Raw genomic sequence first — 144179 nt, forward strand, 5'->3', positions numbered from 1 at the left:
CATTATATTTTTAATGTATTATTACTTGACAATACAGTAAAAGTCCAAAATTCCAGACTGATTGGGGATAGTTGGTGTGGATTTTTGGATTTTTCAGATTCTCGGGCAGTATTTTTAAAATTCTAATTTAAGGAGGAATAAAGAAAGAAATGAACAGGTCAGTTTTGATAGTTTATTCATTAGCAAATACAGCAGGTTTCATTTATCAAAATGAGTAGTTTTAAAGAAAAATAAAGTCAACACTTGCAAGGCTGAACACATTCCAATTCCAGTGCCCCTTTTTTTCACAACAAAAGAGACTTTTGTTTAAAAATGAACATTTCAAAAGAAAAATACACTATCCAAATGAATTTTGTTGTGATAAGATAATGAAGCATGGCCGCTCATTGCTGCTGTGCATCTGTGGCACTTATGTGTGCACACAAAAGCCCCGCTAAATTTTAAATACTTTAAAATGTTTTGAAAAGTTTGGATTCTCGAGTGATCTGAAGTTCTGGTATCTGGAATTTTGGACTTTTACTGAAAAAGAAACCTTGAACCTTGAAGGATAATGGACAGATGGGGAGGTGGAGGCAATTGATGGGCTGATGGCAGAAAGAGAAAAGGCAAGGGGAGAACAAGGTCAGATAGAGGGAGAGGAGTCATAAAGGGTAGGGTTGGAGACAGTTGGAGGGGAGTGTGATGCAGAGAAGGTGAGAATGGAGATAACTATGTGCAGGGGGGGGGGTGGTTGAAGGATAGGACAGATTGGACTAAAGGGAACACAAGGGGAGGGGATGCAAATCTGTTAGTGGGAGAGGATTGAACCTGATGGAGATAATGGGTGGACGGGAAGGGGAAGGTAATGGAAATAGTGAAGGGGTGGGGGTGGGGGTGGGAGTGGGAGAGACAGATATTACAGAAGTGGATCAGAAGAGACAGGGGAATCTACCTGAAAGTGGAAATTTAATTTGTTTGCAACTGTCATTCACCCCTCCCCTAATGGCTTCCATTCCATCCCCCCAGGTGTCTTCGGCTTCATCCCTCCACATCACCATCTCCCCCCCCTCTCTATCACCAAACAACTGCCCACCTCGCCCCACCTGCCCGTTATCCATCAACCCTCCCCACCTGTCCATCACCCCTGGCTCCAACCCACCTGTCCATCATCCCTCGCCTCTCCCCACCTATCTGTCATCCATTGTCCTACCCCACCTGATCGTCATCCCTTGCCTGTCCGTCAATGCCCCTCCCACACGTCCGTCATTCTTTGCCCCATCCCACCTGTCTGTCAACGCCCCTCTCCACCTGTAGCCGTGGTGCCCCCTCCATCATTGCCGGGAAGTTCTGCGCGGCTTGCCGTCGTCCCTGGCAACACGGCGACCCTGCACTGCGCAGGCGCGAGCACTGACGTTCTCCAAGGATCCGGGTGCGATGACGTCGCTCGGCGCGCGCGTTCCCGCGGACGGTTGGTGTGTGCGCGTCGGTCGTTGGTCAGTGGGGACGCGGGGTGGGGAAGCAGGATGTGGGAGGCACGGGGACAGTGGGGGGGGGGGGAAGCAGGATGTGGGAGGCACGGGGACAGTGGGGGGGGGGGGAAAGCAGGATGTGGGAGGCACGGGACAGGGCTGGGGGGGAAGGTGAGGGGCACGGGACAGGGCGGGGGGGAGGGTGAGGGGCACGGGACAGGGCGGGGGGGAGGGTGAGGGGCACGGGACAGGGCGGGGGGGAGGGTGAGGGGCACGGGACAGGGCGGGGGGGAGGGTGAGGGGCACGGGACAGGGCGGGGGGGAGGGTGAGGGGCATGGGACAGGACGGGGGGAGGGTCAAGGGCACGGGACAGGCGGGGGTGGGGGAAGAAGTGTAGGGAACAGGCCGGGGGTATTGGGGAGGGACATTGGAGGGGTTCAGGGTCAGGCTGAGGGATCGGGGGATTGTGAGGGGCAGGGGACAGGCCGGGGGGGATGGGAGAGTGGTGTAGAGAGCAGGCCAAGGGCAGTCGAGATGGGGGAGGGGGGGGCAGGAGCAGGGGCAAGCTAGTGGGGGGGGGGAAGGATGTGAAGGGCAGTCTGACGGGGTGGCGAGAGGTAGATCAATTGCCCCCTCCCCCTTCCTGGGCTTCAAACCAGATTGAGACGCCTAAGATGACCTCCGCTGGGCTGATTGATGAGGGTGCTGCTAGATCAATTGGGGGGTGGGGGGGAAGAGAGATTGATAGAGGGGACACTGGGGACTGATGTGGGGTGGGGGCGGGGGGAGAGAGAGACCCTAATGAAGGGACTGTTAGTGGTTGCAAGGCTGAACACATTCCAATTCCAGTGCCCCTTTTTAAAATCAAGCTATTTTGACAATGCTGTGTTACAGAAAAAAAAATATGGCTGAAGGCCCCTCCAACATATCTGGCCCCATTCCACCAGATCCGACGCTGTTCCCAGATTTTTACCGGCATCCAGTCTCAGGTGATTGATTATTGTGTGTGTTTTTTCAGATGAATTGCTCTGAAATGAAAACCCCTGTCAACTGCCCGTCAAGAAGGAGAAATATTTGGAGGTCACATTCTATATCCCAGGAATTGCATTGCAATACAGAAAGTGAAAAGAGTATGAAAGAGACAAAAATTAAGTGGTTATCTTGATGATAAACACTCAACAAAGCAGACGACAGTTGACAATTAAGTAAGAGAAATAGTTAATAGATCTCAAGACATAGCAGCAGAAATGGGTCCTTCAGCCCATCGAGCCTGCCTTGCCATTCAATCAAGAGCTGATCTATTTCTTTGCTGACCCCAGTGCTCAGCCTTCTCCCCATAACCTTTGATGTCCTGGCTAATCAAGAACCTATCAATCACACAATGATCTAGCCTTCCCAACTGCCTGTGACAACAAATTCCACAGATTCACCACCCTCTGGATGAAGAAATTCCTACGCATCTCTTCGAAGCGGACACCCTTTAATCATTAAGTTGTGCCCACTTGTCCTTGACTCTCCCACCATGGGAAACAACCTTTCTACATCTACTCTGTCCACGCCTTTCAACATTCAAAATGTTTCAGAGATCCAGCATTGCATTTGCCTTCTTCGCCGCCATCTCAGCCTGCAAGTTTACTTTCAGGCTATTCTGCACGAGGACTCCAGGTTCCTTGGCACCTGGCTATTTTTATTTTACTCCACATTTAAAAAAATAGCTTGTCTGTTTATTTTTTCTACTGTATTACATGACTACACTTTCTGACGTATTTCATTTGCCACTTTGCCCATTCTCCTAATCACTTTGTTTTATTAATTAATTAGATTCACCTAATCTAAGTTTCTAAGTTCTTTTGCAGCCTCCGTGTTTCCTCTACACTACTCCTCCATCTACCTTTGTATTGTCTGCAAACTTGGTCACAAAGCCATTCATTCCATAATCCAAATCATTAATATACAACATAAAAAAGCAGTCGCCCTAACACCGCCACCCGTGGAATACCACTAGCAACTGACAGCCAATTAGAATATGATCCCTGTATTCCAATAGTTTGCTTCCTGCCAATTAACCAGTGCTCTACCCACGCTAGTATGTTTCCAGTTATAGGACTCTTGCTAAGTCGCCTTATGCAGACCCCTGTCAAATGCCTATTAACCATATAACCGTTTATAGCACGGAAACAGGCCATGTCGGCCCTTCAAGTCCGTACCGGTTCACTTGAACAGCTCCAAACAGTTGGTCCTTCAGATCCTCATGTTTTTATGCTGAGGTTAAAAAAAAACAGATTCTTAGAATTGAACAAGTTTAGACAGATCCCTTGCAGGCAATTTACCACGTACCATGGAGGACTGGTTGTTTCGGTCTGGTGCTGCGCACCGGAAGAAGATGCCGACTTTATCCACAGACACTGGGCTTACTTGTTCCCACCCATTCACCCGCACCAAAAGTTGATGAATCTTCAACTCGTGGGTATGTCTGTGTCTATGGAAAATCCTAAATCGTTCATCAGAAGTCTATCTTATTATTTTGGAAATGGATTGATTGATTGGTTATTATTGAGACCAGCTTTGGCTCAAAATGCCACCAATTCTTTTTCTCCCACTGATGCTGAGGGTCTCCAGCAGATTGTGTTTACCATTAGATTATATTAATTGGAATTGTGAAACTGAATATTTATGACTCAAAACTGTGAAACTTCTATATGACCTGGTTTATTAATAAAGCAATTGTGATAGTTTAATTATCATTCTCAATGGGACTTTCTGAGTGGATCCCATTGATTTGTGGATGTCATTAGAAGATCTCAGAAAATGATTGTAATTGATTATCATTTAGCTATCCTATGGTGGACATATTACTTGAGGAAGTAGCAAGAGATCACCGTGATTTCTTGGGGAAGGTGATGAGACATTCCAGAATTTTGTTGTCTTAACATTTTAAAATGCTCATGACCTTGTGGCAGTCCAAGGTGCTGTGTGATTTATCAGGGTTAGTGTAGCCGTAAGCACGATGCCAGTGACCTGGTTTGGAATCTGGCGCTGTCTGTAAGGAGTTTGTGTGTTCTTCCTGTGTCTGAGTGGGTTTCCTCCAGGCACTCCAGTTTCCTCCCACCCTTCAAAACGTAAAAAATTAAAGTATCACCTGTGGACTAATCTGTGAGATATCTTTACTCAAGATGATAATTTGGCTGCATAATGATCTTAATGTATGTGCCAGCGAATGATGTAGTCAGGTTTTGCTTAGTCATTTCCCAATGACTTCTAATGGAATGGATTACCTCACCACAGAGATTTCCACAGTTGAATGACAATTTACTGCTTTCTTTATTGGTGTCTGTTTAATTTTTCATTCCCTCTTTTTCTACCTGCAGCTCGGGGAAGATTAGAAGGAAATAGCCTAAAGCTGGACTTTCTATCGGGACCACTAGCTCCGGATCCCACTTTGTACCCATCGTGCTACAGCGCCCGTCCGTCTCAGCCAGCTCCTCGGATACGGTCAAATGCCAGAGAGATCCTGGAGAGAGGACAGAAGGGCTGCATGGGTGTGTTGTTGCAGCTGGAAGGCGTGTCACTGCACAGGGAATTGTCACCAAAAAGTAAATCAATTATTTGCTGCTTAGTATTAACTGGGAGTTATATTGTGAACAGCTGTGTATCCATTTGTGTTGGGTCTGAGCAGCCTAATTGATATTGAGGGATATCTCCATGAATTCAAATGCAAATTACCAAAACAAAATAATTTAGTACAGATATTGTGATATACTTGGATTTTGGTGCTCTGCTGCTTGGAGGTCTCGATAGCTATTTTTCAATGTTTTCAGATGACTGGATCCCATTCTCTGCTGACATGTCTGTATGGTCTCATGCACTGCCAGACTGAGACCACATGCAAATTGGAGGAACAACTCCTCTTCCATCCAGGCGCCCTCAAACAAGATGGCATTAACCTCGACTTCCCCGGTTTCCATTAAACTTCCCTCCCATTCTTCTTCCCCCTGTCGCCTTTCCCCAGCTCGCTCTCCCTCTCCCTTCTGTCTCCTTTCACAGAGCAAAAAGCAATTCTCACCTCTCCTCTTATATCCAATTAACTTTTTATTGGTCTGGACTCCTCCCCCAGGCATGCTTGGTCTCTTTATTCTTGCGCCTTCCTGTTCTTTGCTTATTTGTTGAAGAAGGGCTCAGGCCCAAAATGTCAGTAATAGTTCTGTACCTCCTATGGATGCTGTGAGACCAGCTGCATTCCTCCAGCATTTCTCCAACTTTCTGAATTGGTCAGTCTGGGACAGCTCTTGCTGTTTCCAGAAGCGGTTGGGTGTGGCCATCAAGCTGTTTTGGCCGATGTATATGACTACTATCCCAGACATTCGCTCATTGATCTGCAGTCATTGGCCTCTTATATGGAAAAGTTTGCATAAATCCTAGTGATGGATAGATTACTTCAGTAAGCCAGTATTGTAAAAATCAGGAGGTCTCTTGGCAGCTCTTGTTTGCTACAAGATTTGTGTTCCTCTTAACAATCCAGTCATTGGGGGGGAATCAGAGAAGATGAGCAATAGGTTCTTGGGAGTTACTATCTTGAAGGATCTTTCCTGGACCCACCACACCAATGGCGTGAAGAAAGCACGTTAGCACCTCTACTTCCTCAGGAATTTGCAGAGGTTTGGTATGTCACCAGAACAAATTTCTGGCAAATTTCTACAGAGGTGTGATGGAAAGTGTGCTGATCGGCTGCATCATGGTCTGGTATGGGAACACCAATACCTCTGAGCATAAATCCCTCCAAAACGTAGTGGACACAGCTGTTATTGATTGGGTTAATAACATTATGATAAAATATGCCTTTACAAGGCATAGATTGTGGGGATTTAGTATAGGGTTACTTTTCAAACTGACATCTCAGTAACACTTCACAAACATATATTAACATTTCACGAAATACATCTCATTTAAAATGCAAGAGCTATGCCTAAGGTGGAGCCTACAAGTCTACAGTGACTTAGCAGTGACAATGGAAAGGACTTCACAAGTAGGTTTAATTGGACTGATGTAATGGAATGAATGGATGATTGTTTTAAAGGAACAGATGTCCAGGCTCTGAAAATGATTCCAGTGCCAGCGATCCAAGACTGGTTGAAGTTTACTGTTCCAAAAGGGATCATGTGGTTTTGCAAACAGGGAGAGGGGGAAAAAAACATGTGATTCTAGAGAGAGAGAGAAAAAAAAGGGGACAGTCAGATTTGCACCAGAGTTGGTGCTGGAGACTCCAAGAGTGGCACTCCTCCTATGAGACCCCATTTGAAGATGGGTATTGAGTTGTGAGTTCAGCCTACTTTCAACTCTTGTAGTCAATTACGAGGAAATGGCTGGTTAATGTATTTCTCCTGGAATAGGGGGAAAAGAAGAACTCTGTGGTAACCTGGAAGAAGAGGAGAACCCAAGAGGGGCCAACTTTCTTCAGCAAGACACTGAAGTGGCTGATTGAAGGAGATTGTGTGTGTGTGTCCAACAAACAATGAATATCTCTCTCTAAAACCAACAAAAACCTTCCTTTGTGGTAACAATTTAAGTTAAAGCACCAGAGTCTGGTGAATTCTGTGCACAGTATGAAAATTGCCTGATCCCAGTGAACTTGGAGAAGTGAAAAATTAGTGATTGGACAGTGAAACAAAGAACTTTCCTGAACACATACATATTACATCATGTCCACTTAGAATTAGAAGGGGGTTAAGTTCATAGTAATAAGTTAAAGATTGATCTTATTATTATGTTTGAAGCAAATGAAGAGCATTGTCTTGGTGAATTTCTGTTGCTGCTGTGTTTTGGAGTTCTCTGGGCTCATAACACAGCCCAGGACATCACTGGCAAAACCCTGCCCACTACTGAGTACATCTATAGAGAACGCTGTCGTCAGAGGGCAGCAGCAATCATCAAAGACCTACACCACCCAGCACATGCTCTGTTCTCGCTGTTGCCATCAGGAAAGTGGTCTCGGTGTCACAAGACTTATACCACCAGGTTCAGGAACAGCTGCTACCCCTTCACCATCAGACTCCTCAACAATAAACTCAGAGATTCATTTAAGGACTCTTAATTGTGCACTTCATTGATTTTCTATATTCTCTCTGTATTCCACAGTCATTTTGTTTACATTTGTTATCTGTTTACAGTTCTTTATTTGTTTACATGTTTACACTGTGAACAGTTTATTTTTTTGTACTACCAATTAGCGGTAATTCTGCTGCACCCGCAGGAAAAAAGAATCTCAGGGTTGTATGTATGCACTCCGACTATAAATCTGAACAGGGATTTTGTTTCTTGCTAGGGAAGGAGTCGAAGGATCATGAAAAGGAGAATGTGAGGCGAATGCGTGAGATACAGAAAAAATGCAGGGAGAAAGACCAAGAACGTGAACTCAATGGTCCCAAACCCGTGAAAGCACTGTGGAAGTCCCAGAAATACGAAACCGTGCCTTCAAAAGTGATGGCTCGCCTACAGGTAGAGACTCGGGATGAAAGACAGTGACTGACAGTCGGTCGTTTGTAGATCTCCTGAATGAACACACACTAAGTCATACAAAGCGGAGCAGAGTAAATGACTGGTGTTGCTGTCTCAATGTGGGAGGTATTCTGGATATTTTAAAAATGCATTTTTAAAATTGTGAACCGATGTATTGGGGGAGGAGGGAGAGACAGAGAAACTTGCAACGTTGGGCAGTGTCACCTTGCCCATCAGTTCTCCATTTCCTAATTTGTCTGATAGGATAAGAGTGCCACAAACTAGAGCATTTCTGAGTAATGGTCTAGTTTCTTAAACAATTACATGAGAGATTTCTGAAATTCTTGACTATATGCCAGTAACCACAGGGGTAAATTGCAGTCTTGAAGATTTTCCCAAAATGAAACTGGTCTCTTTCCCATTTTTGATGTCTTTTTATCTTCAGGAGAGCTCACCCCCCACGCCTCTGGATAAGCAGTGCTACCTTAAAGCACATTCGCGCTGTGGGACTGGGGTGGGTCCAAAAAGATCTTCCTCAACAATCCCAACAAAGTCGGAGATCTGTACTGAAGCAGCAGAGGATGCTAACATAGATGTGAGTGCAGCATTGGACACAATTCACTGAGTACAGTTAAAACCCCCATATCCAGCACCTATGGGGGTTAGTAAATGCCGGATAAGTAAATTTTCTGGAGAGAACTTGCCGGCTTGAGATTGTGTGTTTGGTAAATTGACTGACAGGGCTGCCATTTTAAAAATTTCATATTTTTTACATTTTTATTTTCTGCAATTTATTTTGCTGGTTGAGGCTGCCACTTGCTTGATACGGGGATTTTACTGTATTTTAAATGCATATTTTCTACTGTGTGTGACAAATAAATTATCGTTCCTTATCATAATTTACCAATATACTTGTCTTTATTGCAGATTCGAGTGAAAGGTTTTAATATAGATTTCATTAGGCACAACGCACAGAATGCATGGAAGATGCCAGTGCGGCGCTCCAAATCGTTACAGTCCCTTGCAGACGTGCTGGACAGGAAAGAAAAAGATCAGCAGGAGTACATAATCAAAAATAAAGGACAGCTGCCACAGTAGTAAGCATGGATTATTGTGACTCATCACAAGATATAGGAATTGAAGTAGGCCCATTGTCCCATTGAATTTGCTCCACCATTATAATTATTAGCTGCTCCATCCTCCCGCTCAGCCCCACTCTCTACCTTTCTCCCTGTAACCCTTCATGCCCTAACTAATCAAATACCTGTCAATCTCTGCCTTAAATACACCCGACAACCTCACTTCCACAGACACCTGAGGCAATAAGTTCCACAGACTCATTATCCTCTGGCTAAAGAAATTTTTCCACGTCTCTATTTTAAATTGGCACCCTTTTATCCTGAAGTTGTGCCCTTTTCCTAGACTCCCCTACCATGGGAAACAACCTTGTCACATCTACTCTGTCCAGGCCTTTCAGCTTTATCCTTCAGGCCTTGTCCTTTTCCCTTTTTCTCTTCTGTCCTGATTTATGGTGAGCTAGAAATAAACGGATGGCATACCAGGTAGAAATTATCCTCTCACCCCAACCTTCAAACTCAATCCCTGGCATAACTTTTCATATATTTCTATGGACCAATGCTGCTCTGACCATAGGGCTGTGCTATGATCGATCGTGCTTGCTCCTGGCAATTCCTTATCTGTAACTGCATTTACAGTTCTATGGCTAACCAGCTGGGTGAAGTACATGATGAATGTGACCAGGCTCAGCTTTCAGACCCGTGGGCCTTTGCTGCATCACCTCTATCAAATAATACTGGACAACAAAGATTTTGCTTCCTGAAAACTTTTGGGTTTATTTTGGGCAAAAATCACCTTAAAAATTTTCATATCACAAACTGTTTTTTAGATATCTCCTATTTTGTGATTTCCTGTCATATTTTAAGTCTATTAATATATTGCTCATGAAGCAAGCTGGTTTGGTCAGTCCAAGCAGGCCTGGGCATGCACTCAGTGCAGGTGGTGTGCAAATGTTGTCTTAGCCCTGGGGACTCTTAGTCAGGATAGATGCAGACAGGCTATAAAAGCAGCTCACATATACAGATGCTGTGCATTACATTGAATGCATATGCTCTTCAGGCAATAGCATAGTGAGTGTATTTAACAACAGCATTTATTGTCTTCAGGAAGATTCTGTTACATTGGTGGCAAGTAACAGAATTCAATTGTTAATTTAATGTTTCTCTAACTTCCTATGTGATACAGCAAATATGAAATTATTTTTGAGTTCAGCTTGAAGTTGTCTATCATAATCCCAAATTTTTTCTCAGGAAGCAAACCTTTCGAAAAACATTTATTGTCCAGTGTAATCAGATAATTAAAAAAAGTGAATTTACTCAGAATTGATTAAAAAATCACAAGACAAAATAAATAAAAGGAAACCACTCTCATGTATAGATCTTTTTACTCATAGTATATGCCTGTCAATATCTGGACACATTCCCAATGAAATGTGACAGGGTAGGTCCCTGAGATTGAATCCAGTAGTGTTTTTTCACCTGGCATCTAAACTTCAGTTGTTCTCTCTGACTTCTGTATTTCAATGCACTGGGGTAGAAGGCAGAGAGGAGCTGACTGGTGAGGAGGACATTGTTGGTGGTTATACATTTTGTCACAATTTCCTAGTTTGCTTCAATTCCCACTCTGTATTGTGCTCTTCCTCCATTCTCTCAACATTGAAATCAACATTCCTTGTAAGGCTGCTTCCCACATCTCATTTCCAGAACTGCATCATCGCGCTGTCCTCTTCCTTCTAATGTCTGGAAGGTTTTAAAACTCAGCTTTGGTGTCACTCACTCACAAGCTGCTGATAAATCTTGTTCTCACCGTCTTGGATAATAATGCTTAAACGTAAAGCTCAGCCCCAATTGACCAGCATTTCAAGCTAAGTTTAAAAGTCAGCACATACTTGGCACATCCAAATTGTTGAATTAAGATGCTTATGACTTTTCTTTCTTTTTTGTTTAAAATATAAATATTTCATTTTGTTAGCTTCTCATTGAAAACATCTGATAAATATTTTAATTGTTTCCAGCTTAATTGAACGGCGAAATCAATGGAGGAAAGAAGCAGAAGAACGACAGAAAAATACCCCTGACCCTAGCATGCCTCCTGGCCACACGAGGATGCCAGAGAATGAAAGGCTGGAAACACTCAATTCCCTTCAACAAAGTATGTGTCTTGCGCTCTCCCTGCTATGGTGTGTGGTGTTTCAATCTTTCACAAGCCAAGGATTTTTTAAAAAAAATTGTTAATTATTGTGGCTTTTTAAAAATTTATTTCAAATGATCTCCATTTAGATGGATGGAATTCTGATAACCATATAGCAATTACAGCACAGAAACAGGCCATTTTGGCCCTTCTAGTCTGCACAGAACCAAGTCCTCTCCTCTAGTCCCACCTACCTGCGCCTTGCCCATAGCCCTCCATTCCCCTCCCATCCATATACCTATTCAATTTTTTGACAAAGTGGACTCTGCCGCCACTACTTCTCCCAGAAGCTCTTTCTACACAGCCACCACTCTCTGAGTAAAGAAGTTCCCCCTCATGTTACTTCTAAACTTTTTCCCCTTGACTCTTAACTCATGACCTCTTGTTTCAATCTCTCCTACTCTCAATGGAAAAGGCCTATCCACATCAACTCTATCTATCTCTCTCATAATCTTAAATACCTCTATCAAATCCCCTCTCAACCTTCTACGCTCCAAAGAATAAAGACCTAATTTGTTCAATCTTTCTTTGAAATCTAGATTCTGAAACCCAGGTAACATTTTCATAAATCTCTGCAATCTCTCTACCTTGTTGATATCCTTCCTATAATTCGATGACCAGACTGCACAAATTTGGCCTCACCAATGCCTTGAACAGTCTCAACATCACTTCCCAATTCCTGTATTCTAAGCTTTGATTTATAAAGGCCAGCATGCTAAAAGCTTTCTTCACCACCCTATTTACATGAGATTCTACCTTCAGGGAACGATACACTCCTAGATCTTTCTGCTCCACTGCATTCTCCAATGCTCTCCCATTTACTATGTCTTGATTCTTCCTACCAAAATGATGCACTTCACACTTATCAGGATTAAAGTCCATCTGCCATCTTTCAGCCCACCCCTGCTATCTGACACTTATGGGGATTAGTAGATACTGGATGAGTATATTTTCAGGTTGCTTGAGATTGCTTGTTAGTGAACTAACGGTGAGGTGTGCCAATTTTAAACGCGTATTTTTTACCTATTTATTTTACTCTTTTTTTCACTGGTTGCTTGAATTCTGGATTACTATATTAATTGACATTCAAATTTGTGAACTTGCTCTCCTACAATCCTTCAGAGCTGTGACATTCATATAAATTGTAGGGAATCAGGCTTTTTCCCCTTTCTGAGTGCAGATCACATGGATGGAAATGGTGTAGGGTCTGTTGAATGTTGCCAGCTTGGACCTGGGATACGTTATCGGAAATGTGGGCATGATATCCAGATCTGATTGTAATTATAACGTGCCTGGCTGTGAATGCACAATCCCGTTTACCCAAGTCCAGGTATCATGAAACATGTAGCATCCCACTCTGAAATTTTATTTGGAGATTCCTGGGAAAAGCTGATGATTAAATGGTTAAATGAACACCTCTAATTATTGGGAGAATAACAATTTCTCCTGTACTGGCTTCACCTCTTACTGAAGTAAAACACCAAAGTCTGCAGACACCATGAATGAAGTGAAAACACAAAGCTGGAGAATAGTAAAGATAATCAATGTTTTAAAGTAGGCAGGCGCCCGGTTCAGGTGTCCCATACTCTTGAGGAAACAGACACATTCTGTACAGATGATTTTCAGGCTAAACAGTGCTAGTGAGTGCAAGCTTTAAACAAATAAGTAAAGTTGTTTGGAAGTTACTGTAAAAGCAGGATTGATTGTGCTGAGTACTTATCGAAACATACAAGTTATTTTATCTAAAATGTAACTGCCTGTGGAGTTGTGTTTTATATTTCTATTCCATTTTGAGGTTTTCAATGGAAATTTCCACGTAGTAGAAAGAGGCAGGGTGGATGGAAGAGGTTTGGATTGAATGTAATTCAGCTTGTGTTGCTAAAAGAGGAACAGAGTGACATTTAGAGAAGCTTTATCATGACTTTTGAAACAGGTGACAAGATGTGGGACAGAATAATTTTTCAAAACTCTGTTTTCTAGGCAATGAAATATCTATCCTTATCAAATCAACACTTGTGTTGCTGTTCAGTTTTCTTTTGGTTTTTGGTGAAATTAATGAGAGCCTTTTCAGATGAGGACTGCCCAGAGTAATTCCCGAAATTTCAAAGGACTGCTCTTGGGAAAGATGTGGTCTTCAGGAATGGCATTTTTGGATTTAACAGGTCTAAATACGCATTCAAAAAGTAAGTGCTATCAATGTTGTCTCAGACAAAAGCAGAAAATAAAAATGTACATTAGAGAGCATGTGAAGAGAAAAACAGTTGATGTTTTGGCCTAATAACCTTTATTTATCATTCATACCATGCTGGCATGGTAAAGGCAAGAAGCCTGACCTGAATATTAACTCTCTTTTTCTGTTCCTAGCTGGTGTGAGGTGTTTCTAGTATTTCCTGTTTTATTTAACTTGAACTACACATTCACCTTGTTTTAATCTGCTTTGTGCCAACCCCTACCCTTAGCCCAAAAACAGCTGACCAAACAATTGCTGATGTTTCCTGTACAAGTGGATACGATTGGTTTGCAGAAGAAACGGACAGACGTGGAGAAGAAGTTGACAGAGATAGAAGAGGCTATCAAAATCTTTTCACGCCCCAAAGTTTTCATCAAAATCAACGACTGAGCAGCTCTGTGAGGTAAATTCTAGCTTGGAGCAACATTGGTTTGTGTTTATTGTTTGGAATAACATTTTTGAACGATGTGGTTCTGATATAGAAGAGAGAAAAAAGAATTGTGAGAGATATTTTGTTAGAAGTGTGTAGAATGAGAATTTGATTGTTATGAAATTAGATGTTTTTCGGCAGTATCACAGTGCAAAAGTTTCTATAAACTATATTTCAAAATAAATAAAAATAATGCAAAAAAATGACAAGATAAGGTAATGTTTGTTCATTCAAGGATCTGCTGACAGTAGAAGCTGTCCTTGTGCCACTGGGTGTTCATCTTCAGGCTCCTATACCCTTTTCCCAATGGTAAAATGAAAAGGGCATGGCTGGGGTGGTGGGGTCCTTGAGGATAGAGGCTGCTTTCTTAAGACACCACCTCTTGTAGATGTTGTCAGTGGAGTGATGACTAGTGCCCATGATGTCACAGGCCAAGTTAACAACCCTCTGGAGGTTTTTCTTGTCTTGATCGTTGGCACTTCTATACTAGACAGAGAAGTAACCAGCCGGAATGCTCTCCTCTGTGCACCTGTAGACATTTTAAAGAGTTTTCGGTGACATACCGAATCTCCTCAAACATCTCTCAAAGTATAGCCTCTGGCGAAATTCAAGATTCCTTTTTATTATCACATAATAATACGTAAAAATGTAATACACATGATGTACTTCAACTTTTGTCTGCCGTAAAGCAATCAAAGAGTTGCCAGGAGCATTACCTGGCACTCCTAATAATGAGATGGAAAGGTAAAATACAGTCAGAATCTGTAGAAAACTTGTTCATCTCTTAATTAGAATTAGAGATGTTTATGGAAGATGAAATAGAACCTATTTTAAATTTAAATGAATCTTTTAAATTCTCTGATTTATTTGTTGATGTTCTTTTACATTGCAGGCTTTTAGCTGAGACATTGTTGGGCACCAGGATCCTATTTGGCGGCGAGCACATCTTTGTTTCTGAGTCTGCTGGTAACATTGTGCATATATGTGTAAATAATGTCACAATATTTTAATAACAAATAATAAAATGTTAGATTTGTAATATCAATGTCATTAAAGATATTTTTGAAGCAAAGGATGCTTTCATTTTTTTAAAATCTAGAAAATGTAATTAAGGTAAAAATTCGGATCTTCACAACATTCATAAGGAGGCTAGGTCAGGGTTACAGAGTCCTACCGCACTGGCAGCTTCTGGGTTTTCTCCCTCCCTGTCATCTGCCTTCTGTTATGAAGTGCAACAAACGTTATGGTTATAGAATGCCACAGTAGAGCAGTGATGTTTCTGCCGAGACCTCACCATAGTTGGTTATCCATATTTTAGATGAGAAGTTCAAACATTGAAAGCTATTACAAGTCATCAGGTTGCACAAGAACAATTTGACGAAACAATGTTCTCCGGTCCATGGTGCAAGACACACAACCAGGCATAACACACATACAGACATACAATACATATGCAGGACAAGTACACCTTATACTCATCCTCCTTCCTAGTGTTTGCTCACAGGCCATCAAGGCCAGGTCTCCATTTATTTTGATGCCTGGCAACCCTTGCCATTAGCACTATTTTGCTTAAATACCCTGGTGCCCCCCTCTCCCCCTGCAGTTACCCTCATGCCGACTCTGAACACAAGGGAAGTGGGTGTTGGGATTGGGAGATGGTGAATGTTCTCCAAATAACATTAGGATATTTGATCGCATTTGATGAGCTCTGGCACCTGAAAAATTAGCACTGTACTCCTGGCAGTGCAAGAGACCATGGATAGACACGTCAGCAAGGGAAGGGGACGGGGAATTGAAATGGGTGGCCACTGGGAGATCCACGCTATTTGCGGTGGACAGAGCCAAGGTGCTCAACCAAGTGATCTCTCTGTGCCCATTCTCTCCCATGTAGAGAAGACTACATGGGTTAGGATGGACTAGAAGGGCCGAATGGCCTGTTTCGATGCTGTTATGCTCTGTGGACGCGGCGAGGCCTGCTGAGTTCCTCCAGCATTGCTGTATGCCTTTCCCACAACTAGAGTGCCTGCACACTCTAGTATTTAACTCCTCTCCCCTCTGGTCCCGCACACGCATAGCTCAACGCGGTCCGTGTCACAGGCCGTGACGTCACAGTGAAACAGGTGACAAGATGCGCGTGCGGAGTGCGCGTGCGCGGCGGTTTAAATGCCCCGCTGACGGTGGTGGCGCGCATGTGCGGCCTGCCATTGTCCCGCTGGAGCCTGGGCCGAGGAGGAGGAGGCTACTTGGGAGTGTGTGAGGTTTTCCGCTCTGCTGCCGCCATGAGCAAGAGGAAAGCACCGCAGGAAACGCTGAACGAGGGCATCACCGACTTCCTGATCGGTAACGGAGGAAGAGAGAGGGGGGAGGGAGAGGCGCGTCCCTTTTACACTGTCGGCAGTGTCAGGCCTCCAGCTGGTCCTCCCAACCTCCCTGCCTGTCACCATCTGCATCAGCATCTCTACCCAGTCCTGGTGCCATAAGGGAGCCCCTGGGCCCCACAGTACGGTCCAATTTAAAGCCTTAATTCTAAAGCTAGTGTCCATAACCCTGAGACGAAATCCTTGGCACCATTAATGGGATCCAACCTTAACCCTTCACACCTCAAGCCCAAAACATTGGTTCTGTATCTTTATCTTTGCTGTATAGAGGACATTGCTTGATCTGCTGAGTTTCTACTGTAGCAGAATATTTGGAGATGTTTTTGGGAGATAAATTGGGACAAGTAGGGTCGATGACATACATGCACACACTTTAAAGCAGATCTTATTTGAAAGTACTGGAGATTTCATATCCACAGTACTTCTCAGAAACCGTGCAGAATGCCTATGGATTTCACAAATGGGTGTTAATTGAATTGAAGTCATGAATGAATGGACTATTGTCTTTGGAGCCACAGAAAGCAGACCGGCTGTCTACTATACCTTTCTGCAAGACTTTTGACAAGATTGCTCAGAGCAATTCTGGGCTTTCTGGCAGTTTGTGTCTCAGAGAGAGAGAGAGGGAGACAGAAGGGAGTCTTTGACTGTGTGTGACACAGAAAGCTGTAAAAATCCAGAGTGGCGAATGGCTGGAAGAGCTATCTGTCTGGTTTCTCTTAAAAACCTGTAGTGGCCTGAAAGAAAGAGGTTATCATCTGGAGAACCCTGATGGGGCAGGTTTCATCCGCAAGACACTGAGGTGACTGATGGAAGTACATCAGTGGTGGATATCCTGGAACAACACATCTCTCTCTCTGAAAACCAACAAGAACCTTCCTGAGCAGAAACCATTGACCTTTTGAGCACCAAAGCCTGGTGATCTTTTTTATTTATTTATTTAATTTTTTTATTTTTCACACTGTAAATCACATTAGCCATGATATACACTATTTCTTTTTCACACATATACAGTGACTTTTTCTCCCCCCCCCCTTTCCTCCCAAACCACCCCCCCACCCCCCCCTCTCATCCATTTTAGGTATACAATCTAGGTTGCATTAAGCCAGTTAGACAATGTTGTCATTCAACAAAATTACCCCAGAAATTCTACTGAGTCCATTCTTTTCTTTCCTTCTCCTTCCATCAACTTAGGTAATGTTTGTCCCCGGTAGGTTTTCGCTATTGTATATTTTATTTTTTTTTTATTTTTTTTTTTTAAATTTTTTTATTTTTCACACCATAAATCACAATAGCCATGATATACACTTTTTCTTTTCCACACATTTACAGTGACTTTTTCTCCCTCCCTCCTCCCAAGCCACCCCCCCACCCCCCCCCCTCTCATCCATTTTAGGTATACAATCTAGGTTGCATTAATTCAGTTAGACAATGTTGTCATTCAACAAAAATACACCAGAAATTCTACTGAGTCCATTCTTTTCTTTTCTTCTCCTTCCATCAACTTAGGTAATGTTTGTTCCCGGTAGGTTTTCGCTATTGTATTTAATGTAAGGCTCCCATACTTGTTCGAATATTTCAATATTATTTCTTAAACTATATGTTATTTTTTCTAATGGAATACATTTATTCATTTCTATATACCATTGTTGTATTTTCAAATTATCTTCCATTTTCCAGGTTGACATAATACATTTTTTTGCTACGGCTAGGGGCTATTGTATTTAATGTAAGGCTCCTATACTTGTTCGAATATTTCAATATTATTTCTTAACCAATATGTTATTTTTTCTAATGGAATACATTTATTCATTTAAATTTGGTAGTTTCTTCCTTTTAATTTGGTTATGTATTCCATTAATATTTAAAGACATATAGTTCAGCGTAGCCCTTTTATATTTTGTTTATCTTCTCTTTCCGTTTTTCCATCATTACTTTTCCTCCTTTTCCATTTCTGTTTTCTTATTTTCAACTCTTTATAAGACAACATTCCTACAACATCTAACATTTTCCTTATTCTCCTATTTCTATCTTATTTATCCCCAATCTCCCCTTCACCTCCTGAGTTGTCCTTTAAAGCCTGGTGATCTTTATGAATGTTAAATTCTGTGCACAATATAAGAATTGCCTGCACCAGTGAACTTGGAGGAATGAGAAGTGAGATTGGACTGTGAACCAAAGAACCATACACTTTTCTGAACACACATTACATACACGCTTAGAATTAGAAGGGGGTTAAGTAAGTCAATAGAGATAAGTTAAAGTTAGATTCTGTTTTCATGTTTAAAGATAATTAAAAACAACTTTTGTTTAAGTAACTATTTGTCATGGTGAATATCTATTGCTGCTGGGTTTTGGGGTCCTTTTGGCAGAAATGGATACGTTAGGATAAAGTTTTGGGGATAGATTTACAGGAAGAAAGAAAAGTAATACTATTCAATATTAATATGCTTCTTTGAAAAATTATTTCAATTAAATTCCACACCTGTATTAATCCAGCCATTTATCCATACACAAATATATATCTGATTTCCATGTCACTGCTATACATTTTCTTGCTAATCCAATTTTCTCAAATTCTTTTTGAAACTAATTAAATTTCATTTTGGTCATTCCTAATGTAAGATAAGCAGAGGATCTTGAGGGAATTTAACTCCTGTCACCTGTTCTAAAAATGCTCCCAGAGCATGGTTTTAATTTAAAACATGACCAAATGGAATATAAAGAAAGTACCTGTCTCTTGATCACACCTAAAAGATTTATCTGATAAATCTGATTTCAACCAATGTAATTTCTTTGGTGTAAGGTATAAATGATGTAAAAAAAATTGTTGGACTAATCTGTATCTAACATTTATTGTATTTGTCATACTATCAGAGATCTGACCCATTTTTCTCCCCAATATTATTTGTCCATTTCTCATCTCTGCCTATTCCTTGTTTTCGTATTCCTTTTTGCAATAATGCACATATAGCTGAAATGAATTTTTCAACAGATTCATTACCAATCAAAATTTCTATTTTAACATTGTTGGACCTAATTTATCACATAAAAATGCCTTTATTTGATAATAACAAAATATTGTATTATTCAGTATTGAGTATTTTTTTAATTGATCAAATGTCATTAGAACCCTTCTCCATTAACAATGGCGTGAAGCAAGGCTGTGTTCTCGCACCAACCCTCTTTTCAATCTTCTTCAGCATGATGCTGAACCAAGCCATGAAAGACCCCAACAATGAAGACGCTGTTTACATCCGGTACCGCACGGATGGCAGTCTCTTCAATCTGAGGCGCCTGCAAGCTCACACCAAGACACAAGAGAAACTTGTCCGTGAACTACTCTTTGCAGATGATGCCGCTTTAGTTGCCCATTCAGAGCCAGCTCTTCAGCGCTTGACGTCCTGCTTTGCGGAAACTGCCAAAATGTTTGGCCTGGAAGTCAGCCTGAAGAAAACTGAGGTCCTCCATCAGCCAGCTCCCCACCATGACTACCAGCCCCCCCACATCTTCATCGGGCACACAAAACTCAAAACGGTCAACCAGTTTACCTATCTCGGCTGCACCATTTCATCAGATGCAAGGATCGACAATGAGATAGACAACAGACTCGCCAAGGCAAATAGCGCCTTTGGAAGACTACACAAAAGAGTCTGGAAAAACAACCAACTGAAAAACCTCACAAAGATAAGCGTATACAGAGCCGTTGTCATACCCACACTCCTGTTCGGCTCCGAATCATGGGTCCTCTACCGGCACCACCTACGGCTCCTAGAACGCTTCCACCAGCGTTGTCTCCGCTCCATCCTCAACATCCATTGGAGCGCTTACACCCCTAACGTCGAAGTACTCGAGATGGCAGAGGTCGACAGCATCGAGTCCACGCTGCTGAAGATCCAGCTGCGCTGGATGGGTCACGTCTCCAGAATGGAGGACCATCGCCTTCCCAAGATCGTATTATATGGCGAGCTCTCCACTGGCCACCGTGACAGAGGTGCACCAAAGAATAGGTACAAGGACTGCCTAAAGAAATCTCTTGGTGCCTGCCACATTGACCACCGCCAGTGGGCTGATAACGCCTCAAACCGTGCATCTTGGCGCCTCACAGTTTGGCGGGCAGAAACCTCCTTTGAAGAAGACCGCAGAGCCCACCTCACTGACAAAAGGCAAAGGAGGAAAAACCCAACACCCAACCCCAACCAACCAATTTTCCCTTGCAACCGCTGCAATCGTGTCTGCCTGTCCCGCATCGGACTTGTCAGCCACAAACGAGCCTGCAGCTGACGTGGACTTTTTTACCCCCTCCATAAATCTTCGTCCGCGAAGCCAAGCCAAAGAAAAAGAAGAAATGTCATTAAATTTACCTCTTGAAAACCATCCATTATTTTCTTAATTCCTTTGGTTGACCAAATATCAAACATTCATTATAAATAGTATATTCTATTCAGAATGCTTGTGAAACATTAGGGCTTTTCTCTTTGCATCAAAGAAGGATGAGAAGAGACTTAATAGAGGCCATCAAGGTATAATTAGGGTGGACAGCCAGCGCCTTTTTTCAGGGCAGGGGTAACAAACACCAGATGATATTGTGTTCAGTTCTGGTCCCTTCATAATAGCAAGGATGTGGAAGCTATGGAAAGGGTACAGAGGAGATTTCCCAGGAAGTTTTCTGGATTGGAAAATAAGTGATGAGGCAAGGTTGACAGAGCTTTCTAGAGCGAAGAAGGATGAGAGTCACTTAAGATATTGAGAGGCATAGATAAGGTGTACAGCTGGTGCCTTTTTCCCAGGGTAGAAATAGCAGATACCAAAGGACCTCTGTCCAAAGTGAAGGGAGGAACATTTAGGGGAAACATCAGGGATAAGTTTTTTTTTACACAGAGGGTTGTGGGTGCCTGCAATGACTTTAAGAGTGACTTAGACAGGTACATGGATGAATGAAAAATAGAGGATTATGAGGCAGGGACGGTTTCATTTTTTTTAATAGGAATATATAGGTAAGCACAACATTGAGGGCTGAAGGGCCTGTACTGTACTGTGCTGTAGTATCCTATGTTCTGAACAGAACCTCTTCAGGGGAGGCTATGGACTCTGCGAGACCTTCTGAGTTCCTCCAGGAATTCTGTGTGTTTACTCTGTTCAGAATGTTTGTGTAGAAACAATAATGAATAGCAATTACTGTGCTTAAAATTAAATGCATGTATTCTCTTGAGCAGAATGTTATCAAAATTTGTATAGATTTGGAGGTAAATTTTGCATTCTGGTATTTTCCTGGAGACTATTAAGTCTATTAAATACAGTTTAGCCTTTTTATAGATGAGAGGGATCTTATTCATTAAGTCTATTACAAAGCAAGAGAAGCATATCCAAGTTCCTGGCATAAAATTAATAAATGAGAAACTGAGAATTTTTAGTCTTGGAAGTGAATAAGCGCACCTTATAAAACATACCAAACACTAAACAGTGTTCATGTGAAAATAGGAAATGGGAGTTTAAATTAGTAAAGGGAATATTTTTGATGGTTTCAAGAAAAAAAAACTATCTCTGAGGAAATGTACTCCTTGGAATGATTAGAATTGTGAAGGTAAAAGTTTAGATTTTTAAAAACTTAATTAAAATTGTGTTATTACCATTTTGGTGGGTTACGTGGTTAAATTTAAATTTAGAATTGCAGCACGGTAACAGGCCCTTCTGGCCCTGGGGTCTATGCTGCCAAAATTCCCCAATTAAACTACAATCCCGTATATTTTGAAAGGAAACCCACGCAGACACAAGGAGAATGTACAAATTCCTTCCAGTGCCCGATTCGATACCAGGTTGCTGGCGCTGCAGTAGTGCTGCACGAACCACTACATTAACCATGCTGCTCTATATATTGAACATTCCTTTCAAAAGCTTCTGTGCACATTGGGAATAAACTTATGGTTCTTTTATTTGCAGAACTGGCTAACTTTGAGAGGAATGTGAATCGAGCAATGCACAAGTACAATGCTTACAGGTAAATCCAAAAATAAGTAGAATTGAAGTTTGTAAGATCCCAGTTAACAGTTACACTTTCAGCCCAGGCCATCTGACAAAATATTGGCCTACTCAATAAATCTGAGCTCACCACCCACTCCTCCCATTGGATCCTGGATTCTTACCACTTGTGATGTTCTCAACCAAAATTTTTAGTTCTGACCTGGATTCAAGCATTGGCTCTCAATGTGGACTATGCGATTGAGTTTGCTCCAAGCTTGGATTTGACATTTTATCAGGTTTTCAGGTTGTAAATAGAAATGCTTTTTAAAATTGTTAAGATTGTTCTATTTGAGACTTCTCAGCAAAAGAAAAAGGATGAAATATTTTTAATAAATATTTTTCATGGGTTTTCTGTTCTATAGATGCTTTCACAAAATAGGCATGTTCAGTGCTTCATTTTATTCTCTTGTGGCAGGAAAGCAGCTTCAGTCATTGCAAAATATCCAACAAAGATCAAGAGTGGCGCAGAAGCTAAAAAACTGGTGAGCATTTTTGTTTTTAAAACATTATTATAATTTATGAAAATGTTGTAAAACTAAATTTATTTTGCCCAATTTTTGCATCATTTAAATGATCTTAAGTGGATTAAAATGACAGGTAAGCTAAACAGAAGTGTTGTGCGATATGGAATGCATTAATTTGTATTTCCAATGCTCTTAGGAAGGAGTTGGTGACAGGATTGCCAAGAAGATTGATGAGTTTCTGGCGACAGGAAAGTTGCAAAAATTGGAAAAGGTAAAGCATGGATTTTTAATTAATTAATTCAATTATATTAATCAGTAAAACATAAAAATCTGCAGACACCGTGGTTGAAGTAAAAACACACAAAGCAGGTCTTTATATAGAAAAGGTAAAAATACATTATCGACGTTTCGGGCTTGAGCCCTTCATCAGGTATGGAAAAATGCCAGCAGACATCTGAGCAAACGAGTAAGAGGGGGTGGTGTGGTCGCAAAGGCTAGAGGTGATGTGGAGAAGGGAGGGAAGTGACAGCAGCATTCAAGAGGAGGAGGGATGGCTGGTTGAAGGGAGGGAGGAGAACTGGAAAGGGACAGGGGGAAGAGGAGAGCGGGTTAGCAGAAACCAGAAAAGTTGATGTTAATGCCATCTGGCTGGAGAGGGCCCAGATGGAAAATCAGGTGTCGTTCCTCCAATTTGCATGTGGTCTTGGTAGGATAGTATATAAGGCCATGGACAAACATGTGTGTATGGGAGTGTGATACATAACTGAAATGGTTGGGAGGTCCCTGGCACTGTTGCGGACGGAGTAAAGGTGCTCAGCAAAGTCAAGCGATCTCCCAATCGGTGTCCAGTCTTTCTGATGTAGAGAAGGCCACAAAGGGTCCGGTGGCTTCACACGATTAATTCGTCCCAATTTTTACTCACATGAATTCATGTTAAGCGATTAATAGAATCAATGGGAATAATCAGAATGAATCTCCATCCTTTCAGATCATCCATCAAGGCTTGTACGCTGTTAAAAGTTGTTTTTAAAACACATTTTTATAATGCCAAAACTGTTAAGGTTAATCAAAATAATTATGATATTTTTATTGATTTCATAACTAAACTATTGCTTGGAAAAATATTGTCCAAAGTTGACTGCACAGATTTTGATTTTATTTATCATTATGCAATTTCCTATAGATACCGATTGCTTTTTCTAAATTGTTGCGGACTTCCATGTGAGGATCGACATTTAGATAAAAATCCTTGGCGGCTTCAACAAGTTCAAATTTCAATTTTGAAAAATTTCTGGAAATTTTGCAGTAGCATTTTTATCAACGCTGGCAGCTTCCCCTGTAATTCTTGTGCTGTATAATCTTGTGCGATGTTTGAAGTGGTCAAACCAACCTAAACTTGCAGCAAAAGTTTCTGTATACCCTTAAAATTTATTTTCTTTAAGCATTGAAAAGATGTTTAAAGCTTTGGTTTGAATGTTTTTTTGAACAAAATGGTATTCGCTTTTGGTTACAATCTTCAATCCAAAGATGAAGTAGCTGATCTATTTGAAACATTAATGGACTTCTGTTTTGAGTAATTTGCAAGTTTAGAGAAACTGATTTCACTTTACCTTGTTCTTTATATTCGTGCTTCTTACTTAAAATTGTGCGTACCGTTGACTCATTGTAGTCCAGATCGTGTCCGATTTTTCACGTTGCTGGCACCATCGTCATGTCATTTAATAACTTCAAGTTTTTATTCTCAAGTAATTGCTTTTCTTTTCCTTTTAATATCACTGTCGGATTCTTTTCCACATTTTCTTTTATCCATATTTAATAGGGGGCAAACATGGAGTCTGACTGCCATTTGTGCATATTTTATTTAGGGCCATTCACACAATCTACTTGTAACTTGAGTTTTCCAGAAATTTCCAGAACGATCTTGAGGTACTGAATAATTATATGTGAGAAACAGGAAATAGTCATGGTAACTGAATGACACGTTGATTGAAGTAGTGTATAGTGGGGTTTGCCTGTACATGTTAGTTGTAATTAATTTCCTTTTCATAAGTGTGCTGTGCCTGTGGGTGGATGGGTATTGTGTGTTTAATCCTTGCATTCTTAGGTGTGTGAAAATTGAGCAGTGATTTATTTGCACCCGATGTGTAGCCATTTGAGTATTATCCTGGGTTAGTCTGTGAGTGTGTGCCCTTTTTTGAGTTCCCCTGTGCATAAATAAAGATCTCTGTTTGTTGATTAATATAATTGATTCCCTTTGTACCCATCAAACCTATTCTGGACACAGCAGTTACATGAGGTGAAAAGAAACAAAGCTTTTACATAAATGTGCTGTAGCCCATGGGAGTGGGGTGGGGTGGGGGGGGGGGTGGAGAAACGCAGTGGTGGGCGTGCTTAGGTTGAGAATGGCTGCTTTAAATCATGGTGCAGCCATGGATGATGCCATTTTGGACTTTCTCAAAAATGTCAGCACGTTGGAAGTAGAGGAATTGGAAGGCATTTGTTGGATAAATGGATGAGGATGAAGGAAGGAGAGGGTTATATTGTTGGTAGGGTGAGGAACAGAAGGAAGAGAACAAAATGAATCGTATATTCTGTTATGGACCAGAAACGCTGACTGAATGGCCTGTTTCTGTGTATTTGGTACTGCTTTTTCATGTTTTCATTATTACACTGAAACTCTGCTTGCATTCCAGATTCGTCAAGACGATACCAGTTCATCTATCAACTTTTTAACAAGAGTGACTGGAATAGGGTAAGTTCTGAAGACATGACCATCTATCAAAGTGGAACTTCTGTTACTTGGCAAAATGAAGAGGGTTCTTTGTATCCCAATCATTTGGGTTGTGTGATGCCTCCAGTATTATTTAATCACAAATTAAGGCAGCACGGTTGATGTAATGGTTAGTGCAACACCTTTGCAGCGCCAGCGATTGGGACTGGACCTGGGTTTGAATCTGGCGCTGTCTTTAAGGAGTTTATATGTTCTCCTCATGTCTGTGTGGGTTTTCTCTGGGGGCTCCAGTATCCCCCTACCCTTCAAAAATGTGTAGGTTGTAAATTGGGCGGCATGGACTGCCTTGTTACAGTGCTGTATGTCTAAATTTAAATTAATTTTTTTAAAAATGAATCCACAAAGGCCTAGAGATGAAAAGTTGGCAAAGCTGGTACAAAGAACAGGAAATGAAATGTACTGCTTTATTTGTTAGCAAAGAAAATGAAAATGAGGCAATATATCAGAAGAGATCTGAAGCAGAAAATCACAGGGGGTGTTCAATGAAAAGTATGCTGTTTCTATTTTCTGAGTTGATCCTTGGTGAGTAAGAATCCCTTAGCAATATGGACAGATATTCTATGGGTTTCCTCCAGGTGCTCTAGCTTCCTTCCACCTTTCAGGACCAATGTGGGTCAGTAGGTGAATTGACCACTGTAAGCTGCGCCCATTGTGGGGGTGAGTGGGAATGTGGGGATAGTCGAACAAAATGTGGTGGATTAATGAGGGTTCAATGTAAAAGAGTGTCTGATGGCTGGTGTAGTAGGTGAAGAGGCCTATTCCTGCTTTTGCATGACTCAGAATGATTGGCTCATTGGGCAACAGCAAGGAAGGAGTCAAGTTTTTGCCATCTGATTGGACAAGTACAACCTGTCGAAACAGCATTCTCCATTCCTCAGTGCAAGACACACAGACACAGCACACACATGCAAACAATACATATGCAGGACAAGTATTTATTTTATACAGAAATAAATATTGTTTCATGAATATGAGAGTCTCGGGTGGTTAGTGTGAGCTGCTCCTTTGGTCGTTCAGTGTTCTCACTGCCCTTAGGAAGAAGCTGTTCCTCAGCATGAGGGTGCTAACTCTGATACTCCTGTATCTCTTTTTGATGGGTGCAGCTGAAAGATGCTGTGTGCGGGGTGGAAGGGGACCTCAATGATTTTGCGCACCCTCTTCAGTCAATGATCCTGGTAGATCAAGTCGGAGGGGGAGGGGGCGGGGCGGGGGAAGGGAAACTCCAGTGATTTTCTCTGCCACTCTTATGGTCCTGTGGATTGATCTCCAATTTATTTCTCTGCAGCAAGCATAACACACTGTGATGCAGCTGGCCTGGAGCTTGATAAAGCTCCTATGGAAGGTTGACATAATGGTGGCCAGTAGCCTTGCCCGCTTCAGTCTTCTCAGGAAGTGCCATCGCTGTTGCGCCTTCCTGACAAGTGAGGAGATGTTGAAGTGTCCACAATAGGTCAATAGTTAAGTGAACTCCAAGGAACTTGGTGCTCTCTACTGCAGAATTGATGATGTGTGGCGGAGGGTGGTTGTTCCTGGTCCACCTAAAGGAGGTAGAAAGGCAAATGTTGCCTCTCTGGAGTTGAATAAAGAGGTGCCATGTGAACGGGAGTGGAATTCAGAAGAATGTCACACATCTTGCTGGCATTTACTGCAATGCACAAAAGTGCTGGAGAAATTCAGCAAGTCATGAAGGGAATATTCCCATTGGAATCCTGAAAGGGGAGGAGAGCGAAAAATGGCATTGTGGAGGATATCCCATTAAATAGGCAGAAGGTGAGCTCTACCTTTGTTTGGGGTAGAAGTAATGGGAATGCAGTAAATGAAATGAGCGGGGCTGAGAATCAGTCATATGGTGGAGGGAAAACTGCCCACATGACAATAAATATTGGATAATGGCTTGTCAGAACTGATGAAATACAGATGGAAAAACAGCAATAATGGTCTGGTCCTTTCGAGAATAGAACAGCAATGGCAGTATTACAGTCCTTGTGCTAGGAATGAGGACTGACTGCTAGTCAAGAAAGAGAAATGTTAGAAATGGAATTAAACAAGAAGACAGCAGACACTGTGGTCAAGTGCAAGGCAGGTCATACAGCACCTGCAGATTTTCTCTAGCGCATTTGTGTATTACAAAATTAGAAATGGATCAGGTGAGAAAGTGAGAGCAAGGTGGAAAGTGGCAGCAAAGGTGTCGGAATCTTGTAATTATGTATGAGAGTGGGAGGCAGTACTGAAACAATCACTGGGGGTTTACAAATTGGGTTGTGACATGAATTTAACCTGACAATTGGCAGGTTTTTTACCCATATACAGACCAATTAGTGGGTAAAATTGAAAAAAAAACTGCACAGGTAAGCAAGCCACCTCGGAGGTGGATTTCCAACCCGTGTACACGCACCATGTAGCTGCAGTCAATTTGTAAGGGCCAGAGTGGTTCTAGCAGCTTGGGGGATTATGGGAAAGAAGGACAGCCATTGCTCCTGCCTCCATTCCACTCCCCCCCCCACCCGCCGCTGGCACCAACAGCATTCTCCCTCCACCATACCCCCCACCCCCACCAGCCCTGACAGTGTTCCAGCTCCGTCTCCGCCCTGATTCCGCGCCCTTTTGGAGGCCAACAAAGGGAACGGGGGATTCCTTGCAGGGCCTCCAGCAACGCGGTGAGTGTGTGACATGCCACTCGCTGTGTCACCGAAGGGGCGGGAGCACCTTTAAATTGCCTGGTCGCTGTTCAACCAGGCAATTTAGGGCCCAGTGTGTAAGGGGCTGCAGGGGCCCTCTACACTGTTAGGATACACAGGTCCCAAGCAGCCCCAGTTTGTATATCACTACTAATGAACCAGAAAAGAAGGCAAGGAAATGAGCTGAACTGAAACAAAGAATGTTCCACATATCACACAAAGTGCTGAGTGTAGCCTGTGTTTGCATGTTCCCATGTGTGTGAGAGCAGGGAATGGCTCAGATAGAGGTGCCAAGGCAGAAATTCCAAGGTGCACATGGACAAATCTTTGAAAGCTGTAAGATAAAATGTGTATGGAATATTCAGCTTTTTCAGAAGATTTGGTTTACTTTTAATGCTTCTGACCATTGAATAAAAAGTTCATAGCTTATGAGGAATGAACTTAAAGTCAACCAATTCTTTAATAGGTAGCTTGTTAGATCACAGCTGGAAGGTTAAGGAGGATTTCAAAGCCTTGGACAAGGTTTTTTTTTAAAAAAATTATTTTTCACACTGTGAACCATATCAATCAAAATACATACAAACATTTCCCTCTTAAATATAGAGTGTAATTTTCTCCCCTTTCCCCCCTACCTTCCCTCCCTCCTTCCCACCTCCCTCCAAACCCATTAAACGTTCAACATATACAATACATTAAACCCATTAAACAATGTCATCACACAATGAAAATAAGCAAGAAAATTATGTCATCCACTTTTACACACTGGATCAAGTCATTTTGTCTTCTTATCATTTTAAGGGGTGGAGGTCTGAGGCAAGCCCTCTCTGTTGTGTTCCATGTACCAAATTTGTTCAAATAATGTGACTTTATTTTTTAAATTAAATGTTATTTATTCCAATGGAATATATTTATTAATTTCTATGTACCATTGCTGTATTCTCAGGCTATCTTCTAATTTTCAGGTTGACATAATACATTTTTTTGCTACAGCTAAGGCTATCATAATAAATCTTTTTTGTGCTTCATCCAAATCGAGGCCAAGTTCTTTACTTCTTATATTACTTAGAAGAAAGATCTCTGGATTTTTTGGTATGTTGCTTTTTGTGATTTTATTTAATACCTGATTTAGATCTTCCCAAAACTTTTCCACTTTCTCACATGACCAAATTACATGTCCTGTTGTTCCCATTTCCTTCTTACAATGAAAACATCTATCTGATAATGTTGGATTCAATTTTTTTAAATTTTTGGGGCGTGCAACCAATTATATTGTATCATGCATAACCTTGTGTTTATTATATTCTTCATAGTTCCAGAACATACCTTTTCCCATATTTCATTTTTTATCTTAATGTTTAAATCTTTTTCCCACTTTTGTTTGGGTTTATAGCTTATTTCATCATTTTCCTTCTCTTGCAGCTTGATGTACATATTCGTTATAAATCTTTTTATTATCGTTGTTTCTGTAATCACATATTCAAAGCTGCTTCCTTCTGGTAACCTCAGTTTGCTTCCAAATTTGTCCTTTAAGTAGGCTTTCAGTTGGTGGTATGCAAACATTGTACCATGAGTTATTCCATATTTGTACTTCATTTGTTCAAATGATAATAAATTATATCACAAAAAACAATTTTCTATTCTTTTAATTGCTTTTCTCTCCCATTCTCTAAAGGAAAGGTTATCTATTGATTTTACGTCAATAATAATTTTGGTAGTTGTTAATTTGTTTTTTTTCCTTTCTTTGTGAATCTTCTTCCATATATTGAGTAAATGATGCAGTACTGGTGAACTTTTATTTTGCACCAGCTTTTCATCGCACTTATAAAGTATATGTTCTGGTACCTTCTCCCTTATTTTATCTAGCTCTATCTTAGTCCAATCTGGTTTTTCCCTTGTCTGATAAAAATCTGATAAATACCTTAATTGTGCTACCCTATAATAATTTTTAAAGTTTGGAAACTGCCAACCACCTTGTTTGTACCACTCTGTTAATTTATCTAACGCTATCCTCAGCTTCCCCCCTTTCCATAAGAATTTCCTTATTATTCTCTTTAGTTCATTAAAGAATTTCTCTGTTAAGGGAATTGGTAACGATTGAAATAGGTATTGTACTCTTGGGAAGACATTCATTTTAATGCAATTTACCCTCCTTATCAATGTTAGTGGCATTCTTTCTAATGTTCTAAGTCTTCTTGTAATTTCTTCATTAATGGCTGATAATTTAGTTTGTACAGGTGGCTTAAATTATTATCTAGTCTAATACCTAGGTATCGGATTGCTTGTGTTTGCCATTTAAATGGTGATTCTTTTTTAAATTCTGTATAATCTGCATGACTTATTGGCGTCAATTCACTTTTATTTGCGTTGATCTTGTACCCCGATATTTCTCCATATTCCTTCAATTTCTTATGTAGTTCTTTTATTGATATTTCTGGTTCTCTTAAGTATACTATAATGTCATCTGCAAATAAAATGATTTTATACTCCTTCTCTTTTATTTTTATCCCTTTTATTTTATTTTCTGTTCTTATCAGTTCTGCCAATGGTTCTATTGCTAAAGCGAACAGTGAAGGAGATAGTGGACATCCCTGCCTAGTTGACCTACTTAATTTAAATTGTTTTGATACATATCCATTTACTGTCACCTTCGCCAATGGTCCATTATATAATGCTTTAATCCAATTAATATATTTTTCTGGTAGGTTGTACCTCTGTAATACTTTGAATAAATAATTCCATTCTACCCTGTCAAAGGCTTTTTACAGCCACTGTTGGTATCTTATTTCCTTGAACTGCATGAATTAAATTAATGAACTTACAGACATTATCCGCTGTTCGTCTTTTCTTAATAAATCCAGTTTGATCTTGTTTTATTATTTTTGGTTCACAGTCGGCCAATCTGTTTGCTAATAATTTTGCTATTATCTTATAATCTGAATTAAGTAGAGATATTGGTCTGTATGATGCTGGTGTTAATGGATCCTTCCCCATCTTTGGTATTACTGTAATTATTGCTTTCTTACATGAATCTGGCAAGTTTTGTGTTTCTTCTATCTGGTTCATTACTTCCAGGAGAGGAGGAATTAATAACTCTTTAAATGTTTTATAGAATTCTATTGGGAATCCATCCTCTCCAGGCATTTTATTGTTCGCAGCTTTTTTAATATATCTTGTATATTTCAAATGGTTTTATCAGTTTGTTTTGCTCCACTTCTTGCAATTTTGGCAGTTCAATTTTAGCTAAAAACTCATCTATTTTGTCTTCTTTCCCCTCATTCTCAGTTTGGTATAATTGTTCATAAAATTCCTTAAAGTTCTCATTAATCTCCATTGGATTATATGTAATTTGTTTGTCCTTTTTCCTTGATGCCAATACAGTTGTTTTAGCTTGTACCTTGGGCAAGGTTTGAGGAGGTTTACCAAGATGAAATTAGAAGAGGTTGAACCTGAAAATTTTGTTTGAAAAATGAAGAACAATGAAAGTCGAGTCAAATAGTTCTTCTGACGTGTGAATCAGTATCTTGATGAAATATATTTAAAATAACAGGCAAAAGAGAGTAAAAGGGAAATGAGGTGAAATATTTGGTGCCTGGATACCTTCCCAGGGCTAGTGATGGAGGCTGAAACAATGGGAGCTTTTAAGAGACTCTTAGACAGGCACATGGATGAAAGAAAAATAAAGGGTTACAAGGTAGGGAGGGTTTGGTTATTTTGGTAGGAATATATATGTTGGCACCACATCGGGGGCCTATGTTAGAAGGTACTGGAGCCGGTCATGCGCACTAATTCATGTTGCCATTTTGCAGACCTGCTGCAGCGAGAAAGTTTGTGGAGGAAGGAATCAAGACTTTGGATGGTATGATTTTTAAACCCATTTATTCTTATTGCTAAAATAGTAGGTAATAATTTTGTAAAATAATTCATAAAAAATGCTACCAATAAATAAGGATATAAAAACCTATCTACAATCCATGCTGTCAGAATCATATCATATTTTAATATTCTGTTACTGAATAACATTTCTGTAGTGAAAAGCAAAAATCTGCAGATGCTGGAGATTAACAATAGAAAATGCTGGAAATGTGCAAAGCAGCAGGCATCGGGAGAGAAAAACAGACTTCAAGTTTCATCTCCTTCTTGCCAATAAAGCATTTATGTACCTTGAAGTCTAAGTGGTGATTAATGATTTGAAATGTAATTTTTTTTAAAAATGTAGATCTGAGGGAAAATGAACATATACTCAATTATCATCAGCGGATTGGCCTGAAGTAAGTGCTTTTGTGGTAAAGTTTTCATAATTTGCAGCATGGAATTGAACATTAATGGCGTAAGATTTGGGGCAACAGGGAAGAAACATGAAAGTCTGCAGATGATGTGTTTGTACAGGTGCACAATCCCTTTATTTGGACATCTAAAATCTGGAAAGCTCCAAAAACCGTTATTTTTTTTTCTGTGCTGGTACAGCGGAGGGAGAGAGAGACGGCAGCATGACTAGGTTGGGTGGGGGCAGAGACAGCAGTGCGATTCGGGTGGGCGAGGGGGGGGAGAGATGGCGGCGTGACGAGGTTGGGTGGGGGAGAGACAGCAGCGCGACTTGGGTGGGCAAGGGGGGGAGAGAGATGGCAGCGCAACTCAGGCGGGTTGGGGGGGACTTTTGTTCTGAAATCTGGAAAAATCTGAAATTTGGAACACACTGTCCCCTGAGGGTTCCATATAAAGGATTGTGTACCTGTGGTAAAAACACCCAGAAATGCTGGAGGAACTCAGCTGGTCTCGCAGTATTCATAGGAGGTATATATCACCGACGTTTCAAGAAATAAGCAAAGAGCAGGAAGGCATCAGAATAAAGACTGAAGACTGGCCAGTGAGACCAGACCAACTAAAGGTTTTAATAGGATATGATAAGAGGAGAAGTGAGGATTGATTTTTGGCTCCAAGATGCACCGTGAATTTGAGGTTGGGGTGGAAGTTGGCAGCAAAGTGGATGACGTCGACAAGCTCCTTGTGGATGCATGAGGCAGCACAAAAGTGTAATGGAGGAAGAGTTGATGGACCTTGCCAGTGTAGGCTTGTAGCATGGATTGCTCCATGTAGCCAACTGAAGGCCAGGCATAGTTGGGGAGTGTGAGGAACTGTTTGCTTGCTTTATGTTATTGAAATGTCTACAAATATAATATAACAAAATGAATCCAAAATGAAAATGCTTCAAATGCTGGAACATTAAAATGAAACATAAATGCTGGAAATACTTGGGAATCAGGCAATAGAATAAAGGCCTTTCATCTCAGCTGGGAAAATTGGGGGTAAAATGTTTTAAAATGTAATGAAAGGTGGGTTGAGTTTGGCAGAAGGGTACAGAGAAGAAGTGAAAATCCCCGATGGGGTTTACCTCCTGAATTTTTTTGTTCATTGCTGAAGCCTTTTTGCCACATAATCTCTGTTGCTATAACCTTGTAATGCACAGTATTTGTGTCAAAATGATCTCCACATGATTTTACAAAATTAACACTTTCAGAAAATGGACAGGTGGGTATATAGTCTCTTAAATCTGGAGATATAGACTGAAGGGCATCTTTGTAATCATAGCCTTGCGACTAATTCGAAGAGCATGTTGCTTGAAGAAAGGTTGAGTGAGCTTGGGCTTTTTTTTTGGAGTGATAGAGGATGAGAGGTGACTAAATGGAGGTGTATAGGATTATGAGAGGCAAGGATAGGTGGACAAGCCACTCCTTTCTTCCAGGGTGGCAATAGCCAGTACCAGAGGACATCTGTTTCAGGTGTTTGGGGAGGGAAAGTTTAAAGAGATATCAGAGTTAGGTCTTTTACATAGAAAGTGGTGGTAGATACCTGGAATGCATTTCTGGAGTTCGTGGTGGAGACTGATATAATTGCAGCATTTAGAAGACTCTTGGATAGGCACGTAGATGTAAGAAAAATGGAAAGTTATGTGCTGTGAGGGAGAGATTAGTTGATGTGGAGTAGGTTTATCTAGGTCAGCACGACATTGTGGGCTGAAGGTTCCCTACTATGCTTTACTGTTCTATGTTCTAATTTTTAAAGTTTTGCCTTTTCCATTATAGGAGCAGGAAGGTCAAAGTTTTATTGGATTTCAGTATTCAGCTGACCATCTTGTTTTGCTCCTTGGTTAATATGCAAATGTTGGATAGTTCTTCTTTCATTCTGTTCATTTTTAATGCCATCCTGTTATTTACATTAACCACATAAATGTAAGACCCGTGCATTTTATCTGAATATTTAATGAATAGACATTTCCCTTAATAAAAGAATTTGCTTGAAAATGAATGTTTGCTCAGTTGTTTTATTTATCTCTGTAGATATTTTGAAGATTTTGAAAAGCGAATTCCTCGGGCAGAAATGCTGAAACTGCAGGTAAGGCCAGCTTAAATCGCACCTGGCCCTAATGCAGGGGTCTCTCCCTGAAATGCCAAATTTTGCTTGGCTTCCAAAGATGCTGACTGACCCGCTGTGTTTGTCTAGCAGCTTTCTTCTATCTTTAAACTGCATCTGATGATTCAGTAAAGTCTTCTTGTGAAGCTTGTGCATTTGACAAGCATCAGGCTCGGATAATATTGTGTAACTGTGGATCCTATTGGATAGAAAATATTTCCACAGATCCCAGCTGCTTTCTTTTGTATACCCCTCATTCAGCTGATAAATGCTAATGCATCTCTCTTATTTTCTCAAGACTATCTATAAAACTCCAAACTTCAAACCTTGGAATTATTCTAGTAAACCTCCATGCTTTTACAAAAGTGTGGTGCTTAGAAATTGATATCCCTAATTGGTTTTGAACAAATGTTTTTGTATCATTTTAGCATTATTTACCAACTTGTGCTTTGTGCCTTTGATAATAAAGTCCAAGATCCCATATTTCATGAGTGAATGTCAATGTGATATGTCATCTTCATAGAATTGTAGACCAATCATCCCTTTTAAAATCTACCCTTAAAATTCTAGTAGTTGCTCCTCCCTATAAATCTTGCTAAAAATTATCTGCTATCACGTCAAATTTATGTCTTGAATTTCCTGTGGGAAGTGGTGTAGCTAGTAGAGCCTCTGCCTGTCAGTATCGAAGACCCACGTTCAATTCTGACCTTGGGTGGTGTCTGCGTGAAGTTTGCATGTTTTCCCTGTGACCAGTGAGTTTCTTCTAGGTTCTCTTGGGGGGGGGGGGGGGGGAAATGCTATGTAGTGTGTAGTGGGAGATTCCTTGTACAAAGAATTAGAGGGGACCCAAGTCCTGGATGTATGTTTTATCTCTCTTGGGAGGGAATATTCACGATTATGTTGATATGATCTGAAGTATTGTCCAAGCAAGCTGTCTAAAATAAGCTTTTTGTCCGTTACTTGTACTTCCTCTGAGGTGATTGCAGTTAACAGCTTCTTAAAAATATCTGCGATCCTCGGGTCTGCGCCCAAGATGGTGGTGCCTGTGGTCAGCAGCAGCCACAAGGGGTTGCAGACTCCAGGAAAGGAAGGAGTGGCACAGGGTACCAGAAAACAGGGAGAACCCCCACCCTCCATATGAGGAAAAGCAGAGGACATGACTCATAGTCCCGTGATCATGGCGGCAGATCAGTGAGGAGCTCTGCAGCTGAAAGACCCACACGTGCGGCAGCGGGCTGCTGGTGACTGAAGGCGAGGAACCCACAGAGGATGCGGGTGCGGACTGCTGGAGACTGGCTCAAAACTGGCTAAAGGGGTGCCAGGTATCGGAACTGGGATGTGAGAGGGCACTGAAGGATTCCTGTTTGTATTGGAGGATCAGATCTGCAGCTCAGGTTGCCGTTGGTTTGGACTGCACTCTATGTGGCTACAGGAGTGCTGGAGGCCAATTTACGGACACTCAGTGACTCGGGGGAGAACCCTCTTTTGCTTCTTTCTCTGACTGTAAGAGGCACTTCAGGCAGTTTCTGCCGATGGCGAATCTGTCTGCGTTACAGCAGGCAAAAGCAATTTCGTGTTATTACCATGGCGATAAATTGAATCTTTACAGCAGGCAAAAGCAATTTTGTGTTATTACCATGGCGATAAATTGAATCTTATTAAAATCATGGCTTCATCTTCATTTCTTTAATTGCTCTTTCAACTAATATTCCATCATGTTCTATATGCCTCAAAATTCTCTTTCCCCACAGCAAATGTTTGTGAAGCATATTCCAATAGCCTGTTCTGTGCTTTTCATTGGTTCACTTGAATGCACTATGAACTGTCAATTGTCCATTGATTAAGGAATTTTGTACCCTCTCTCTACTTTCCCTTATTGGTGTTGGTGAAAATGGAGATAGTGTGAGAGCCATGAGCCTTCCTTGTCATTTAGCAAGGTGATGGCTTGATCAGCTTGCTAAATGACAAGGAAGGGTACAAAATTCCTTTATCAATGGACAATTGACAGTTCATAGTGCATTCAGAATATATCCATTCACTAACATCTACTATCTTTAGGTAGAGTATTGCCAATTCACCAACCTCTAAATCATGTCTCATTGTCACAGTCCTGAATGGCCAACTGCATATTCTACTCCTAGTTTTCGTCATTCATCCAAAGTATTTAATCTCTTTCAGAATTTTCACCAAAGCCTTGTTTTTCAGCTTGTTACAGCTCTCATAGGGTAATGATGACGTTGAATTTTATTGCTTTAGAGTTGTAGTGAATTGAAGATCTGGCATAGATCACACCCAGAGCTGTGACTTATCTCATGAATTATAATTATTTTTGTCACCCTCTACTCTTTAGGCTATAGTTCTGTCGGAGGTGGAAAAACTAGATCCTAAATACGTTGCCACCGTTTGTGGCAGTTTCCGACGAGGTTGGTGCATTCTTCATTTAGCATTATCAATAAAAACAAATGAGATACTTGCTCTTGTGGCTATTGTTGCGTGAAAGATGGTATATGAATCGTAAAAATGTCAGCCCAAAACCAGAGGTCGTCTTGTAAGCCAAGTGTAAAATCCGAACCTTAACAGCGAAGTCTTGGTGTTTTTCCCCTTCCTGCCAAGTATAAAATCCGAATCTCAACACCGAAGTCTCAGCGCTCCCCTGTGGGGTCCATCTGCCCAATTCGACTGCCATCGGCTCTGTACAGCCTTTGAAAGGCTTGTTAAAGGTGCCGACGATGGTTTATTTTAAAATATGGTAATAAAATTGAACCTTGACTGGGTAATTTACTTTTAAAATATTGTGACTGCATCACTTCCTTCCAGTGGTAAGTGCCAGATCTGGAGAAATTTTATACAGGAAGTGTAGCTCAAAACCTACATTTTAACGGGAAATTCTGGGGGTGGGAACATCTTATACCCCAGCATGTGCGGTAATCCAAGATTCCCTTTTGATTATTTAACTACTTTCTCACCTCCTCGAAAGATCACTGGAAATGTCACCTATTCTTTTTATGTTGTCTGTGTTAAAGTTAAGAGTCTGAAATGGAAGTTACTAAAAGTGGAATGGCTTCACAATAAATATTTCAACCATTTCTAATAAGGAAGTCACTTTTTAGCAAAACTAACTCGATTTCGACAGTAAAAGAAGTTTGGATAGGTACATGGGTGTGTATGGAGGGCTATGATACAAGTGTAGGTCCGTGGAACTAAGCAGAATAATAGTTTGGCAGAGATTAGAAGGGCTGGAGCAATGTTTTGGTGCTCTAGAGCTCTATGACTCTAAATCCCAAGTACTTGCTACAATTAAAAAAAAAGGCATGCTTTCTTTTATCTTTGTTGCCAGTCAAGTTTATTCTATGATCTTTGGTGATTTCCCTGAACACCACTGACTGTCTCATATTTAATTTTTTTTCTGATTCCCTTGCAATCCATGCCACTTATTTGTCACTAACCAGCCTATTGATATGGTGTTTCCTTTATATATATGACTATTCCCTTGTCGTTCAGTATGGCTCTAGGTTTTAAGTCATCTGTACACTTGGAACATGCTCTGCAAATTCAAATCATTGATATAAAGCAAAATTATGGTCCTAGTACCAACCTCTGGGGAATTCTATATACTTCCACCAATCTCAAAAGCAAGTTTGCTATATTTGATTCATCAAGAAAATAGGAGAATGAGTTAAGAACTGTGAATATTGGTAAATTGACAGAAATGTTTCCGACCTTGAGTGTGCAAGTTGAAGATAAAATTAAAGATTTAAATTAAAAAACCCCTACATATTTGCAGTGAACATTATTCAGGGCGAGCGCAGAATGGGACTGGGTGAGTGCTGACTGTGATCAATCATGGGACTTAAAGAGTTAGGAACATTATTGGAAATGTAATGCCACTAGTTTTATTGTCTTTGTTCATTTGTGAACAAAGAAAATAACTTTCATATTAGGAAAATTTGTGATATTTTCCTATCCATTAAAAAGAAAATTGTTTAAATACTATGAAATTTAGAAATGTTAACCAGTATGGATGAGAAGAATGATTCCTTGTGTTTCTTTTCTCCTTTTGTCTTCAGGTGCTGAGTCCAGTGGTGATATGGATATTCTTTTGACTCATCCAGACTATACTTCAGAATCTTTAAAAAGAGTAAGTTTTAATTACCTCTTCTTCTTTGGCTTGGCTTCGTGGACGAAGATTTATGGAGGGGTCAGCTGCAGGCTCGTTTGTGGCTGACAAGTCCGATGCGGGACAGGCAGACATGGTTGTAGCGGTTGCAGGGGAAAATTGGTTGGTTGGGGTTTTTCCTCCTTTGTCTTTTGTCAGTGAGGTGGGCTCTGCGGTCTTCTTCAAAGGAGGTTGCTGCCCGCCGAACTGTGAGGCGCCAAGATGCATGGTTTGAGGCGATATCAGCCCACTGGCGGTGGTCAATGTGGTGTACATAAATCCCAAGGTAAGGTGATAATAGTAGAATGCAATTCATAGAGTCCAACACTGAACTACATCAAGTTCAAATTTATTATCATCTAATTATACAAATACAACCTGGCAAAACAGTGTCCTCCAGTCCTCGGTTAAAAAACATGCAGATATACATCCAGGCATAGCACACATACAGGAAAATTACATGGTGGAGGGGTAGCAACTATTCATGAACCTGGTAGTACAAGTTTTAGAGCATTATAACCATTTACGGAGCGGTAACAGACCATGTCAGCCTTTCGAGTCCGCACCAGTTCACTAGAACAACTCCACTAGCTCAAACCTCCCTCTCTCCGCCAATAACCCTCCAACCCTATCACCTCCATGTACACATCCAACCTTCTCTTAAATGACAGAAGGGACCCTGCCACAACTATCTCATTCGGAAGTTCATTCCATTCTGCCACCACTCGCTGAGTGAAAAAGCCACCTCTAATATTTCTCCTGAAGTGTTGCCCCCTTACCCTTAACTTATGGCCTCTTGTTCCAACCTCCCCTGCCCTCAGGGGATAGAGTCTGTTTAGTCTATCTATTCCTTTCATAATTTTAAATACCTCTATCAAGTCCCCTCTCAGTCATCTACATTCCAATGAATAAACTCCAGTCTCCTTAATCTCACCCTGTAATCCAGATAACATCCTTGTAAAGCTTCTCTGCACCCTCTCCACCTTATCTAGATCCTTTCTGTAATTTGGAGACCAAAACTGAGCACAGTACTCCAAACCTGGCCTCAATGTCTTAAACAGCTGCAGCATCACCTCCCAGTTCCTATACTCTATACTATGATTTACAAAGGCCAGCATACCATATGCCTTTTTAACCACCCTGTCTACATGGGAATCCACCTTCAGTGAACTTTGTACCATAACCCCCAGGTCCCTTTGCTCCTCTGCATGCCTCAATGCCCTCCCCTTAACTCTCTATGTCCTATTCTGGTTATTTTTACCTAAATGCAACACCTCACACTTGTCTACATTGAATTCCATCTGCCATCTTTCAGCCCACTCTTCCAAACAAACCAAATCCTGCTGTAATCCAAGAAAATCTACCTCACTATCCACCACTTCCCCTATTTTCGTATCATCCATATATTTGCTTACCCATTTAACCACACCATCCTCTAAATCATTAATATAAATGATAAACAACAAGGGATCCAGCACCGATCCCTAGGCACCCCGCTTGTCACAGGCTTCCAACATGACCTACAGTTGTCCACCATGACTCTCTGCTGTCTATCTCCCAGCCACCTCTGAACTCATGTCACAATCTTTCTACTAATTCCCAGTGACTTAACCTTCCTTATTAACCTTCCATGCAGAACCTTATCAAAACCCTTACTAAAATCCAAATAGATCACATCCACCGCTCTACCTTCATCCATCTTTTTTGCCACTTTCTCAAAAAACTCAACAAGGTTCGTCAAACATGACTTTCCTTTTTCAAACCCATGCTGGGTGCCCCTAATCAATTCCTGCCTATCCAGATATGCATATATACTATCTCGAAGAATACCCTCCATAACCTTCCCCACCACTGAAGTTAAACTTACTGGCCGATAATTACTTGTCCTACACCTACTGCCTTTTTTGAACAATGGAACAACATTTGCAACCTTCCAATCCTGTGGTACCACCCCCTCCTCCAGTGATCTTTGAAAAATCACTCAGTGCCCCCGCTATTTGTTCCCCGACCTCCATTAAAGTCCTGGGAAAAATCCCATCAGGACCAGGAGACTTATCCACCTTAATTGACCCTAGAAGCTCCAAAACTTTCGCTTTACTAATCCCTATCCTCTCCATAACTAAACCCTTTGCCTCTCTTATCTCATATAGCTCAATGTCCCTTTCCCTTGTGAATACGGATGAGAAAAAGTTGTCCAATATTTCTCCCATCTCATACGGTTCTTGACATAGTTCACCGGCCCCATCATCCAGTGGACCTATTCTATCCTTAACCCTCCTTTTATACTGTTCACATATCTGTAAAAATCCTTAGGATTCACCTTCACCTTATTAGCTATGGACATCTCATACCTTCTTTTTGCCTTTCTAATTTCCCTCTTAAGCTTCTTCCTGCAATCTAAGTAATGACCATACATCTCCTCAATCCCTTGTTTTTTATATTTGGTATAGGCCTCCCTCTTGTCCCAAACCAACTGCATCTCTTTCCTGATGTTTTTCTAGGTATTTTGTGACAAACATAAACTTAAAAATGTTAAAAGTGGCAGATTGAATTTAACTTGGAAAAAAATGTGATGTTTTACTTTGGTAGATTAAGCCAGGACAGGACTAACAAGATGGAGTTCTAGCAAGTGCTGTAGAGCAAAGGTTTTAGGGTATAAGTGCTTGGGTCCATGAAAGTTGTAACACAGTTAGGGTGATGTGCTTGCCTTTGTCAGTCATGGCATAATTCAGTACAGGAGCAGTGTGTTAATGTTACATTTGTACAAAACTTTGAGACTGCACTTAATTATTAAGTTGAAAAGAGTGCAGAAAGGGTAAAGGATGACTGTCTAAAATCTTCAGAGGGGTATAGAAGGTAAATAATCATAGGCTTTTCTCTCTAGGATAGGGGAACTTAAAATTAGAGGGCAAAGATACTTTAGTGAGAGGGAAAAGATATAAAAAGGACCTAAGGGGTGCCTTCTTCACAAGGTGATGGGGACATCAAAATTAGTTTGCTTGCATTTTGTGAATGACTATGTGGTGAGGCACAATTTTAATGCTATCTACAAATATCCTGATGATACCATGGTTGTCGGCAGAATCATAGACGGCTATGAGGAAGTGTATAGGAGCGAGATAGATCAGCTGATTGAGTGGTGTCACAACAACAACTTTGCACTCAATGTTAGCAAAACCAAGGAGATGAATGTGGGCTTCAGAAGGAAGTCAGGAGACATGAACCAGACCTCATTGAGGGGTCGTTAATGGAGAAGGTCAAGAACTTCAAATTCCTGGGTGTCAACATCTCCGAGGATCTGTCCTGGAGCCTCCATGTCAATTCAATCACAAAGGCTTGCTAATAGCCATACTTACAAAGTTTGAGGAGATTCGGTATGTCACCGAATTCTCTAGATGTATCGTGGAGAGGATTTTGGCTGGTTGTATCACTGCCTGGTACGGAGGTGCCAACTCTCAGGACAAGAATAAAACTTCAGGTTTGTTAACTCAGACTGCGACATCACTGGCACCGGTCTTCACTCCATCGATGACATCTACAAGAGGCGATGTCATAAGAAAGCAGCCTCTACCCTCCAGGACACCACCATCCAGGCTGTGCCCTCTGCACTCTGCTACCAACAGGGAAAAAGGTACAGGAGGCTGAGGTACAGCGGCTCAAGGACAGTTTCTTCCCCACTGCCATCAGATCCTGAATAATCAATGAACCAAAGACACTGCCTTACTTTTCATGCTCTCTTATTATTATTTTTTATAATAATTTTGTAAGATTGTTATAATATGAATGTTTGCTCTATGATGCTGCCACAAAACACTGAATTTCATGACTTGTTCATGCCAATAAATTCTGTAGACTGAGATGTTTGGAGAATGTAGTAGGGTCCTCCTGCTACAAGGAAATTCTAATCAACGTAGAATTATAAGGGTTGGCAGCTGATCCTCAGAAATAACGATACAGTAGTTGAGGAAGGGAAGGTTGAAATTTGGAACACAGTTGATAGATTTGGCTATTTGAGATGAGAACAGGAGATCTTTGATCTGGCGTTTGTAATACTCCACCAGAGGCAGGTATAACAATGCTCTGTCAAGGTCTCTCAGTCCTTTTATTTTAAAGGAAGCGAAGAAGTTATTGCATGAAAAAGATATAGGTGTAGGATTCAGTAAACAGGAAGGGGGCGAAGCAGAGGATCCATCTGACAAGAATATAATTTAAACCAGATGTACCAGGATAATCATGATGGTAGATTTTGAGAAAGAGGAGTGCAGTGCAGGTTATAGAGGACATGTCCATGTGTGTAACTGATGCAGCCACTAGGGTGCATTAGAGTATCTCTCTTGCTCTTTTCCAAATGGTTCTTGCGATTGCATAGTTAAGAACAGAAAATAGATAAGCCCTCAGCAGCACAGGCACCGACTGATCTATGAAAAGTGAAAGAGTCATTCTTCGGCTCCATGACCTCTCGTTGTTTTCCATTGAAAACCTCTGCTTTTCATTTCCACATGTTCCCTCTGATATTTCTACAACTGGTTTTTTTTTCTGTTTTAATTCTGAATTTCCTCCTTTACACTTTAATAAACAAACTGCTGCTGCTGAGTGAAACGGAGAGAGTTTTACCTTGGGGTATTGCCTTTTTCTCATGCTGGTCTGGTTTCGGTCTACAGTTGTGCTCATTTCACAGAATCTTACTTTCCCCAATGGCTTCTTAAAAGATTTTTCGATCCAGATTCCTGTGACAAATCAATGCTGGAGATTTAATTCTTTAGTGCAGTGGAGACGATCTTTTTGTTCATGTTTCCTTGATCTTCTCGGAGAACATCTCATTAACATTATCAGTAGCTGTATGTGGTATAAAATCTTGATAGGGAATCCGATAGTGAAGAGTTGACCTTGTATGTGTTTACAGGGATTTGAGTGACTTTCTTGAAATATACAGAGAGAAAAAAAATTTGTTAACTTGGGTGTTAAATTAAAGTCATAGATTTAAAATAATTGACAAAGATTCCAAATCATAGATTAATTTTATTCCCCCAATGTTGTTGGGACATGGAACACAAAATAGATTTAAAATTGGGGAGTTTATTTTGGTATACATAGGTAAAATGTACATAAGCACCAAAATTTTACTTGTAGCAATCAAATATGTAAGTAAGATATACCAAATACAAATAGTAAAATATTAGGTTGCCACAGTATGTCGAGACAGGAAAGAGGATAAATATTAACGGATAAATATTAACGGATAAATATTCACAGTTGCAGTTAGTTCAAGTAAATAAAAGTAACATTTAAGCAGTGCAGATAGATCTTTTGATGGTTTCTGAGTAGTTTACCATTAAGGTTACAGTACTGTAGTAAGGAAGGTTCGAGAGCCTGACCACTGTTGGATAAAAACTGTTCCTGAGCCTTGAGATGTTGGAACGGGCCTTTGTACCTTCTCTATTCAATATGATCATGGCTGATTCTTTGGAGCTACTCCCACATAGCCCTCCTTTTCTAATCTTTCCAAAATGTATCTACTTCCTCTTTTATTTAAATTTAATTTAAAAAATTTAATAGTCATACAGCACAGTAACAGGTCCTTTTGGCCCACACATCCATGCTTCCCAATTGACCTACAATCCCCGTTTCAATTTGAATGGTGGGAGGAAACCAGAGGCCCCCCCGCCACCTCAACCCCCTCCCTTTCCCTCCACGAGGAAACCCACACAGACACGAGGAGAATGTAGACAACACGGGATTCATACCCAGTCCCAATCACTGTAACAGCATTGTGCTATCTGCTGCTCTAACTGTGATGGCCATTTTCTAATGATATAGCCTCTGCAGCCTTCTGTGCTGGAGAATTTGAAATTTGCCATCTTCCTGTTTCTTTTTATATACTGGATAACCTTCAAAAATTTACATTCAATAAGCAGAATTCATGAATCCAATAAGATTTTGAAACTTGTATATCCTTTTGTATATTTTTATACCTCTGGGTAGAGGATTTGTCTGTCTTAATTACCACTTATTTTCTCAGTCACTGTTTTAAAATTGAAAAAATAAACTCTCTATTCTAATTTTTAGACTGGTTTTTTAACCTCTAGTATTTTTCGTCCTTTGAGAATGGGTAGAGTATCTTTATAATGCATCACCCTCGTCTCTCTCTTCCATGAAGTTACATTTCCCTTTGCTAATATTTTTTAAAATCTTGAATGTTGGAGGTTTTCCTTTTTGTTACTTTGTCAGGTAGAGTTTTTTAAATGACCTGAATAAGTTAATAAAAGTTGATTGATGGGGGCTGACCATTTTATCCTTGAACTGAGTCAAGTCTTGAGAGGAAGCCCAAGCTTTTCTTTCTGATTTATATTGATGTAATTGCAAAAAAGTACCCCCCAAAAATGTATGCATCAGGAAACACGTAGGAACAGCAACTGAATCTCGGGATTACTTGCCTGGCTGTTCACTAGAATAGAAAAGGGCATGGAAATACTTAACAGTGCAGAGAAACAAAGGGACCTTGGGGTCCAAATCCATACATCTCTCAAGGTTGATGGGATAATTAAGAAGGCCTATGGGATACTGGGCTTCATTAGTCGAGGGGAGGGGGGAGGGGTGAGAGGTCATGTTGGAACTCTATATATCTCTGGTGAGGCCACACTTAGAATATTGTGTTCAGTTCTGGTCACCTCATTATGGGAAGGATGTGGGAGCTATGGAGAGGGTGCAGAGGATATTAGGATATTTACCAGGATGTGGACTGGATTGGAAAATATTAGGCAAGATTAGCAGAGCTCAGGCTTTTCTCTTTGCAATGAAGAGGTGTGAGAGGCAACTTGTTAAGAGGTCTACAAGATTCTAAGAGGTATTGATAAGGAGACATCCAGCACCTTTTTCCCAGGGCAAGAATAGCAAGTACCAGAGGGCATCTATACAAAGTGAAGGGAGGAAAGTTTTGGGGAGGTCTCAGGGGTAAGTTGTTTTTTTTACACGTGTTGTGGGTGCATGGAATGCCTTGCTGGGGTTGGGGGGGGGGGGGGAAGGTGGGTGTGGTGGTGGAGGTTGAAACATTAGGAGCCATTTAAGATACTCTTAGACAGACATATTGATGAAAGTAAAATAGAGGGTTATGAGGTAGGAATGAAGTTTTTTAAAATTGTGGACGTTGGATGACTGGTCTGGGCCTTGTGTGGGTGATGAGATTGTATGCCGCATTTACTGCAGCTGTACAAGAGGTATGCATCAGGTATTTAGCCTTCGGTATTATTTCTTGCAGGTTTTCTTTAGAGTGAGGAAAATCCCTTGGAAATTTAGTTATGGTGCATAGTATCATCTGCAGTTTATTGAACTAAGATCAAGGCTATCACTGCCAGTAGTGTTACGGAGAACAAATGAAACTCCCTCCCAATACCCAAGAGGATTGTGGAAAGAATCAACAATATTAAAGATCTTTTTGTCAAATTTTGATTGTATTTGGGGGTGGGGGGGAGGAGGGAGAGAGAAAATGTATTTTGAACTGTGGAAGGATAAAGAGTGTGGCATGCAAGTATGCTGGTTTGATTAGGGCAAATGTTTAATGGTGGCACTGATTAACAATGCTTGGATAAGAAATCCATTGCAGCTCAATTACCAAGATTTTTTTTATTGGATCTTTTTCAGCCTAAGCTTCTTAATAAAGTTGTGGAATGCCTGGAATCAATAAATTTTGTCACCAATACACTTTCAAAAGGAGATGCCAAATTCATGGTAAGTAACATTTCTCCATTTGCTGAAATGAGAAAATTGTATTGCAAGTTACTGAAGGCTTTAGGGAGGAGTTTTTACTTCTTTATCTGCTTTGTTGATGTCATAATTAGAGTAATGGAAACTGATGTCTTTAAATATTTATGGGTGGGTATCTATTTAAAAAAAGCAATATAGTTTTAGGGCCATTGCCTTTTTAATTATGAAGAACATCGCTTTTATTTCGACATGAATATTACTTCATAGTTGAGAGGATTGCCTGCAGCTCCTCTCTCACAATTCCAGATCATTACCCAAGTATGTTTCTGATCTGCAAACCATGTAAGAAGAGGATCAATAGAACAATAAAAGGAAGGTCTCAAAACTTGTGTTGCCAGTAAAATATGAAATGTATGGTTTCTATATGATCTTTACTTTATGTAGCAGTGTATTCTGGAGCAGGAGACTGATCCCCAACACAGTTCATGAAGAAACTTGTTTATGTGATCGACCTCTCATCTTGAGCAGGCCGAGAGAGGTTTTTCACCTTCCACTTTCATATACTAAATATTTTTAATACACATTTAGAGATGAGGTGAGGCATATCCACCAAACACATAGATGTTCAGCTCTCATCTCTTGAACAAAAGATAAGAACCTGAGCAATCTCCTCCGATGTCACATTCTCTGCTTGATCTTGAGCTTACGGTCTCCTGTGCAGGGCAGGTAGCATGTGTGGAAAGAGAATCAGTTAATATTTCAGGTATATGATTATTCATTAGACCTGGAACAAGTTTGTTTTCTCACCAGTGCAACCAGTGTTTCCTGTGTTTTTTGTTCTTACTTAATGTGAAATTATAGGCTTTCAAATAAAATCCTTTTCTGTTTTATTTTCAATGTTTTGTTTTTCTCCAATCATATTTCTTTCATCTTTAGAATTTGCTGGCTTTATCTGCAAGTCCAGTTCCACACTTTCCACTTTACTAACATAGGCAGTTTTGCGTTCAAGTTTAGATGCAGTGGTTGTTATTTGACGAGAGCACGCCGCAGGGTCTTCTGGAATAGTTTAGATGTAGGAAAGTGCAAAGGAACAAAATCCCTGACTGAGTTATGTGGGAGTACGCATTTGATCCACTAGTTCAACCACAAGGTTGTTTTTTTTTCCTCTGTTTTAAGATTTTAATTGCTAAGGACGATTTAATAATTACTGAGGGTAACCAATATAGTGGTTGTTTCCAGTTAATGTTTTTAAAATTCCACTTAATGCTCTTACCTAATTTTCAAAATCTCTTTCACAGATCCTTCCTGATAGTCAGGATTATATAAACCCTTGCATTTACTTGACTAATGAAATTTTTAACACAGCAAACAAGTGAGTGCTCTATTGTAGATATACAGCAAAAATAGTAATCTGTCTGAATATTCAACCTAATAATGTTTCAATTCATTTGGAAAGCATTAAATTGCATGGATTGAATTGTATCTTTCTGTCTAAGCACCTTGATTAAGTGTTACAGCTGCTACTTCCATATCTTCTAAGAAGGTAGAGGTGTTGGTATGCTTTCTTGACTAATCAGCAACCTGGTTGATCTAGATCAGGTCATTGAAAATGTTGTGAGTGTGCTCCAGGAAAATGGTTAAATTGAGAGTGTCCAAATGAATCTGCCCTGAAACCTACCTGATGGTAATGTTTGTTAATTTTCAGCTTAGGTCAGTCATGCAATCAGCTTTTGAACTTTGTAGTAGGGTGCTGGAGAACATAGAACACTACAGCACAGCACAGGCCCTTTGGCCCTTGATGTGCTGACCTATATATTCCTACCAAAAACAAATAAAGCCTCCCTACCTCATAATCCTCCATTTTTGTTTCATCTGTGTGCCTGTCTAATAAATGCCTTTGATGTTTGAACCTCCATCTCACCCCTGGCAAGGCATTCATAAATATCTGTGTAAATAAATAAATACAATTTAAAAAAAAAATCCTATCCCTGATGTCTCCCCTAAAATTTCCTCCCTTCACTTTGTACAAATGTCCTCTTGTGTTTGCTGCTCCTGCCTTGGGAAAAAGGTGCTGACTGTCTACCTTATCTATGCCTCTCAGAATTTTGTAGTCCTCTATTAAGTCACCTCTCATCTTTCTTCACTCCAAAGAGAAAAGTCCCAGCTTTGCTAACCTTGCCTCATAAAATCTATTTTCCAATCCAGGCAACATCCTGGTAAATTTCCTCTGAACCCTCTCCATAGCTTCCACATCTTTCTATAATGAGGTACCAGAACGGAACACAATACTCCAAGTGTGGTTTCAACCAGAGATTTGTGGAGTTCCAACATGACCTCACGACCATTCTCCTGTCTAATGAAGGCCAACATCCCATAGGCCTTCATGACTATCCTGTTAACGTGCACGCAACCTTGAGTGATGTATGGATTTGGATCCCAAGATCCCTCTGTTCTTCCACATTAAGTATCTGACCATCAGATACTGTACTCAGCCTTGAGATTTGACCTTCCAAAATGCTTCACCTCACACTTATTGAACTCCATCTTCCACTTTTCCGCCAAACTCTGCAAACCGTTTATATCCTTTTATAACCTGTGACACCTTTCAGCATTATCCACAATTCCTCCAACCTTTGTATCATCAACAGTCCTTATTGACCACTTCTTCCACTTATCTAGGTCATTTATAAAAATCACAAAGAGCAGGGGTCCCAGTATAGATCCCTGCGGAACTCCACGAGTTACTGACCTCCAGGCAGAATACTTTCTGCTTTCAACAGGCAGTACTTGGGTTGATTCTGCTGTCTAGATGGAATCTACAGTGCCCTCCATCATGTTTAGGATGAAGACACTTTTTTATGCTCCACAGTTTGAAATTTATAATCAAACAATTCACATGTAATTAATGTCCACATTTCCCGATTTTATTCAAGGTTATTTGTATCCATTTTGTTTTGAACAGGAAGAAATTACAGCACTTTTTATACATAGTCCCCTCATTTCAGGGCACCATAGTTTGGGACATTGGGCTTCACAGGGGTTTGTGAATTCTCAGGTATGTTTAATTGCTTCATTGGTGCAGATATAAGAGAGCTGGGGTTGCTTCTAAGCTTTTGATCACTTTTGCAGTCTATAGTTGCCAGTTTTCAACACAGAATTGTGCCAATAAAAATCAAAATAGCCATTTTTGAGGCTGATAAACAAGAATAAAACAGTAGGAGACATCACCCAAACCTTAGGATTACCAAAATCAACGGTTTGAAACATCATTAAGAAGAAAGAGCATACTGGTGATCTCAGTAATCGCAAAGGGACTGGTATTCCAAGGATCCTCCCAAACATTATGGTGCCCTGAGGGAACTATGTACAAAAAGTGCTGTAATTTGTTCACGGTCAAACCAAAATGTATACAAATAACCTTGAACAAAATCTGAAATGTGCACATTAATTACATGTGAATTGTTTGATGACAAATTTAAAACCATGAAGCACAGGGGCAAATAAAGGAAAAAAAGTGTGGAGGACTTTGAACAGCCTTATTTTGGAGTAATTTATCCAGCCATCACAAAATTGTCAAAGAGTAATTTCGCTATAAATTTAGTAAAATTGCCTGGCTCCTTGGTAAATATGAAAGAGGACCTCTTCATTGCTTGGAATTGACACTTTACAGAACTACAGTCATCATGTACGTGATTGATATGCCCAGGACAACTTCAGATTTGTTTATTTTATGTGAACATATCCATTTGTTTTCAGGACATCTTGGATTGAAGTCTGACACTATATTTTGAAAACTGTGGTTTACTAAATACATTTTATAAGCTCATGTGTGGAGTGGGATCGTGCCACTTGGCTCAACCAGTGCAAGCTCCACTCCAGCAGTTTCTTCAGCTGAATCTGTTGGCTTATTCTCCATTCCTTTCTTCCTCATGTTTTGTTCAACCTTCCATTAAAGTGTGCCGACCCAAAACATTGACCATTTATACCCATAGATGCTCTGACCTGCTGAATTCCTCCAACAATTCTTGGTTTGCTCAAGATTCCAACATCTGCATCTTTTATGTTTCTTTCCTTAAGTGGGCCTATACTGTTCATCTCATCATTTCTCCATAATGGGAAGTTACACCTTCTCACCATTCTTCAATACTGATTTATTTTGAATTTTCTATTAGATTTTTCAGTCGCTGTCTTATAATGATGGTCTCTGGCTTTGCTAGTTCCCACATGAAAACATTTTCGCAAGTCCACTCAATCAAAACTTTTAATCCTTTAACTGGACATCTAAAATGCAGAAAGCTCCAAAATCTAGCAAGTGGGGACCGGTGGTTGGGGGAGGTGGCCAGGCAACTGGCGGTTGGGGAGAGGCGGCCGGGTGGCCAAGCGACTGTGGTTGGGGGAGACGGCTGAAGGACCGGCAGTTGAGGAGGCGACTGGGCGGCCGAGGGACCGGTGGTTGGGTGAGGCAGCCGAGGGACCGATGATTGGGAGAGGCGGCTGATGGACCGCGGTTGGGGGAGACGGCCAAGGGACCGGCGGTTTGGGGAGGCGGCTGAGGGACCGGCGGTTGGGGGAGGCGGATGGGCGGCCAAGGGACCAGCGGTTGGGGATGGTGGCCGAGGGACTGGCAGTTGGGGGAGGTAGCCGGGCGGCCAAGGGACCGGCAGTTGGGGGAGACTGCTGGGTGGCCGATGGACCGCGGTTGGGGGAGACTGCCGGGTGGCTGATGGACCGTGGTTGTGGGAGGTGGCCGAGGGACCGGTGGTTGGGGGAGGCGGCTGAGGGACCGGCGGTTGGGGGAGGTGGCTGAGGGACCGGCGGTTGGGGGAGGCGGCCGAGGGACCGGCGTTTGGGGGAGGTGGCTGGGCGACCAAAGGACTGGCGGTTGGGGGAGGCGGCCGAGGGACCGGTGGTTGGGGGAGACTGCCGAGTGGCTGAGGGACCGCAGTTGGGGGAGATGGCCGGGTGACTGGAAGGGGGTGGGGGTGGATACAGCAGCACAATTCGGGTGGGCTTTCCGAAATCCAGAAAAATCCGAAATTCGGAACACATTGTCCCCCAAGGGTTCCGGATAAAAGATTGTGTACCTATAATTTTGAAGACTTATTTGGTTATCCTTTAAAAACAAGGGATCCTTAAAACGAGATGAGTTTGAGTTATTGCTAATCAATTTGCAACTCTACAAAGGAATGTAAGAGGATGCACTTTGATTTTCATCCAGATCTTTGAAATCAAGTCAGTAATGTTTATCTTAAATTGCTTCCTGTGGGTAAACTGACACCTTCATTTTATCATTTCAGTCCTTGCTATTCTTCTAAATTTAATGCACCTGATCTGAGGGAGGTTTTGAACTTTTAATCACATGTTTTTCCTCTGCTTTTGAAGTATTCTGACAAGTGTGGTGAGGTTTCTATAGGAGTGGCAGAACACGGCTGGTTTACACTTCAGAAGTCTGTTCATTGATCTTAGTTTAAGATCATCATAAAAGACCTGTTGTATCTGTTCATCTGCCGCTCTTGAGGTTTTTGAAAACAAGAGTTAGTTAATTGTACTCCTAAGGAGGTGTGAAGTACATTTTGATAAAAATAACAGAATTAATTTTTGTTGAATTAGTTATCCTTCAAGGAGAGATCTTGTTGTCAAAAATATCAAGATATAAATGGAGAGTGGCTTTCTTTCCTGCATTGAATGATATAATTGTGCAGACCACACTCAAAGGTTGATCTCTGTTGTTCTTGACGTTTCAGCTGAGCACATCAGCCCAAATGTCTGTTAAACTCTGCTGCTTGCACGTGATGGATATCCTTTCACCTATCTATCTCGAAGCTGATTAAATCCCATTGTTGTGTCTGTTTGCATCAATACTCCAGGCAGCCCATCATACTCGGTGTATAATATATGCCCTGGCACATCTCCTTGAAACTTCCTCCCCTCATCTTAAACACCTGTCCTCTAGTGTGTGATGTTATTGCCCTCGAAAAAAGATTGTCGACCCTATCAATGGTTGTGATTTTATACACCTCTATCACCTGATGGTGAACCTTGTTCAACAACTGCAGGACATAGAACCTCCAGTAATATGTTGCTGTGGAACGTCATTGCCCTTCAACAATGACGGTTCACAGTGAGCCCCGAGAAAATGTGTGCTCACTACAATGCACTAGAAAAATACCATCACTGATTTGTCTATCCTTCAAATGATAACAATGCAGTGACCTCTTCCAGAACCTCAGATTCAGATTTATTGGTCAGAGTACATATATGACATCACGTGCAACCCTGAGATTCTTTTTCATGCAGGCCAGGCAGAATTATCATTTATTGGTAGTGCAAAAAAAAACTGTACTCAATGAACACGTAAACAAATAAAGAAATGTAAGCAAACTGACTGTGCAAATCAGAGAGGAACAAAAATCAATAAAGTGCAAGAGTCCTTAAACGAGTCCCTGACTGAGTTAATGGTTGAGGGGTCTGATGGTGGAGGGGGAGCAGCTGTTCCTGAACCTGCTGGGGCAAGTTTGTGGGAGCTACACCTCTTTCCTGAGGACAGCAGCAAGACCAGAGTGTGTGCTGGGTGGGGGGCTAGTGTGGAGATAAGATTTCCAGCTAAATATCAGCAGGAGTTTTTTAGAAATACTGGTCATCTTAAATTATTTCCAAGGGTTCATTTAATTTATATATTTTGACAATATTTATAAAGCAACTAAACTTTTTTCTTATTGCTTTGATCAGTACTCTGCTGGAATTGTAATCTTGAGTTCATTGCCATCTCCATTAGGAGAGACTAGGGCAAAGATTTGACATCTTGGGCTCCTTGTGTATGAAATAGAAACACACAGAAATGTTTGAGAAACTCAGCCAGTCTCGCAGTGTCCATAGGAGGGTAACGATTACATTACCAGCATTTCAGGCCTGAACCCTTTTTCATGGTACAGGTATCAGCAAAGAGCAAGAAGACATCAGAATAAAGACTGAATTCTGGCCGGGGGAGGGATCAAGACCCTCAAAAGGTTTTAATTGGATACGATAAGAGGAAAGGTGAGAATTGGTTTTGGCTCTATGAAAGGAGACCGGGAAAATGTGGGAGAGAAAGAGAGAGACCAGGCTAGGGGAAAGGCAATGGGGGAAGAAGGGGGTGGGAGTTTTAAATAGAAGCAGGGGGTCTATGTTAATGCCATCTGGTTGGAGGATGCCCAGACAGAAATGAGGTGACTACTCCCCCTCCCACTCTTCAATCTTTATCCTGATACCTTCCTGTTATTTGCTTGTACCTCAAAGAAGAGCTCGGGCTCACAACGTCAGAAATATATCTTTACCTTCTATGGACATTGCGAGGCCGGCTGAGCTCCTGCAGCATTTCTGTGTGTTTTTACTACAATTATGGCTTCTGCAGACTTTCATGTCCCAATCAGTATGAACAAGTGTAAACCATAGCAAGCTATCAATCTTCAAAGACAGTGTGGCTTTCAGCATCTTTCTCTTAATTCTCTTTCTATTAATAAAAGCATTTAATTGTGGCTTTCCAGTATTTAGCTTTTTATGAGACTTTGTAGATCTTGACAACACATTAAGGAAATAATTCACTGCAATACAGGTATGTTCATAATTTATCAGCTTGATTTGATAGTCTTCACCCTCAACAAACTGCTTAATCAAGAAACTATCAATACACCCAATGATATGGCCTCCACAACTGCCTGTGGTGACAAATTCCACAGATTTATCACCCTCTGGCTGAAGAAATCCCTCTGTTCTAAGTGGCCGAACTTCAATCCTCTTGTCATCGACTTTCCCACCATGAGAAACAACCTTTCTACTTCTACTCTCTCCACGCCTTTCAACATTCAAAATGTTTCAGTAAGATTCCCCCCTCATTCTCCTAAACATCCACAAGTGCAGGCCAAGAGCTCTCAGATACTCCTCATATGATGCCTTTCATTCCCAGAATCATATTTGTGAACCTCCTTGGACCCCTCTCCCACATCACCACATACTTTCTTAAATGAAGAGCTCAAAACTGCTCACAATACTCCAAGTGAGGTTCACAGTGCCTTATAAAGAAAGCATCAACATCCACAGATGCTGCCTGACCTGTGGTATATTTAAAGGTATTAAATAATGTTTGTGAGACCAGATAAATCAGTTTTTGCAATAAAAGATGCATTTTCAGTGGAAAGTCAAAACAAAATCTGGATTTGTAAAAATTAGAGCAGGATTTTTTTTGCCTAATGAAATTTAGGATAATTTATGTACATTGCTCTTTTCCAGATTTCTGAGCGACAGATAAAGATTACTTCAAAGCAGAGATATTTATCACATGTCTTGACTGGACAATCTTTTGTCTTAAACTCTTGTTACAGTCTATCAAATAAATTACTGTTTTCACAGGACAGATACAGGCCAGAACTTTACGGAAACTGTGGTATGATCCAAGCAAGATTCTACACAAGGTTAATCTAAGTTGTCTGCTCTCTCCCCATGTGGTTTGACTGCTTGGGGGAAAAAAATTGTTTATTAACCCTTAAATTTAAATGAGAGATTCTTTAAACCGTCGCCATGCCCAGGGGCGTGCTGGAACTGCAAGGGGAGATGAGTACCATGACTTTGGGTTTGAAAGGGAGTGTTCAAGATTTTGAACAGAGCACCCCGCAAAGGCACCGAACCAACTCCTGCTATGCCAGCTTGTCCTTGTGTGGGTCGTGGCGGCCGTCTACCCTGCAACAGTGTGACATTCTGCCCGGTGGCACTCACACCTGCAGACCCCCCCTTTTGCACCACCAAATTGGATTTAAATTTAAATTAAACTTTAAAGTTTGACATGCAGTACCATAACAGGCCCTTTCAGCCCATGAACCCATTCCGCCCAATTGACCCTCAACCCTGGTACATTTTGGAAAGTGGAGCCCGCGTGGAAAACCCATGCAGACGTGGGGGGAATGTACAAACTCCTTGCAGGCAGCATGGGATTCGAACCCCAATCGCTGGCGCTATAACAGCATTGTGCTAAGCTCTACACCACACATGTCAAACTCTGGCCCGCGGGCCAAATTTGGCCCACGATATAATTATATTTGGCCCGCAAGATCATTTCAAAAATGTATTAGAGGTGGCCCGCTGGCCGCCGCGCCAGTATAGCGCATGCACAGCTAATACTATAAATCCCAGAATGCATTGGCGTCAGCCCGCTAATCGCCCCCACCTCCTCTGTTTACGTTGCAGGGTCTCACCGTGGACTCTGGTTTTGGAGCCTGGCCGGTGTCAGGGGAAGCCAAGGCCGCTTCCCAGCGCCCGGAACCGGAGGCCTCGGGCCTGACCTCGCCAGGACCGTTGCCCACTCCCCCTCCCTGCCGCAGGCCGACCCGCGTCTCACGGTGACGGGGCCGCTGATCCGCCGAGATGCCCCCGCACTGTCGTTGTCCAACCCGATCGCCCGCAAATCCCACCCTCCTGCACACAGGCCTGAGTAAGTATTATGAACTTTAATCTCAGGGTAAAACGATCTTCCAATGGTTTCATGTCACAGTGATAAATATATTCCTGGTTAAAAAAAAGTCCAGCACCTGGATACAAGCTCATTAGGCATAAAACTTGAAAAGTGTGTAAATCAAAGGATATCTGTACCAATGGAAAAAGGGCATGGCATATAACCCTGCTAGAGTTCATGCCCACAATCAGTCACCCATTTGATTGTTTCAGGAATCATGTTATTCTTCCACATTCTCAATAGCCCTCAGATTTTACTATTCGACAGCACACTAGCAACATTTGACAAATCCTCTCTAGAGAAATATTATTTATTGAATATTTTATTTCTCATTTGTTAATGCTTCTGGAAAGAGTTTATCCAAAACTATTATTAAACATTTATTTTAATAAGAAAAAGTTTAACATTACATATGTTGAAAGAAGAGAAAGTTGAAAGAACATGCAGATGTTGTTGAAAATTTTCAATAAATATTTAGTTTGGCCCTCGACTTAGTCCAAGTTTTTAAATTTGGCCCTCCGTGAATTTGAGTTTGACACCCCTGCTCTACACTAACTATGCTGTCCTCTCAGTTCTTTTTGTGATTTGTGGATCTGTGTCCCCAGATTGATAGAGGTCTACAAGATTCTGAGAGGCATTGATAAGGTGGACTGCCAGCACCTTTTCCCCCAGGGCAGAAATAGCAAACACCAGAGGATGTCTGTAGAAAGGGAGGAATGTCTAGGGGAGATTTCAGGGGTAAATGTTGTTTTATTTTTATTTAGAGTTGTGGGTGTGTGGAATGTCTTGCCAGGGGTGGTGGTAGAGGCTGAAACATTAGGAGCCATTTAAGAGACTCTTTATCAGGCACATTGATGAAAGAAAAATAGAGGGTTACAGGGTAGGAAGGGTTTAGTATTTTTTGGGAGGAATATATAGGTCAGCACAACTTCGAGGGCCAAGGGCCTGTACTGTGCTGTAATGTTCTATGTTCTATCCCACTGCTGACTTTGGTCAATTGTATGAAGTCTGCTCATTATTCCTACTAGATGGCAATCACAACACAAAGTCAACTGCTGGAGGAAATCAACAGGTCGAGCTGCTCCTGCAGGGGGTGAAATGAGTTGTCGTTTCCGGTTGAGACCCCACATCAGGACTGAGTGCGGAGAGGGAAGAAGGCCAGTGTGAAGAGGAGATGGGTAGAGATGAGATGGACTAGTAGGTGGAGTGAGGAGGACAATGGACGATAGATGTGAATAGACATAGAGGAAAGAGTGGGAAGATGGAGCCAGATGGGAGGAGCAGGGGGTGAAGATAGGTGCTGGCCAGTGATATGCAAGAGCTCAAATGCTAACAGTCGTTGAACCTGACAAGCAAGGAAGATGATTCTTCGAGCTTTTAGGGAAGAGATGAAGTGCAGGTGGGGAATGGTGATGAAAAGTGGTGTGGGAAAGATGGGAAAATTGGAGGAAGAGAGAGGGGAACACGGGAGGCAAGTGTTACTTCAAATTGGAACACTTAGTGTGCATCATGGAGTTGTGGACTTCCTAGATGTAATATGTTTTCATCGGACCATGTGCAAGCAGTGGAGAATGCTGAGCATGTCCAGGAACATGGGAGGGGGAACTCAGGATGGCTATGGTGGACAGCGGCTCTGCAAATTGGTTGCCTAATCTGTCTTAGGTCTTGCTGATTAAAGATTACTCCACACCAGGGCATTGAATACAGTTGTCCAGGTTGGAGGGGGTGCATGTGAGCCTCTGTGTTACCTGGAAGGGCCTTTTAGGTCTCTGGAGGTGGTGAGGCAAGACAATTCAGAATAAATGTGGCACCATCTGCTGTTGCCGGGGAAAGTGCCAGGGATCAGGGAGGGATGAACAGTTCAGGGAATTGCGAAGGAAGTGGATCCTGTGAAAAGTGGAAATGCTGGGGAGGGGAAGATGTAACTCACGATGAGACCTCGTTACAGCTCGTGAAAATAAATTTTTTGTTGGCCTAACATTCGTATCTGGCTATTTACTAATAATGAAAAGTTAAGAATATTCTAAACTCTTCCCAATCATTGTGGCTGTTTTGTGAAATGTACATAGAAGCAGTTAGACAACACATTTAGCACAATGCTGTTACAGCGCCAGTGACTGGGGTCAAATCCAGCGCTGTCTGTAAGGGGTTTGTATGTTTTCCTCGCGTCTGTGTGGGTTTCCTCCGGGTTCAAAACTTACAGGGTTGTAAAAATGTAAGGTTAATTTTAACATCTGAGTGTGCAAATGAAAACAAAGTAGTGAAACCTTGGAGTTTTAGTTAGCATCTCTGGAGAAAAGTCAGTTCAACGCTTAGCCTTTCATCAGCTGCCACCTGGATTCTTTGCAGTTCTTCCGGTGAAGGTGCTCAATATCTTTGGTTAGTGAATTCCAGAATTGAGACCCATGTCAGGAACAAATTACCTGACCTATTCATGACAATATAGTTTGATTCTAGTGTCGATGGAGGGACAGCATCATGTTTCCTTGACCGAATGGAGGGGAATGTACTAGTTGTGGTGTTTCCATGTACCTGCTGCTCTTGTTCTTGTCGGTGGTGCTAATTGTAGCTTGTTCTTTTGGTTCTAAATATTAAATAGGGAGCACCCGATTACAGCGGTCTAATTTCACATCTGGACCTAGAATTGAAATGAAGATGAAAAGGTCAAAGTGAGGCTTATTAGTATCGGGTCACAGTGTGAACATGAGGCATCACAGGGTAGCTCTCTCAAGATCAAGATTCAATTTATTGTCATAGTAATAAAACAGTGTCATATTACATGAAATTTCTATTTGCCTACTGCAAGGTATACAGATTCGCCACCGGCAGGAATTGCCTAAGCGCCTCTTGTAGTTTTTGCAGTCAAGCTTACAGTCAGAAACAGAAACAAAAGAGAGTTCCCCCTCCCCATCACCACGCCCCCCAGAGTCACCAAGTGACTGTAGCTTCACCTTTAGCTCTTCCGCAACCACACAGAGTCCAGTCCAAATCATTGGGCAACCCGAGCTCCAGATCCAAACCTCCAACATGGTCAGGACCCTCCAGTGCTTTGGCACCTCCTTGCATCCCGGTTCCAATACCTGGTACCCCTCCAGCCAGTTTGATCCAGTCTCCAGCAGTCCTCAGTCTGGCACGAGTCTCCTGACAACACCCCACAGCTTCCATGGGTTCCTAGAGTCACCAGCAGCCCGCTGCAAGCACTGGACCCTCAACCGCACAGCCCCCCCCCCCTGCTCTGCTGCCGTGGTCACAGTCCCCACGGGTTGTCCCCTCTGCTTCTCCCTCTCAGATGGTGCATGATCTTCCCGTCCTCTGGTCCCCTGCTCCGGTCCTCTCCTTTCCCAGAGACTGCAACCCCTCGTGGCTGCTGCCGATTTATAGGCGCTGTGATCTTGGCAGCAGATCTGTGGTCGCTGGAGTTCAACTAAAACCACCATCAGCTCCCCAACGAGCTGTTCAAAGCCTGTGTGGAGTCAATGGCGGTCGACTGGGCGGCTGGAACCTGCGGGAGCGCTGCATCTCCACTGCCTCACTCCTTGCTGGTCCGCAGCAGCACTGCCATCTTTTACTGTATGATACAAATTAATATAGAATGGAAAATCATGCAGTAGACCGTAATTATCTGAAACAGGTTTGCTACTGCTTAGTTTCATTGAAAATCCTTGGAATCAGTTGGCAGAGTACACTTTTATCCCACACTAATAGACAATAGGTGCTGGAGTAGGCCAATTGGCCCGTTGAGCCAGCACCACCATTTATCGGATCATGGCTGATCTTTCCCTTCAATAACCAATCCCAGCCTTATCCTCCTAACCCTTAACTCCTCTGCCCACAAGAGCCTTATCCAACTCTCTCTTAAATCTATTCCAACAAATCCACCCCCACTACCCTCTGCGGCAATTCATTCCACAGACTCACAACACTCTGGGTAAAAAAAATTTCTCCTCACTTTTGTGTTAAATGGCCTTTCCTGTATTCTTAAACTATGCCCTCTAGTCCTAGTCTCACCCATCATTGGGAACATGTGCTCCGATTTAACCCTGTCAAGCCCTTTGATAATCCTAAATACCTCAATCATGTCTCCCCTCATCCTTCTAAACTCCATCGCATATAATCCAAGTCTTTCTAACCTATCCATATATGACAATCCTGCCACCCCGGGATCTAACCTCATAAATCTGCACTGCACTCCCTCTATAGCAAGTATGTCCTTTGTTAAATATGTGGACCAGAACTGGACGCAGTACTCCAGGTGAGGTCTCACCAGGGCCTTGTACAACTGCAGGAGGGCTTCTCTACTCCTATACTCATGTTATTTTCATGTACACCACATTCTTGCTGTAATTTCTTGGGAGTATTTCTGTGGGAAAAAAAATATTCTCTTTTGTCTCAGTTTTATAGGAGCTGCAGTATTTTCTTTTGAAAGTCATGCTAGCCCAAATGCACAAGATGATTTATGGAGAACTTGAAAAGAAAATGTCCATGTTCCTTTGTTTCAGTGAAACAACTTTTTTTTGCTGGAAATGGATGGAATGAAGATCAGAAGGGATCAGTACTGCTGCTGGCATGACTTGGACTAATTGTTGTGGAAACAAATCAAACGAGAAAATTAGCATAAGCTCCTCCTCACCCAGTAAAAGTCAAGCTTATTGTCATCTGACTGTACAAGTACAACCTGACGAAACAGTGTTTCTCCGGTCCTCAGTGCAAAACACACATACACACAACCAGACATAACACACAGACAGACAAATAATACATATGCAGGACAAGTTTTTCATCTGCAGAAATAAATAATTCATGAATGTGAATGTCTGGGATGGTTAGTGTTGGGAAGAAGCTGTTCCTCAGCCTGGTGGTGCTGGCTCAGATCCTCCTGTATCTCTTCCCCAACGGGAGCAGCTGAAAGATACTGTGTGCGGGATGGAAGGGGTCCTTAATAATTTTGTGTGCCCTCTTCAGGCAGCCTGGTATTAGTGGATGTATTGTTTTTTGTATTTATGGAGTTTTGTTACGAAACTTTAAAGCTGTGTACTTTAAGTTGGTCTCCAGTAGTGTTAAAGGAAGAAACTTGCAGGAACAATTTGAGTGTTCATGTGAGGTTTGCAGCCATTAGCACGCGTCCTTGTGGCCTGCAATTGGTGGACAATGGTGGATTGGCCTTTTTTTAAAAAAAGGCTTTAGTGACAGTAGTGAACACATGAAGAAAGAAAAGATTTATTCAGTTTTTTTTAATCCTTGTCGTGATGCCCTGTTTCTTAGAGGCAGGCAAATTCTAATCTTTGGTCAGTATAGTTCTTTGGGTTATGCTGTGGATGTTAATGGAGTCCTGGTGAATGTGCCCTTCCTGGGGAAATCTTTAGTTTTCATTTATTAATTTTTCTAAAAATAGACTGAGAACTGATTATTTCAGTGTTGTACAACACAGCCATATCCCAGGGGCAGGTTGAGTGCCCCTTATCCAAAATGCTTGGGACCAGACGGATTTTGGTTTTTGGGTTCTTTGGATTTGGGAACAATGGAACTATGTAGCACAGTAGCATCAGCAGAATGCCTGGATCAGCAATTAAACATGAACAAACAACGGCAGACATTTTGAGTACCAACATGATGCCACAAGTGGAAAATTCACATGAAATAATGTTTTGTACTTGCCAAAAAATTTATCTCTGCTTACAAAAGAAGACCACCTCCCTGCCACCGCTGCCGGACCCAACACCTCCCCCCAGTCCCTGACTCTGGTCCCCGTTCCTGCCTGGGAGGCCAGCACCACACCTGATTTTGAGAATGGAGTCGTCGTCGCCAAGTCCGGCTGCAGCTGATGCTGAAGAGTTGGACCCAGCTCCGTTTGGTATCTCCCCAGCAAGAAGTAAAGAGTTTGTTATTTTTTTAGTTATTGTAATTAAACTGGTGCCATCAGAGCCCCACATGGGCAAGTCAGGTGTTGATTTCTTTTTCACTTGTGATGTCATGTCAGTGCTTTAAAAAATTCAGTTTTTGTATCTTTTCGGTTTTCATATCTTCGGATAATGAGTTCTCAACCTGTGCCAGCATTAGATCAGTAACATTCTCTTGCCTTGGCATTTCAAGTACTGTCCAAATACTGCTTAAACGTTGTGAGTGACCGCCTTCACTTCTTCAGACACACATTTCGAGACTCCAACAAACCTATGGAAAACAAATTCCCTCTGAATCTCTCATCTCTCACCTTGAACCTTTTCCCTTTGCTTCCAACATCTATTTCCCATATATTTTAAAATATCTCTTCAGCTGCTGCTGCCCCACTTATCCAACCTTTTCTTACCACTGAAATGCTTGAATTGAGACAACAGCCTAGTGAATTTCCTCTTCACTCTGCAAACACAATCACATCCATTAGTGTGGTGATCAGAACTGCACACAATACACCAAGTGTGGCTGAACCAATGTTTTACAAAATTATAACACGACGTTCCAACTCTAATCTATAACATAGCTGATAACGGCATCCCATATGCCACCTTTTCCACCTCAATTACCTGTGCTGCCACATTCAGCTATCAGTGATTTGCCCCCCAAGGTCCTGCTGTTCATCAACACACCTTGTGACTCTACTATATTGCATATGACCTACCCTTGTTTGCCCCTGAAAATGCATCACTTTACATTTTTCAGCATTAAATTTTATTTATTGTCCCTCTACCCACTTGATCTATATCTTGCAGTAGTCTTGGGTGATCTTCCTGGATATCTACACCAATTTTTCTATCGTCTGCATTCTCTATCATGACTTGTACATTCATGTGCAAGTCTTTAATACACATCACAAGCATGAAAGGGTCCAGCACCAGACTTAAAGAACACTCCTGGTCAAAGATAGAAGCTGGAAGATCGATACTGTGCTCGTGGAAGCACATCTGCCTCTTTCAGCAAAATTAAAGTTTTGTTCTAACACTGATCAGGAAATACTGAATGTTTAGAAGAGCATGAAGATCATTGAACAATTTATAATGAATATTTTTACCGATCTAAAATAGTTGATCTTAACTGCTTGGGAATTAATCTTAAACCCCAGCTCTAGTTGTGAAAGGCTTCATGCTGTTGCTAGTAACTTGCCAAGGCAATTTTGTGGTCACAGGTCTCCAGTCTGAGTAACAACCCTCCACTGCCGTCCTCTGTCTCCAACAATTGCCAATTCTGTACCCAACTGGTCAGCTCACTCTGGGACCCATTCCATCTGGTTAAAAGTCTGCTAAAGATCCTATCGACAATATCTACCACCTGGCCCTAATTGACCATCTTGGTTCCCACCTCAAAAAATTCAGTCAAGCTTGTGAGATATGATTTCCCATTCGCATGCACAGTTAGGTTGGACCAGCGACAGGGGGTTCGAACCTCCCGCTGTCTGTAAGTAGTTTGTACATTCTCCCTGTGTCTGCATGGGTGCCCTCTGGGTACTCCAGTTTCCTCCCACTGTTCAAAATGTACAAGGTTGTATGACAATTTGGTGTAATTGGGCTCATGGACCGAAAGAGCCCGTTACTGTGCTGTATGTTTAAATTTAAAACCACGTTGATTATCCCTATTGATCCCTAGCTAGAATTTTGAATGACTATGTACCATGTACTTGTGTACATGACAGTAAATTTGTTATTATTAATCAGTCCTTGTATGTCCGAATGCAGGTAGATCCTATCTCTCAGGATCCCCTCCGGTAACTTCCCAACAACTGACATTATCCTCACTGGCTTATCCTTGCAGCCTTTTTAAAAATGAGAGAACAACTTTAGCAACCCTTCAGTCTTCCTGAAGAGAAAAGTGAGTTGCAGGATGTGGTCACCCCAAAGCAAGATGATGAAATGCTCCAGAGGAAGCGCGAGACTTTAACCTAATTGTATGCGGGTCTAATTTTGGGTTGATAATTGATTTAATCGCAAGTGTGCTCCAAATCTCTTTTTGAAAGGAGTTTAATGAAATGCAATGCATGCAGTTGTAATTTATCGGGTTGATGGAATATCTTGTACAATTCTACAATGCATTGAGTTTTTTTAAACTAAGACTTGAAGGCAAAGCTGTCAAACATTCATTGATTTGGTATTGTGCAAGTGAAATTACAACTGCCCAAATTAATTTCATTTAGGATCTTGGAATAGATGAAGATTTTTATTCCATCAGTTGGTGTTTCTAAACTTTTGGCTAGAAATATCATTATCCATCACAAGTTTTGAATGTACAGTATTTGTTTATATTGTTAGGTGTAAAACTGAAATTGTGGTGCTCAAATGATTTTACCTCACCATAAATGGTTGAATGGTGCTGGACTGACCCAACCACCAGAAGGGCTGCATCCGCAGAATCAAGAGTTTATTGTCAGGAACATGCCATAAAGTTCGTTGTTTTGTGGCAGTGTTACAGTACTGGCAATCGGGATTTGGGTTCGAATCCCACACTATCTGAACGAGTTTGTACATTCTCCCCTTGTCTGTGTGGGGTTTCCCTGAGGTCCGGTTTCCACTCACCATTCAAAATGTACCGGGGTGTAGGTTAATTGGGTGGCACAGACTTGTGGGGCAAAATGGCCTGTTACTGTGCTGTATGTCTTAATTTAAAATAAATCACATTAAAAATAATTGTCCAAAGAAAGAGGAAAAGAGGTGTTACCAACTACTTGCCAACTGGATATGGAGGACTAACCTCATTTGCCTTCTGTACACCGATGGGAAGTGAAGTCTTAGTGATGACTCGGTTTCAAGTCAACTCAAGTTTATTGCCATCTGACTATACAAGTGGAGCCCAATGAAGCACTAGTTAAGTAAATTCCAAGGAATTTCAATGGTGTATTGCTGAGTCCCTGGCCAAGAATGCCCTGGACCAGCTCTGATGTAATGCTTTGTTTTCTGCCAAATCTGTCAACAATTCTTAACATTTAAAGTAAATTATTTAAAAGGTAATTTAAGGCATTTTAAAACAACTTACAGTTAAACCCCCTGGTATCCGGCATCTATGGGGATTAGTAGATGCCGGATAAGTGAATTTGCCAGTTGCTTGAGATTGCATATTGTGTGGATTAGCGAACTGGTCCCTAGGGTGCACCAATTTTAAACTTTTGTATTTTTTACCTCTTTATATTTCCCTTTTTTTTGCTTGAATTTTGGATAACGGGGATTTTACTGTACTTTGTTTTGTTTGTAGTTTTTTTTTAAAATGTTGACACAACATACTTAAAAATAATTACATTAAAGTCTTTTAAATCTATCTAATCCACAGCCTTCAAAGTCTTTAGATCCTAAATTAGGTCTGAATGTTGATTCAACAGTATAATGGAGGGTTGTGATAGATATCCTGGCACTTGCCAGTCAGGATGCTTTGGAATTTAGAAGTTTATAGAAAACTCTATCCAAGACTTGGTAAAATTTATGAAATTGAATGCTGATGGTTGCCAATTCCAGACACCTAATATTTAATCCAATAATTTGTAAGGGATCATTCTACTATAAGCTTCAAGATCCAGAATGCATTCCTCCAAGTAGGCTTCTACTTCAGGACAATCTTTAAATAGTACTTATCAAAGTGTCACTCTCACATGTCTGTTCATGACCTGATGTATTAACCTACATAAACCACCCGCAAATTGGAGGAACAACACCTGATTTTCCACCTGGACTCTCTCCAGCCAGATAGCATTAACGTTGACTTGTTCAGTTTCTGCTAATCTGCACTCCCCTTCCCTTCCTCTTTCTAGTTCTCCTCCCTCCCCTTCATCTAGCCTCCCTCCTCCCCTTGATTGCTACTATCCCCTCCCTCCCTTCTCCATATCACCTCCTGCCTTTATGACCACACCATCCCCCCCCCCCCACCCCACTACTCTTTTGCTCAGATGCCTGTCAACATTTTTCCATACCTTGATGAAGGGCTCAAGCCCGAAACATCGGTTCTGTATCTTTATCTTTGCAACATAAAGGCACTGTTTAACCTGCTGAGTTTCTCCAGCATTTGTGTGTTTTTTCACACACAAAACGTAATATGTGAAACAGACTTTCAAAATAAAGTTAAAGCATAGGGAGAGCAGCCGCTGTCTGCTTGCTTTGGTGCTTAATGGGCTTAAAATTGTTTGGCACAAAAGTGGTGATTGTGTTACTGAGATTAAGTAGATCCTTGAAAATGTATTATTTTGCAAATTGTGTGTTGGGAATAGCAAAGAAGGGAATATTTCCCAAATATTTAGTGAATTTGTTTTGCTTAATAAGTAAAAATGCAGAAATGCTGGAGAAACCCAGTAGGTGTCGCAGCATCCACAAGAGGTAAAGATATATTACTGACATTTTGGGCCTGAGCCCTTCTTCAAGGTATGAGCAGGCAGGTATCTGAATTAAAGACTAGAGAGAAAGGGGGTACAATGGGAGGGGCAGGAGTCCAGATCAAACAAAAGGTGTTAATTGGATATGGATAGGAAGGCAGGAGAGAAGAAGGGTGAGAATTGTCTGTTGCTTTTGGCTCTGTGGAAGCAGAGCTGGGGGAAAGGAGATAGAGAAAGGTTTAGGGGGGGGGTGGTGATGACGGAGACCGGAGAAGTTGATGTTAATGTCATCCAGTTGAAGCGTACCCAGATGGAGGATGAAGGGTTGTCCCTCCAATTTGCAGGTGGTCTCAATCTGGTAGTGCATGAGAACATGGACAGACATGGCACCACTGGACAGGAAATGGACTTGGGTGGCCACTGGGAGATCCATGCTATTACGGCAGGCAGAGCTGATGATCTTAACGAAGTGATCTCCCAGTCTGTGCCCAGTCTCTTCGACGTAGAGGAGACCACAATGGGAGCACTGGATGCAGTAGATGACCCCTGCAGATTTGCAAGTGAAATGCTGCTTCACTTGGAAGGACTGTTTGGGGCCCCAAATGGTGGTGAGGGAGGATGTGTGGGCATGTGGACTATCTTCTGCAGTCACAGTGGTAGGTTCCAAGGTGAGGAGGGATGAATGGATGAGAATGTTGGAGGGAAGGCAGAGAGGAGAAGAGGGGAATATCTGTCTGGTGGTGGGATCCCGTAGTTATTGGCGGAAATGGTGGAGGAGGATATGTTAGATGTGGAGGCTGGTGGGGTGGTAGGTGAGGACAAGGGAAATCCTGCATTGTTCCAAGTGGGGGCAGAGTGGGTCAGGGCAGATGTGTGCGTAGTGGAAGATATGCAGGTGGGAGCCGAGTTGATGGTTGTAGAGGGGAAGTCTCATTGTTTGAAGAAGGAGGACATCTCTAATGATCTGGCATGGAAGACTTCATTTTGGGGGCAGATTCCCTCTCTGCCTTCCACAGGACAAGAGTGTCACGGAGGGAGTGGTTTCTGTGGAAGGCAGAGAATGGAGGAGAAGGGAAGATGTGACTGGTACCTGCCTGCTTTTTACTCGTACATTGAAGAAGAGCTCCGACCCGAAACATTACTTATACATCTTTACCTCCTGTGGATGCTGCGAGACCTGCTGACTTCATCAGCATTTTTGTCTTTTTTTTTCCTACAATCACAGCATCTGCAAACTTTCATGTTTCACTCCTTGGGCATAATCATAACCATATGTAATCACTTTTTGTAACCCATTTCTGAGCTCAATGTGTCGTGACTACCTCGTAATAAATGTGGAAGGTGGGTGGTAAGGGTTGTGGTTAATTGTAACTGAGTTAAGTTAAATGCAGTATTATTAGTGGTTAGGCAGCTGCGCCCTCTTGTCTGTTTGGAATGAACCATTGTCAGACAGTTGTGAACCTTTGAAGCGCTGTTTGTGACTTCAACTGAAGCTTTGATTGTGTGGAGGCACCAGACAATTGTCTGTTTAACTAGCTTGTCGAAATATTGATGGCTTGCTGAATTGCCAGCATTCCAAGCTGAAGTCTTGCTTCCTTGCCTCCCTGCTGGAACAGCCTACTCATTTTTGCCAGGAGTCCTTTGGTGACAGCTGCTTTAGAGACACTGATGAGGAAGTATTATTACGCTTTGAACAACAGAACCTTTGTAAAGTTTTTTTTTGACTGACCAAACCTTTCTTTACTGTGGTCTTGAGGCATATTTCATTAAATTAATATCCTGAATAACCCATACGGTTTCAATTCCTCACTGTAATAATGATCACAGAATGGGTTGGGCTAGAAACTGGGTCTGAGCTGTGGTTTCCTAATTTGATGAACATTTTGAGCACCTTGAGCTCCTCATCAAAGCATTTTGATACAGGCAATGTGCAACTGCCGGAAATACGCCCAGGCAGTTAGTGGCAACATTTGTGGAATGTTGGTTTGATATCTGGACTGTCATGCAAGCACACACACACAATTTTTTTTTAAAACCATATAGAAAAAACAGATTTGGACAATGGAAGAAAACTGTTCGCTGTCCAACATATAATGAAATCTTTAATTGTTGATAATTGGGGATTTGGTTGTAGGTGAGTCAGTTCTTGAAGAAATAGTGAGACATGTGGGAGCAAACTGGATCCATCAGGGCAGAGGCAACATGATTTCAGCAAAAGCAGGTCCAATTTGACAAATGTAGTGGAGTTATTTGAGGATATAACGAGCGCAGTAGATAGATGGTTGTTGTTAACCTGGATTTTCAGAATGCGTTCGATGATGTGCCCCATAAAAGACTTATTCATAAGATAAGGTTGCATGGAATTGGGGGCGATGTACTAGCACGGATAGAGGATGGATTAACCAATAGAAAGCAGAGAATTGAGGTGTAGGGGTGTTTTTCTGGTTGGCAATCAGTGGTGAGTGGAGTGCCACAGGGGTCGATGCTGGGCCCACAACTGTTCACAGTATACATAAATGATCTGGAAGAGGGGGCAGTGTAATGTATCTAAGTTTGCTGCTGACACTAAATCATGCAGAAGAGACTGAGAGAGATTTAGGTTGGTTAAGTGAGGGGGCAGATGGAATACTGGAGAGGCAGACCTCTGGAGCTCTTCGTGTAGTTCTGATCTCCTTACTTGAGGAAGGATGTACTGGCTTACCTGGTTCCCCAGGTTGATTCCAGAGATGAAGTGGAGAGATTAAGTCGACTGGGACTTGTACTGGCTGGAATTTAGAAGAACGAGAGAGGCTCTTGTAGAAACATTAAAAAATTCTGAAAGGCATAATTACTACAGGCCTATCATCACATCGGCCGTGATCAGATTGAATGATGGAGCGGGCTTGACAGGCTGAATTACCTACTCTTGCTCCTGTTCTGCAGAATAAGTATTAAGCTTATTTTTAATAATTAAACAGATGTCTCTGGCCAATAGGCCTATTCATTAAACCTATCTCCATCTCTAGGAACTGAGATTTTCAAGGAAGTGGTCATTGCTACACGTTAAAGACAAGATTCCAGTCATGAAGTGGTTATTGAAATGCTTTGCCTTGTACAGTGATTAATCAATGTACCCTGAAATTATTCGGCCTTTGGATCACTACAGGCAAACCACTACCATGAATCCTTGTTTGAAACCCACCATTTTATAATTGATTTCATAAAGGCATTAAGCATGAGAGTCAAGGTTGTTCCTAGAAGATCAGTGAAAGAAAATGCACTATCCATGACCAATAAATCAATGCTGAGGTGTCTAAACAGATTGTGTGAGTGAGAGGAAAAAAGTGTTGAATCTGAAGTTTTGTTTTCCCATTCAGAGAAAATGTAGCCTAGATGTATTGTTCAGCACGTTGATATCCTCTTCCAGTGTTGTTCTTTGGGAGTTTGTTATAAATGGGACGATCTAACTCATGGAGGGCTGCAAGAATTGGTTTTTGGCCCTCAATTACTTTCTGTTTGTATTAATGACTTAAAAGAGGGCACAGAGTGGAAGCTGTGCATGTTCAATGGTGACGCAGTAACAAGTGGAAGAGGATATTTGGATTCTGTAAATAGCTTGAAGAGGTGGGTGAAGTCTTGAAAAACAGAACAATGTCGAAAAAAGTGAGGTCATGCACTTTGTGAGAAGGAATCAAAAGGCAATATCTAACTGGAGAGAGATTAAGTATAACAGTGTGCAGATACAGCAAATAATTTGAATGACAATGACCTTTACTACTAGGGGTTTGGAGTTTAAAAACAGAAGTATTTTAATTGGACAGGGTACCAATGAGGTTGCACTGAGTACTGGGCATAGTTTTGGTCTTATAAAGAATATACTGACTTGGAGACTTCAGATGGTGATTCACTGAGCGAATTCTTGGAATGCAGGGATCTCTTTCAATAAAAACAGTTATTACCTACATTATTTGCAGTTTAAGGAATAAACCTTTTGGAAAAATACAAGATCCAAAATAGCCTGACAGGGTAAATGTTGAGATGTTGCTACCACAAGGAGAATCTTGAACATTGGGACATAGCTGGAATGTAATTACAACTGAGAAGCATAACTGTTTCTTTTCACAGGGGGTTATGGAGACTGGATCAATGAACAGTGTTAACATGGAAATAGAATTTTGTTTGCTAGATTGCGAATTGAGAACTAAGATCTGAGGCCTTGATCATAATGAGGACCCCTCGGCCTATTCCTGTTCTTCTTGCGTGTATACTCTAGGCTTCTCGATAAAGCCCAGTGCGCCGTATAACTTGCTTTTTCAACCTGATGAATCCCTGATTCTCCTTTTGCCTACCTTCTTTGAACAGGGTGTCTGTCGGCTGCCAGATGAAAGTGATGGCAATGAGTATCCATTCAGGAGAATTGACATTAGGTGAGTCTATGCATAACATTTACAAATAAATGAATGAAGTACTAATTTTCTGATGCACCTAACTGAACAGGTTTTTTGTATCTCAGTGCAGTGATCTTATTTGATGTGAAGAAATAATTTTTCAGAAATTATTTGTGAAGCTGTTTGGTGTTTTTGATTTCAGACTTGCTTTTCTATATACAGGTACACAATCTTTTATCCGGAACTCTTGGGGGACAGTGCGTTCTGAATTTCAGATTTTTCTGAATTTTGGAAAGCCAGATTTAAACCCACCCGAATTGTGCTGCCATATCCACCCCCACCCCCTTCCAGTCACACTGCCATCTCCCCCACCATCGCCTGCCCGACTTGCATTGCCGATCAACCCCCCTTGCCTGCCCGACTCATGCTTCCAGTCTTTCCCCCTCGCCCGCCCGACTCGCACTGCTGGTCACCCCCCCCCTCGCCCACCTGACTCACGCTGTCGGTCACCCACCCAACTCATGCTGCCAGTTTCCTGCCCGCCCGACTTGCGCTGCCAGTCTTCTGCCCACCCAACTCTCTCTCCCCACCTGCCAGATTTTGGAGCTTTCCAGATTTTAGATGTCCGGATAAAGGATTGTGCACCTGTATACTTTTCATATAGTTTTTGACAATTCTGCTTGCTTAGGAATTCTTAAGTAGTTAAATAATCCATTTAAGTTCCAAATGAATGGACTGGAATTTGCTTGGGATGTCTTTGCCAAACTGCACCCATGGAGTTCCAAACCTGCTAGCTGTTCTCCAACATTACTCAGGCATTGGATTCTTCATAGAGTCCAAAGGTAGAAAATAAATGTTGCAATACCTCAGCCCTTGCATTGAGATCTCTCCAAAATAATAAAATCCTTTCAGACCAATGAAAAGAAGTGGTTGTGAGGAATATTATACCTTTGTTTTAACTAATTGAGTTCACTAAACTGTTTTAATTGCAGTAAAATCCCCATTATCCTGCCCTGTCGGGGATCACAGATGCTGGAAATGGACTGATTGCATCAAGAATATACACCGTTTAAAAGTCAAAACACAGTGCAAAATGTAAAGTAATTGGAAAAAAATCAACATTGTCTTTAATTACATAAAGTTCCTTTTAATCAAGTAATTCCTGTAGCTTGCAAAATTTAAATTTGAACCCCAGTCGCTGGTGCTCTAATAGTATTGCGCAAACCGTGCTGCCATTATAATTAACCCCCTCCCCCCAAGTTTACAGATAAAGCCTTACAAATATTCCTAATACTAATAAAGATAGGTGTTTGGGAGAATCACTCCAACGGTGAGCGGCATTGGCCAGCTTTTCATCCTGGGCGCCGCCATTTCATTCCAACAGAACTTTATTCACACAGCTGCCGTGGCCAGGGCATGAACTAGGCACTCAACTGTCTGAATCAATTTGCTCCCAAGGCAACCCAACTCCCCTTCACACTCAAGGGTCCCGGTCAGGCCCTTGGCACACCTTCCTCGCGCTGACACCCCAACTCCCCTTCACACACAAGCGTCCCGGTCAGGCCCCCTCGTGCTAACAGCCAGGCTCACCTCCAGGCCCTCAGTGCACCTTCCTCCTGCTGACAAGCTGATTCTCCTCCACGCAAGTGGCAACAATGAAAAAGAATGTGCGTGCATTGAGGGGCATTGCTAATTCAGCAGAGCAAACCTGCACGTGTCCCCAACTAAGTCGCAGTGCTCCACCGCAGGGTCCATCCGCCCAGTCTTAGTCATTCTATTTATTTATTTCCTCTATTCTTTAGCCGGTTGTTTGAGTTTCTGGGAATTTTACTGTATTTTGAATTTCTTGGATGTTTATAATTTTACTGTATTTTGAATTTCTTGGATGCTTATATTTCTTCTTTTGCATTTTTCTGATTATTTAATTGATTCATTGACTTTGTTTTTAAATGTCATGGACATTTTGAAATGTTCAAAGCCCATGATAAATCTGTGTAGCTTGGCCTGTTGAGAGTTTTTTTTTCAGGTATTCCTTGTTCTGGCAACCTCCCTCCATTCATGTGACGGTATTACACTGTGAAACTCGCCATAAATGCATAGAATCTTATCACTTTGGGGTGGCACCAACCCACAACATCCCAAGTTTACAATGGGAGGTTCATAAAAGGTAAAAATGTCCCTACCTGATGAGTCAGTAACAAGTGCAGCCAATAAATTTTGACCCATTAATGACATTTGCAAATTTCCAATCATTGCAGAAAACGTGCAGACTAGTTAATGTGGAGGTGCTGTAATATTTTCCACCATTCCCTGGTGAATCACAATATTTAGGATGTTGAAATTAATTCTCCTCATTGAAATGTTGAATTGTCTTTTTTGTCTCCATGTGGGGAGGATGATTTCTGGAAACAATAGAACTTTAAAGTAGCTATGATTCTATCAGAAAAGTGAAAGGGAGATGGAGCTGTGGAATAGCAAGTTCAGGAGAAGATTAAATGGTAGCAATTGTAGTTTCTTTCTTTTCCAATCTTTTTATTATTATTATAATTTATAAACACATACAGTTCAAAGAGATATGAAAAATACAGAGTAAATAACGAATTAGTACAGAGATATTAAACAATAATATTGCAGAATAAAAATATATCATAAAAAAATTTTAGATCAGTTTAGAGTATGAACTATCTCTAAAAAAAAATGATATAATTAATAAAAATATATTAAAAAAAAGAGAGAAAAAAAAACCCCAAAAAGGAAGAAAAAACAAATCTGAATTAAAAACTTTAAAAAAAACCTACCGATATAGCTAAATCACGCCGATCACTCCGATCTCATCTAACAGCCCAATTATCATACATAATCATAAAAAGAAAACAGAGCCAGATCAACTCACCACAAATGAAAAGATTGAATAAATGGTCGCCAGGTTAACTCAAACTTAGAAGGGGATTCATAGACAGAGTTTCTAATTTTCTCTAAATTTAAACATAGTATAGTTTGGGTAAACCATTGGAAAACAGTGGGAGGATTAACCTCTTTCCAATTCAATAGTATAGATCTTCTAGCCATTAGTGTAAGAAAAGCAATCATACGATCCGCAGGAAGAGATAAATAAGTCAAATCTATCATAGGTAATCCAAAAATTGCAGTAATGGGATGTGGTTGTAAATCAATATTCAAAACGGTAGATATAATGGAAAAAATTTCCTTCCAATAATTCTGTAAAGAGGGACAGGACCAAAACATATGTGTAAGGGAAGCTATTTCCAATTGACATTTTTTTACATATTATTTGATTGAAACTACAATTGAAAATTATTCAGAATTAGCAATTGTAGTTTCAATCAAATAATATGTAAAAAAAAATGTATTAAACTGCCTTGGAACTGAAGTTGCATAAAACTGCAAGTTAGAACTTAAGAAGCTTGCTAAAGTTATTTTATTCAAATGGTATAATACCAGAATGTGATTTTCCTCTTTGCAATTAATAATTCACAATTTTAAGTAACACTTCGAAGTGGTACTTGAAAAAGTGTGGCTTGGAAACATTCTCAGTGGTTCCTGCTCTGACATCTGATTCTGTTTACTACATGTTTTTAAACAGCTACACTAATAACAGATTGATGGTGGTCTCATAGTTTGGTCTGGACCTCCTAGCTCGACATGCTTACCCTGTTCAGCCCTTGAGAAAAAGTCGTTTTTTAAACCTTCTGGTTTGTCATGAATAAAATGTGAGAAAAAGTCATTTTTTAAACCTTCTGGTTTGTCATGAATAAAATGTGTTACACCAAGTAGGGAATTTTTTGGATATAGGTCAATGATTTCTTATTTCTTTAAAAAAAAATCTATGGGACGGAACATTAAGTAAAAAGATTTCAGCCTTTCCCATAGGATCAAAATCTCAAATCCTACCACTGACGTTCCTTGTGGAGTTTTCACCATACTCCTTCTGGTAGTTTGTGTATGAGGGCTCACAGCCACTTCTGTGGGGACATCTAGAATAATAAGGTGTCACCCTTGTCTGCAACAATTACGTGGGTGAGAATGGATCTTTGCATCCTCGGCACCATAACCTCAAAATTCTAAACTAATAATAGCCTTTATGTTACTGCATTTCTTTCAACAAAGTCCTTGAGTTATTCACTTTTCTTCCTTCACTCACTGGAATATTTTTAAAGAATTTTGATTAAATTCTCATTTTATTGGCCGTTGTCTATTTAACTATATGATTTATTGTAATCCTACACTCTGTGCTCTTTACACGGCTACATATATGTATATATATATATATATATATATATATGTAATATCAGAGGTAACTTGTACTGTTCACAGAAGAACTGTGCTCACTGGGTTCTTGTGACAAATAAAGTTGAACTAAACTAAATGACCTGAAACCCTTCATTCAGGGGACATGGATTTGTCAGGCTGAACCAGTATTTAATATGGTGGTGAGCAGCCTCCTTGAACCACTCCAGATCTTGAGATATGGGTAATCCCTCAGGGGTAATCCCTCAGTATTGTTCAGAAGGCAGTTCCAGGATTTTGATCAAATTGTCAGGTAATATTATCAAAGATATCTGCTTAATATTAACAGTTCAGAAACCAGGCAAAAGAGGATTCAGGTGTGCCTCTGAGGAGAGTTTGGTTGTAACTGTATTTCTGTAGTTTTAAAAAGGATGTTCTAGTGGTCAATATTTCAGAAATTAGACACATTAACATGTTACCCAGTTTAGGATTCAAATATATCCATTAACCAGTAGCTTATTGTCCTTTTGCTGAATATTGCTAGTGTTAGGTCTGCTTTGTTCATGAATGAGTGAGACAAACACCAGACTGAGTCGAAATCAGGGTTCTTTGTTCTTTATTACCGGATTGTAACACTTGCGACTAACAATGTTAGTCGGAGAATGCATTCTGCCGTTATCAGCAAAATGGTGATTTTTTTATACCCTTGGATACGTGCTTAGAACATCATCATATCATTACTTGTCCAATGACTAAAACTGTTGCTATCCTTTCCCTGCTAGCTTCCTGCCTCTCAATCCATCAATGTCTCTCTTATCTTGTAAGTACAAGGATGCATTCACATCTTGTTACAGCCCTGCACAGGGTAACTCCTTACACATTCCCATCTCATGATGTTTTACCTTACACTAGCCATGTGCTTTTCTTCTTGCAGGCTTATTCCGAAAGATCAGTATTTCTGCGGTGTGCTTTATTTCACTGGTAGTGATCTTTTTAACAAGAACATGAGGACTCAAGCACTGGAAAAAGGCTTCACGTTAAATGAGTACACTATACGCCCGCTGGGAATCACAGGTAGGAGCTGAATGATGTTGTCTATGAGTGTTTTATACTTAAATTTAGAAATGGAGCACAGTAGCAGGCCCTTCTGGCCCATGAGCCGTACTGCCCAAATCCATCCAATTGACCTACCCTCCCCGGTACATTTTTAAATGTGGGATGAAACCTCAGAACTTGGAGGAAACCCACAGAGACATGGGGAGACCAAACAAACTCCTTACAGACAGCGCCAGATTTGAACCCTGGTTGCTTGGGATGTAGCAACATTGCGCTAACCATGCTTCCCTTGTACTTTTAATACATTTTTTAAAATGTCAAAAAATTGACTTCCTTTAAAGGTGAAGGTTAAATGCAAAGCAAATCTTCATTTTTTTTAAATTACAGACCCTACGGAAAATTATCAAAAAATTTTTTTATCATTCCAATATTTATTGTCATATACATTGTTTAATGTGCATATCTACTGAAGATCTTAAAGTAAAAATGACAATAGTTACCCTCTGAGACTCAGAGCAATTGATCTGGTTGCTTCCTGGTCAAAATCAGTGATCCCCATCAGCAGCACCCAAGAGATGTACGCTGCTGAGGGGAACGGTCACAAGAGTACTCTGCCCTCCCTGCCTGTCTCCTTTACCTCTCCTAACTGTTACCCAGCTACCTTCCTCATGCCTCCTGTGTGGGATTGTGTCCCTGTAACTCCTATCTATTACCCCTTCAGCCTCCCAAATGATCTAAAGTTCATCCCAGCTCCAATTCCCTAACCTAGTCTAAGGAGCTGCTGTTGGATGTACTTCTCACAGATGAAGTCATCAAGGATACTGTTGGGTTCCCTGACTATCCACATTCTGCAAGAGGAGCATACCTCTGGCCTGGCTGCCTATTAAAGAGGAAAGAGTTCAAAATACCTTTCCTTGCCTTCACTCTTGTATCTCCACCTCACCCTCTGCTCACTGTAGCCTCTTGAAGCTAAGCCTCAAATTCCCACTCACACTGGGCCACTCACACAATTGTTGCTCCACTTGTGCCAGCTGATTTTTATTTGTTCCTACTGATGAACTACGATTTGATTGGTCAACTAAAACGCCGAGCCTCGTGAATGCTCCTTTTTAATCTCTTTGCTCTGACCTGGGTATAAGTCTCTCTCCCTGTGAATCAATTGGTTCATTAGCTGTTCTTTTTTTAAATTTTTTTTATTTTCACACTATGAACCATACTGACCAAAATACACACAAACATTTCCCTCTTGAATATACACAGTGTCATTTTCTCCCTTTTACCCCCCTCCCTTCCCTCCCTCCTTCACCCCCCTCCCCACTCACTCAACGTTTAACTTATATGATACATTAAACCCATTAAACAATGTCATACAATGAAAATAAACAAGAAATTTGTGTCATCTACTTTTACATAATGGGCCAGTTCATTTCGTCTTCTTCTCCTTCTGTCAATTTAGGTGGTGGAGGTCCACAGTAGGACTTCTCTGTTGTGTTCCATGTACGGTTCCAAAATTTGTTCGAATACTGTGATGTTATTTCTTAAATTATATCTTATTTTTTCCAATGGAATACATTTATTAATTTCTATGTACCATTGCTGTCAGGCTATCTTCTAATTTCCAGGTTGACATAATACATTTTTTTGCTACAGCTAAGGCTATCATAATAAATATTTTTTGTGCTCCATCCAAATCGATGCCAAGTTCTTTACTTCTTATATTACTTAGAAGAAAGATCTCTGGATTTTTTGGTATGTTGCTTTTTGTGATTTTATTTAATGCCTGGTTTAGATCTTCCCAAAACTTTTCTACTTTCTCACATGCCCAAATTGCATGTACTGTTGTTCCCGTATCCTATCTGATACTGTGGGGTCCCATTTATTTAACTTTTGGGGCGTGGTGTATAGCCTGTGTAACCAATTATATTGTATCCTGCGTAACCTCGTGTTTATTGTATTTCTCATAGTTTTGGAGCATAGCTTTTCCCATGTTTCATTCTTTATCTTTATGTTTAGATCTTGTTCCCATTTTTGTTTGGATTTACAGCTTGTTTCCTCGTTCTCTTTCTCTTGCAGTTTGATGTACATGTTTGTTATAAATCTTTTAATTATCATTGTGTCTGTAATCACATATTCAAAATTGCTTCCTAAAGGAAAGGTTACCTATTATGAAAGGGATTAGTTGATTTAGCGTCAATATTAGTTTTGGTAGTTGATAATTTGTTTTATTCCTTTCTACGTGAATCTTCTTCAAAATGTTGAGCAGATGGTGCAGTACTGGTGAATTCCCATGTTGCACCAGCTTTTCATCCCACTTATATAGTATATGTTCGGGTACCTTCTCCCCTATTTTATCTAGCTCTATTTTATCTAGCCCAATCTGGTTTTTCCCTTGTTTGATAAAAATCTGATAGGTATCTTAATTGTGCTGCTCTATAATAATTCTTAAAGTTTGGTAGCTTTAAGCCCCATTGTTTGTACCATTCTGTTAATTTATCGAGCGCTATCCTCAGTTTCCCCCCTACTACAGAGGTTCAACCTACCAGAGAAATATATTAATTGGATTAAAGCATTATATAAGGGACCATTGGTGAAGGTGACAGTAAATGGATATATATCAAATCAATTTAAATTAAGCAGATCAACAAGGCAGGGATGTCCACTATCTCCCTCACTGTTCACGTTAGCTATAGAACCACTGGCAGAACTGATAAGAACAGAAAATAAAATAAGAGGGATAAAAATAAAAGAGAAGGAATATTAAATCAGTCTATTTGCAGATGACATCATAGTATACTTAACAGAACCAGAAATATCAATAAAAGAATTACATAAGAAATTGAAGAAATATGGAGAAGTATCGGGGTACAAGATCAACGCAAATAAAAGTGAAGCAATGTCAATGAATAATGCAGATTTCACAAAGTTTAAGAAAGAATCACCATTTAGATGGCAAACACAAGCAATTCGATACCTAGATATTAGACTAGAAAATAATCTAGGCCATCTATACAAACTAAATTATCAGCCATTAATGAAGAAATTACAAGACAACTTAGAACATTGGAAAGACTTACCACTAACACTGATAGGAAGGGTAAATTGTATTAAAATGAATTTCTTCCCAAGGATACAATACCTATTTCAATCCTTACCAATTCACCTAACAGAGAATTTCTTCAAGGAGCTAAAGAAAATAATAAGGAAAGTCCATTAGCTGTTCTTGAACCTAGAGGTGCTGGTTTTCAGGCTTCTGTACTTTCTGCCTGAAGGTAGCAGAGAGAAGAGATTGGGACCAGAGTGATGAGGGTTGTTTATGATGCCTTCCTGAGGCAGCGGCTCACATAGATGTATTCAATGGATGGCAGGTGGGACCCTGTGATGGGCTTGACTATGTTGATTACCTTCTGGAGGATACAGTATTCCTGGGCTGTTATATTCCCAAACCAGGCTGTGATGCAGCCAGTCAGTGTACTTTCCGTAGTGCACCCGTAGGTTTGAATATTCGCTGATATGCTAAGTCTCCTCAGATTCCTTAGAAAATAGAGGAATTGATGTACCTTCTTCATGGTTGCCTTGATGTGCTGGCTACAGGTCTTCTGAAATATGGCCACACAGGAAATTGAAGGCTCTAACATTCTCCATCCCACCAGTGTTACAGTGGTGCGTTAACTCTCACCCCATCAACGGGCAGTGGTGCATTGTCTCTCAGCCCATCAACGTGCAGTGGTACGTTGTCTCTCACCCCATCAACGGGCAGTGGTACATTGTCTCTTACCCCATCAACGTGCAGTGGTGCGTTGTCTCTCAGCCCATCAACGTGCAGTGGTGTGTTGTCTCTCACCCCATCAATGTGCAGTGGTACGTTGTCTCTCACCCCATCAACGTGCAGTGGTGTGTTGTTTCATACCCCATCAATGTGCAGTGGTGCGTTATCTCTCACCCCATCAACGGGCAGTGGTGCAGTGGTACGTTGTCTCTCACCCAATCAACGGGCAGTGGTGCGTTGTCTCTCAGCCCATCAATGTGCAGTGGTGCGTTATCTCTCACCCCAACAACAGGCAGTGGTGCGTTGTCTCTCAGCCCATCAATGTGCAGTGGTACGTTGTCTCTCACCCCATCAATGTGCAGTGGTACATTGTCTCTCACCCCATCAACGTGCAGTGGTGTGTTGTCTCTCACCCCATCAACATGCAGTGGTGTGTTGTCTCTCACCCCATCAACGTGCAGTGGTGTGTTGTCTCTCACCCCATCAATGTGCAATGGTGTGTTGTCTCTCACCCCATCAACGGGCAGTGGTGCGTTGTCTCTCACCCCGTCAACGGGCAGTGGTGTGTTGTCTCTCACCCCATCAACGGGCAGTGGTGTGTTGTCTCTCACCCCATCAACGGGCAGTGGTGCGTTGTCTCTCACCCCATCAACGGGCAGTGGTGTGTTGTCTCTCACCCCATCAACGGGCAGTGGTGCGTTGTCTCTCACCCCATCAACGGGCAGTGGTGCGTTGTCTCTCACCCCATCAACGGGCAGTGGTGCGTTGTCTCTCACCCCATCAATGTGCAGCATTCTGTTGTCTCTCACCTCTACTTCCTAAAATCAACAATAAGATCCTTGGTTTGGTGACATTGAGAGCAAGGTTGTTGATCTCCATTTTGTTTTCTGACTCATCGTTTCCAGTTATTCAATGGTATCATCAGTGAATTTGTAGATTTTGTTGGTGCTGAACTGGGCTATCGGGTCACCAGTGTGTGAGAGTTGCATAGGGAGATTGTGCACACAGCCTGGGATCCCTGATAGAGAACTCTTAATTGTCATTTCATACATTATCGTCAACTAGATTATTGCAATTTAAATTCGTTTTATCCTTTTCATGAATGAGGTCAAAATTATTTCTCTGTGCTTTGATAAATCATTTTGAGCTTCTTTTCAGTGCATTGGATTGGAAATATTTCACACGTGAAAATGTCTGCAGCAGTTGTGCAGTAATGATTTTAGCAGTTATTCTCATACATCTCTCAAAACCAAAAATTGATGGCAGCCAACATTACAAATACCATGATCTATGTCCTCATTTTGCATTATTGTTTTTGAATGTATGAAAAGGGGTGAAAAGATTGTTTAAAATATTGTGGCTAACTCAATGAGTAACTGAGTGTTGGCAGTGGTGTAAAGGAGAATACGATAATGTGGTAAATGCTTGATGCCCTAATTAGTTTCATCTGCACATTTAAAAAACACATTGTGTCAAAAATCCTCCACATGTATTAGCTGGGGTCTGTATGAAGTGTATAAGCCAGACTTTCATTTTGCCTGTTCTGTGAGGGATTATGGGGGGAAGAAACTGGGTTAATCTTTTCTCCCTTACTTTTATCAAAGGACTTGGATGTGGAAATGTTTTCTGACTGAGTGTCGGTGGTTGCAAAAGCAAAGAAAAAAGCAAAATAACTTCTTTTCTGTGAGGAAATTGAAGTAGAATAATGCACCCTGTTGTGCTCCTTGCATTGCAACAGAGCTGCAGCATGCGAACACAGACTTTTATTACTAATTCTAGCACTGCAATTTGCTTTTGAGGATCTTTGACAGGAATGGCTCTAAATTCTGAGAGTTCAGACTCAATGTGATGCAACATATCTTTCAAGCAATGTTAATTGCACCCTATTGCTTTCTCCTTTAATTTAAAAAAAATTAGACATCCAACACGGTAACAGGTCTTTGCGTCTGTGCTGCCCAATTACACCCAATTAATCTACAACTCCCGGTACATTTTTGAAGGGTGGGAGGAAGCCAGAGCACCTGGAAGAAACCCACGCAGACACAGAGAGAGCATAGAAAATCCTTACAGACAGCGCCAAATTTGAACCCTGGTCCGGTCCCGATGGTGTAAGGTAAAAACATCATGAGATGGGACCGGAGAAGGAGTCACCCAGTACTAAGGAGTAACAGAATGCAGATGTGACCTTGTACACTCAAGATAAGCTTTGCACTAACAAGAATGATGTGCAGCAGACTAACAGAGAAGGGTAGCAACAGTTTATTCATTGGACAATGTAATGGTATGATAATTTACTAAGTACGTATCCTGAGGTATAAAAAAAACACCACTTGCTGATAACGGAGAATGCGCCTTCTCCAACTAACACTGTTAGTTGCAAGTGTTACAATCCGGTAATAAAGAACCTTGATTTCGACTCAGTCTGGTGTCTGAATCACTCATTCTTGAACAAAGCAGACCTAACAATGGCTGGCGCTGTAAAGGCATTGCATTAACTGCGATGCCGCCCACTGAGAGAAGTTTGAACAGTTCCATACTGGGTGGTTTTAAAAAAAATTGTATTTTAGTAGAAGGTCAGCATTAGGAAGGACACTATATACAAAGTTGCAAGTGGTAATCTCATTGAAAACTGTTTAATCATGAATTACTTGATAAATTTAGAGAGTTTCAACTCAAAACTGATCACTTTCTGTTGTAAAGTCAGTGTTAGGCCTCTAAAGATTGCATTAAATGCAGATTTTTAAGTGATGCTTTGAAAGTAAAGTCCAATAGTTTGCTAAGTCTTGCACACACGAAGTGCCCAAGTGGAACTTCTGGTCTATGCTGAATTAACTGATTTTTTTTCCCCCATTGTTTCTGTTTCTCAGTATTGTCCAATAATTACTTATTGGCAAATCCTGATTATAAGTATCCTGATTCAGCTGCAATTACTCCTGCTATGTATGGGTGGTGTAGTGGTTAGTGCAGTGCCTTTACAGTGATCGGAACCGGACCGGGGTTCGAATCCCACACTGTCTGTAAAGAGCTTGTATGTTCTCCCCATGACTGCGTGGGGTTTCTCTGGGGGCTCCTATTTCCTCCAATCATTCAGAAACATACCGGGGGTGGAGGTTAAATGGGGGTAAATTGGGGGCCTTGGACTCGTGGGCTGATATGGCCTGTTATCCTGCTGTGTGTCTAAATTTTAAAAAATTGAATAGCTTAATATGGCTCACACATGAAATATAAATGTATCCATTCGAATGAAGTATCACAAGTCGACCACAGAGTTGAGATGCTATGCCGTCTGTTGTTTTAAAAAGCATTCCCAAAAGAACAGCAGCTGTGGAGGCGAGGGGATAGTCATCATCTCAAGTTGACCTGCATCAGGACTGAATGTAGAATGTAGCCTGTATATTACTGTACTTGACTTTCCACAGTAGCCCCAGATTGTACTGAAACATTGAATCTTTCTGTCTTCCTGTCTTGCTCATTTATTCTACTCTAACTTAATATATTTGGTAAAATGGTTCCTGTATTATTAACTTTGTTGTTCTCTTGACTTCAGGAGTTCCAGGTGAACCACTGCCAGTAGAGAGTGAAAGAGATATCTTCGAATACATAGACTGGCAATATCGAGAACCAAGAGAGCGGAGTGAATGAATGAGTGCCACCTGATGTCCATGAATAGAACCTCCTTTCAAAAGCAGTGCACCGTTCAGTGAGACTGGGACTGCAATGAGTCCTGATAAGTAAAGAACTGAGTGAAATATATTCCAGAAGGAATCTTCAACTCCTTTTCTCAAGATCCTTACATACATATATGGCTAGTAAATGGTGGATGAGCTTAAAATGTAATTGTAGATATCAGCTTTTGTTTAAGGTTCAGTGCAGTAATATAACAATACTCTGTGTAGCATTTAATGTGTGTAAAAAAAAAAAAAAGTAAATACAAATATTACACAAAGTGTTTGTAGAAACCAACAAGACAGAGGGGTCGTACAGGTCGAATGATCTCAAACACTGTGCAAACTACAGCGACATTCATAATTGAATCTTTTCTTATCTTGTTAATAGCACTGATATTCTCCAAACGATACCCCCTTTAGCTTGTTTGTTAAATGTGTACAGTATATAGATTAGATATTTAGTTAATCATGCAATCATTGAAAAGCCAACAAATCTCAATGTTCCTTTCTCTACTAGACCTGTGTACAGAATGCACCAAAAGATTTGCAAACATCTACGTTACGTGGCAAAGTTATGTTATTTGTAGCTCCAGTTAATATCAACACTGAATAGAGGATAATGCAATTCTCCCACCAGGCTGTATGCAGCCCTGTCTGATTCACAGGGTAAGGTTCATCAGTTGCCAGCAGCAGGGCTTGGGACACAGCTTCTCTACATTCAGCTCCTCCATAGTGTGATGTAGCAGGGTGCAAGCTGTTTCTGGATGGGTAGCTCTATTAATCTGTTTCATAATCTATTCCATTTGGTGTAGTGCAGTGCTCTAAAAATTTAGACTGACGCAGAATTGGAACTTTAATTTCGTTGCCTACATGCAATTTGGATCATCCATTCAACTGGTGAAATGCAGAATCAGTTTAATATGCTGCCACATTATAATATACCTTAATAAAGTTTCATTCTATCATTTTTTTTCTATTTTACATGGGGACATCATTATAAGGGAGTGGCCATTTAAAACCAAACTGTGTGGGATCTTTTTTTCTCAGATTGTAGTGAATCTATAGAGTTGTCTACCCCACCCCAAGTTTTGCCATTGAAGGTATCCCTCGTCCAAGTTCTGCTTCAGATTTGTTCCTTGTTTATTCCATCACTAGTCTAAACCTTGGAACGTGATGTCTTGTCACAAGCATTTGACCCTCTTCCATCCCTAGCATCAGATCCAATAACACTTCCTTCATGATTGGGCCAAGAATATTTCTTGAACACTTTTTAGAAGTTCCTTCCCCCTTCGTTGACTTTGCTATAAAGTTCTATACCAGGGGTGGGGCAACTTTTTTTAAAAAATACCTCACATTCCACCTTAAGCAATGCCATAAGTGGTCTGTGATTGGTAAGGGATTGTGAGTGGGAAGGGAAGGTTGAGAACCACTGCTCTTGTCATTGGCCCATTTCCTTTGGAGTTATGAAATCAAGCACACATTGAAACTTTTTTGAGGTGGAATTATTACAAGATTTTCTTGGAGTAAAATTAAATTGTATCGGTACCAGTTTGAAATGTAGAGCTGATTTTGGCCAAGGTTTAATTTTTAGAGTTGATTGAATCTAGTTCTTAATGGAATAAAAAAAATCAAGTAAAAAAATTCTGCTACTTCCAAAATGTATAAATTGAATGATTTTTATATTTGGAGAACAATGTCTCTTTAAAAAGTTTAAGTGCCTCAAATTTTACAAATTGTGTGGAATTCCATCTTTTAAAAAAAATCCTTTGTTGATGTGTTAGTGTTTTGTTTTACCAAGGAGGGTAACTTTTTGCTTTTACAAATATCTGCAGCGATGTAGAAGAAAGAATGTGATTTACTTCACTGTATAGTGTAATGATTTGCAATTTCTTTCACCATGCTTTAAAAAACATTCTCTATTTTCCTTCAGTTAATAAAATATTACTTTGAAGACTGAAATAAGTTGTATCAACTTTAATTTCACAATGGACATGTGAAATTTTATTGAATTTTGAAATTGATACAAGTGCCTATAGTTCCAGAATGCAAAATATCATATGAAAATTAGTTTTGAATATTCCAACTGCTCAAAAAAGTTTAAATTTTAGGACATTTGAAATTATTTTGTTAATTTATTATTTTTCGATTGGTTTGAAATAACTTTAGTTTGAAAATTACATCTAAAAATTGTTAGGCGACTTAAACACAATAGATTTGATTTTATATGTCTTCTTTGAATGTGGAAAGTGTTGGAAATAGCAACAACATCATGAAAAATAGTACAAAATTAATGGATTTAACAAAATACAATTTCTGAAACAGATTACTGTGTTTAGTAATGTATAACTGGGAGGGAGCACAACTGACATTTTACAGGACATTCCGAGCCCCAACCACTGATTGTTCAACTTATCAGAGTTACAGCCTGTACACCTCTACAATGGCTCTTAATCAGTTGTTTCAAGCCTAACCACTTGCAAGTGTGGTTGTCTGCAGCTGGTGGTGTGTTGTATAGGTTATGGGTCAAATGTGTGCTTCAGTTAAAATTTTAATTACAAGATGACACAGGGCAGGCTGCCAAAGATCTTGATTAATTGAAATTTTTATTGTCCAACATAGAAAGTATCTGAGATAGAAGGAAGACATTCGCTACAATATATTGATCCTGAACAAAAAGAGCCACACAAGTTGATCAGTAGCCTGCAGGTCATTAGCTGTACATGTACCCATCAAACATTCATTATAGAGCTGGCAAAAAAAAACTTTGCTTGGCAAGGGGCTGGTGGGTTGAATTTTTATTAAAAAAAGCTGTTTAAAATAATGGGATAATTTTTAATGTTTTAGTGGAGTCTTTTCAAGTTCAAGTAGTTATTTGTTTATTTCTGTAGAATTTTCAAAATTGTGTTGATTGTAACCTGATAATTTACTGGAGTTATCTATAGACTTCTATGCAGTTTATTTTGCATGTAACAGTTTGAGAAACTTTCAATACAGAAAAGGGCCTTGAAAGTGGGAAGAAATACTTCTGTTATTCAGAAATTACAAAACTTTCTTGAGGTGGAATTATTACAAGATTTTCTGGGAGTAATAATGAATTGGTACAAGTTTGAAATATAGACTTCTGATTTTTGGCCAAGGTTTAATTTTACACAATACTGGGACTGCACTTATGACTGAGGATTGATTATGTCATGCCCAACAAGGAATTGGTCCCTGGACAAAATTATGTATGTTCAGAGTTTTTCACTCCCTGTAATCCCATAACAGACCCTGGGACATTAACGTGTGATACTTTTGCAAAGATCAGAATCCCCCATCGAGTTCTGGCTGCTTTGAGATGGATAGAATCCAGCAAAACTTGCCACATGGTCTTGCTATGTTTGCACATAAGTAATGGGCACTAAACGTATCACTATATTATAGCCGTTTTATAATCTGTATTTTATATAATCTCATTGTACAGTTGCTGCAGTTTCAAGAATGCAAACCTTTTTTGTTATTGAACTATGTATTTTTTTTGTAATTTGTGGCCTGCATTGCTTTTGATACAGTTGCTATTTAAAAAAACTTTGAAAACATTGAATACGTCAAGAGAAAACAGCCCTAAATGTCCATAATCTCTTTCTCATCTCCTTTCCGAAAGTGTATCCAAATGGCTAGTAAACTGGCTCTTTTATTTAGTGTACTGGGGATATGGACAGCTTTAATCCTTTATAATTGTCCCTCAGGGAACTTTGCCTAAAAAGCTATTAACTATTATGTTATAAACAAAAGCAGGTCTTTGGAGTAAAGAGAAAATGCTGCTAGCACTGGGTTTGTGAAATAATGCAGGCCACAAACGTCTGAAAGATTCAGATTATTGCTTCACCCATAGATCCTTCATTTGGACTGTCAAAGGGTTCCATGAGTTCCAGCACTAATTGCCTGCCAATTATCCTTGAAACTGCTGCTTTCAGGGACACCGTCGTTGGGCATCAGATACTTTAATTCATGAGTTAATTTAATATAATCTCCCAATGTGACACATAATGCTGAAATTAAGTGTTACACCTCAGGGCATGTTGTAAAAAATTGTGCCATTTTATGCACAGGTTTGGCATTTTTGGCCGTTTAATTGTTTAGGTAGTTTTATTCTGACTGATGCAGTATCTAGTCCTGTTAGTTTGTGACGTAGTTACAGCAAATGTTCAAACTTGGACCCCTCTAGATACGTTGGCAAACCCGCAGCCTGGAGTTGCCTTGAGAGGAGTCTTGGTTTTGGTTACGGCAGGCTAATCCTGGTCCACAGGCACATCGCTGGAAGATCTCTGGCCCCTGGGGACCCTCCTTCCTCCCCCGTTTCGAGCAGACTTGACCCTCTTTTAGGACAGGCCGACAGATCTTCGACCAGAAGTGCCGGGCACAACACAATTCAGAGGAGCAATCTGATGTTCGCAAACAAGTTTCTCCTTCCAGCCCTGCAAGGTAGAGAGTACTTTTGAACATGAGCATTTCTTTTAATATCTGCATATAAACAGCTTTAACTCTTGGGTAAAAACACACGCTGGAGAAACTCAGCAGGTCAAACAGTGTACTTCATATAGGAAAGATAAAGATGTATAACAAACATTTCAGGCTTGAGAGGTATGAGAAAGGTATGAGAAAAATGGGGCAGGCACCCGAACAGAAATCTTGGGTAAATGACGACCGTTTCATCACATGGACCTGCAGCACATGCTGAACATTTTCCCAAACCTCCCCATACTGTAAAGCCTGTACATCCACATTAAATCCAGTTTTTAGATTTGGTTATAGAATTGTGTATCAATGGCAGTGTTTGCAAAATATTGCTTGATACACCTGATGGTTGACACATTGTTTGAATTTGGCTAAAAAACTCTGTGTTGAGTATATTTTGTTGATCGCATTTAAACTGTACACAAGACAAAATGTCTTTCAGTTCTCCCAAATGACACTTTGAAGCCAACATTTTCAGTGATATTTTACAATTTCTGCTATAATTTTGAGAGATAGATTTTCATTGTTAATGAAAGCCCTTTCAATTGAGCAATCTGCTTCGTGTCTGACCTGAAGTATTACCTCTGTTTCTCTCCCCTAACCTACTCAGCATCTCCAACATTTTTATTTTCACTTGGAAGGGAAACTGACAATGTCAGTGCCAAACTTCATTTACATGGGGTTAAAGTGGTTCCTGCTGTAATAAATTTCAAACTGTTCTGGAGAAACTGGAAATCCCATTTCCAACAAAGCAGAACGAAAGAGAGGAAATCTAACAGTCACACATCAACCAGAGGACTACTTCCCCTGGGACTGGGTTCCCACTTATTCATGACAACCTCAATGAACTAAAATGAGCTAAGTGAACAAATAGTGATTTTTAGAGCAAAGCAAAAGGCTCTTCAGGTAATTGGGAGACACACAGGAGACTGCAGTTGCTGGGAGCAGCATCAGTGGGTGGAAAAGAACAGTCAGTGTTTCAGGTCAGAACTCTTCACTGACAGTGAAAGGTTCTGGTCCAAAATGTTGACCATTCTTTTTGTCCCATTGATGATGCTCGAACTGTTGCGTACCTTCAGTGAACTGTGCATCAATTTTTCATTGCACGATGGGAAGATGAGAGGTCTGGAACGTCAACTCTGAATCTATATTGCCTTTTCCATTCTCCACTACTCATAATGGCATTGGTTTCCACCTTAACTGGTCACTGTACTAAATGGTACTGACACAACATTTAAATCTTATTGGTAAACAAATAGAAATTAAGAGGTGGACTTTCTAAAACCAGTTCCCTATTCCAAATGCTCAATCTTTGTGTAAGCCATGTAAATAACCATCCATTTACTCTTTGACCAAATAAAATACTGAAACACTAACCTATCTTTTAAAAACTAGTGGAGGCAGGGGCCAAGATTATAAAGAGAGCAGAGGACTAATGGAAACTTTGAAAGTGGAACTATGGGGGGTGGGGGGGGGGGGTGGGAATTGAAAACTGGCTTGTTATTTGATGCACTTCATTACAACATCTTAAACTGTTTTATTTGTTAAATTTAGACACACAGCTCAGTAACAGGCCCTTCCAGCCCACGAACCTGTGCTGCCCAAGTACCCCAATTAAATTACAACCCCTGCATGTGTTTGAGGCTGGGAGAAAAACTGGAACACCCAGAGGAAACCCCCACGGAGAGAACGTACAAACTCCTTAAAGACAGCACCAGATTCAAACCTGGGTTGTGGGCTCTGTTACACTATTAACTGTTGACCCATAAGGCTGCTCTAGTCAGAACACTGAGGCCTGTATTCAGCTATACTCTTTCAATGCGGACTGTGCATTAAAATCTTCCAGGACCTGCTGCCACTGAGGCGTCTCCAGGCTGGGAAGATCAAAGAGGGAGGGAGATAGCGGCTTCCATTGGATCCAACCTGGGATTCAGGCAGGCTGGCAGCATGCTATGCCAATTCCCAGCAAAGGTCCACACTCACTGTGGCTCTCGGGTGCAGTTCTAAGACTTGTGACTTGCACGGAAAGCTTCATTGCTTGTTCAAGCTCTCGAAAGCAAACTCGACACACACATAGGGTGCTAATGGAAGGCAGAGATTTGTCCTTGTCACAAGTACTGTAACTCTATATATAGTGCCAGCTCGTTCTTGGAACATATCCTGAGAACCCTGCAGGAATCTGTGGACATCCTGATGCAGGGTCTTGACCCAAAATGTCAATTACTCCTCTCCCTCCACAATTGCTGCTTGATCACCAGAGATCTACCAGCAGTTTCATTTTTTTAGGACCAATTATAGTGATATGTGGCTAAAATCAATTAATTTGATATGGTTTTGGGTTCAATCCAGGCTGCTGTAGCCTCAATGACTGATTGACAATATATTTACCCATTAGCTGAATTAAAATGTAGTGGTCAACCTGTGCTGAATTTGCTGCCTTCACTGCTATCCAAATCCATTTTAGATCAGAATTTTTCATTCCTTTTTTTTTAAATTTAAGTTGTCTGCTCAAATACTGAGTTAACAGAAATTTTGTTCAATAAATCGTCAGGAAGCTCACAGCCAGTGTGTTTGGTCCCCACCACTGACATCAGGTCCACTGCTAAAATCAGAGGTTGACTTTTTTGGGGAAAGGTTTTAGAGAATGATACATTTTGCAGAAGGAGCTCACCAAGTCCATGTTTATCACAACCACCACATGCTCCTCAGTTGTACTGCAACCCTTTTGCACATTTGACCATCCTGTCGATTTCTTTGTTCAAAAAGTGCAGCAAGAAAGTCTGCAGGCGCTGCGATGGTAGTAAAAACACACAGAAATGCCAGAGGAACTCAGATGGTCTCCTGGCATCCATCAGCGGTAAAGGATGTATTACCGATGTTCCAGGCCTGAGTCCTTCTTCAAGGTATAAGCAAAAAACAGGAAGGCATCAGAATAAAGAATGGAGAGAGAAAGGCAGAAATTTGTGGGGGGGGGGGGGGGTGCGGTGGAAAGAGTCCAGACCAACAGCCAAAAGGACTTAATTGGATATAATAAGGGGAAAAGTGAGAATTGATTTTTGGCTTGGTGAAAAGAGACAGGGGGGAAAGGGGAGAGAGGGAGAGACAGAGCTGGGGATGTGTGGTTTTAACAGAAACTGGAGACCAAAGGGCTGAACTTAATAACTGGGCCATTACATTTATAGTTATTTTTAAAATTTAGACATGCAATACGGTGACGGGCCCTTCCGTCCTACGAGCCTATGCCCTCCAAACACATGAATTAATTTAGAATTCCTGAATGTTTTTGAAGGGTGGGAAGAAACCCACACAGACACAGGGAGACATACAAACTCCTTGCAGACAGCGTTGGGTTAAACCTGAGTCGTCGGCATTGTTATAGTGTTGCTCTAACTATCTCAGCCTACTTTGAAGTCCAAATCATTTACAAATACTGTACCAAGGAACCTCGCTCTGAGGGATCTATCTCACTCGGCCTTTGAGCAGGAGATTTTAAACTGGCGCACCTGGGTAATCCTCTTGGGACCCAGGTGTGTTTAATGGGTCTAGGGTGCTCCCAGCATCTTTTAACCTGCAGGGGGATCCCACCCCCGTGATGACGCGGTGAGTGACGCAACACCCACTCACCAGATGAAATGAAGTAAAAGATTTTAACCTTATTCCCCTTGAGAAGCACGTTTAAACCACGTTATAATATCCCCTTTCCTGACCTGCACTGCTGAGTTCTTCCTCTACATTTGAACTTGGCACCAACATGCTACCCAGTGACACACGCACGCAAGCGCTGGCGTCACTGGAATAATCGGGTCGGCCATTTTTGTTTTCAAGCCGCCGGTGGACGAGAACTAAAGTTTAATTGGGTTCCCTGATTACCTCCGAGGTAGGGTAGGGACCTGTTTGATTTTGGAGCCCGCTGACTGGGTCGGATCCTTTCAAGCTGTCTTATGAGTGGGGCGATAACCAAGCAAATTAACCCCATTTTACAAGGCAGCTTGAAAACACCCAGCATCTCCAACTATTGTCAACCTTGCTGTCTTCCACTGAGCTAACATTCTCTCAATTAATCATTTTCCTACAAGTTATGAAACTCCCAAGCTTTTCTTTGTCAAAACCTTCAAGTAATTTTGCTGAACTTTGACCTTATTAGAGGACATAAACTCAGTTTTCAAAACCTTAAATGTTTGCAGTTGCTCTAAAATAAAATTCCTTTGGAAACTTGCATAAGTTTTGGATATTTTTTGGACATACAACACAGTAACAACCCCTTTCGGCCCACGAACCCATACCACCCAATTACACTCAATTGACCTCCAACCCCCGCATGTTTTGAAGGGTGGGTGGAAACCAGAATATCTGTTGGAAAACCCATGCAGATACAGGGAGAGCATACAAACTCCTTGCAGACAGCACCGATTTGAACCTGGCATGGTAATATCGTTGCGCTAACTGCTATGTGCCATGGTGCTGCCCAAGTAATAGGACCAGCAACAAGAGAAGGCTAGTTCACCTCCCCCCCAAGTTTAAATTACAGCATGGTAATGAGCCATTTCGGCCCATGAGTCCGTGTCGCCCAATTTACACCCAATCAACCTACACCCCCAGTACGTTTCGAACGGAGGGAGAAAACTGGAGCCCCTGGGGAAAACTATCACATACACGGGGAGAACATACAAACTCCTTACAGACAACGCGGGATTCAAACCCCAGTCGCTGGTGCTGTAAAGGCACTGTGCTAACCACTACACCAATCAGGCCATCCGCACACCACAATTTGCCAGGATCCTGCCTAATCCAACACTATCCCCCCCTCCCCCCCAACACCCTTATAGACCAAATATCAGTCACTTCTTGTTTAGTGTTTTCTATGACTCAGCTCTGGGTGAAGGGATCCCAGAGTCATAAACTCTTGAAAAGAACCCCCTCCTCCATCCAAGTCGTTAAATCATCGAAGCCCTGTCACTGGTCCCTATGGCACCCCATTAATTACTAACTGCCAATCTGAAAATGGCCCATCCATGTTTTTGTTTGTTAGCCTTTCTCCTACTACATGACTCCAAACTCTATGCACTCTTTATCTTGTTGGGTAAGTGACACTGTGCCAATGACATTTAGAAATTCAAATACACAGCATCTGTTTTTTCTCCGTTGTCCACCCCCCTCCCCTCAAAGAACTCCAGAAAACTTCCCAAACATTTTTCTTTCACGAAACAATCTGCCATGAACCATGAACCTTGAGAATTTGCTACCATGTGCAGTCATGGAGGCCAGGCCGCTGGGCATATTTAACCCAGAGATTGATAGGTATTTGAATAGTCAGGGTATCAAAGAACATGGGGAGGAAGCAGGGAAGTGGGGCTGAGTAGGAGAATGGATCAGCTCACGATGGAACGGCGGAGCAGACTTGATGAGCTGAATCTGCTCCTATAGCTTATGGTGTATATATAATATATGGCAACATGCCTTAATAATGGATTCCAGCATTTTCCTAACGACAGATGTTAGATTTGTTGAGCCTATACTGTTTTTCCTCTTTCCTGTCTTTCTTAAATAGGGGTACAGGTTTAGAACCCTTTATCCGAAATGCATGGGACCAGAAGTGTTTTGGATTTTTTCAGATTTTGGAGACCATTTAAAAAATGCCCTCATTCATTAAGACGTAAAGACACATACACTCACATTACAATACAAATATTTACATATGCACAAACTAATTGAAGTGGGCATACTACGTCTCGTTCTCTGATCGGGATTTCTGAACTCTATTACGTACCTGATTTTCCCATCAGCTGCAAACCCTCCTGAAATGATGGTTGGTTTTAACCAATATATTCAACATGCCTGCAGTTTCTTTGATTACAGGAGGGTTTTGGAGGTTCTGTGGCTGAGAATACTCTGGACACCAGTGAGGGGATTTTGGACCATAAGGGAATGGAGGGATGGGGTTCCGCAAGAAAGTTGTTCTCACTTCCCACTTCTGTTTCTTCAAATGATGTCTGTTTTATTCACCTTAAGCCGTACTTATTTGGAATGCTGAAACCGCGTTAAATTAGATGGGCAATCCTTGTCAAAATAATCAAATGTTGTTGGCCACAGGGAAAAATTAAACAAACTTTTCCTAGCATAATTTAAATGAAGATAATGTAGGGTAATGAGATAATATTACAGTTTATTCCAAAAGCCGTCCATTGGGAAAACTAAAAAAGCTGATTCCAAATAGGAATGTGGAAATGGGAGTGTGCAACGAGCTTCTAACTGAAGAGGTAAATGCGGGCTCAATTTTAAGAAGAACTTGGACAGGTACATGGATGGGAGAGCTATGGTTCTATATAACCTGTAGGATACTAAACTATTTAGGGTTGGGTAATTAAGCCACAGAGTCAAACAAATTGGAATGAGTAATTCATGCACGAATTGTACCAAGTGTTGTGCCAATTGATACATGGCCATACACAGATTTTGCTTTAGTATGTGTAATTGGACAGACCGTTTTTCAAATTTGATTTTACATGTATTGCTGCTATTTTTACGAGCTACTACTTGGTTAGATTCAACTAATGAAGTTGAAAGTGTGTTTCATTGCAGAACTTAATGTGGTCAGTGTTAGCCCTCATGTCAATGAGGTAATTTTTAAATTCTTCATTTTAAAAATGTACATTTTAATATAGAACACAGTAACAGGCCCTTTCAGCCCATGAGCCCCGTACTATCCAATTACGCCCAATTGACCTTCAACTCCCAGTACATTTTGAAAGGTGGGAGGAAACGGAGCCCCCGGGGTAAACTCACGCAGACACAGGGAGAACGTACAAACTCTTTACAGACAGCGTGGGATTCGAACTCTGGTCCTGATTGCTGGCGCTGTCCGGTTAAATTGCTCTAAAAATATCTTCAACTTTATATTCTAGTTAGAGCTGCCTGCAGCAATGAATTCCTCAACACTTAATGAAGAATATTCAAAGTGTGATAGTTGTTGAGCTATCATTAAAAAAAATTGGATTCTTCTCAAACAACTACAGTTAACATTCACCCTGGGATTGTGGCCAAATTTGTCTGAAGCCTGCTGGGGAGGTGTTTTAAAATGATCTTTGTGCTGAGCTCAAGTTCTTCAATTCTGTGCATCAGTTAAGCTGGTATTGGAGGAATCCTGTCAAAATGTAATGGCTCAGCATTGGCAAACTGCCCCTGCTCTGGAGACCTGCTTGTTATTGCATTGAGGATACACAATGAATTTTTGATGACCTTTTCAACCTTCAGTTTGTTCAGCAAAAAAATAACTTCCTTATTCCTCCAACAAAGAAGAAAGTTGGTTGCTGCAAGAATTTCATTGAGGGTTTTTTTTTATTTCTAGAGCTGAGTTTAATGAATAGCAACACAATTCTGTTTCCATTCCTTTTGTTTTGCCCGTGGCGAAGTGCCTGCGATCTCCCAGTGGCCAGCCATTTCATTTCCCCATCCCATATCTGTCGATGGTCTCATTGCACTGCCAGACTGAGACCACCCTCAAATTGGAGGAACAACACCTCATCTTCCATCTGGGCACCAACCAGATGGCGTTAACATAGACATCTCCAGTTTCTATTAACCCCACCGCCGCCAATCTTTGTCCCCATCTCCTTTTCTCTAGTTCGATCTCTCTTTCTTCCCTCTGTCTCCTTTCACAGAAACAAAATCATCTTTCCTCTTATCATATCCAATTAATATCTTTTGTCTGTAGGTCTGGACTCCTCCCTCTCCCGTTCTTCCCCCTTTCTCTCCCCACTCTTTATTCAGACACCTGCCTGCTTTATACTTCTACTTTTGCTTTAGGCCCGGAACATTGGTAATATATCTTCACCTCCTGTGGACCCTGCGAGACCGGCCGAGTACCTCCAGCATCTCTGTGGAAGAAGGACTCAGGCCCAAAATGTCGGTAATATATCTTCACCTCCTGTGGACGCTGCGAGACCAGATGAGTTCCTCCAGCATTTCTGTGGAAGAAGGGCTCGGACCCGAAACGTCGGTAATATATCTTCACCTCCTGTGGACGCTGAGAGTCCGGCTGAGTTCTTCCAGCATCTCTGTGGAAGAAGGACTCAGGCCCGAAATGTCAGTAATATATCTTCACCTCCTGTGGACGCTGCGAGACTGGCTGAGTTCCTCTGGCATCTCTGTGGAAGAAGGACTCAGGCCCAAAACGTCGGTGATATATCTTTACCTCCTGTGGACGCTGTGTGACCGGCTGAATTCCTCCAGCAATTATACTACAATCACAGTGTCTGTAGGCTTCGGCTTGTAATTCTACTATATTTTCTATATGTCTGTCTTGTACTGAGTTGCTGTTGCCCTGTCAACCGGATGCCATTAATATCAACTTCTTTGGCTTTGTTAAACACCACCCCCCACCCCCCCCCCCCCCCCACCTCTGTCTTTTTTCTGTTTCCTTTCGCACAAACATGATAAACTCCTACCTTGCGGGAACTGTCTGAATTCTGAGATTTCCTGCTTCTGACTCATTCTGCTTATTTCTTGACCAAGGGCTCAGGCCTGAAACATTGGCAATATACTCATATGGGCGCCTCAAGACCGGCTAAGTTCCTCCAGCGTTATTGGTGTGTTTTTACTGCAATCACTGCATCTGCAGACTTCAGTGTTTCACTCCCCCTCATAAATGCTGCTCTCTAAGCGGTGGTTCTCAACCTTTTTCTTTCCACTCACATCCCACTTTAAGTAGTCCCTGTGCCAATAGTGCTCCCTGATTAATAAGGGATTGCTTAAGGTGATTTTTCAGTTAAATGCCATAAAGAAATAGGAAATTTTTTTTTACATACTACATGGGAATGTTCAAAATTAAGATCCTTTTGGACAGAACTGGGTTTATTTTTGGAAGGAGTTACAAAAGTTAAGTTTCCGCAAGATCCCAATTTTTTTAACTTGGAAATATTTTTGACACAGAATTAAAATTGAATAATTATCAAAAAGTATTTGTTAAAATAATCCTAGCAGTAGCTAGAAAATGTGTGGCGGTAACTTGGAAATCAGATGTGTATTGGGGAATGGCCAGACTGAAATAGAGAGCTGGATAAGATAGAAAAGATTACATATAATTCACATAACAAATTTGAAATTTTTGGAAAAAAATTTTGGGGATCATGTTTACAAATTGTAGGAATTAAGTTGTAATCGCCCAACCTGAACCTTCTGACTTCTAAAATCGAGAAAATGAAGATATTCTGGCGGTCCCTCATGGGGCCTCATAAAATGAAGGATGAATGAGGCGATCCAGCAGGCTGCACGAGGCCCCCAACGCTGTCCTCAAATTGGCCACAACTAAAGGAAACTAACTGGCCTATCAGAGAAAGCAGATCACAAAACCACCAGAGGGCTTTGACTACGCCCCTCAGCCTGAGAATAAAAGCAGGGCTGTGAACCCAATAAAGGGCAGTGTTAACTACACTCAACTGGGGTTCATGTCATTCTTTCTGGGAACAGCGTATTCTTTCTGAGCTAACCTGCATACAGCTATAACCTCTCTTGTGTTATAGGCTCCACAGAGCCACAGCTTGTAGCAGCTAGTTACAGTAGGTTAGATTTTATTCGATAATTTTAATGTTTTTGTAAATACTATCCAGATGTTTTCTTTCATTTTTTTTCCTTCATTTCTAGGGTTGTTGAGGGGAGGGGGTAGGATGGAGGGGGAATTTAAAAAAATCACTATGTATTAATTTTCCATTTTTTCCAAACAAGAAATTTATGTACATTTTTTTAAGCGCATATGTGAAATTAAATAAAATTTTCAAAGGGGTTGCTTAAGATGGTGTGTGAGTGGAAAGAAAACGGTTGAGAACCACTGGCAAAAATTGATCCTTCCCATGATTTTGAATAATGGAAACATATTCCTGATCTGGCAGACCACCTTCTGATCCATAAAATACTTGGCACCACTAATCTCCACACAATTAAATCCAAAGTATGCGTTAAATAGTACTATAAACCTTTAACTACTGATGTAATAAATTTCATGGAGAGAAGAACTAATTCATGTGCTTAATTACAGATTATCCCAGGCAGAGCAGTGACATATTTTGATGGTTGAAAAGTAGTCTTGGTGTCAATATCAATAGTGTCTTCAAACTCCTAAAATGTATAATCCAAGTTAAGACTGAGATGATATGTTGCTGCGTTGATGGAGATTCTACATTTTTGAATGAAATATTAATGACCGTTGAACTAAATATAAATTCTGTCAATATGCAAAGTTGATTGGCACTGTTGGAAAATCGGGGATTTATTTTGTTTACCTGGCCAACATTACCAAAACAAGTGACCTGTTCATTGTATTATTAGAGTCTGTCAGGTCTTGTTTCAGGGAATTTGTTTTTGCAACTCTCTATGTCGAGGCAATGGCTTCATTGCCTTTAAAACTGTCCGACTGGGCAATATCCATCTTGTAAATGTGGCATTTTTCTTGACAAAATTATACTTCATTTGAGGAACTACGCCAGTTTCTTTTATTACTGTAAATATCAAGGATCCACTTAGTGATATTATCATGTGGTTACTAGTTCTTTGTTTCATCATGGTTTTAAAATGGGTTCATTGAATTAGTTTTACAATAGAAGAGGTCATATAACGGAATCAAATTATAGGATCGAAAGGTAAAATTTCAACTAAGACACCGTTATATCAGAATCAGATAATCCCATTTTCTTTGAATAAGCCTTATTTGAAAGATTGGGAATTAAAAGGCGTGATTCTAGTGGAGGACCGTTTTGAAGTAGGTTTATTTCTTTCTTTTTAATAGATTTAGTGAGAAGTTCAATATATTACCAAACACTTTATTTGCTTATTATCAATTGTTAGAAAGTTAGTATTACCTGGACAAACAAAATTTGAGAAACTAATTGTTGGTAAGGGAAAAAAGAGATTTGTCTCAGAAATGTATGTGTTATTACAGGAAAAGATGACGAAGGTTGATATATTTAAAATGAAAGATAAATGGGAAAAGGGCCTATCTATTCCTATATCTGTAGAGGAGTGGTCTGATATGTGGGTTGATAGCATTATGAAGTTAATTAATGTACGATATAGTTTGGTTAATTATAATTTTTTTCATCAGTTATATTTAACCCCTGAAAAATTGAAAAAATATGGATTTCGTGTATCAGATTTGTGTTTTCGGTCTGGTGAACAGACAGATACTTTTTTACATTCAGTATGGGAATGTACAAAAGTCACCCTTTTGGGAAAAAATAAATTTTTGTGAGATTTATTCAAGATAGATCTATATGTTGATCCATGGGCATGTTTATTGGGATAAATGAATACAATTATGACAGGTTTACAATTGGAGAAACCTCAAATTCCATTTATACATTTAGGATTGGCAGTAGCTAGAAAATGTATAGCAGTCACTTGGAAAAATGATGTTCAACTGAGTATACAAAGATGGCATAATGAAATTCAATCATGTATTCATTTGGAAAAGGTCATTTATGATTTGCAGAATAATTATTCTTTTTTTGTTAAAATGTGGAGTTTGTATTTGGAGTGTATGGGTTTGGATGTTAAGTAAAAGTTTTTATTTATAACAAAAGATGTCAAAAGATGGCAAACCAAACAGCAACCTGTTAAAACCCGGTATCATTGTGAAGTTCTGAAGGGGGGTGGGGGGGGGGGTGGTGGGTAGTAGGAGGCTGTTTTACATGAGTATATTGTATGGTTTTTTTTTGTAAAATTCTTAAATAAAATAAAGAGGAGGGCACATAATCAATGATCAAGTCACCTGCTTCTCCTGAGTGGGATTAGAGTATACAGCAATGCTACTAATCTAGGGTCAAGTCCCATATTTTCCACAAATATATGATTATGAATGCCCTCTGGATAATTCAAGTGTTGAAATGGAGCAAAGATAGGTAAATGTACGTACAGAACGGGTGGAAGAGACGGCCCCAAACATTACCTTTCCCTGTCTGTCGACTGCTGAGCCTTTCCCATTGCTTCTTTTGCCGCGATTCCTTCGTTTTCTGGCTGTTGAGTTTTTTGGCCTTCTTGCCACCCTTTGTGTTGCGCGATTCCCCGGACTTTGGCAGATTCTCCACAGCCTGCCCTTCCGATACCGTGCACACATCTGTAAAATGAAGAACAAAACATGCGTCCGTCAGAAATCGGTCCTCCCAGCACTGAAAGTCTCTCACTTTCTCCAGGGAACAATCTTCTCAACTAATTTCGCTTCATTATTGTGAATTGGGTGGGAAGGCTTTTAAAACATACTTTTATTATGTGACAGTTAACAGCAGTGGATATAGATTTACGCAGAACGCAGCTGTATAAAAGCATTGCCTTGGGGGGAGTTGAGATTGAGTGGAGGGATTGAAGATTAAAGGCATGTATCATGTAGATTTCTAATGAAGGTGAATACAGTTAAAGATTCTTAATTTATATGGAACTCAACTTCACAAGAGGAGATGGGCTTTTTTCCTCAGGTACATAACTAGGTTTGGCACAACATTTGCTTTGAATAATTAGAAGTGTTTTCTTGTAATCATTTACAGGAAGATCTTGTGTGTGTTTAACTATCAGGACAGATTTTTTTTCACATGGTGATGATGTTTTGTAGAACCACTTCTCGACATGTCTGAAAGCAGCTGTCCTCTTCAGTCACAACCCCACGTTAATGGCAAGGGTCATAATTATGGTCGTTGCTCACCCAAATTTTCCCTTCTTGTTCCTCTGAGGTTCCTAATAACTTGGTCTATTCTTCCTGTCTGTACAAGATCTAATCTCCTTCTCTAAATTATAGTTTCGAGAATTTCAAATTATCCAGCCTCTCAACACCCTCAAACCTTTCTTCTTCCAACAATTCCCCCCCACTCCCTTCCCCCTCCCAAGCCTAAATGGTTCCTTGTCCCATTGAACTCTCTCTGTCTCTCTCTCTCCTCTCTCTCCTCTCTCTCCTCTCTCTCCTCTCTCTCCTCTCTCTCCTCTCTCCTCTCTCTCCTCTCTCTCCTCTCTCTCCTCTCTCTCCTCTCTCTCCTCTCTCTCCTCTCTCTCCTCTCTCTCCTCTCTCTCTCTCTCCACAGACGCTAACCAACCTCCTGAGCGGATCCAGCATTTTTCTGTTTTTATTTCAGGTTTCCTGCATCTGCAGATTTGCTTTTTGAAGGCGTGGCACCCACTGTTCCTGCTGCTATCTTGCTGTACCTCTTCAGAATAGGGAGTATTCAGCCCTTCAGTGCTCCTGGCATTTATGTAGATGACAGACAATCTGAATGGGGTGGGATTTACTTCATAATCACCAGGAGTAACTTTGGTTTTGTCTGCCTCTTTTATATTTAGATTTCAGACTTATTGTCAGAGTACGTACGTGGCATCACGTACAACCCTGAGATTCTTTTGCCTGTGGGAGAAATACCATTTAGTGGTAGTGCAAACAAAGAAATGTAACTGGATAATGAAATGTAAACAAACTGTGTAATACAGAGAGAATAATGAAAAAAAAAATCACATAATGTATACATGTAAGCAAATGAAATGAAAACAAACTGACTGTGCAATACAGAGAGAGAGAAAAAAATCAGTAAAATGCAAAAATGAGAGTCCTTAAATGAGTCCCTGATTGAGTTTGTCGTTAAGGAGTCTGATGGTGGAGGGGCAGCAGCTGGTCCTGAACCTGGTGGGGTGAGTCTTGTGGCCCCGATACCTCTTTCCTGATGGCAGCAGCGAGCACAGAGCCAGAGTTGGGTGGTGCGGATCCTTGACGTTGTGGGTTTAATGAGTAAAGGGATGAGATGGGAAGTCGGTGGGACAAAAGGTCAAAGTTAGAGGATGTGTCTGGTTGGAAGGGGTTAGAGCATGAATGGATCGGAAGGCAGGGCCAAGGAGTTTGTGCTTGTGTGACACAGAGGATAGGGTCAGTGAGAATGGGACTGGTGTGTGAATGTAAAGGGAGCAGATCTTGCAGTAGAATAGGGGCCAGGATCATTCAGAATTTCAGCAGAATGGAGTTGATATTGATAAGGAGCATTTCATCACAAGTCTCACAGTTAGTATTTTCAACTGTGCTCTTGCCTGCCATCCAAATTTTGAAGCAAGTCAAATAATTTTATCCAGATTTTGAAATGGCAAGATTCTGAATGCAAAGCTCCTAAGGGAATCATGAATTCAGTGGAGATGGAGAAGTGAGCAATGATCTAAACAAGATGTAATGCAGAATGACAGAACAGTACAGCACAGGGACAGGCCATTAAGCCCCCCACAATGGAGCTGACAACAATGTCAAATTAAACGAATCCTGTCTGCCTGCATGTGATCTATATCCTTCCGTGTTGCATCTCCGTCTGCTCTGGGGACCCTGGAGTGGGACACCCTGCAAAAGCTAGTGGACATAGGCCAGGACATCAGAGGAAAAACCCACCCCACCATCGAGAACATCTACAGGAGACTCTGCTGTTGGAGAGCAGCAGCAATCATCAAGGATCCCCACCACCCAAGCACACACTCTGTTCTCGCTGCTGCCATCAGGAAAGAGGTATCGGTGCCACAAGACTTGCACCCCCAGGTTCAGGAACAGCTGCTACCCTTCCACTGTCAGACTCCTCAACACAAACTCAATCAGGGATTCACTTAAGGACTATTTTGCATGTTATTTTTTTCTCTCTCTGTATTGCAGTCAGTTGGTTTGCATTTTTTTAAAAATTTGTTTACATGTGAAAGTTGAGTACAGTTTTTTGCACTTCCAATAAATGGTAATTCTGGCGCGCCTGTGGGGAAAAGAATTTTAGGATTATATGTGACGTCATGGATGTACTCTGAGAAAAAAATCTGAAATGTTCATTGCTTGTTACAGCACCAGCGACCCAGGTTCAAATCCCGCACTGCCTGTAAGGAGTTTGAATGTTCTCCCTGTGTCTGCGTGAGTTTTCTCTGTGGGCTCTGGTTTCCTCCCACCCTTCAAAATGTACCAGGGGTTGTAGGTTCATTAGGTGTAATTGGGCGGCCAAGGAGTTTGTGGGCTCGTGGGCCGAAATGGCCTGTTACTGTGCTGCATTTCTAAATTTAAATTTAAAATTTAAATAAAAAAAGAATTTAAATTTGTCTCAAAGCTTCTAAAATATCACCTTTGCTTTGAAAATATCTGTTTCCGCACTTCTCCTGCTCCCCTATTCCAGGCACTCACTACTGTGTGTTTTAATAAAACAATTGCCCAGCACATCTCCTTTAAAGCTTAAAACATAGGAGCAGAAAAAGTCTATTCAGCCCATCGAGTCTGCCTCGCCATTCAGTCATGAGCTGACAATGTAAAGGTTCCATTATTGGAATGTAATATTACATTTCAGAATGTAACATACAGGATGAAATTCTTTAACTTTTGTCGACCGTATGGCAGACAGAGTCGCCACTTTGTCCAGTGCCCTTCACAGAAACCTGCAGTACCTGGTGTTCTTCGGCGGTCTCCTCTCCAAGTACTGACCAGGCCTGAGCCTGCTTAGCTTCTGAAATCAGACCATCTCAGGCATATTCAGGCTATTAGATGCTGATCTCTCCAACACCTTGTTTCTAAATTTTACCAACAGATTGGCAACAAATTCTGAAACAACCTGCAAGTGGAATACCAGCTTTCAACTGACTCTCCAGTTTCTGCTAGCCCAATCCCTGGGGTCGACTATTACATGGTATTGACAATTACATGAGTATATACGGTGAATCAGATATTTTTGGATTAAGGGTTTTTACAAACCTTTTCTCTCTGGTGACAAGGCTAGTGAAACCCCAGTTGAGCTACCCGATGTGTTAGTACTTTCCTACTTCCAAATTTCACCTTCCTTGAAAACACTTCAATACTTAATGGTACACAGTGGGGGCCAATCGTACACCTGGACAAGTGCCAGGAAATTTCAACCAGAGTAATCCCATCCTTGTGTCTTATCCATCTGCTCCTTAATCCAAAAACCAGGATCCAGCAGCGGCATTTCCAGTTCATTCCAAGGCCCAAGCTACGATGAGTTTGTTCAGACCTCACACCTTTGCATTTACCCCTGCTTTATCTTGGAGTGTACACAAAGTCACGGACTAACTGAATAGCCCTAGAATGGAATGGTTTCAGCTGCGGATTGGACGAAAGTTTCTTACTGTTTATGCAGAAAGATGTTGTTTCTTCAATTGGTGGTAAAATGCGTTTCTCATCTAAAAATAATGGCAGTGCAGGCGCTGGTGTGGACTGGCAGAGAGCAGAGTCTCAGTGCTCCACCGCGGGGTCCAACCATCCCGTTTGGCTGGATCGAATTTCCAGACATGCTAGGTGGTTCCCAACCTTTTACTTTCCACTCACATACCACTTTAAGTATTACCCATGCCCTAGGTGCTCTGTGATTAATAAGGGATTGCTTAAGGTGGTATGTGGGTGGAAAGACAAAGTTTGAAAACCACTGTTTTAATCATTCCAAATTGATTCGTTATGTGCACAGTTTCATAACTCCAAAGGAAATGGGCCAATGCCAATTTTTCTCAAGCAAAATATTTCAATAATAATTGGGACTAGAGCAGTGATTCTCAGCCTTCCTTTCCTACTCACATACCACCTTAAACAATCACTTACTAATCACAGAACACTTATGGCATAGGGAATACTTAAAGTGGTTTGTGAGTGGAAAGTAAAAGGTTGGGAACCACTAAAGGTTTATTTTAAAATCCCGTGATGGAGGGATTTTAATATAATCTTGAATTATAATGGGTGGAACCGAATTGGTGGGGGGAGTAAATGCATGCACTTCTGTCAATGAGCACCCAGAGAGCATAACTCCAAATGCCAAAGATCAGGTCTGAAATTGCCAAGCACTCCTTGAATCTGCAGAGCAATCTCCAAACCTAAAAGCACCCACCTGTGCTCTCAGAACTCTCAGCCCTGAATGAGATACTTTTGTCTTTCAATACTCTGATCCTCTGCTGTGTCCAAACGCCAGTTTAAAGGCGAATGAAACGCGAAGGTCTGCAGACGCTGTGATTGCAGTAAAAATGCTGGAGGAACTCAGCTGGTCTCGCAGGACCCCATGTCTCAGGCCCAAAACATCGGTGACATGTCTTTACCTCCAGCATTTCCTAGTTCACTTCAGAACTTCTTTACAATAATGTTAATTGGGTACATCCAAAGCCCTCTCATCACTGCATTAGAAAGTTAAAGGTTCAAGTCACACTCCAGTAACCCAGGCTCACATTTCAGGGCCTTACACGCTACCCCTGGGTGAGACATCAGATCATCACATTTTATCCTAAAAAATATCTCTGACTCCCATTCATACTCTCTCTGAGTCCCTACAAATACTTAGCCCTCAGCTAACATCAGTAAAACAATTAAGAGCAGGAATGATGGCCCAGCAGATGCCAGTCCCGGCTCTTTGAAAATCAATCCACTTCTCAATTCACTGCCTCACTCCTCTTGGCCTTTCCAATGTATTCTTTACGTGTCTGTCCAATTCCATTTTTAATTGCTTAACCAACTTCCCTCCATCTGTAGACACAGGGAGATGCATATCCACTGACTTAAGCACATTATTTTAAATACATCCCCAAGCACCTACTTGATTTATCCTCTCCACCCACGCCTCGGTGGACTCGCCTACAGAGTCACTATGAGTGGAGCCTACGGTGAAAGGCTCCAGCCCAAAACATTGGTTGCCTTTGCGAAATAAAGGACCGGCTGAGTTTCTCCAGCATTGTACTTCAACCTCGGTGTCCACAGACTGTCCCATTTTATTTTGATTCCCTCCCCCTATATGTGTTTGAATCTTCCCACCTTGCAGGTTAAACTGATTGTCCCTTCTGATCTTATTCCTCTTTCTGAACAATGTTCTTTCTGTGACCTTTGCATCCTGTGGCTCTCTGGTACCAAGGAGAATTAAAAGCTTGTGGGAAAACATTCTGTGATCTCCACCCCAATTTCCTAAGCAACCCCAGGTGCATCCATTAAGACCCATTTTCTTTGTGTTTTTCCAGTGTGCAACTTGGCTGAAATGTTTCCCTTCATTACACAAATGCTTAAATATTTTTAAGTTAGATATACAGCATGGAAACAGGCCCTTTCGGCCCATGAATCTGTGCAATTGCACCCAATTAACCTACAACCACCCCACCCCCCCACCCCAGTACATCTCGAACGGTGGGAAAATGGAAACCCCCCCCTCCAGGGAAAACCGACACAGACACAAGAACATTCAACCTTCTTACAGTCAGCGCGGGATTTGAACCCAAATCTCAATTGTTGGGTCTGTAACAGTGTTGCGCTAACCTTTGGCTTCAAAGAAATTGAAATGGTTGATGCAGTCGATTGTATTGGTCAGGCATTATCAGAATATTTGTGTTTCATTAAATCCTTGGCCTGAAATATTAATTCTGATCAAACTGTGACACAAAGTTGTGCTATGCAATGATCTGACTATTTCCGAGGTCAGTGGAACTGACGATCAATATGGCCAGAAGGCAGTCTCTTCGTGGTTCAATTAGCTTCTCGTTTTCCAAAGTTAGATAGAACATGAATACTCTGGAGCTCCTCTGGGAGTTACTGTCAGTCTTGTGTTGTGATATTTTTCCTCTATTGAATTATGTGTGTTGCCCGCGAACAGTTTTCAATTCAATAGTGGCCGTGAGATCTTTGCTGGAACAACTGCCTCCCCTGCAGCAGTACCATTCTCTTTATATCAAAGTTACTTTCTCACTTGCAACGGTTCAGTGATCTCTACTCTAGTTACTCCCTGTGGCCAATCTATTCTATATTGTCAAAGTGCTTCCAACGACTTTGGTGGCTGTTTAAAATGATAATCTCCCATTGACTCTAATTAGTCTATTGTTGGATGAACAAGGGACAGTCATCGCACAATAATGACATTCATTATTGGCCAAGTATTTTGTCTGATGAGCTCTTCTTTTGAGGATCTCGGGAGGGCGCAAGAAGCAGACTCGGGACTTGCTTCCATTCCATATCTCATTAGGTGGGCAGGACACCTGCCATCTGACGGGGTAGTTTGGGTAATGATGCATTTTGGAAAGTGTCTGTGGAAACTGTTGGTGGTACAGTACGTTTTCCCCATAACCAAAAAGTTCAATTATTCAAACTTTTAAAAAAAATGGCAGCAACATGACGCTACAAGTTGAAAATATTTTTTCCACCTGACATGTTTATGTGGGGCTTTGACGCGCACTGTTAGCACTGCTTTGAATCCAACAGAGATCTTGTGCATTGTACAATGGCAAAAAAAAGTTCTGCAGAGAACACTCAATGTCAGTGAAAAGGAGGAAGCATTTATGTAGGTTTTAGGTAAAAATGAAACGTTGAAAAGCCAGCCATTATTTTTTGTGCTTTAACTGCTAGTATAAGCATTTTGCTGATGCATCTGGGCTGCTTAAAGCCATTATTCGGTTACCTGCAAAATCCAGTTAACCAAAAAAACCTCCAGTTCCAAGCTTTTCGGATACAAAGAACGTACCATATCAGAATATTGCCTGGTATAGAGGGTTTGGGTTACAGTCGGACAAATATTGGTTCTGCTGAGATGCTAGACCAGCTCAATCCAATGCCAAAACCAATACTATGAAGGGTGTCTTATTCCACTCAGAAGAAGGTGTATTCGATTTGTCAGTTCCCTGAGCTGATAAGGATGAACATTTCCTGTCCTCTTATTCACTTTAAATTGGTGTTCAAATCATTTAAAACATTTTTATACACCACGGTAACAGGTCCTGAGCCCGAACTGCCCAGTTGACTACAGCCAAGGTATGGTTTGAATGGAGGGAGGAAACCGGAGACATGGGGAAAACACACGCAGACACAGGGAGAATGTACAAACTCCTTACCGACAGTACAGGATTTGAACCCCAGTCCCATTTGGTGGTGCTGTAACAGCATTGCGCTAACGTAAAGCACGAACGCAGTCATCTACTACCACAGATTTTGCAGTCAGATGTCCCGGATTTGGGAACATCGCATGTGTCAGCATACCCGCAGTGCAGTGGGATGGGCTCGTCCTGGGTGATTGATCATCCTGACCCCCCGATTCTCCCCTGCCAATGTTGTCCAAGAGGGCCCTGATTCCCCACGTCCCAAGCTTCATATTGAGAGTGGTATCTGACCATGTGTGATTCAAAGCACTGAGCAACTGACTCTGCACTAAAGTGGCAGATTGGACCTGGCCGAGCAAGGGATCCAAGGCAACTGGAGATGAGGTTCTACCACATGGACACACTCACTCACACTTGGAGGTGGTTGTCAACACAGGCTGACCTAGATGGTTTTCATGACCCGCCCAATCTCAATCCCCCCCTATCCCTCTAAATGTGCCAGCAGAAAAGTCAGGAGTGAGGCCTGGTCCATTCTAATGTGCCTTCTGTGGTGATAAACCAAGAGCCTACTGCAGGGGGCGGCCTGTGTACCTGTGGGGTGATACACCACTAGCCTACTGCAGGGGGCGGCCTGTGTACCTGTGGGGTGATACACCACTAGCCTACTGCAGGGGGCGGCCTGTGTACCTGTGGGGTGATACACCACTAGCCTACTGCAGGGGGCAACCTGTGTACCTGTGGGGTGATACACCACTAGCCTACTGCAGGGGGCGGCCTGTGTACCTGTTGGGTGATACACCACTAGCCTACTGCAGGGGGCGGCCTGTGTACCTGTGGGGTGATACACCACTAGCCTACTGCAGGGGGCGGCCTGTGTACCTTCAGGAAGATCACCAGAGGACAGACCCCACCTGGCCGGCTGTCAACCTGAATGGACCAAGCTCCACCAGACTATAAGCCACATCCGCCCCCTCAAGGTCAGTCACACGTAGTTACAGCTAACTACAGCAGAGACTTTAAGTAGAATGAAGCCTGTTCAGTCTTTGAATCTTGTGTTTGTTTACTGTTACTACAGTGCATCACACCTTCCAATCCAAACAAATCACTAATGGCCTCAGTGAGGAAGCTCTGCATTTTTATAGCACCTTTGGCTGACCCAGAGTGCATTCCTAGCCAGTGCTACAATTTTTGTATCGAAAAGATGTACAGAAGCTCACAGGTGTCAGCCTGCAGAAACGGGAAAACCTGCCAGTTGTTACCCACAGTGTTAATTGACTCTCTCCACAGATGTGCCTGGGCTGCGGAATGTTTTCTGGGTTTGCATGCATCATTTATGTTGAGGAGGTGCTATCTTCCACATTTTCCACGGGCTCAATTAAAAGGCTAGGCTTCCCAGCGCCCACAAAAGCGTAGGGATTTATCAGGGACTGGTGTGTCCTGGATGCAAACACCTCCAAAGATCTGTCCTAGAGCCTCCACGTGGATGCAATCACAAAGAAGGCTCGCCAGTGGCTATACTTTGTGAGGAGTTTTTGAGGAGATTTGGTCTGTCTTGAAAACTTCTACAAATGTACCGTGCAGACAATTCTGGCTGGTTCCATCCCTGTCTGGTATGGAGGTGCCAATGCACAGGACAGGAAAAGAACTCCAGAGAGTTGTTAGCTCGGCCTGCAACATCACAGGCACCAGACTTAACGTCTACAAGAGCTTGTGTGTTAAGAAAGCAGCCTCTATCCTCAAGGACCCCCACCACCCAGTCCACTCCCTCTTCACTCTGCTACCATCAGGGAAAAGGTACAGGAGCTTAAGAATGAGCACTCATCAACACAAGGATGGCTTCTTCCCTGCTGCCATCAGATTCCTGAATAATCAGTGGACCTCAGACCCTGCCTGGCTTTGTCTTTTTCTTGCACTAATTTATTTATTTTGAAATGCAGTTTATAGAAATGTTTGCCCTGTGATGCTGCTACAAAACAACACATTTTGTGGCATGTTCATGACTTTAACAGACCGAACAACACCGCCCAGTTGTTGCAGTCGCTGGGTTCTTACCATTGAGACAGTGGCTTCCCCTGCAGCACATCGCATCCCGGTGGCACCGCTTCCTTGTCCCTCGACAAGGAGTACAGATGGGTTCCTCACGCCGAGAAGCAAAGCAGAATTTCCCAGGGCCACAGTCAGTGTCAGCCAAGCACTGGGGCTCCTGAAAAATCAAACAAAGACAGTCAAAGGCACAACCTTTCCATATCCCCCCCCCCCACCCCCCACCGCCCCACATCCACCCCCATCTCTCACTTTCCCTCGTAGTGAACCAGAACTGGTTTTTGATTGAAGTCTTGATCCTCCTGCTGTAACAACTGTTTCTGAACAGACAACCCTTCTCTTTTGGGATGGAGAATGGTTTGTGGTTAGAACTAATATACCTGGACAATGAAGATTTTGGTTCCTGAACACTGGAATATTTTGGGCTGCTGATCACAAAAATCACCTTAGAATTTTCATATCATGTTCCTTTTTTTTTAAGAATATAACCTATTTTGTAATTTCCTGTCACATTTTAAGTCCACTTCAAGCTTTCAAAACCAAGAAGCGCCACATGTCATTCACACTTGGACTCCTTCCCTGCTGATCTTGGTGCAGTCAGTGATGAACATGGGGAAAGGTTTCACCAAGACAGTCGGACCAGGGATAAGCGGTATCAGGGCAACTGGAATCCATCAATGCCGGCCGAATGTTGTTGGACACTGACACGAGAGGCGCCAGATACCGAGAGCAAACAAAAATCAGCGGCAAAACACTTTTAGGTCAGTTGAATGAACAAAATATGTCAGCACTGTTACGCGATTAAACACGCTAAATTCACTAAAAGTTCAGTTAATGTTTCTCCAACTTCCTACATGATGCAGCAAATCTGAAATTATCTTTGTGTTCAGCTTGAAGTTGTCTATCAGAATCCCCCATTTTGTTTTCAAGAAGCAAACCTTTTGGGAGGGGGGGAAATTGTTGTCCAGTGATATTGGTTTGGGTCATCATTAGGGGTATGTTGATGCAGATTGAATTGGGAAGAGCAAGCCCTTGTCAGGACCCTTTCCCCCCCTCTTTTCAATGGCCTAACAGTGGTTCTCAACCTTTTTCTTGCCTCTCACATCCCACTTTAAGTAATCCCTGTGCCATCGGTGCTCTGTGATTAGTAAGGGATTGCTTAAGGTGGGATGTGAGTGGAAAGAAAAAGTTTGAAAACCACTGTTTTAATCATACCTCATTGACTCCTCCAAAGGTGATGGGCCAATGCCAATTTTTCTCAAGCAAAATATTTCAGTAACAATTGGGTCTAGAGAAGTGATTCTCAACCTTCCCTTCTCACTCACATCCCACCTTAAGCAATCCCTTACTAATCACAGAGCATAAGTGGAAAGAACAAGTTTGAAAACCACTGACCAATCTATTTAAAGCGTCCTTATTATGAACTGAGTATTCCAGCACTTTCGCTCAGTGATGGGCTATACAGTCCTTCGGCCCATCTTGTCGGTGCCCGCCACCTGATGCGCACCTGTACTGGTTGAGTCGGTGTCTAGTTTGTCTAGACGACCATAGCAGGGCAAGTGTCCAGGCGAAAACTCTGCTGCCGACCTGGCTCACACCCTGGAAGCGAGAGGCTGGGCTGCTGGCCGCTGCCCACAGTGTCAGCCCGGTTTCCCAGCGCGGATGGATGGGTGGATGGATGGATGGGTGGGTGGATGGATGGATGGGTGGATGCGCCCCTCCCCCCTCACTGTCACCGAGAGCCCGAACCCTCTCCCCGCAACTTGCTTCATCTGGATCCAGGGGCAACGGTCGATGGCGAAGCCCACACTCACCTGATGCGCGGGGCCGAGCCCAATTTCGGCCGAACTCTTGATGGTGTTTGAGTCCAGGACCAACGCACTGGTGCGGGAGTAAAAGCAGAACAGGAGCAGCGGCAGGACACAACTCATGGTCGGGTCGGTGTGGACAGACAGCAAGGCGGCTGGAAACGTCTCTGGGCTCTCTCTCTCTCTTTCTTCCCCCTCTTTTTTCTCTTCCCCTCCCCCTTTTCTCTCCCCCCTTTTCTCTCCCCCCCAATTTGCCTCTTCCCCTTCTCTCTCTCTCTCTCTCTTTCCCTCTTTCCCTTTTTCTCTCCCTCCCCTCTTTCTCCCCCCCTCTCTCCCCCTTTATTCCCCCCCTCTCTCCCCCTTTATTCCCCCTTCTCTCTCTCTTTCTCTCCCTTCCCCTTTCTCTCCCTTCCCCTTTCTCTCCCTTCCCCTTTCTCTCCCTTCCCCTTTCTCTCCCTTCCCCTTTCTCTCCCTTCCCCTTTCTCTCCCTTCCCCTTTCTCTCCCTTCCCCTTTCTCTCCCTTCCCCTTTCTCTCCCTTCCCCTTTCTCTCCCTTCCCCTTTCTCTCCCTTCCCCTTTCTCTCCCTTCCCCTTTCTCTCCCTTCCCCTTTCTCTCCCTTCCCCTTTCTCTCCCTTCCCCTTTCTCTCCCTTCCCCTTTCTCTCCCTTCCCCTTTCTCTCCCTTCCCCTTTCTCTCCCTTCCCCTTTCTCTCCCTTCCCCTTTCTCTCCCTTCCCCTTTCTCTCCCTTCCCCTTTCTCTTCCTCTCTCTCTCCCCTCAATGTGAGAGACCTATTTGTTGAAGTCTCCAATACGTGGCCCTGTTTTATAGAGCAGCCCCTCCCCGCCCTGCCTGACGTTGCAGGATAACAGCGGCAGGTACAGTTGTATGGAAGACAAGTGTTTGCGCGGAGCCCGCACTTTCCCTCTCCCGCCACCCTCCTTCCTCGCTTTGTTTTCCTTTGTTTTAAGTGGTGGGCGGGTTGTCTTTGAACAGGTTTCAAGCTGCAGATCAAACTCTGATCCGGTCATTAATTCACCGGCAGGTGAGCGAACCCAGAGAACAGAGCATGAAGCTGATTGAGGATGGTCGGAAATCCGTTCTGTTCATCCGTCCGCTGCTCATCTGAAGTTGGAGCGGAGTTTCCGTCACGTCTGATCATCCATCTCTGGGGTGGCGAGACGCCCAAACCCTCGCCTGCAATTTGGGACGGATCATTCCCAGCGCAGGGCTGCGAGGGTGGGCAAGGGGTGGGGTGGGGTGGGGAGTCCGGGGCACGCAGGTCAGCCCCTGGGGAAGGACAAGGGGGGGGGGGGGGGGGGAACTGACTTGGCGATGTTGGCCTGGTAGCTTCAAGTCAACTCAAGTTTATTGTCACCTGATTATACAAGTCCAACCTGATGAAACAGTGTTTCTCCGGTCCTCGGTGCAAAACACGCAGACACACAACCAGATATAACGCAGAGACAAACAATACGCACAAAGACAATCTATTCAAATAAATAAATATTGTTTCGTGAATATGAGCGTCTGGGATGGTGAGTGTGAGCAGTTCCTTTGGTCGTTCAGCATCCTCACTGCCCATGGGAAGAAGCTGTTCCTCAGCCTGGTGGTGCTGGCTCTGATACCCCTGGATCTCTTCCCCAACAGGGAAGACAATGATTCCATTGGTGGTGAGGAGGGAGGGAAGACTGCAGTGATCAACTCTCCCACTCTTATGGTCCTGTGGATTGACCTCTTCAGTGGCAGCAACTGTGGCACGGTGATGCAACTGGTCAAGACCCTCTCAATAGAGCTCCTGTAGAAGTTGACATGGTGGTGGCTGGTGGCCTTGCCCTCTTCAGTTTTCTCAGGAAGTGCAGTCGCTGTTATACCTTCCCAACAAGCGAGGAGACGTGTGACCACTAATTAAGTGAACTCCAAGGAACTTGTTGCTCTCCACTCTCTTCACTGCAGAATAATTGATATGTAGCGGAGGGTGGTTGTTCCTGGCCCTCCTGAAGTCCACCATCATCTCCTTCACCTCATCCACATTGAGACTCAGGCTGTTACTCTCTCACCATACCACTTCAGTAGTATAATCAGCCCCCCAAACCTGCATTCCGAACTCTGCCGTGGGAAGAACTTGCCAGGACCGAGGACAAAATTCAAGGCATGCTCTAAACCTCTGAGGAATGCAACATTGCCACGGACTCCCAGGGTCCTCTGGCCTGCAGTGGAGAAGGAGCATTCGGGATTGAACTGAGAACTTTGAGCAGGTGTTGAAAGCTCATGGAGACCCTGTGTAAACAGCAGGAGAAAGCCCATCAGAAACTCACTAACTCTTGTGTTTGTGTATTGATGAAGGGTTCAAGCCCAAAACATTGGTTATATAACATCTTGATGAAGGGCCCAACTTCTATATATTGGTTCTGCATCTTTATCTTTGCTACATAAAGTGCACTGTTTGACCTGCTGAGTTTTTCCAGTGTCATGTTTTGTTTCAATCACTGTGTCTGCAGACTTTCATTTTTGACTCTTATTTATTTGTCTTTTTTTATTATTGAGCTATCTGCTGAATAAGCGTACTTAACTGGATAGCACTTAAAACAATACTTAAAGTTAGACTATATTGGTACATGTCACGTTTAGGTTTTGTTATTTAATGTTGCTGTTTCTTAGCAGACCAGTTAGATGTTATGCACAGCTTAACAAAACAATCCTATTCAACTGCAATACTGCAGATGCTAGAATCTGGAGCAAAAGGAAAAAAGTTTGAAAATCTTTGTTTTAATCATCCCTCATTGACTCGGTCTGTGCACTGTTTCATAACTCCAAAGGAAATGGGCCAATGACAATTTTTCTCAAGCAAAATATTTCAGTAACAGTTGGGTCTAGAGCAGTGATTCTCAACCTTCCCACTCACAGACCACCTTCAGCAATCCCTTACTAATCACAGAGCATAGGGATTACTGAAAGTGGTCTGTGAGAGGAAAGAAAAAGTTTGTAAACCATTGCTCTCAATGTATATTTGATTTTCTCCAGTTTAATAAAGAAACCAATGCCCTTAATCCTTTGTGTTATGGAAGGGCACCTGTCAGACTCCCAGTGCAACAAGATTAGACATCTGACTAATGAGGATGGAAACGCTATTACATCTTTCTGTGGAAAATTTAGGGAGTTGTCAGGGATTGAGAACCACTGGTCGAGGCCCTGCTGTGCCTTCCTGACTAATGAAGAAGTATTTTGGGTCCAGGATAGGTTTGAGAGAGCTATAAAGAGAGAGCACCTCAGGTTAGTGCTGAACAAGGTGTGTTCTCCTGATTTCTATCGTCCGCCTCTCTTGACTAGTAGTTTATATTTGTGGTTTTACAAACTTCTGCAAATTGTCCAAAATCCAGAAAATCACACATCTGGTGACTGTGGCCATCTCCGTAACAGATCCCAGGATCATCCGCTCCAAGGGACCTCTCAGCTTCTGGCCCACGAATTTGCTGAGAACTTCCTGGTAGAGGTGATTTAAGTCCCTCCTTCCAGACTCAGTGTTACCTGATTATTCCTGAACTTCTTCTGTTCCCTAATATTGGCAAGGTAATATTTGAAATTGAATTAAAACATTGAAAATAGGACACTACAGCACAGTACAAGCCCTCGATTCTCTATATTCTATATATTCCACCAAAATAACGAAACCCTCCCTATCTCATGACCCTCTATTCTTCTTTCATCCATGTGCGTCTCAGAGTCTTTTAAGTGCCCCTAATGTTTCAGTCTCCCCCACAACTCTCCATGTAAAAATCTTACCCTTGATGTCACCCCAAAACTTTCCTCTCTTTGTACAGACGTCCTCTGGTGTTTGCTACTCCCGCCCTGGGAAAAAGGCGCTGGATGTCCACCTTATCTCTGCCTCTCAGAACCTTGTCAACCTCTTGTCTCCTCTCATCCTTCTTCACTCCAAAGAAAAATGCCCCAGCTCTACTAACCTTGCTTCATAAGAGATATTTTCCAATTCAGGTAGAATCCTGGTTAGTCTCCTCTGCATCCTCTCCATAGGTTCCACATCTAGAGGTGACCAGAACTGAATGGTCTCACCAGAGATTTGTAGAGTTGCAACATGACCTCTCTAGTCTTGAATTGTATCCCCCTATTAATGAAGCCCAGCACCCCATAGGCCTTCTTAACTATCCTATGCGACAACCTTGAGAGATGCATAGATTTGGACCCCAAGGTCCCTCTGTTCCTCCACTCTGTTAAGTATCCAACCATTAACCACGTAGTCAGCCTTCTGATTTGACCTCAGTTGAACTCCATCTGCCACTTTTCCACCCAACTCTGCAAACTGTCTTGTCTTTTGTAACCTACGACAACTTCAGCACCATCCATGACTCCTCCAACCTTCATATCATCCGCCAACTTACTGATCATTCCTTAACTTCTTCACCCAGGTCCCTGTGCAGATCCCTGTGCAACTCCACTACTACTCACTGCTTTCTGCAGGCAAGCCAATTTGTAATCCACACAGCCAAGGTTCCAGGGATCCCAGGCCTCATGACTGTCTAAATGAGTCTTTCATTGGGGGACCTTGTTAAATCCCTAACTAAAATCCACATAGACCACATTGGTGGCATTTAAGAAGGTCTTTTTTTTTTTGCACCTTAATCTATCGAGCTTGAATGTTTAACAGCCTTTCTTTTCTCCCCCAGTATAAGTTTTGATAGCCAATACAAGTTTATTTTCTTGAACTAATTTACCGACCTTTGTCTGCTGTTGTTCTTTGTGCGTCTCTCTGTTACAAAGATGAGATTATGTTGCGTGTGTGCTCTCACTTTTACTTTAATGTTAAACCTGACCTTTTCATCATCTATGACTCTTTTCTGTGGTAAACTGTAAACTGTATATTGATTTCTCCCTGAATGTTACCACCAGACCTTCCATCTGACTTGTTAACGAATACACCTAGTTTCGTTCAGAGAGTCTCCTTCTCATTTTGTTACAGTTACCCTTGGGTAGACTCTGCATGGATTTCATGCACTAATTGAAACCAACCACATTCTAATTAGAATCATATTTATTCTTATGTCACTCAATTTGTTTTGTGCATTTCAGGTGCAAAATTGCTCTAAATTACATTTCCATAAATACAAGATGTAATAAATAGATAATTATTGCAAAAAGGAGAAATAAAAAGTGAGGTTGTGTCTGTGGGTTGTTGTCTGTTCAGAAATCTGTTGGTGGAGGGGAAGAAACTGTTTTTGTAACATTGAGTGGGTGTCTTCAGGCTCCTGTACCTCCTTCCTGGTGGTGGCAGTGAGAAGAGGGCGTGGCCTGGGTGGTGGGGGTCATTGAGGATAGAGGCTGCTTTCTTAAGACACCACCTCTTGTCGATATCCTAGATAGAGTGAAGACTGATGCCCGTGATGGCACTGGCTGGATTCACAACTCTCTGTACCCTTTTTCTGTCCTGTGCATTGGCACCTCTGTACCAGTCAGAGACGTAGCCAGTCAGAATGCTCTCCACGGTCCACCTGTAGAAATGTGCAGGAGTCTTTGGTGACGTAACGAACCTCCTCAAACTCCTAACAACTGGAGACCCTTCTACATGACTGTGCCAGCAGTATATAAGTTGGCCAACTGGTTCCAGTCTTTAATAACTCTTGTATTGTCTCCTTCTTGATGGTTCTGAAGCAACATTTTCCAAGAACCCACCTTGAACACACTCATGAAATTTGCTTCGGATGTGCCTCTCTCCCCATCCCCAGCCACACTACCTCTGTCTCTCCTGCCTCTTCCTGATCACCCACAGACTGCTTTTCGGTGGGAAATCATATTGAGAATTTCTCTTTGTTGGAAAACTCGTTACCTTGTTTGGAATGTTACTTGTATCAGTAATCCCTCAGCATGGGCCACCTAAACCACCCCGTGCAGACAATACAGTAAAATCCCTGTTATCCAGAATTCAAGCAACCAGCAAAAAAATGCAGAATATAAATAGGTTAAAAATATGAAAGATTAACATTTGCGTCCGCAAGTGGCTAGTTCACTCGTCCGCGCAACACGCAATCTCAAGCAACCAGCAAATACACTTATCCGGCATCTACCAATCCCCATAGGTGCCGGATACCAGGAGTTTTAATGTACTGCTCTGTTCCTAACTCCTCTGAATCTTTCATACTCCAGTGACAATCTATAAACCTTTAGTATTTGTTAATTCCATTTATAAATTCTCACCAATTCTCCATCACCTGCTAACAATTTATTCTCTCCTTGTGTCATTAGAATAGCCATGGATAACATGGTTAGCGCCACACTGTTAGAGCCCCAGCAGTGTTCGAATCCTGCGCTGTTTGTAATTTAATTAACATTACATTTTTAAAAGTGATTGAAATTATTTAATCTTTAATCATGAAGGCAGTAGCATCATGGATCATTCCTGCATCATTTCCCCTCATCTTTTCTCGAGACCTTAGAACCTGTTTTAATTAATTCCCAATGGTAATCACCATCACATCTCAGCCCCCAGGGGTTTCGTTAACTTGTCATTAATTTGCTTTAGTCCTGGAAATCCCCATGTTTGTTTTGGAAACACACACATTCCTCGATCCCACTTGATTGTTTTGCTCACTTCTTCCTTCCCTTTGTATGACGGGAGGTGGGGAACAGATCAGGAACTTAGCTGAGTGATGGTGGTAAAAGCACTGCACTGAAAGACTGGCTGAGCTCCCCAAGCATTTCTGTACGTTTTTACTCCAATCGCAGGGTCTGATGACTTGCGAGTTTCACTGAGTGATTAATGTTTTTCAGTCAGCAATGTTGGAAAAATCTGTGAAAAATGTAACATAAATTAACGTAATTACTCATCTTATGGTCGATTACACCGTGCCTCTTAAGTTCCTGTGCGCATTAGTCCCAGTGCTTTTACGTGGAGCAACGTGGCCCGAGTCATCAGACATCGAATCCTTGAGGTGAACTTTGCGGTGTGATTCAGACTGCAGGCTTCCCCCGAAAATGTAGTAGGGGTGCGGCAGGATAAATCGCAGTGCAGGAATTGACTGAAAATTCCTACACTTTCCTTTTCAGAGAGCCCGTGTTGACATGCCTGTAGTCTAAAAACTCCTAATTTAGTGAGCTCATGAGAAGCTTAGCAGGAAGATGAGAATTACATTGGAATGGCTCTCATTTGGATGGGATCAGAACTAAATTAACAGTAAAAATCTCAATGGTAAATTGCTACATAAAATTGTCTGTTCTGTTTCCCTGGAACCGTACACATTATTCAGTTACAATGTCACTGTACAGATGATTTTGTTACACTAAGTATTTTATTCAGTTACAATATCCTGTTACACGCACTCTATACATTATCATTTCTTTTGTCACTGTGAAGTTCATCCTGTTACCCCATCCTCAGATGGATTCTCTTATTACAGGAGTGGCTAAACGTGCTTAAAGTAAGAGCCACGTACAATAATCTTCAGATGTTTGAGAGCCGCAAGACATGAAAAAAATTACATACACGTTTTTATTTTCACATGTATATTTTGAACAAAAAAAATTATATATACATATATGTAATTATATTATTCAGGTATGTTGTTTTAAACTGCTAATTTGTATTAGTTTCAATAATTAAAAAGTTCACATACTGCAGCCAGGCCATTGCGAACTCAGATGGGAGGGTGGCCGGGGGCCTAGGCCAGAGTCCCCAGTTGAGGTGTCGGGAGTTCTGGTGGGCGGGCGGCCTGGGCCTAGGTGAGAGTCTGCTGTCTGGGCGTTGGGAGCTCGGAGGGGTGGCCAGCCGGGGGCCTAGGCCAGAGTCCCTGGTCGAGGCATCGGGAGCTCTGGTGGGCGGGCGGTGTAGACGACACTTTCCAAGTTGTAGTAATTTTCAATTCCAGAACATGTCATCTTCTAAGGAACATAAGCTTCGATATTCCGAATTACAATCTTTTCACTCCAATAAACTAAACTTTGCATTTTTAGCTGTAAGCAGCTTTAAATCATTGATAGAAACATTTTGCATAACTTCGCATTGATTTTCATAACTTGAGTAAATAAAGCATTCAGCTATATTTAAAGACATAAGAAATGATTAAAACTAATAAAATGATAAGACAATGAATTCAAAGAAAAGTATTTAGAGAGCTGACCTCCATGGTTCTCCAGAGACGAACACAAGCTCTGAGTCTGCATGGATATTAACTATGGTAACACTACAAACAACGATCTTTCTTAAAGGGATAGTCACAAAATTAACAAAAAACAAAAACACGAGGTTTGAACCTTTACAGGCAACCTGGGCCCCATTTTAGGTGTCAGGACTCTGGAGGGTGGGTGTCCTGGGTCTGGGTGAGAGACGGGCTGGGAGGCTGGGAGCTTGGATGGCTGGGTGGCTGGGGCCAAACAATAGGGTGGGATGACTTTTACATGGTATCTCTTCTCCATGGATTGTCACCTTTGTCATGGGAGAAGCTTGTGTGATTCTGAGAGTGATGCCGTCTGGAACTGTGCTCCTGGTGGGGCCACCCAAGGCAGTAAGGTCGAGGGGGAGGTCCCTGATGAAAAAGAACAATCCAACCAAGACCTCAGTGGTGGAACAGGCGGGTGAAGTTACTTCAAACTCAATGGCTGTGAAGGCGGACGAAGGCTGTAACAAATCCATCAGCTCCAGTCGTTGTGGTTTCCTTGCTATTGGTTGATTGTGAAGCATCATGTGCTTCTTCAAGTACACATTAAACAAATACATGGACAGGCGTCTTTGCTCGGTGGATCAACAGAACGAGGGCCATCATCCTCTACCTCGAGTGATAGCCACGACATGGTATCTACTATTATATGAATATTATACAGACCAAATACTTTCCATTGCAAACCATGCCCAGTTGCACTCTCATTCTGAGCCCTGGATTGTATGATTCCTGTCTCAGCCAACACTTTCCCACAAACTGCATATTATATGTTATTTTATGTTAACATTTCCTGTGTAGATTGGACAAGGTAACAGAGATGGGCACCAAAGATCCAGAAAAAAAGAAGAATTATGTAACTCTGGAGTGAAACACAAAAGTCTGCAGACTCTGTGAATTTAGTAAAAAAGCCCCAAAATGCTGGACGAACTCGACTGATCTTTCGGCATCCATAAGATTTGACAAAGGTTTATTGCCAACATTTTGGGCCTGTGAGGTGCTGCAGTGTGAACAAACAAGCTCAAACTATAAAGGCTGTTCTACAGGCTTTAAACTGGCACACAAGATTCAGTATCCTTCTGGCTCCATGTGCTCTGCTCCTGCCCAAGGGCCGGCGAGAGCCTTTATATGGATCTGGTGATTGGCAGGGAGTAGGTGGAGCCAACATCCCAGGTTACCTCCCTACAGGTACACTGGGGTGCCCCCTGCAGTAGGCAGGTAGGAATGCAGGCAGGTGCAGGTAGTCACCAACAGTCCGGTATAACCTTCTGCTTATTCCTTGACGAAGGGCTCAGACTCGAAACATCGGCAATCTACCTTTGTCAAATCCTTTAGACGCTGAAGGACTGGCTGAGTTCCTCCTTTGGTCTGTTTTTACATCTTCTAAATAAAATCTGGAGTTCATTTAGAGTCAATAATGGCCATTGGAATTCAGGATCTGGTGCCATGCAATTACGAGGGAGAAGAGGTTAATCTCTTTCTTTGGCTTGGCTTCGCGGACGAAGATTTATGGAGGGGGTAAATGTCCACATCAGCTGCAGGCTCGTTTGTGGCTGACAAGTCCGATGCGGGACAGGCAGACACGGTTGCAGCGGTTGCAGGGGAAAATTGGTTGGTTGGGGTTGGGTGTTGGGTTTTTCCTCCTTTGCCTTTTGTCAGTGAGGTGGGCTCTGTGGTCTTCTTCAAAGGAGGTTGCTGCCCGCCAAACTGTGAGGCGCCAAGATGCAAGGTTTGAGGCGATATCAGCCCACTGGCGGTGGTCAATGTGGCAGGCACCAAGTGATTTCTTTAGGCAGTCCTTATACCTTTTCTTTGGTGCACCTCTGTCACGGTGGCCAGTGGAGAGCTCACCATATAACACGATCTTGGGAAGGCGATGGTCCTCCATTCTGGAGACGTGACCCACCCAGCGCAGCTGGATCTTCAGCAGCGTGGACTCGATGCTGTCGACCTCTGCTATCTCAAGTACTTCGACGTTCGGGATGAAAGCGCTCCAATGAATGTTGAGGATGGAGCGGAGACAACACTGGTGGAAGCGTTCTAGGAGCCGTAGGTGATGCCGGTAGAGGACCCATGATTCGGAGCCGAACAGGAGTGTGGGTATGACAACGGCTCTGTATATGCTTATCTTTGTGAGGTTTTTCAGTTGGTTGTTTTTCCAGACTCTTTTGTGTAGTCTTCTAAAGGCGCTATTTGCCTTGGCGAGTCTGTTGTCTATCTCGTTGTCGATCCTTGCATCTGATGAAATGGTGCAGCCAAGATAGGTAAACTGGTTGACCGTTTTGAGTTTTGTGTGCTCGATGGAGATGTGAGGGGGCTGGTAGTCATGGTGGGCAGCTGGCTGATGGAGGACCTCAGTTTTCTTCAGGCTGACTTCCAGGACAAACATTTTGGCAGTTTCCGCAAAACAGGACGTCAAGCGCTGAAGAGCTGGCTCTGAATGGGCAACTAAAGCGGCATCGTCTGCAAAGAGTAGTTCACGGACAAGTTTCTCTTGTGTCTTGGTGTGAGCTTGCAGGCGCCTCAGATTGAAGAGACTGCCATCCGTGCGGTACCGGATGTAAACAGCGTCTTCATTGTTGAGGTCTTTCATGGCTTGGTTCAGCATCATGCTGAAGAAGATTGAAAAGAGGGTTGGTGCGAGAACACAGCCTTGCTTCACGCCATTGTTAATGGAGAAGGGTTCAGAGAGCTCATTGCTGTATCTGACCCGACCTTGTTGGTTTTCGTGCAGTTGGATAATCATGTTGAGGAACTTTGGAGGGCATCCGATGCGCTCTAGTATTTGCCAAAGCCCTTTCCTGCTCACGGTGTCGAAGGCTTTGGTGAGGTCAACAAAGGTGATGTAGAGTCCTTTGTTTTGTTCTCTGCACTTTTCTTGGAGCTGTCTGAGGGCAAAGACCATGTCAGTAGTTCCTCTGTTTGCGCGAAAGCCGCACTGTGATTCTGGGAGAATATTCTCGGCAACACTAGGTATTATTCTATTTAGGAGAATCCTAGCGAAGATTTTGCCTGCAATGGAGAGCAGCGTGATTCCCCTGTAGTTTGAGCAGTCTGATTTCTCGCCTTTTTTTTTGTACAGGGTGATGATGGTGGCATCACGAAGGTCCTGAGGCAGTTAATCTACATACAGGAAAATCACTGAGGAATTTTAATTGAAAATCTGTAAATCAAAGCCAACACTTTGAGTTAAAACACTTGTCCAGGGAAAATTAGCCAAGTTTAGATGAAAGTGAGCAATTAGGTAGAAATTTTGGCAATTAAAACCTTGCGGAAGCAATGGCACAAATTCAAATATTCTTTAGTTTGGAGGAACAATAGATGTGTTCCTACAGGTAACGACATTCCTTGAAAGAAGAAAGGACTTCTGAATGATGTGGTGATGCAATTCAACTGATGTATAGAACAGAGAGAGGAAGTGAATCATCGGAATTGAAATGACCAAATCAGGATGCAAGGACAGACAGGTGATGAATACATTGGAGAGTCAGATGGTGGTTCTTTGGGTTAGTGGTCTGTGACCAGTGGTGTGCCATAGGGATCAGTGCCAGGTCCTTTGTTGTTGGTCACATGAATTAGGATGAGAATGGCTTGATAAGCAGGTTTTGACGATGTAACTAAAGCTGCTGGTCCAGTGAGCAGTAAAGAAGGTTTTTTTTAAAGAAGGCGGCATGGTTAGCGAGGGCGGCACAGTTACAGTGCCGGCGATCTGAATCGGGGTTCGAATCCTGCGCTGTCTGTGCAGAGTTTCTACATTCTCCCCATGACTGCGAGGGTTTTCCTCTGGGGGCTCCAGTTTCCTCCCACCCTTCTAAAAGTACCAGGGGTTGTAGGTCAAATAGGCGACAAGGACTTGTTGGCTGAAAGGGCCTGTTACCGTGCTGTTACTGTATGACAGAGTGGGCAATGGAATTGCAGATGAAATTTAAATCAGACAAGTACAAAGTGATAAATTTTGGGAAATTAAACAAATATATGACACACAAGTGAATGGTGGATCTTGGGGAGTGTAATTGAACAGAGAGATTGAGGGATACAGGTACATTTTTCCCTGAAGGTGGTGATGCAGATAGGAAGGCGGTGATAAAGGCACGTGGTCTGCCGCCTTCATTGGACAAGATATGACTGCAAGTGTCAGGATGTTGCACAGCACATGGGGGGGGGGGTCAACTTTTGGACTATTCTGATTTCCACTCGACATCAACCACCCACTCCCTGCTCCACATTCCCTCTGGATGCCACCCTTCAACAACCCAATGAGGGGAAATTTCCAGCAGCCAACCTGCATGTCTTTGGGATGAAGGATGTGGCACCATTAGCGCGGCGCTGTTATGAAGCCAGCAATCGGGACTGGGGTTCAAATCCTGCGCTGTCCATAAGGAGTTTGTACGTTCTCCCCATGTCTGTGTGGGTTTTCCCCAGGGGCTCCAGTTTCCTCCCACAATTCAAATCATACCAGAGATTGTAGGTCAATTGGGTGTAATCGGGCAGCATGGGCTCGAGGGCCGAAAGGGCCTGAATGTCTAATTAAAAAAAAAATTAAATTATAAAATGAAACCAGAGCATTCGGGGAAACCCACCCAGTTACAAGAAACTACACAGACAGTGCTGGAGTTCGGGACCGAGCAGGGTCTAGGGAGCTGTGCTTTACCCTCTCCTCCACTGCGCTGTTTAACTGAGTAGGAGGGTCTGTGAATGTAAAATCATGTTGTTGTTTTGCAAATGATGCGACCACAGATGATTGGTCCCTACAAGTGCTTCAATACCAACAATTCTGTGGCTTGTATTTAGCCGTGACCAGTCTGTTTGAACATTTGTGCTTTTATGAAATGTGTTGACAAGCTTGTGGTAACTGTAGGTCTAGAACTGCAGAAACTTTGAGTGCAGCATTATCAGAAGCATTTTCTTCCTATGTAGATGTTCAGATTTAGATTTCAGATTTATTGACAGGCATGACATCACGAACAACACTGAGATTCTTTTTCCTGTGGGTGAGGCAGAATTACCATTTATTGGCAGTGGAAAAAAAACTGTACACAACGTACACATGTAAACAAATAAAGAAATGTAAACAAACTGACTGTGCAATATAGAGAGAAAAAAAATCAATACGTCAAGAGTCCTTAAAGGGGTCCCTGACTGAGTTTGTCATTGAGGAATCTGATGGTGGGGAGGGGGGGGGGGTAGCTCCTGAACCTGGTGGTGTGAGTCTTGTGGCATCTCTTTCCTGATGGCACTGAGCACATGCTGGGTGGTGATTTCTCTGTCAGTATTCTCCATGATGGGGTGGGTTTTACCTGTGATGTCCTGGGCTGTGCCCACTATCTTTCCACTCAGGAGGGCTTTCCACTCAGGGGTGTTGGTGTTCCCATCACCAGACCATGATGCATCCGGTCAGCACTCTTTCCACCTCTTGTCTGTAGAAATTTGCCAGGGTTTTTAATGTCGTAACCAAACCTCAGTAAACTTCTGAAGAAGTTGAAGCGCTGATGTATTTTCTTCATGATGCCTTTAGTGTGTTGGGTCCAGGAGAGATCTGCTGAGATAGTGACTCCCAAGAACTTGGGCCAAAGTCTCTTCTTCCATAATATGAACAGAAACACCTGGCAATTTTCTGCCCATTGTAGCCTTGATCAAAAGATAAGGGGGTCTTGCTTTTGCAACACGGTTAGCAGGTTTGATTTCTGGAACTCATTTGATGGTTATGGGTTCTCGTCCCGCCACAGAGTGCAAATTCACAAAGCAACGGCAAAGAAGACGGCCTTTCTGGTAAGATATTAAGCCATGGAGCTTCCCCTTCCTCTTCCATGGGTCCTTACCAAAGGGCAAAGAATTATTGCCGTGGTCTTGCTAAATACAGTTGGGCACTCATTCATGGGTTCATTGTTATTTGTTGTTGCCGAAGGGCACACAATTTCCAGATCGCTTCATTGCTTTCATCTCGGAAGTGTTTCATTGCTTGTAGAGAAATGCAGTCCGTGCTTACTGGAACTGGAACCGTCCAGGGATGGCATTAAGCTGATCGATGAAATTTAATGCAAGCAAGTGTGAAATAACACAGCTGATCCTCCTGAAAGAACAAAGGAATACCTAGTACACCATCGTCTGGAGTGTGCGGGAACAGGGGGGACACGTGCACAGAAATGCTGGAAGAACACAAGTCTTGCAGCGTTCATAGGCTGTTTCGGGCCTGAACCATCTGGTTTTGATCTGTAGTTGTGATCTGGGTGTGGCCTGGAATTGTGATCTGGGTGTGACCTGGAGTTGTGATCTGGGTATGATCTGGAGTTGTGATCTGGGTGTAACCTGGAGTTGTGATCAGGGTGTGACCTGGAGTTGTGATCTGGATGTGATCTGGGTACGATCTGGAGTTGTGATCTGGTTGTGACCTAGATTTATGATCTGGATGTGACCTGGAGTTGTGATCTGAATGTGATCTGGGTGTTGACTGAAGTTGTGATTTGTATGTCCCTTTGGGTATAGGGTGCGCAGAAATTTCCAGTTTGGTTTGTTTTCAAACTTCCTGGAGAAATCGTTAAAAAAAAAGAAAATTAAATAATCACCTCAGATTAAGGACATTTGAAATAAAGCAGAAAAAGTGAACAACGTTCATCAGATCAAAACTTTGCATCTGAGCTGAAATATGATTCTCTCTCTCCAGATGCTGCCCTGTCCTACTGAATGTACCAAATGTTTTCATTCCGACCTGAGCTTTTCATCCAGGGAAACATTGACAGAATTAATCGAACGGATCTCATGGTTGTTCAGGTTAATTTGTTTTGCCTGCAGTAATAAATCTGCATCTTCAAAAACACTTTCGATTTTATTGCTGGCTTATACATGTGAAAGCCTGTGCAAACCCACTTAATTATTGGCAAGACTGACTCAAATTTGGGCCAAGGAAACTGCGCCTATGAAAAGCATCAATCTCACACAAAGTTGTTTCTGTCACGGTTCCAGCGGAGAGGTCTGCGGAGAGGTTGTACTCCCTGAGAATGGGCAGAGACCATTCAGGCAATTGCTTCTGTGTTGGGTGACAGAGCTCTGATCGAATCCAGGCAGGGGTCCGTGGGCCAAGGGTACAAAACACACACACAAGCACAGTAAATGCTGGAGGAACTCAGCCGATCTCGCAGCGTCCACAGGAGGTAAAGATATATTGGGCTTGAGCCAGGACCGGATTAATGTGGTAGTGAGAGTAGCAAATGCTATGGGCCCTGTAATTTCAAGGGCCCCGTGTTTACGTACTATGAATTATGAGAAACATTTCCGTTTCACTTTGTGCAACGGCTCTCAGATTCCACTGAAATCTGTGTTAATGACCCGGATCAAAGGTGATAATTGGCCTTAAATTTAATCGGGGCTATTAACCCAGACTATCCCCGGCAACTTGCGGCAACGGCTCATTGTGGGAGCAATGGCTGTCTTGGGTACCCATAATCCCCCGCGTAGCTGGAACCGCTCTGCCAGCGTTAGCACCAGGAAAATGCAGAGCAGTTCAAGCTGCACGGGGGTTTATGGGTAATCAAGACGGGCATTGATCCTGCATGCTGCCAGCCACCGCCGAATGCTTTATTTTAACAGGGAGAGGCCACAACCCCCGTCGAGGGGAGGGGAAGGGAAGTAATTTCAGGTTAGGTGCTTCCCCTTCACCAGCCGGCATAATTTAGGGCCCCTTTTAAATATTTGCTACAGGCCTCACAATACCTTAATCCAGCACTGCCTTGAGCCCTTCTTCAAGGTATAAGCAAAAAGCAGGAAGGTATCTCAACAAAATCTCTCAATGAAAGAGAAAGGGGGAAAACTGGACGGGGGCAGAGTCCAGACCAGCAGACAAAAGGTGTGAATTGGATATGATAAGCGGACAGGTGTGAATTGATTTTGGCTCTGTGAAAGGGAACAGAGGGAAAAGGGAAAGGTGGCGGTGAAGAAGGCGTGGAGGGAGGTTTAATGGAAACCGGAGAGGTGCCTTCCAGTTAGAGGATGCCCAGATGGGAAGAAGATTGGTTGGGGGAGTGGTTTAATGGCAACTGGAGAAGTCGATGTCAATGCCATTTTTTGGAGGGTGCTCAGACAGAAGGTGAGGTGTTGATCCTCCAACTTGTATGAGACCACAGACAGACATGTCAGCAAGGGGAATGGGATGGGAAGTTGAAATGGATGGCCACTGGGACATTATTGTGCCAGGCAGAGCCGAGGTGCTCAACAAAGCGATCTCCTAGCCGGTGTGCAAGTGGATCCTGCTTCAACAGGGAAAATGGGTTCTGCCTTCATTAGCATTTCTGGCAGTGAGCTCCAGACTCCAGGTAGGATAAAGGGATCCACTGACTGACCATTTCTCTGCACAGATGCTGCCTCACCCACTCAGGATTCCAGCATTTGCAGGTCTTGTGTTTCTCTGTGTCGGATCAGTGTGTTAAAGACTTGACAAATAAACACAAGTACAGCTATGAAGTGCTTTATACTTGCTTTGCAAAGCATGAGAACTTAATTACAGCAAGAGGCACTACCACCTGCAGCTAATCTCAACACAAGGGAGTCTGCCTCCTGGGTCACAAGTTGCATATGTACAGGTAGTCCTATGATTTTCACCCACACATATGACCAAAATTTAAAAAAAACTTTATTAAAGCTATTGTATAAGAACATATTTTGTATTAAAGGTACTGTATACAATGGTCCCTTACTCCCAGTGCCAGCTCAAACTCCCCGCTCCCCGTTCCCCATGGCAGCCCAAATTCCTCGTTTCTCATCGGCAGCCCAAAGTCCCCATTCCCCGTCGGCAGCCCAAGGTCCCCGGTCTCCGACTTCTGACCAAACCCGAGTTACACCAATCCTTCAGCCCCCATTATTGCTGTAAGTCAAGGACTATCTGTTCAGAGACAAATTTCCAGTCTTCCAGAACATTCAACCAGACTTTTCCACATTAGTATGTTTCTTAAGATGTTTCTAAGGGTTTATTATACCCGGGTCATGTCCCTTACCCAAAGGCTAATACTGTAATCTTTTACTGTCTTTACCAAATATATTCTTCACTATCAGAGGTCACCTTGTTGAATCATCGACACACAGAATGGAATGTTCTCTGCTTTTCTACGGTTACTCTACTTTAAGACTCATTCTTGTGTAGGTAGAAAGAGGCAAACAAATAAACCACAGTCACTGGAAATGTGAAATAAACCAGAAGAAGCTGGAAACATCTGGCATATCAGCAGCATCTGCAGGAAGCCGGGGAGGGGAGCCTGCAGGGCAGGAGACCACACAGGGGCAAGAGCTCAGTGACCGCAGGCCTCGCACTGGGCTTCAGGCCTGCTGCCAACCGGGCTCTGGGGAGTCAGGCATCGGCTTCAGATTCGTGAGGGTGCCAATGGTGAACTGGGCCTTGGGCAGCCAGCAGCTTCTTAATTGCACCGGGGACTTGGGGAACCAGGGTCTGAGGAGAACGATGGGCCGCTGGAAACTCAGGCTCACCCCTAGGGAAAGACAGGAGGCTGCACGGCTATGGAGGTTCCAGGGAGGCATGGGGCAGCGGTATTGAGTTGGCGGACACTGTGTCTGAAGGAACTTGCTTTTCCTTTTCTTTCTCATCGCAGGAGGGAGATTGAAAACTGAAGGATGCGCCAAACACAACCTCGCTCTCAGTGTCTCCAAAACCAAGGAGCTGATTGTTGACTTCAGGAAGGGAAAACCAGGGGTGTCCGATCCAGTGATCCTTGGGGGAGAAGAGGTGGAGGGGGTGAGCACATTTAAGAACACAATAGGCTGCAGATGCTGTGATTGTAGTTAAAAGCACCAAAATGCTGGGGGACCTCAGCTGGTCTTTTCAGCATCTAGAGATCCTCCAGCATTTTGGTGTTTTTACCATGTTCTTGGGGGTCCCTATCTCGGAGGATCTTTCCTGGACCCAACACACTAATGGGATCGTGAAGAAAGCACGTCAGCACCTCTACTTCCTCAGGAGTTTGCGGAGGTTCAGTATGACACCACAAACCTTGGCAAATTTCTACAGGTGTGTGGTGGAAACGGCTGCATCACAGTCTGGTATGGGGACACCAATGCCCCTGAGCGTAAAGCCCTGCAAAAGGTAGTGGACACAGCCCAGGACAACACAGGCAAAATTCTCCCCACCATCTAGTGCACCGAAGGAACTTCTCACACTAACCATCTGAGACTCATTACAAAACAAAATGTATCTATTTATTTATTTATAAAGATGAAATACTTGTCCTCTGTGTGTATTGTTTGTCTGTATGTGAGTTCGGTCTGGTTGTGTGTCTGCATGTTTTGCACCAAGGACCGGAGAACGCTGTCTCGTCGGGTTGTACTTGTACAAACAGTAAACTTGACTTGATCTCCAGGGAGTGCTGCCATTGGAGAGCAGCAGCAATCATCAGGGATCCACACCACCCAGCACATGCTCTGTTCTTGCTGCTGCCATCAGGAAGGAGGTATAGGTGCCACAAGACTCACCCCACCAGGTTCAGGAACAGCTGCTCCCCCTCCACCATCAGACCCCTCAATAATAAACTCAACCAGGGACTCATTTAAGGACTCTTACTTGTGGACTCTTACTTGTGATTTTTTTTCTCTCTCGGTATTGCCCAGTCAGTTTGTTTACAATTCTTAATTTGTTTACATGTGTACGTTGTATACAGTTTTTTTTGCATTACCAATAAGTGGTAATTCTGCCTTGCCCACAGAATCTCAGGGCTATACATGATGTCAAGTATACATGGACATATAAATCTGGACTTTAATCATGGCACTGCCATGGGTGCCTTTATAGGGCAAACACAGGGAATTACTTTTGTGTACACATCAAGAAATGAAATGTTAAAATTTAAAGAGAAAAAGAGTTAACATTTCAGATTTAAGAGATTAGTCTGGAGGCCTGCCCAGAGGCCTGGCACAGGAGGAGGGCTGTCTCCAGGGCAACGGACTGCTTCTTCTTGAAGCTATGTGATATTCTAACCCCATGTTTACCCCGTAGTTAAATAAAGACCACGTCCTTCAGGTGGAAAGTGGGTTTTGTGCAGGAGTTGGGAGCGGGAATGGGTTGGGGACAGCCCTCATTTCAGGTGTGAAAGTTAACATTTCTTTGGCGAAGAATCTCTGACCTAAAATCTCCACTCCTCTTCACCTTCCACAGATGTTGCCTGATCAGTTGAATTTCTGCTGTCTTCTCTTCTTATGACTCTACAGGGTCCTGTCAAACACATCTTTGGAACCCTTTGCTGGAGGGTTGTGAAGGTTTGATTATTGACATACAAATTGGGGCCTAAAGGTCAACGCAACGCATTTACAGTGCCAGTGATTACAGTGATGGGGACCGGGGTTCAAATCCCATGCTGTCTGTAAGGAATTGGTACGTTGTCTCCGTGTCTGCGTGGGTTTTTCCCGGGGGCTCCGGTTTCCTCCCACCCTTCAAAACGTACTGGGGGGTGTAGGTTAGTTTGGTGTAAATTGGATGGCGCGGACTCATGGGTCGAAATGGCCTGTAACTGTGCTATAAAGAAAATTAACATCCAGGCACTGGGCAGGAGGATGGAATCAAAATAAATGTCCCATCAAATGATCTCAGTGCAGAATCAACTCAGCTTTGTCACAGAGTCAAAGTCATTTTAAATAGTCTCATGAGAAACTCAGCATGTAAACAGTGTGCTTTATATTCTTCATTGATGGGGTCTGCAGACTTCCGTGTCCAAAGCTCTGTGAAATCACCTCGAAGGATCCCTCCTCCCGAAGAAGTTCTCCTTTGCTCTCCAAAGGGAGCTCTATGGGAATCTCTCTCACTGCTCCCCATCTGCACTCCCTGCTGCTCCGACCTCCTGCCTGCAGGACTCTGCTCCTCTGCCTGCCCCTTGCCCCACCTTCATTTTGTTCAGACGCCTACTACATTTGAAGGGCTCAACCCGAAACGTTGGTGATGCATCTTCACCTTAGTTACATAAACTGTTTGACCTGCTGAGTTTCTCCATCATTTGTGTGTTTTTTTACTTAACCACCGGAGTCAACAGAATCCTGTGTTTTACCTTAGCATTTTACTCTGTGACGTAAATAGCATGCAAGGCCGACAGAACGAGATGGTCGATAATTCACTCAACAATACAAAAAAGTGGTCGATCTTTTCGTGCTATTATTTATTTTAATATTGTCGCTTTGTTTCTTTTTTTATATATAATTTTTTATTTTTCACATTATGAACCATATCAACCAAAATATGTACAAAGTTTCTCATTAAATTTACACAGTGGTCTTTTCTTCCCTTTTTTTCCCCCTTTCCCTCCCTCCCCTCTACCCACCCCCCCTCCAAAACCCATAAATATATAACATATACAATACAATAAAACCATAAAATAATATCTTCACCCAAAGGAAAATAAACAAGAAAAATGCGTCATCTATTTATTACACACTGAATCTAGTTGTATTGTCTTCTTATCATTTTCATTCTCATTTTAGGGGATGGAGGATGTAGGCAAGCTCTCTCTGATATGTTCCATGTACGGTTCCCAAATTTGTTCAAACATTGTGACTTTAATTTTTAAATTATATGTTATTTTTTCCAATGGAATACATTTATTCATTTCCATGTACCATTGCTGTATTCTCAGGCTCTCTTCCATTTTCCAGGTTGACATTATACATTTTTTTACTATCGCTAAGGCTATCATAATGAACTTTTTTTTTGCACTTTATCCAATATGAGGCCTAATTCTCTACTTCTTATGTTACTTAAAAGAAATATCTCTGGTTTTTTTGGTCTGTTATTTTTTGTAATTTTATTTAGTATCTGATTTAATTCTTCCCAAAATGTATTCACTTTCGTACATGCCCAAGTTGCATGTAATGTTGTTCCCATTTCCTTCTTACAGCGAAAACATCTACCGATAATGTTGAATCCCATTTTTTAAATTTTTGAGGAGTAATATAAACCCTGTGTAACCAATTATACTGCATCATGCGTAACCTTGTGTTTATTGTATTCTTCATAGTTCCAGAACATAACTTTTCCCATACTTTATTTTTTATCTTTATGTTCAGATCCTTTTCCCACTTCTGCTTAGGTTTACAGTTTATTTCATTTTCCTTATCTTGCAGCTTAATGTACGTGTTCATTATAAATCTTTTAATTATCATTGTGTCTACAATCACGTATTCAAAGTTGCTTTCTTCAGGTAATATTAAGCTTTTTCCCAATGTATCCTTTAAATAAGCTTTCAATTGATGATATGCAAACATTGTACCATGAGTTATTCCATATTTGTACTTCAACTGTTCAAATGTTAATAAATTATTTCCCAAAAAACAATTTTCTATTCTTTTGATTCCTTTCCTCTCCCATTCTCTAAAGGAAAGGTTGTCTATTGTAAATGGGATTCGCAGATTTTGCGTCAATAGTAATTTTGGTATTTGATCATTCGTTTTTTTTCCTTTCTAAGTGGATCTTCTTTCATGTATTAAGTAAATGATGCAGTATTGGTGAGTTTATATTGCACCAGGTTTTCATCCACTTATAAAGTATATGTTCCTGTACTTTCTCCCCTATTTTATCTAGTTCTATCTAAGTACAGTTTGGTTTTTCTCTTATCTGGTAAAAATCTGATAAATACCTTAATTGTGCAGCTCTATAATAATTTCTAAAATTTGGTAACTGCAATCCGCCTTGATTATACCTCTCTGCTAATTTATCTAACGCTACCCTTCGATTCTTCCCTTTTCACAAGAATTTCCTTATTATTATCTTTAGTTCATTAAAGAATTTTTCTGTCAAAGGAATTGGTAACATTTGAAATAAGTATTGTATCCTTGGGAAGACATTCATTTTAATGCAGTTTACTCTCCCTATCAACGTTAGCAGTGATTCTTTCCAATGTTTTAAGTCTTCCTGCAATTTCTTTATTAGTGGCTGATAATTTAATTTGTACAAGTGGCTTAAGTTATTATCTAATCTGATCCCTAGGTATCGGATTGCTTGTGTTTGCCATTTAAATGAGATTCTTTTTTAAATTCTGTATAGTCTGCATTACTCATTGGCATCACTTCACTTTTATTTGTGTTGATCTTGTACCCCAATATTTCTCCATATTCCTTCAATTTCTTATGTAATTCTTTTACTGATACCTCTGGTTCTGTTAGGTATACTATGATGTAATCTGCAAATAAGCTGATTTTATTCTCCATCTCCTTTATTTTTATCCCTTTTATTTTAATTTCTATTCTTATCAGTTCTGCCAAAGGTTCTATTGATAAGGCAAACAATGAGGGGGATAGTGGACATCCCTGTCTAGTTGACCTACTTAATTTAAATTGGCTCGATACATATCCATTTACTGTTACCTTCACCAAAGGTCCATTATACAATGCTTTAATCCAATTTATATATTTTTCTGGTAGATTGAACTTCTGTAATACTTTAAATAAGTAATTCCACTCTACTCTGTCAAAGGCTTTTTCTGCACCTGGAGCAACAGACACTGTTGGTTTTTTATTTCCTTGAACTGCATGGATTAGATGAATAAGTTTGAGACATTGTCCGCTGTTCGTCTTTTCTTAATAAATCCAGTTTGATCTTGTTTTACTATTTTAGGTACACAATCGGCCAATCTGTTTGCTAATAATTTTGCTATTATCTTATAGTCTGAGTTAAGTAGAGATATTGGTCTATATGATGCTGGTGTTAATGGATCCTTCCCCGTCTTTGGTATTAGTGTAATTATTGCTGTCTTACATGAATCTGGCAAGTTTTGTGTTTCTTCTATCTGGTTCATTACTTCCAGGAGAGGAGGAATTAATAACTCTTTAAATGTTTTTTAAAATTCTGTTGGAAATCCATCCTCTCCTGGTGTTTTTTTGTTTGGCAGCTTTTTTAATATATCCTGTACTTCCTCTATTTCAAATAGTTTTATTAGTTTGTTTTGTTCCTCTTCTTGCAATTTTGGCAGTTCAATTTTAGCTAAAAATTCCTCTATTTTATCATCTTTCCCCTCGTTCTCAGTTTGATACAATTGTTCATAAAATTCCTTAAAATTTTCATTAATCTCCGTTGGATTATATGTAATTTGTTTGTCCTTTTTCCTTGATGCCAGTATCGTTCTTTTAGCTTGTTCTGTTTTAAGTTGCCAGCCTAATATTTTGTTTTTTCTCCCAGTTCATAATACTTTTGCTTTGTTTTCATTATGTTCTTCTCCACCTTGTACGTTTGTAATGTTTTGTATTTAATATTTTTTTGTCCGCCAATTCTCTCCTTTTCATCATATCATCCCTTTTTACTAATTCCTTTTCTGTACTTACTATCTCCCTTTTCAACTGCTCTATTTCCCGATTGTAATCCTTTTCATCTTAGTCACATAACTTATTATCTGCCCTCTAATGAAGGCTTTCATTGCATCCCATAATATAAATTTGCCTTTCACTGATCCTGTGTTTATTTCAAAATATGTTTTAATTTGGCGTTCAATAAACTCCCTAAATTCCTGTCTTTTAAGTTATTTTCTTTGGCTTGGCTTCGCGGACGAAGATTTATGGAGGGGGTAAAAAAGTCCACGTCAGCTGTAGGCTCGTTTGTGGCTGACCAGTCCGATGCGGGACAGGCAGACACGATTGCAGCGGTTGCAAGGGAAAATTGGTTGGTTGGGGTTGGGTGTTGGGTTTTTCCTCCTTTGCCTTTTGTCAGTGAGGTGGGCTCTGCGGTCTTCTTCAAAGGAGGCTGCTGCCCGCCAAACTGTGAGGCGCCAAGATGCACGGTTTGAGGCGTTATCAGCCCACTGGCGGTGGTCAATGTGGCAGGCACCAAGAGATTTCTTTAGGCAGTCCTTGTACCTTTTCTTTGGTGCACCTCTGTCACGGTGGCCAGTGGAGAGCTCGCCATATAATACGATCTTGGGAAGGCGATGGTCCTCCATTCTGGAGACGTGACCCATCCAGCGCAGCTGGATCTTCAGCAGCGTGGACTCGATGCTGTCGACCTCTGCCATCTCGAGTACCTCGACGTTAGGGGTGTGAGCGCTCCAATGGATGTTGAGGATGGAGCGGAGACAACGCTGGTGGAAGCGTTCTAGGAGCCGTAGGTGGTGCCGGTAGAGGACCCATGATTCGGAGCCGAACAGGAGTGTGGGTATGACAACGGCTCTGTATACGCTTATCTTTGTGAGGTTTTTCAGTTGGTTGTTTTTCCAGACTCTTTTGTGTAGTCTTCCAAAGGCGCTATTTGCCTTGGCGAGTCTGTTGTCTATCTCATTGTCGATCCTTGCATCTGATGAAATGGTGCAGCCGAGATAGGTAAACTGGTTGACCGTTTTGAGTTTTGTGTGCCCGATGGAGATGTGGGGGGGCTGGTAGTCATGGTGGGGAGCTGGCTGATGGAGGACCTCAGTTTTCTTCAGGCTGACTTCCAGGCCAAACATTTTGGCAGTTTCCGCAAAGCAGGACGTCAAGCGCTGAAGAGCTGGCTCTGAATGGGCAACTAAAGCGGCATCCATTAACAATGGCGTGAAGCAAGGCTGTGTTCTCGCACCAACCCTCTTTTCAATCTTCTTCAGCATGATGCTGAACCAAGCCATGAAAGACCCCAACAATGAAGACGCTGTTTACATCCGGTACCGCACGGATGGCAGTCTCTTCAATCTGAGGCGCCTGCAAGCTCACACCAAGACACAAGAGAAACTTGTCCGTGAACTACTCTGTCTTTTAAGTAGCATGGAGTTTAACCTCCATCTATATTTTCTTGGTGGGATGTTCTCCAGTTCCATTGCTAATAATAGGGGTGAATGATCTGATAGTAGTCTAGCTTTATACTCAGGTTTCCTAACTCTCCCTTGAATATGGGCTGACAACAAAAACATATCAATCCTTGAGTAAATTTTGTGCCTACTCGAATAATATGTACATTCCTTCTCTCTTGGGTGTTGCCTCCTCCATATATCCATAAGTTTCATTTCCTGCATTGATTTAACCATAAATTTGGCTACTTTATTCTTTTTACTTGTCTTTTGTCTAGTTTTATCCAACATTGGGTCCAAATTAAGGTTAAAATACCCTCCTATCAATATATTTCCTTGTGTGTCTGCAATCTTCAAAAAAATATCCTGCATAAACTTTTGATCCTCCTCGTTAGGCGCATATATATTGAGCAAATTCCAAAATCCTGAGTATATCTGACACTTTATCATTGCATACCTCCCTGCTGGATCTATTATTTCCTCCTCTATTTTGATTGGTACATTTTTGTTAACTAAAACCTCTAGCTTTTGAATTATATCATGCTGCCGTTACGTGTCCTACCCAGTCTCTCTTTAGTTTGTTATGTTCTGCTTCAGTTAGATGCGTTTCCTTCACAAATGCTATGTCTATTTTTTCCTTCTTCAATAAAATTAGTAGCCTCTTCCTTTTAATTTGGTTATGTATTCCATTAATGTTTATAGTCATATAGTTCAACATGGCCATCTTATATCTTGCATACACCTCTTTTCCACCTCTTCACCACCTCCACCCCCCTTTTCCCCATTTTCATCTCTTAGTTTTCTCTTATTACACTTAATGTGTAACACATTTAAGTCATAAAGTACCCCCACAGTTCCCACATCCACTAATACCTTAACCCCAAAAGTTCCCTCCTTCTCTGGGTTACCCCATATCCCTTGCCGGGAAACCACAACTCCCCTTTTCATTCGGATTGTGATCTTGTTCGCAGCGTCAACTGATTTTGCAGTGACGGTTATTCCCCCTCCACCCAGCCCTCTCCAGAAAACACTTTTTTTCACATATAACAAAGCTTTCTCTCTTCTTTTTCCCCCCTTACTCCCTTCCTTCCCTTCTCTTTTCCCTCTTTAGTTCTTTATATATACATTGTTTTTACATCTTTATATCACCGTTCTTCATTCTTGTTACATCTCTTCATCTCTTCTCCTGTCCTGCAAACGTTCTGCGAATTCTTTTTCTTTTTCTGGATCCAAGAACAGTCTGTTTTGCTCCCCAGATATAAATATTTTAAGCAATGCTGGATGTCTTAATATGAATTTGTAACCTTTTTTCCATAAAATCCATTTCGCTGTATTAAATTCCTCTTTATGTCTGGGTAAAAAAATATTTTTTGACCCTTGTGTTCCAATGGTTTATTATCTTCTCTAACTTTATTCCTTGCCCGTTCCAGTATATTTTCTCTTGTCGTATATCTCAAAAATTTTACTAAGATGGATCTTGGATTTTGATGTGCCTGTGGTTTAGGAGCTAATGCTCTGTGTGCCCTTTCTATTTCCATTTCTTCCTGCATTTCTGTCATTCCCAGGAGCTTCAGGATCCATCCTTTTATAAATTCCTTCATGTCTGTGCCTTCTTCACCCTCCTTCAGGCCCACTATTTTTATGTTGTTTCACCTACATTAATTTTCCAACATACCAATTTTCTGAGATAACAACTCTTGTGTCTCTAATTTTTTTGTCACTTTCTTCCAATTTTTCTCTTAAGTCATTTACTTCCATTTCTACAGCCGTTTCCCGCTCCTCCACATTCTCTACTCTTTTCCCTATTTCTGTCATTATCAGTTCTAACCTTTGCATTTTATCTTCTGTTCTTTTCATTTTCCTTTTAATTACATTAAACTCTAAAGATGACCATTCTTTTACTGATCTCATTTGTTCTTCAAAAAAGACTTTATCTATATTCTGTTCATCAGTTTTACCTTCTATTTCTCTGTGAAGATCTTGGTCTTCTTCTTCTGTGTCTGTATCTGTGTTTGTGTCTTCTTTTTCACTTCTTTGTGTCTGTGTCTCTTCTGTTTTTCCTGATGAGCTGCTTGTATCTCTTTGTCGGGCCTTTTCTTTCTGGGCCTCTTGTTGCTGGTCCTCCCCTCCTGGGCTGCTCGTCTGTTGTGCTTCCTGACATTGGGCTTCTTGTCGGTCATCCCTCCGTCTATCTCCCATGTCGGCTTCATCACTCCCTCTTCTGCTGCCTTCCTTGTCCTCCAGCTGAGCGCCCTGGTGTCGGGCGTCCCTCAGCTGTTCGGTCTGTGACAGCCCACTCCTCTGCTGAGCCCCCCTCCCGCCGGTATCCTCTTTCTTCTTTGATTGCGCACTGTGCACTTTTGTTTGGCTCCGAGAGCCATTTTTGTAGTCCACTGGCTGGTGGATCGTGACTCCGCAGGGCAGGCACTGACCTCAAGGGTCGGGTGCTCCTCACCACCACAGCATCCTGTTCCTTCAGGCAGGTAAGGCCTTCTTCTTTCTTCTCCAGCGACTTTTCTACTTTTTTTTTCCAGTTGTTTTACTTTTTCCTTCTTGGAAGCCATCTTCTTTCTCTTCTCTGTATCTTTATCTTCTATTTCTTATATTTTATTTTTGTGATGCTTTGCTTTTTCCTAACTTTTTTCCTATTTTCCTGGAGAGGGCTGGTTTTCCCGACCAGCCACTACTCCATCACGTGACTCCTACGTTTTGCTTCTTTAAGAATGATTCTCCAATCTGAATTTACCACTTTAATGAAGAGGTTAATCTTTGGAGGATTTCCTGATATTTCCCTCTCTTTGATGATCTAAGCCTGCTTTTGTTTCTGAGAAAATGGCGGCTCGGGTTCAGCCATTTCGAGCCAATGCCACGAAGTTACGGAGAACCCGTCTGCTGAAGAACAGACCTTCGGGCGCAGTCTAGAGGAGGAGGTTGAATGACTTTGTGCTGATGTGGCTTGGTGGCTTTTCAGACTCTTTGGGTCAACGTTGGAGGTGTCCACTGCCAGAGGTCGAGAGGAGAGGATGGAGCGGCAGTGTTGGGAGGTGCCGCTCGGTGGCAACTGGAGCTGCAGAGGCGTGGCAGGTTCAGAGTTCTAAAAATGCATTGCCCTGGGCCTCGTGGCGGACACCACAGGAACTCCGTGAACTATGACCGTGAGGTTACCTGTTTCCCCTAACGTTGGTAACCTTTAACACCTTATCCTGGAGAGGTCGGTAACGTGACCTGAGAAGGCTGTGCGACTAGCAGCCCGCAGCAGCCCCTCAGAATCGGGGAACATTCTTCTCCACTTGAACGGGCGGACATTTTTAACATCCAGTTTGCAGTCGGTCTTCACTTGTACCATTGTCTAATCTCTGAAAAATTAATTGTATGCAGCACTGTTTTAGTTAAGCAGCTTTTTGTAAGATCACTAGGTCTCAGGAACTTTATATTGCTTTAATTCTGTGGCACTTGGTGTTAGAGCAACAATCGTAGCTAACTGACTGACTGACTGACCGACTGATATTCATGGAAACAGGCAGGTCAGAAGGTGCAGATCAAGCAGATCTCAATGGTTTTTGATCTGTCCGGAACATTCCCAACAGCTTCAGTTTCCCTTGGCTGTTTTTTTTTTGTTGTGGACAGTTGACATTTTTATGGAGAAAAGACATTTCATGTGAAGCTAATTTGTGTATTAAAGTCTATTAGAATATAGGCAATAATTAAATCGACCATTTGCCTAGTATTCCCACTGCTCTCGCTCTCTCTCTCTCTCTCTCTCTCTCTCTCTCTCTCTCTTTCTCTCTCTCTCTCTCTCTCTCTCTCCCCACACACCTAACATTTTCCTAACTAGGCTAATGATTCACCTTCCATGAGCTTCGATTTTAGCTCATCATCTCTGATTTTCAAGTCAAGTTTATTGTCATCTGATTGTACAAGTACAACCCAACAAAACAGCATTCTCCGGTCCTCGGTGCAAAACACGCAGACACACAACCAGACATAACACGCATACAGACAAACAATACACCTGCAGGACAAGTATTCATCCATACAAATAAATAAATGTTGTTTCATGAATATGAGAGTCTCGGGCGGTGAGTGTGAGCAGTTCGTTTGGTCGTTCAGCGTTCTCACTGCCTGAAGGAAGAAGCTGTTCCTTAGCCTGCCGGTGCCGGCTCTGATACACCTGGATCTCTTCCCCAACGGGAATAGTTGAAAGATGCTGTGTTTGGGGTGGAAGGGGTCCTCAATAATTTTGTGCACCCTCTTCAGTCAATGATCCCAGTGTGATAGTACAGATTCTATCACCAATGTGTATATGTACATATGTACAGATGGTAGTGTAGGATGACTGTGATTGGCTGAGAGTGTAGCCACACCTACTGGCAGGTCTTAAAGGATTGCTCCTAGCCAGACCAGATCAGTCTGGACTGGTCGACCTACTTGTGATATGCTCCAGTCTTTTAGATAATAAAAGCCTTGGTTTGGATTAACAAGTCTTTGGTTTTTTCAATGCGCACTACACCCAGTACATCATGTCAATTGGGGAGGGGGGGGGTGTAGTAGAGAGGGAGACCCCAGTGATCCTCTCTGCCACTCTTATGGTCCTGTGCATTGACCTCCAATCCATTTCTCTGCACCGACTGTACCCACACTGTGATGCAGCCAGCCAGGACGCTCTTGATGGAGCCCCTGTAGAAGGTTGACAGGCTGGTGGCCAGAAGCCTTGCCCACTTCATTCTTTTCAGGAAGTGCAGTCGTTGTTGTGCCTTCCTGACAAGTAAGGAGATGTTCAGGGTCCATGACAGGTCACTAGTTAAGTGAACTCCAAGGAACTCAGTGCTCTCCACACAGAGTTATTGATGTGTGGTGGAGGGTTGTCGTTCCTGGTCCCCCTGAAGTTCATGATCATCTCCTTCATTTTGTTAACATTGAGATTCAGGTTGTTACTCTCGTGCCATTTCACGAGATTTTCCACCTCTTCTCTGTAATGCGAATTGTTGTTGCTGACGAGGCCGACGACTGTTGTGTCATCTGCAAACTTGAGACCCTGTTGGAGGTGGATCTGGTGATGCAGTCGTGGGTCAGTAGCGTGAACAGGAGCGGGCTGAGCACACAGCCCTGAGGTGAACCAGTGCTCAGCGTGAAGGTGCTCGATGTTTTTCTATTGACCTGGACAGACTGTGGTCTTTCTGTTAGGAAGTCCAGAATCCAGTTACAGAGAGGGCTGTTGAGTCCCAGTGAGGACAGCTTCTCCACCAGCCTCAGGGGAATGATCGCATAAAACGCTGAGCTGAAGTCGATGAGCTGCAGCCTGGCATCGTTCTCCAGCTGGATCAGGACAGGGTGAAATTATTTCTTCTAAAGGTGAATTGAAGTGGGTCCAGCAATTGTGAATCTCTTCAGGAAGTCTATATATTATTGGTAGAAAGTTTCCAATCCATCACTTTGAGAAAAATCAATTAGTTCCCTCAAGCCCAACCTGTCATTTACAAATCCAGTTGGTCTCAGATGGCAAGGAGGGAGATAGAATGGTGCCAACATTGCACTCAACTAAGGAACTGGTTGTGGACCAGGAGGGTTTGAATCAGGAGAACACGAACCAGCCCTCATCGAGGGTTCAGCAGTGGAAATGGTTAAGAAATTCATATTCCTGCGTGTCAACATCTCTGAAGACCTATCCTGGAACCGCCATGTCACACAATCATGAAAAAGGCTCACTGGCGGCCATACTTTGTGAGGAGTTTAAGGATATACGGTAGGTCACCGAAGACTCTTTCAAATTTCTCTAGGTGTACTGTGGAGATCGTTCTGACCAGGGGCATCGCTGTCTAGTTTGGAGGTGCCAATCCACAGGAGAGGAAAAGATTACAGAGGATTGTTAACTCAGCCACCGCCATCATGGGCTTCAGTTTTCACTCCATCAAGGACATCTACAAGAGGTGGCGTTTTAAAAAAGCAGCCTCTATCCTCAAAGACCACTCACCACCCAGGCCATGCCCTCTTCACTCTGCCACCATCATGAAAAAGGTACAGGGGCCTAAAGACAAGCACTCAGCAGCACAAGGACAGATTCTTCCCTGCTGCCATCATATCTATGAACCACAGACACTATCTCATTTACTCTTCTTTTGCCCTAATTTATTCATTTTAAAATTGTAATTGATGGCAATATTTGCCCCTGTGATGCTGCTGGAAAACAACGAATTTCGTGACAGGTCCATGACAATAAATTCTGATTCTGATTCCGACTGTTTCTTCTCACTTTCTCATCAGATCCTCAAATGAATGGTTCATTTGTAAAGAGTGAAACACAGGAGGCTGCAGACACTGTGTTTGCAGTGAAAACACATGATCTGTTGAATCTCACAAACTCTACTTCATTGTGACCCTTTATTAATTCCAGATTCTGCACTTTTATTTGTGCTCGCTGTGTGACTTGCATGGCATGGATGATAAAGTTTTCTACCCTCTCCTCCTGCAGGTGACAATAAAGGATTCAGTGCAGGATGAGATGCAATGCTGAAGGGCAGGGCTGGCTAGGGCAGTAAACGCATAGCTCCAGGTGTTGCCAGGTTGACCTGGAGCAACCTTGCTCAGCTCCAGTTCTGGGAGCCAAGGATATTTGGACAGGACCACGAGTGTAAGCATCTGCCTGGTGCTGGGTCAGAGCTCCCCCTTGTGTTGGCATCATTCCTGTGTTTTCTAGAGTATCGTCAATGCTGGAGGAGCTCGGCCGGTTTCTCAGCATCCACAGGGGGTAAATTGATATATTGGCAGCCCCCTTTTAAACTGCAGCCCCTGAGTCGCCCTCCTCGGACCCGGGTGTGATTACCAGGGCAAAGATGTTGGAAGCCACCTTTTAAATTGCAGGGGGATGGACCCACTAAATTGCCAACCCGGCGATTTAAGGGGGGTCCCGCTCCCACGATGATGTGTCACGCACTCACCATAAGTACCGCCGGATGTTCAGATGCTAGCTGCCCTGGTGATGCACAGACACAAGCATTGACATCACCGGAATAAGCAGGTCAGCCATTTTCCTGTTCTAATCACCTGTGGACATGACCTAGGTATGTTTAACTGGGTTCCCTGACTACCTCTGAGGTAGGTCAGGGACCCGGTTGGGTTCCGACGGGGTTGACCGGGTCGGACACTTTCTAACTGCTGTGAAAATGGAGTGCTAACCGGGCAAATTAACCCCATTTTACATGGCAGTTTGAAAGAGCCTACTGATATTTCAGGCCTGAGGCCTTCTTCAATCGCATGTTTTCGTATGACCTGTGTAAAATTCGACCCCTTCTTTTTTTGGCCCCAACCGCCCGCCCATAGAGACATTTCGCATTTTGAAAGGTTTAGATAGGGTGGATGAGGGTTAGATGTTTCCCTTGGTGGGTGAATCGAGGACAAGGGCTCATAGTCTGAAAATGAGAAGTTATCCATATAAAACAGAGATTAGAGAGAACTTCTTTAGCCAGAGGGTTGTGGATCTGTGGAACTCGCTGCCACATCCAGCAGTGGAAGCCAGATCACTGGGAATATTTGAACAAGAAATAGACAAGTATCTCATTAGTGATGGCATCAAGGGATATGGGGGAAAAGCCGGAAATTGGAACTAGTGTAGAGTAGCGCAGTGTAGATTTACAAAACTGACTCGATGGGCCTAGTGGCCTGAGCTCCTGATGCCCTGTCCGCCCACCCATCTGAGCTCCTGAAGCCCCAACCACCTGTCGATCCGAGCTCCTGATGCCTTGAAGAATGCGGACAAAAGTAGCATCTGTATAAAAGTCACCTCCCCCCCATGATTATAAAAATTGGTCCAAAAATCTGACAATGACA

General features: G+C 42.1%; 3 protein-coding genes across 23 annotated transcripts; 2 read left to right on the forward strand and 1 right to left on the reverse strand.

Annotated features, from left to right (window-relative positions):
• Nucleotides 1-1249: 1249 nt before the first annotated feature.
• enkd1 (enkurin domain containing 1) lies at nt 1250-14940 on the forward strand. 4 transcript variants are annotated; one of them, XM_069917553.1, is made up of 9 exons: nt 1250-1472; nt 2344-2438; nt 4818-5042; nt 7769-7941; nt 8387-8536; nt 8869-9038; nt 11033-11169; nt 13668-13841; nt 14761-14940. In XM_069917553.1, the coding sequence occupies exons 2-8, from the start codon at nt 2354-2356 to the stop codon at nt 13826-13828; spliced, it is 1101 nt and encodes a 366-aa protein (XP_069773654.1). In that variant the 5' UTR covers nt 1250-1472; nt 2344-2353; the 3' UTR covers nt 13829-13841; nt 14761-14940. The 4 variants fall into 4 exon arrangements, with proteins under 4 accessions (XP_069773654.1, XP_069773655.1, XP_069773656.1 ...); XM_069917554.1 differs by having other exon boundaries at nt 1250-1451; XM_069917555.1 differs by lacking the exon at nt 1250-1472 and adding an exon at nt 1601-1619.
• A 1072-nt stretch (nt 14941-16012) lies between these two features.
• polb (polymerase (DNA directed), beta) lies at nt 16013-83493 on the forward strand. Of its 18 annotated transcripts, none has more exons than XM_069917556.1 (17): nt 16013-16208; nt 22184-22241; nt 22680-22746; nt 22925-22999; nt 25422-25480; nt 32004-32053; nt 32414-32465; nt 34533-34587; nt 36956-37028; nt 38673-38743; nt 46400-46486; nt 47761-47834; nt 70561-70625; nt 71579-71681; nt 72613-72753; nt 75769-75908; nt 83204-83493. In XM_069917556.1, the coding sequence occupies exons 1-17, from the start codon at nt 16058-16060 to the stop codon at nt 83296-83298; spliced, it is 1416 nt and encodes a 471-aa protein (XP_069773657.1). In that variant the 5' UTR covers nt 16013-16057; the 3' UTR covers nt 83299-83493. The 18 variants fall into 18 exon arrangements, 16 of the variants coding, with proteins under 16 accessions (XP_069773657.1, XP_069773658.1, XP_069773660.1 ...); XM_069917557.1 differs by lacking the exon at nt 47761-47834 and adding an exon at nt 54848-54909; XM_069917559.1 differs by lacking the exon at nt 72613-72753.
• Nucleotides 83494-85908: 2415 nt separating this feature from the next.
• On the reverse strand, nt 85909-111692 carry LOC138753948 (dickkopf-related protein 4-like). Its single transcript, XM_069917573.1, has 4 exons — nt 111482-111692; nt 109677-109827; nt 99757-99924; nt 85909-87781 (listed from the first exon to the last, which is right to left on the reverse strand). The coding sequence occupies exons 1-4, from the start codon at nt 111596-111598 to the stop codon at nt 87528-87530; spliced, it is 690 nt and encodes a 229-aa protein (XP_069773674.1). The 5' UTR covers nt 111599-111692; the 3' UTR covers nt 85909-87527.
• Nucleotides 111693-144179: the final 32487 nt, after the last annotated feature.

The sequence above is a fragment of the Narcine bancroftii genome, chromosome 2 (assembly GCF_036971445.1).
Source record: "Narcine bancroftii isolate sNarBan1 chromosome 2, sNarBan1.hap1, whole genome shotgun sequence".
Taxonomy (NCBI): domain Eukaryota; kingdom Metazoa; phylum Chordata; class Chondrichthyes; order Torpediniformes; family Narcinidae; genus Narcine; species Narcine bancroftii.

Coding starts and splice junctions, on each gene's coding strand:
- polb (XM_069917556.1), top strand. CDS start 16,058: ATGTGCGGCCTGCCATTGTCCCGCTGGAGCCTGGGCCGAGGAGGAGGA. Junction 25,481..32,003: donor ACAAGAGTGACTGGAATAGG/GTAAGTTCTGAA, acceptor GCCATTTTGCAG/ACCTGCTGCAGCGAGAAAGT. Junction 46,487..47,760: donor AAGGAGATGCCAAATTCATG/GTAAGTAACATT, acceptor TCTCTTTCACAG/ATCCTTCCTGATAGTCAGGA.
- enkd1 (XM_069917552.1), top strand. CDS start 2,330: ATGCTGTGTTACAGAAAAAAAAATATGGCTGAAGGCCCCTCCAACATA. Junction 7,942..8,386: donor AAGTGATGGCTCGCCTACAG/GTAGAGACTCGG, acceptor TTTTATCTTCAG/GAGAGCTCACCCCCCACGCC. Junction 11,170..13,667: donor ACTCAATTCCCTTCAACAAA/GTATGTGTCTTG, acceptor CCCTACCCTTAG/CCCAAAAACAGCTGACCAAA.
- LOC138753948 (XM_069917573.1), bottom strand. CDS start 111,598: ATGAGTTGTGTCCTGCCGCTGCTCCTGTTCTGCTTTTACTCCCGCACC. Junction 109,828..111,481: donor GGCTCGGCCCCGCGCATCAG/GTGAGTGTGGGC, acceptor TTGATTTTTCAG/GAGCCCCAGTGCTTGGCTGA. Junction 87,782..99,756: donor CAGTCGACAGACAGGGAAAG/GTAATGTTTGGG, acceptor TCTACCTTGCAG/GGCTGGAAGGAGAAACTTGT.